Below are 127554 nucleotides of genomic sequence, written 5' to 3' on the forward strand. Positions count from 1 at the left end.
GCAACGGACACAGATATGTACACACCTGCAGGAATGAATGCACTTTGTACAGTAAACACATGAGTCAAGGGTCATAAAGGGGTGTGTGCCGGGTTGTACTTTGTGCATCATGTGACGACACTTTAAATACCAAATGCAGAATATTGTGTTCATGGTAGGGGGCAATAAAGAGCAGTATTTCAGGGTGCAGCCTCCTCCTTTGTAGCTTTGCTGTACAGGAATTCAGTGAGAAAGAACGCATAAGTAAAGACTGCAGAATGTCTTGGTCCTATAGGTTTCCAATGGTGACTAAAGACAGAGGCTTCAGTTACTACCTCAGTATCTTCTGTCAAATAACCTCTTAAAATAAGCTTTTACACAAAGGCTTTTTAAAAATGTAATACTGTTCTAATGGTATCATTTATTCTCACTCTAGAACTGTTACATTTAATTATTTGTGCTTCTTGCTGGTTCTATTGTTTTTATTATTTGGATTGCTTTTGCCTTGATTTTATGTGAATATATTGATGCATCTTTGCACAGTACGTTGTAATACTTAAGAAAAGTGCTACACAAATGAAGCATTATTAGTTAGTCTTGCTTTTATCTATACATCCATTAACTACACTTAGGTTTGTAAAGACATGCTGTCTCTCCTCTAGGAAATCGTGACTGAAACCTAGTCTCCAGCGACTGGTTTGAGTGGACAGACACTGATTTTTTTTTTTTTTTTCTCTGAGCGGTCGAAGCACTGCATGTTTCTTTTTTCTTGATGAATGCAGATGGGGCAGAGTTAGAATAATTGGGAATGCAGGCGTTGGCAGAGCCAGGCAGTAGCATTAAAACTAATATTCCTTCAAAAAGGATGAACACTGACAAAGTGGCTGTTGAAACCTGGGCTCATCTGGGCCAGGTCATGTCTGAGAGAGAGCCAAAGAGGAGGATGGGATGTGAGGATCAATACTGAGGGGGAGAAAAATCACTCCGAGACATGACCGCATTGATTTGCACAGTTTGCATTCTCATCCCACCTTTACATTTGGCAAAGTGAGAGATGAAGAATGAAAAATGATAAAAATGAGATATTGGGTGAAAAGAATGAAAAAAAGAAGTACAAGGACAGCAAATACAAAAGAATGTGTGAAGAGTACGTGTGTGTGTGTGTGTGTGTGTGTGTGTGCGTGTGCAGCCAGCCAGCCTCATCATGAACATACGATTGTTTTTTTTTTTCCTAAAAAAAACAAAAGGAGCCAGATTCAGGTAAGAGTGTAAGATCAACTTGTGTAACCTCATTTTTCACGGCAACCAATATTCTATTACAATGATGTTGTAAGATGAATAAATGTACCAGTTTATATCTCATATTAGATATAAACACATTGTTCGGTTATTTGCCTTTTGGTTTTAAAGCACAAAGAGAGAGAGGGGAGCAGAGAGGACACTTAACATATACACTGGTCTACAGTTTTTTTTAGAAAGTATCTGCCTCAGAGATTAAATGTGCTCAATGTTGTGTATTTTAATCAGATTAATTGGAAAACAATGACAAAAGTGCTGGTTTTGCTGATGTTTTGACAGAATATGATAAGGTGTTATTCCACATATATATTGGTTTATGTACATTTATACAGCAGATTTATAAATGTCCCACAGATAGAACCTTTAAAGTGAATGTATTGTCATGTGCAGACAGTGTTTGGAAGAAGATCTGGTAGCTCTGAGACTAATATTCCTCTGGAGTTAAACCCATTCTCTTGTAGATGTATATGGTGAGGAGCTACTGTATCAAAATGGAGGATTGTCTTCCACCAGAAATTAGAGTTAGGGTATATTTCTTTTATGATTCCAATCCATTCCTCTTTTACTGTGGCTCAGCATTTAAATAACTTTAATCAGATTTGATGGTTTACTCACAGAGTTTCTCATACCCTAAAAAGTTAAGCTTTTCTCTCACAAATGTGGGAACGATGGTCCAAAATTGCATTAAAATGTATAAAACAGTGAAATTTCTCTTGCCTGGCCAGCCAGCACTCTGGGAATGAATGAATGACTGGATGACTGGATGAATGAATGAATGAATGAATGAATGAATGAATGAATGTTTTCATTATTGCATCTTGCATACAGACATGCCCAGCCCTTCCATGGGCTTATAAGACACCATAAATACAAACCAAAGATCAAATACCATACAATAGGCACAATATATAAACAAAACAGAAAAACTGACCTATTTAAACAAACATATCTGCTGCTTTTTCGAAGCTTTACAAACAAATAATGCTAATTTAAATACATTTGAACTAACAACCATTTCATCTTGTCATCATCAGTGTTCCAGAACAGATCAGGATTTCAAATAAAATGTCATCAACAAAGAGGCTCTCAGTTCATCATACAGAGGACAATACAAAAGAAAATGTGATTCATTTTCCACTTCCCCAAATCACACAGTCCACAAAGTCTGTTTTCTTCTGGGGTTTGGGTAAATCTCCCAGTTTCTAAAGCCAAGGGAAGGATTCCTGTATGCAGCTGAGCAATTAGGGACCTCTGGTTCCTGGTCAAATTTTAAAACTCTGTTTTATATGTGTTTTTAGTTGAATGTATGTCCGCAGCTTCGGTTTAGTCAAAGTCCCATTCACCCATTTTTCCTCAAAAGCAGACATTAGGTTAGCTCTGATCTTGTTAATGCTACATGAAAGGTTGTTGTGAATATATATTGTAGTTGTGCTTCCGCAAAGACAGCTCTGACCTCTGCTGCCCAAGGGGACCTTGTCTTACCCCAGCCAATACTTTTTTGGTTATTTGATTATCTGGCATATTAATAAATCGATTCCATAATCTAACCATTTCGCATTTTCCTTTGAATTGCATCAGGAACCCAACCCATGTCACTCTGCGCTGCCAAACGGGACAAACTTATGAACCACAAGAAAGCAGCGGATGGCTCTGTTTTCAACAGCGTCTAAAGCTGGACATTGTTTGGCCCCCCATACACCTGCAGCATAGTTTAGGACAGGACATACACATGCGTCATACAACTGTGAGTATGTTCCAAAACCAAGGTTTTTACAGACTTTCAGCTCAGCACCCCTAAACCTCTGATCCTAGAATTGCCCCTGAGCAGCAGTTAATAGTGCAGAGGTGAGTGGCCCTGACTGAGACAACAGAATAATAGGCTAATGTACATAATACTACTTTATTCTTGGCCAGAATGGAAGGTACAGTGGAAGGTTGGAGCATTAAGAAGCACAAATCTATACTGAGTGTGTGTTGCTGTAGGTGCAAGAGCTCTCCACATGTGCTGTGTTTGGCCTGGGAGCTGTTGGTTTGGCTGCTGTCATGGGCTGTAAGAACGCAGGGGCCAAGATGGTTATTGCTGTCAACACCAATCTGGACAACGCCAAGGTGGTTTGGAGCAAATGATTTGTGAATCCCAAGGATCACGACAAACCCATCAGCCAAGTGCTGTCTGGGACGACCAGTGGGGAGTGGACTACTCTCTGGAATGTGTCGTCAATGTGGTAGTCATGGTGAGGCACATGCAAATTTACACAAAAAGGATTGACTGAAGCCATATCAAAAGGTACCTTCAGTGAATTTTCATTGCTAGCTATTTCAAAAAGATCACATATAATACTAGCAGTTCCATCAGGTAACTTAGTCAGTGTCAAGTACACATGAGTACTAAGTCACTGCTCCATCAGTCATGGTCAACAACATGTTGCCTCCTTCAGGGGCCATTCCAGCATCAGTAGTGACACAGACTCTTTGGTTTGTCCAGTTACCTGGGCTGCGATGAACTGGTCCCTGACCCTGTACAGCAGACACCAGACTAAGATGACACATTATCGGCCAGTGCTGGGTTGCGTCCCTAGGACACTGGCAGAATGTAACGCTTACAGCTGCACAAACAAGTGCAGAAATCCACTCAGTCTTGCCCACTGACTGCTGCTTGTTCACTTGCACTTGATCATCCAGAATCAACAATGGTACGTCACTTCCAGCCGGTAAAGGCTGCTTCCCAGAGGTTGTGCCCCGCCTGTAATTCATGTAATAAAAAGGTCCAGTGTGGTGCATTTATGGTGATTTTGTACTGATTTGCGCCTCTCTTGCTTTTAAGTAAAACACAATCCCAATTAATGTTGGTAGTGTGACCAGTACAGGTACATTTTAACTGATTTACTTACATTTTTATCAGAGTCCGAATTACCCCTCTGTAACTGGGGGGTACTCCCTTCACTACCACATCATTACGAAGAGCTTGCCATCACATTTTGTGTTAAAGTGTAAGATAAGTGAGGCTAACATACACTCAAGCTCAAGACAAGAGACAAAATGAGAAAACAGTGGGTTCCATTATCTACTATCCAAAAAGAGAGAGAAGTTTTAGTGCACTGAAATACAATACTAATTACTAGTAAAAGTAATACACTTACAAACAGCCTACATCCTACTTCATAAAATAAGTTTATTTTGAGATTAAATTTGAAGATTTTCAGAACATATTTATTACTAAAGAACTTGAACCAGTCCAGACTTTTTGTGAGATTCTGAATGTTTTAGGTCCAGATAAAATCTTGGTAGTATGGGGTTACGGCCTCAGCTGTGATCAATGAAATGAGTGTAAATAATATAATAATATTCACAACACTTGGGGATAATAGAGATGGGGAATAATATGAGATGGTTTATTTGGAAAGATAGCACAGAAATACACAGTTTTTCTTCACTTTGAAATTTTTTTTAAATGAACCGAACATTAACTAGTTCTCAGTTGAGATGGTGAACTATGAAGGTGAATGAATTTATTTTATGCCGTATGAACTGAACTTTGAACCAGTTTATGTGAAGTGTAATCTTGTACGACATTATCACTGTTTGGACCTTATTATTCACCATAAAATGAGAATGGAAACAAAGAGAGTTTATCTCCTTGGAAAATCAGAATCGATTTTAGGGGGGTCTGGGTCGTCATCGGGGGGTACAGACCCCCCCACTACCTCCTGTAATTCGAATTATGGAACAAAGTACTATCATACATAACACCGACATAACTACACCATAACATATCATATACCATATATTTTGATGTATTTTTTTTTAGATATTTTCAGCCCTGTGATGAAATGGCGACATGTCCAGGGTGTACCCCACCTTCGCCCATAAGTACCTGGGATAGGCTCCAGCGACCCCCATGACCCAAGTGAGGATAAAGCGGATTCAGAAAATGAATGAATGAAAATATTTTGAGTTATTTGAGTATATCCATTGTATATAACTTTATTTGCTGTTTCTGTACGTCTTAGTCAGACATTATACCTTTCAAAGTTATTTTTCAGACTACAGTTTTTCATCCTGTTTGTAACCATGTAAACCTGCAGATGTGATTAATAAATAAATAATAACCTTTATTTGTTAATATTTGCAACCTGTTTTACTCTTTAAACTTCCAAAACAGATCATTGACCATGATTGTGGATTTCTTTGAAATAAATAGTATATTTTGTGTATTTTTGGGTCCAATATGTTATTAAAGTAAGATCAAGTCTGAAAAGAATAATCAGATCCTATTGGTGAAATAGTGCCAAAAAACATACACCAAACATGGATGTGGTTAAGAAAAAAAAAAAGTATTGTGCTATATAAAGGTAAAATCAGTTTTGAAAGACAGCCAAAACAGGCTCAGACCCCCAAGGGTTTAAACACTATCTTCCACTACAAACCACTAGATCAGTGAGGTACCATCCAAGCAATGACATGTTCTATAAAACCAACTGAACCTCCATCTGGGTTCTTTTACAAAGACACAAGAAAAAGATGAAGTTCATGCGGTTTATTGCAGTTACAATTTGAGGCAGAGGGGTCATTTTGGGTTTTGTGGGAGGGTCTGGTCTGGGGTCTGGGTTCTAGTCCTGGTCTCCCTCAAAGGTCCATCGCTGACGTCTCCTCTGATGTAATCTACACCCACATCTAGAAACATCAAGACAATCATTTAACACTGTGTAGATGAGGAAGAGTGATTTCAGGAAGTGATTTTGCAAATGTGGGTCTTGAGGAGACAGGAAGTGGATTTGGTACCAACCTCTGGATTCTACTGGTTCTGATGGAAAAACGCTGCTGATGGATGAACGGCTCTATCAGACAGGCCTCCTCCTTCACAGATGATCTGCATCGCTGACTTTCCTGAAACACAGTCCAAAATAAAATCCAGGTTAAACACTGTGACACCCGCTGACACACAACAACACAAACAAATGACTCTAGTGACATGTTGACTTATATGTTGAGGACAATATCCTTTCTACCATTGATGATCCAGACCAATGTCCATTGTGTCTCTTCATATTTTCTCGTCCTGCTGCTGAAAACAAAAACACAAAACAAACAGTTGTAGATGAAATCCACATTGCACTTGAGCTTGACATATTAAATATTAAATCCAAGTGAACACTGCAAAAAAAAAAGGAGTCTAAAAACAAGATAAAAACACAAAATCTGAGGGAAAAAAGGTACTCAAAATAAGTGAAATATATGTCCTACAGCAAGATAATTTCACTTGACAAGATTCCATAAGACTGTTAAATCTAGAAGTAGGCATTGTCTACAGATGTATTTAGAAGGCTTAATAAGCATAAAATGCTGGTTTTTCAGATGTGATTACTTCAATGTAACTTTTACAGCCTCAAAATGAGTGAATATACTAAATATAAGCTGACTGAGCTGGCTATAAGAATGTAAGTCTTAAAATAAGTGCAACAAGTAGCAAAAAAATAGTTAAAATAAGCATTTAATTTAGCTGAAAATAAGCACTTCAACCAGCCTTACCTACTGAGCTAAGCAGTTCTTGTTAAGAACCAAATAATTTGCAGTGAACACATGACCTGGATCCTCGTGAGGGCCGGACCCCATGGACAAGGGTCTGACCACCAGGCGATCGCCCACGGGCCCAACCCCAGGCCTGGCTCCAGGATGGAGCCTCGGTAACCCTCTGGGCCACGTACACGTTCCTCGTTGTTTCTTGTCTTGAAGGGTCTTCTGAACTGTTCTTCGTTCTGGGCCCAGGGGTCAGCAACCTGTGGTTCCAGAGCTGCATGTGGCTCTTCATCCTGCTTGTAATGGCTCCCTTTACTGCGGTCAAGCCAGCCACGATTCTCCTCTGCATGGTCAAGCCAGCTGCTAGCATTTTTCTTGTGCACTACTCATTCGACAATTACGGTAGATGAGCTGCATGGAGCAAATGTGCCCACCGGACAAACAAAGTAAGGGCTCATTTATGCTCTACGTCAAGACACAGGTGGTGACAGACGGAGGGTTCTGTCCGTCCTTTGTATATTTCTCATGTAATTCTGTCCATTTCCAGGAGCTTGCGGATGTGAACCCAGATGGAGAATATGGACTAGTACAACTGAGAACTGCGGAGGCAGTGTTGAGTTTTGAAGAGAATAATTTCTATAAAGAGCGATACTTTTCATCGAGCGACTGTATGAGTATGAGTACTGTGTACTTTTGGGGTAATCCTACAAATGATTCCCTTCCAAGCTACAAAAGTGGGTTTTTTCATCTGAAATAGGCTTTAAGACTAAATTCAATGATGAATGAAATTATTTTTTCCAGTACCTCATGAATTTGGTATATTTGATATTAGTACTTCATATACTACTAACATAAATACTATGAACTGCTTTTACTGTGTACTTTTGGAGTAATCATACTCAAAAATCCCTTCCAAGCTCCAAAAGTGTTCATTTTTTTTGTCTGAAATAGGCTTTAAGACTAAATTTAATGATGAATAAAATTATTTTTTCCAATAACTACCTTGTGAATTTGGTATTTTGGTATTAGTACTTCATATACTATTAGCACAAATACGATGAACTACTTTTACTGTGTACTTTTAGAGTAATCATACTCCAGAATCCATTCCACACTGCACTTCTGTTTGTTGTATTCAGTGGCTGTAACAGATAAAATGTAAAAAAAGACAAAAACTTTTAAAATTTTATAAGCTCTGTTATTTTTTGTGGCTCCAGGACTATTTTTTTTTTGGCGGAAGAGGGGGCAAAATGGCTCTTTTGATAGTAGAGGTTGCAGACCCCTGATCTGTCAAGATTCCCCAAATAAATACTGAAATTTAAATAATTATTTTAAAAATGTCTTCCATTCCTGTGACATGAATGTAGTGTCAGATTATGCCAATCTATATTTTGAGGCATTTTAATAAAAATGTTGCACTTTTTAATCAAGGTAAATTATTTTGTGCAAAGTTTTTATGGTTACACCAATTAGACATTTTCATGCAAATCTGTTAAATACATACCCAAAATAGATTAAATCTTTATATTTTCCTTTGAAGACTACTTTTAAAAGATGTCTTTGACCATTCTGTAAAGTTATTTTAAACTTTTAAGCCCTTCAAATGTATATAAATTGCTGAGATAAAAAAAAAAAAAAAACGGGCGTCACATCACTGACCCATGTACCAAACTACTCACCAAGGTTGTCAGAGAAAAGTGTCCCATGACAAAAAGCAGACAGGACCTCCCACTCCCCACACAAGGATGTAAACCGCTGCAGGTATGAATGTTTATGGATGCACACATAGAGCTGCACGACTCCACACATAAACTGAATTTCTTTCCAAGGACAGACCATTACACATCATTAACATTAGCAACCAGTGTACAATTAACTGACCTGAACGGAGATGAACACATTGAGCTGACCCCACGTCTCCATGGAAATGACCTCCAGCAGAGCAGAGCCCGTGTCCTGGCCGCTCGTCAGAATCCAGTCACGCACTGACAGAGCAGGTTGCACAGGGCATCTCTGAAGCACAAGACAACAACAACACAGAGCTGAGGCAGATTCTTAATTTCTGGGTAAAATGTCTTCTGAAGCCATTAGGAAAACAGGTTGTGTGTGAGCACTTGAACAAAATCTTTGTTCATTATTATAGGACTCTCGTGCAGTTCACTGTGGCAAAACAGTGATTAATGATATTATTGAGTAGATTTAATGACGTAAAATATTAGTTACAGTATATTTCAAGAACTTAATGAAACGTACTTAAAACAGTCTACATATTTAATATAACTGACATGAAAAGTAAGTTAAAACTTAAACTAAAAAACTTAAAAACCTTAGATATACTATTCATTTTACAAAGGTTAATTGATCTTAGTACCTGCATATTTAAATTTGAGACCTATTTAAAGTTTTTGGTCAAATTTATTAGGACTGACTCAAATAATAGTACTAAATTAAAGTTAAATTTGTTGAAAAATATTAGTAACAGTAATAAATCTTTCACCGTTCTCATGATTTACATAATTTACAATTTTGTGCAAAAAAAAAAATTAGTTGAAAACAAAAATGAATGGAATCGATGGAGGGTTGTGGCTCAATTTTGTTTTTATTATTTACACTATATAAAACAAGACAAAATGACGACACAAACATTTGCTTATCATATGCATATTGAAAACTTAATTAATTAATTAATTCATTCAGAAGAGGAAGAAAAAAACAAAACTTTCATGTGTACAAGGAAACTAATAGCAGAGCAAATACATTAATAAATAGAGGTGATCAAGACAACATAGCCATTGCCACGTACACTAGTAATAACAAAATAAATTCAATATGTATTGCTCAAAAAGGAGTGGGAAGAAGAAAACTTATTAAATCCTACCCTCACCTCTCATTTATACAACATAACACATTACTTTTGCTTCTTTAATGATAAAGTAACATCTGTTTAGAGTCCTAATAATGTAATTAACCGAGAGTAAACAGATTAGGAAAACTGAAGTATCTTACACACAGTACCTATCTAATTGATAGTCATCATAACTTATAATACAATATATTTCAACAATAATTACATACCAACAATAATAAACAATGACTAGCACATATCAACAAAGGTAAGAAAAAGCCAACAAAGTAATGGCCCAGCAATTAACAATAAGCCCCGCCCTCCCTGTACTGTGACCTGACCATATATTTGTAAAGTGCTTTAAAACTGTGGATATTTTGACATTGCTTGTGATGAAGATCCAGAATGTTCCACAGTTTCACCCCACATACAGGCAGACAAAAGCACTTCCTGATAGTTAAACCTGTCTGTCTGTTGTATTGTCTCTGTCACCACTGGATTAACTTACATTAAGTGAACCAACCAATGGCTGAAACTGACAAAAAAGAGGAAAACATCAGTCATAATTGGGGGTTTATTTTGTAGTTTAGTAATATCGGGGGAGGACAAGAGGAGTGGACGTCTACACACTCTGAGTGTCCTTCTAGTAATATTCGTGATGATTCTTGTTTTCAGTGACATAATCAGTTGCTTTCCCTGCATTCCTGTATTTTTTCATTCTTAATTATTCTTAGCTGTCTTCTCAATAACCTCTAGGGTTGTGTTTACCATACACTACGAAGAGCTGTGTCTTTATAAAACTAATGAGTGGAAATTTGTCACAACACATCACAGCATAGAAAAAGACAGAACTGAGACAAAAAGCAGAAGAAGGATTTTTAGTTGGGGAGTTATATTTTTTTTTTCCATGGTAAAAGCAGATAAATATGATGAAATACAGGTGTAAGATGTATGTCCCTCATGGTCACACTGAGGAGCTTTTAGAGATTTAGTCTGCTCTACTTCATATCTTTCAATACCCTCATAAGGCTGACAAATTGCAAAGCTGATAAATTTGTAATCATAATAAATATGTCTGTGCACCTTGCATATATGCAGCACACACACTTTGAAATACACACCTTCCCACACACACCTTTGGTGGAGTGAGGGTCACTGTGATGGATGCTATTCCTGAATGGCCGTGAGCATTAAAAGGCTGGCTACCTGGTAAAGACAATCAGTCATGTCAGTTTGTCGCAGCTGGAAATTAATCATTCCTGTGTCTGTGATCATTTCCTGCATTAATTATTCTGCCCATGGAACTTAAATAGTCTGCCCGCTGACTGTGTCTGTCAGCACTGTGTGTGAAAGAAAAGACAAGAGCACAAGTTTGAGGACTCACAGAAAAAGAACTGAGACAGTCAAACTGAGCCTCTCCCTGGCTGGACCCTGCTCATTATTACAGCTCTGCACCAATTCATAACAATAAATATGAATGGAAGCAGAGAAAGCTGGTTGGTTTAGGTCATTTTGCAAAGTAATGAGTGATGAGGTGAATTTAGGTGAGAAAAACATGGTTGCAGGGAATGATGTAAACACAGGCTGTCCCAGCCTGCTGAGAATATTTGAGCATGCTACTCTGTGTTGGCTAATTGCAGTCTAGCTCCTAATGGAGGACAGAGATAATACCAGGACGGCTGTCAGTAGTTTACATGGGAGACAGGCTCAGAAAGTGTAAATATGTAATCATCAGCCAGATGCCACTCAGCTGTTTTTAGTTAGCCGAGTCATTGCCGAGTATGTTTATCCACAGCCAGCAAATGGATTAGTTTCCCTGTTAGAGAAGTTCTGCAATCAGGAAATGGGTTTACACATGCATAATATACTGGTAGTCTACACAAAACAAGTGTCTGTATTTGGGCAAAAAATCACAGTATAAAAGATGTGTTTTTTTCTACACAAATACTTGCAAAAATGCAAATAAGGAGACTGAACTCCTGTATGTTGAAGTTCTAATTCCCTCATTGATGTATTCATCCTATCCCTCCATTGTCTATCCACATACTCCCTTTTAGCATCATACTTATCTTGGATTTATCCCAGAATGCATTAGGTGGAGGACAGGGTACACACACACACTCACAAGAATAGGCAATTTGCAGTCTCCAGTCCACCTGACCTACATTCGCTGTCAAAATGGAGAGAGCACCACAGCAGCAGACACCCAGAAAGAGACACACAACAACTGGAAACATGTAAGGAATCAAAAGGTAACCACAAATGATCAATATATCTATATACTGTATATAATGCAATACTAATTAGCATGTTTCATATCTCAGATGCTTCATGATATTCTTATAAATTTTCAGTACACAGTAGACCTATTAATAGTAACACACAACACTTAAATCAGTAGCCGCTATCCTAAAGGCATTTCAAATCAGTCAAGCATGCCCCTCACTTTCACCTGAATGCCCAAGTTCTTATAGAATAGTTTAGAAGTATTCCCACCGAAACCCAATCAACAACTTTCTTTGGGCACGTTAAAAATAAACAGGCGTCGTGAAGGGCTCTCTGATTGCTAATCAACTGTTTCAAAGGCGTTGCTTGTCAGTGTGTGAAAGTGTTTTTTTTTTTTTTTGTGACTCCCTTCGTTGGGCAACCTTTCTAGTCTGTGTAAGGAAATTCCCCTCTAATACAGACTCGGGCGGTTGCTATGGAAACCACCATCACTTTTCAGGCAAATGACTAGAGAGAGGGATAGAAGGAGGTAGAGAGAGGGGGGCAGGTAAAAGCACAGAGTTCAAATGAATACAAAATTCTAATGTAATCCTGTCAGTGTTTGTGTGTGTGTGCTCGTGTGTGGTTCGGTGTTTGTCTGTGAGTGCACAAATGTGATAAGCAGAAGAAGGTACGGCACCAGCAGGAGGGAGACAAGATAGAAAAGAGCAAAGGAAATTAAACTGAATGAAGAAACCTGCTGAGCCTGTGGGGTACTGGAACTGACAACTACTTCTGAGCCAGGGAGAACAGAAACAGCATCGCATCCAGCCTGTTCTCCTCTGACGCTACGTTTCAGCGTTTACAGAGTCAATGTAATAATGCACCAGAGTATGGATGTTAGAGACAGCTGCAGAGCGGGGTTTCTGTTCTAAAAATATCTAATTTAAACCCCACACCAACTGATATCTCCGAGTCCCACCTGGACAGAGAACCAGAGCTGTGACACTGCTGCCATGCTGCGAGGCTTTAATTGCCTGGCTGTGCCCACCCCTCAGCCTTTCCATCTCCTGTTCTAAGGGGTCAGGGGCCACACCTCATTTACAACAAGGTGAGACGTTGACATCAAGCACAACCTCGTCACAGAAAGCCAGACACTGAAGGAGAGAAGATCAAGGCACAGAATTACAGATAAAAAGAAGCAGTAAATTTAACGTACAAGGCCCTGCTTCAGTGTGTAGTAAGATGGGAGTTACAGGTAGCCGATTTATGTCAGCCAAAGTGGCAACACTAGAAGTCCTGTCAGCGAGGGAGGCTGAGCACAAGTCCCCTGTGGCATCATTAAAAACTCCATCCACTCTGCCTTCATCCCAATTCAACTGAACAGTCTGAAAAATAGGTCAATTAACAACCTCCGCTCCCGTACTCCTTCCTTCTCGCACACATACAGGCATGTCACTCGTACATAACCTGAGGGGAGAGTGGGCGGCCAGCGTTGCCATGGAGCTACTACTGTACTGAGGATAGTGACAAAGCTATGACCTGGACTGTCTGATTTCACCCAAAAAGTAGCCTGGACCCCAAGTGACAAAAGTTTGACCATTGGTAAACACACCTATACTGTAGGCTTGTACATACAGAGAAAATGTTAACCAGTGTAAAAACTGTATCTGTTCTTTCTAGGAATTACAACCGCCTCGGCCAAAGTGCTCATACAGTAGAGTGGATAAAGTAGATTGTAAGTTTGGGATGCTGGCCAACCTTCTTATGATTTGGCTTTAACACCACATAAAACATTTATGGATTTTAAAAAACAAAAGGACTGTAGTCAGGATGTGCTAGATTTTAATGCTCAAAAAGCTGACTGCACATTTAACTAAAGTCTGAATGGACCAGATGGGCGTTTAAGAGCCTGTAATCTGATATGTTATACCACACACATTGAGTTTTACTAATGGAATGTCCGCATTACTTTATTGATCATGAGTGTGTGAGAGAGACCCCTCTAACCTCTTCAAGTCTCTAATGGACTTTGCATCAGTAAAGGCAATTAAACAGAAAAAGGGCATAAACAGTGCGGTGTAAAAACACTCATAAGCCATTTAATGTGTATGAGACTTTTAAGACGGGAGAAGAAAGTGCAGGAAGATGACTTGCTTCTGTAGATCACACGTTTAATGTAAGATGCTAACGTGCTGAAGTTTGCCTTCTGGCATTATCATCGGCTCTGTGTGTCTTCTGTCTGTCTTTAAAACAGTAAAGGAGTGATCTGTTGCCTCTGAAACACAGTTGAACATGGAGGAGAGAGGAGGTGCAGCCCTGTGTATGGGGAGGACAACCTTAGGTCACCTGTAAGTGATTGCTTGTGAGGGTGGACACTTGATTTGTTTCTCCTCTGACCCCCCATACAGTCCAGCTGTCTTTTCTCAACAAACTACAACCCACACATCCATGCAGATAAAAGAAAGAGTTCTTGGGGGAAATTGGACAGAACATTGAATTACAGGTGCAAATAATGTACATATACAATCAGAAGCACTTTACTCAAATAATGGTCAATAGACAGGCTTTCATTTTGACAGAGTGGAGACATGGGAAAGGTAGAATCCTTATCGCAGTTACGGCAGCAGATCACATATGTTAACCTATTTCTCTTTGTTGCCAAACAAAAATAATCTCAGTCCTTACTTAATTGGGAAAATTTTTGGCAAATCCAGTCATATATTTGTTCTAAATACTGACAGAATGACTCTGTTAGGCTATGGTCATCTGGAAACAGAGACACATAAATCAGTCCATCATCTGAGTAACTGTGGTAACTCATAATCATTGTTGGAGTTCTGAAGAAATTTACCCAAAGGGAGCATGAACAAATTTAACAGGAGTCCAGGAACTGAACCCTGGAGTACTCCATAAATCACACCTAGTCATTCAGATGCATATTGCAGACTCCACACCACATGAAATAGATCAGATTCTGATAGCTGACACTAGTCACTTTTACACAGAGGTCCTGGAAAAAAGGTGAGACGGTGATCTCACCTTTGTTCCATCATGAACTGATTTACACAGCCAGCCAGAGGAGTAACAGAGGTGAGACAGGCTGGACTTTTACACAATGGACATGCATTCTGGAATCAAAGGGGCGGTGATGCAGCGCAGTGTATAGTGTGACATATAACTTCTGTGCCGGAAATACCCCAAGCATAGCTGTGTTGGTAACTTCTCCGGAGTCGGTACATCTTTTACCGTTCCACAAATGTTAGCATGGATAGAGTCCAGTGCTCAAAGTGACAACAGCTCGCAGATCTTGGCGTCTCCTCGGTTTGACAACTTTCTGGTCACGTTGATATGTTTGTTTACTGTACACAGCCCGCACTAATTTTTAAATCCCCCCGGCGCGGGGGGTCACACACGTAATACGTCATCAAAACAACAAGCGGAATGAGAAACAAGTTGCGGAATGAGAGGTGTTCCTTTTACATAGCGTTCTGGAATCATGATTCCACCTTTATCACAACTCTGTTACTACCTCCAGCGCCGCGATAAAGGTGGGACCAAATGATCCCACCATTTTGTTTACACAGATGTCGTTCTGGGATAAAGGTGAAATATTCCCACAACAGAAGCGCTGTGTAAAAGTGGCTACTATAACCAAGTATGTGAAAATGGCAAAGACTGAAAATGTAACTCTGGTTGACACATCTGTCAAAGAACTAACAGACATATTGCCAACAATTCTCAAAAGGTAGAAAGGCATCAGTCAACTGGAATGTACAACTATGTACACTCATTAATTGTGTGTGTATTGAGGGTTTAGTACACTTAAATCACATCCTGGCTCAGGTTTATTTTCACTATCATTTCTCGTTTCATCATCAACACATCAACATCACTGTCACTTTCTAACCAGCTCAGAATGCTCCTGCCCTTTTACACAGTCACACAAACACAGACAAGCCTGCAAGAAATACAATATTACTTAGCGCTGCCTCTAATCCCCCTGAATTTACATCCATGTGGCTGTAGATCTATCCCTTTGTAGAGCTATCCTCCCTGTTGCTAGGGAAACACCGGGACAGAAGACATCCCAATGAGAGGTCTTAGATTTTCTGGTGAACAATGACAGGTGGGGTCATCAACATGGATTTGTCACTGTGGCTGTCAAAGAGACATTTTCTTTAATGGTGTAGTTTCTTTTATATTTCAAATAATTCATTTTGTTGGGTCTAAAAAGTAATTTAAAATAAATAAAAATGTCACAAACAGACTCAAGAAAACAGTATAACCAATAAAAGACACCTGTATAACCAATGTTTGGTTTTAAAATGAATGCTTTTTGTATAAAGTGTATTTTATGTGTGGGTCATATGACTGGAGCAGAGCAATGGGGGCCATTGAGACATTATGAGTTCGAACTGTAACAAATGTGGACAGAGATACAATAACTCAAAGACCATGTTAATTCTGCACATGGTTCAAGAGATGCAAAGTAGCAAATGATTTTCACTATTTGTGCTTTATTTAGTATTTCTTCAAGCCTTAAAGATCTACAGCTATTTTTTAAATAACTTCCAAATGATATTTTTTTTCTCAGTTTAATTCCCTTTCCCTTTCCCCAGTGATTCATGGTGATTTATTATAATATTATCCACTGTATTTTGCACATTTCAGTGAAAATCAAGTATTCTCCTATACTTTATGTATTAATTTCATGTAGATTTTCTTAAAAGTTCATAGTTAATTCAAAGGATATTACATACAAATGTATAAAACTGAAATAAAAGTGACTTTTTTGCAAAATATATCATTAACTGAATGTAAAAATACATGTCCACAACCACTTTAGAAACATTAATCAAGCTACATGGGTTTTACTGGTGAATCAGTGTTACAGAAGACAATGAGGTTTCCTCTGAATGTCCAAATGGGTCATATTTGATGACAATGAAAAACAGAGAAACTGCAATTTACCTGCATTATTTAAATGTATTGATTGAACTAATGGATCAAAAGTTAGAAAACATTTTATGTCAGTAGATGCTTTTGGTCACTGACCACTGTTAAGGTCTTAACGGGTTAAGGACCTCACTTACCTTCCATTAGCCTTGTGGTTCTCAATCTTTTTCTGTTGGGGCCCCCCCTTGGCAGATGAAAAGTTTCCAGGTCCCCCTCAACCCCAACAACATTGTAACCATGGTACAGTTATAACTTTTATTGAAAGAAACATCCATATTGTAGCAGTACTTTTTGCTTTTCCTTGAACAATTTGTTGTTCAAATGAAAAATAACTTAGATTTTTGCTTGACCATTACAAACAAACTCAACAAGACCACTCCCTGAGACAATATTTTTCCAAGTAAAAATAGGACATGTGCAATTATCTTACAACTATGACAATAAAGTTACTTAGTTACAAATTTTGGTAACAAAGATGAACATTTTATTAATATCAGTGGCTACAATGAGCCCGTTTACATTGCACATCTCAGAACATTAAAGTTCAAAAATGAAAACATTGCACATTTTTCTATTCCAGTCCAATCCTTGTCCATTCTCCAAACCTAAACTCTTTGTCTAGTCTAGTGACAGATCACTGTGGCAGTAGATTTGTTTGTTGTATGTCCCTAAAATGAGTCCAGGGTGCTCCAACACTAAAACATTAGTTCCACCTGCTACATGTTCTAACCTGAAAAAACAAACAAACAAAAAACTAAGAATGATCGCATGCCACCCCTGGCAAGCCTTCATGCCCCACAGTTTGAGAAACACTGCATTAGCCCAAGAAATGCTGAACGACTGAACAATGTATTCCTTATTTTACATTTTATATTCCTATTGTAGTTTCCACAGTGTCTTTCAATGGTGTTTAGGTCAGTGTTTGAGAAATAAATGTTGAAAAGGCATCAGTATGAAGTGTGGACCAGTGTAGCTATGGCCACCATGAAGAAAGGATAGGGTACAAGCAGTGAAGTGTTTGTTGCCAACAGCGGTAAAGAACTCCATGTTGCCTCATAATACAATTTATATTCTAGGTGGAAGTTCCCAGAATAGAAAACAGCATCTCTACTGTCAACAATGTCTTCAGCAGCATCTCTACTGTCAGAACAAAGGTAAGCTGCACCGTTTGAAACCAGAATAGTCTCTCACTGACAGAACCAGGTGACATTTGGGCCTGTTGTAAAGATGAGACATTTCATTTGACAGGCGATTCACAAGTTCATGGACAAGCACATGGAGGAGTTACTGGTGGCCGGACTGCAGCACTTACAGAGGAGAGACAAATTAATGGAAAAACCTAATGGGAGTGGTGTGATCCAGCATGGCAACATCCCCATTCATAAAGTGCAAATGCTCACTGAATGAAAATGATGCTGTGGCAGATCTCATATGGTATGGCACGTAGCTGCTTTATATTCATTTTTCCTTTTCTGTGTCACATATACAGACCTCGCCAATACAGCAGTTTGATGTCAGTTCTTTGTTTAAGCATAATAAAGCAGCAGCATTCTGACTCGCTGACACATCAGTAGAACACACAGAGTAAAGATAAAAAATGTATAGAGGTAACATTTTTTGTAGTTTTGCGCTTTAAATGTACATGGTCAAAATAGTCACAGAAACACAAATATTCAACCATGCTGTTGGGTAGAGATAAAGAGAGGTGTAGAATTTTAATTATGAATAGGTTCACCTTAATTAAATTGAGATGAAGGATGTGTTCTTAGCCAGGAGTCAGTTTCTTAATAATTCCTTATTCTACCTGGACAGTGGATTATAAGAATACCTGCAGAAGAAATGATTACTGAGCATTAGCATCTTGTCTTGACAACTGTCATAGTGGTTGTGTCTTTTCCCACTGTGAAAACTCCATGGTGTTGTCACTCCGTGGGCACTGAGAAATCCTTCACATCAGGGGTCTGAACAGCCAGGTCAAAACAGTAATAATGATAGTATTAATAGTGCTTTCATGAGACTTTTATGAGATGTGTGAATATACAACAGTAAAAGCTTATTGAAGTGTTTATTGATGTTGAAAAGAGAGAAGAAAAACATTCACTCAAAGGAAGTTGTCAGTTTTAATGTTTAGTTTGCCTGTAAGTGGCTTTAAAACTGCAAAAATATGGACTTGTCTTATTCTGTTGATTGAAGAGGAATATAAAATGGTCTTTCTGCTGTTGCAAACTTGAGATGCTCTCTGCCTGTGGCTCTAACAACAAGTTCTAGTGCACAGAAGGAAAATAAAATGGCTTTGCAGTCATGTTTTTTGACATACCTGGCTACTTTTGGATGGATTCGGGGTAAAACCTTCCTCATTTCCTTCTTTCTGGTCTGTGTTTTTATTACTTTCCTACTGTGTGACTTAAGCTGTGTCTGACTCCTTTACAATCCCTGGCATAAACAACAACCCTGAAAAGCCAAATGGGCTTCTTGAAAAATAGGAAGAGACTGAACACATAGAGAGAGAGAGCAAAAGAAGAGTGTTAAAAAAAGAAGTCTATGGTACAGACGTGGCCCAGCCTTAAATTATAGCATACAATCATGAAAATGTACGCAGTCTGAGAGCGATGATGAAAGCCCTGAGGGCAATAGCGCCTGCCAGTAAATAACACAGATAACAAGCTCATCACATCTGGGTCTGTGCAGTGCCCTGGGCAGAGCGCTGCCTCAGGCTGCCTGGTTTTCACACCTCTGCTGCTCTGTTTTATTTTCACTTTGGACTAAACACACACAGGCCTGCTTTATATGACACCTGTTTTATAAAAAGATGAAAATCAATTTCCTCTGTTGAAGAGACAGAAGGTGTGAGCACTATGACAGATTCATGCCAGTAAATTTACTTAGGCACGATAAACCATGAAATTATGCGTGCGTGCATGCGTGCGTGCGTGCGTGTGTGTGTGGTCACCTTTGGGAAAAGCACTGGTGTGAGCTAATGGGAAGGTGTTTCATTTAAACTGATTCGACTTAACTATCACCACTCATTAAGCCCTGAAAATGGGTGCTGATATCTGGTTGTTAACCATTTCATATCATGGGGTATGTAGTGAAGCAATTAAACGTTAAACTGTTGAGTCTCATTTTTACAACACTGATTATACTTATCAATGTGTTTTAAAATGGCACAACACAGCACAATACACAACTACAGCAGCCTAAACCTCTTTCAATTTATCATTTCAAGGGATCTTGGGGAAGTGAATGATCAAGATTCTCAAAGAAAAAGAAAAGCTAATTTCATCCAACTGACTCCATACAACTACAGTTCCCATTGCTGAACTTTGACCACCAGTTGTCTATCTGCTGTGGTTGGATTATAAACACAACAAAGACAACACAATTAAAATGAAGACATCTTGCAAATACTAAAACACTAAATGTTCTTGTGTAAAATGCGTCTCTCAGTGGCAAGAAGTGAGTTTTTCTGAATTACAGAAAAACAAGACATGACTGTCTCGATGAGTGACCTGAAACGGTTTTCAGAGTTGCACAGCTCAACCTCCTTGAAAATCAGATCTTTAGTCACATCAGCAGACGTAATAGATGCCTGCCCCAGCAAACACAGGATGCATTTCACCGTATTATATTTGCTTATATTTATTTTCTCAGCTTGCTTTTTAGGTAATAAGATGGCTGGATTTTGTCAAGTAATGTTATTGCAATATCCAGTGTGCATATATTCTTTTGACTTTTACACAACTCTTAAAACTTTGCAGTGCTTATTCAGCAGAGTGTAACTGCACCATCATCTAACCATTGCAAACCCACTGCTGCAGTGACCTACAGTATATGCCAATTAACCCTCAAACACCTACTAACTGTCACTGCGACCAAAATCATACATTTATTTAAAATTTTTGATAACACTGCTCTACAATTATTTAGGGGTTCGATAAAATGAAAGTGAACAACAACAGGAAAAAGTAAATTTGCACACATTGTTTATCAAGTGGACTCATTTTTTAGCTAAAGATCTCTATTTTACCGAACTGTTATCCTATTTAAAATACCACTTGTAGGAAAAAAGTTACAACCAGTTTTATCGATTGTACTTTTTACACCATAGCCATGCCTCACACATGAAAATAAAGCTCAAATTTGATGTTTTCTAATGATGATATCTAAATAATTTGAAAATTTATTCAATCTGTTGATTATATAGATGATTAAGTTTCAAGTATTAGATTTTCATTATTTTATGAACATTATTGATATTTATGAGTTTGAACATTTGTGAGTTGCTTAAAAGGCCCTGTTCAAGTGTTAGTATTAAAGACATTAAATAAATCATTGTGATTATATCCAGCTTGTTGTTTTAAAAAATAAGTCAACATTTTGGGTGATGCATACAACGGTAAAGAGTCGTCCACGTGTTACTATGGCAGCCTGTCCACGTATTACCACATTCGCATGTCAATAAAACAGAGACTTTTCAGTATTTTACTCCAAAATTTATTTTCAGCATAGTTGAACATAATATCAATTCCTGTTGAGATGTTTTAAATGTTTGCATAAAGCTTAAAAAAATGTATGTCCTTCTCAAGTTCAACGTGGTACTGAGCAGTAATTTGACATTTTTCACCTAAAAATTTTATCTCCCCAAATTTTGTTATACATAATGTTAAAGTGCTTATAAATACCTACCCAAATATGTGTAATACATGCATGTAAGTTACTCTGCTTACATGACAGAAACTGTTGAACACAAAATGTGTCCATGTGTTACTGCTTGATCGGACCCTAAGATATGATCTGCCTCAAAGAGTAGATGTGCTAAATATTACACACTTTAATAAGATAAATCAGAAAACACATGACAAAACTGCTGGTTAGCTAATGCTTTCAATATATAGGATATAATTTGATAATGCATATATAATAGTTTATGTACATTTATACAATAGATTGATAAATCTTCCACTAGAAAGAACCTGTAAAGTGAATGTATTGTAATGTGCAGACAGGGTTTTGAGGTAGATCTAGTAAAACCCATTCTCTCATTAATTCACCGAATTTCAGATTTTGACCCAAGACTGTAACTTGGAAATTACAGCCAACCAGCATTTTTGACTTGATTTATGTTTCAGTTTTATTCTGAAGGCATTTTACATGTAGACCAGTGTAACTTTTGATCCATTAACCCCATTAATAATTCAGGTAAAATGCAGTTCCTCAAGTCAACAGCATCTTTTTAGTGAATGTGGAAACCTTGTTATTCTCTGTATTCTCAGTATTTTGACAAATGGTACTGGTTTTAGATGCTTGTTTTTATGTTCAGTAAATGATATGTTTTGCTTTATAGTTTTCTCTAATTTGATATCCTATCCTTTGACTCTACTCTCAGTGTTTATGAACACCTATATGATCAGTAAATTAAATATTGCAAAATACCTGATGTGAAATGTGAAATAACATTAAAAAATGGTGATAAATCACCTTGGAAAGGTTCAATGTAGAGAAAAATTCATTTGAAAGTCACCACAAAAATAGTTTTAGGCCTTTGTGGGATAATTATGAATAACTTGTATGGTTACGCCATCTCCCCACAAGCTTAACATGATGTCACTGAAGATATAAATGTTTTCATTTCTCTTTAATTACAGTGCAAAAAATCATGAGGTTCAAATGTCAACACTAACTCAAATGGTTATACTGAGTTAGCTGATATATAAAATCAACACAAAATGTGATTGTTTTGGTTTTCTCTGAGGACCAGAATTTGGGTCAAACATGTTGGACTACCTGACCTATAGATTAATACATAAAGACCCAACACTACTTTTGTGTCAGTTCCCAAATACATTTCTCTCTAGATTTCACCTTTTTTAAGTGATTTATCACCATTTCTTATAATATTATCCTCAGTATTTTGTGTTTTTTCAGTGAAAATCACATATTTTCCTATATTTAATTTACTGATCATGTAAACTCTGAATAAAATTGAGGGTTTTTATATCAGAATTAGATAAAACTGAAGAAAAACTGATTTTCTCAGCAACTATAATAAATGAACATAAAACAAGTGTCTCCATCCACTGTCATTGATCAAACTCCATGGATTTTACTGGTGAATCAATGTTGTAGAAGATGACAGTGTTTCCACGTTCACTACGGAGCCTTTGAACGTCCAAATGGGTCATATCTGATGACCATGAAAAGATGACAAACTTCATTTTACACCAATTATTTACATATATTGATAGGATTAGAGGATCAACAGATTTTAAACAGTTTAGATCTGTAGAGGATTTTGGTTGCCAGTGGATGTTTGGGTCTTTATGGGTTAAAGGAACCAATTCTTCCTCCAGTTGATCACAAACATTCAACATAAGTCATCACATCTAGAGATATATGGTTTTCACTGGGCACTGGATTGAGAATTACAATGTGGAAAGTAACTAATGCTCTTAGTCAAATGTAGTGGAGTACAATGCATGATAGTTGCCTCTGAGATGAAGTGGAGTTGAGGAAATGCCCAAATACTTGAGTAAAAGTACACATCACATCCACCACTGGAGGTTTTCTACCCAACCAGAGGTTTTGCGCTTACCTTAAAGCCACTGTCCCCTTGTTTACTGTGTTTTCTTCGTTCAGAGTAGGTTAAATACACGGCTATATTGATGGTTAACCTCCTACCAGGTCTCTAACCAGTTTCGTGAACTTTTCCAGGTCGCTGTCCATGGTGCTACTAAAGGGAGCTACCAGGGAAATCTGACGGAACAAATCCTGCACATGCTCCTCCTCAGTCCGTTATGAAAATAAATACCCAAACCTGTACATCGGAAATTAGTTGGCAATGAGAGTTTATGGGAAAATGGACCCATTAATAACCCACTTATTAACTACAGCTTTAGGCGACTTTAAATCTAGTTTCTTTACAGCAATTTAGTGCTTGGTCGGTAATTCATTGCCAAAACAGAAAGTGTAATTTTGTTTGTTATCCGACTCATATAGAGTCGACTTTAGTGAAATAAAGACTGATCATGTTCCTGCCACCGTCAGTACCGAAAACACCGAGATAATATTATTAATAATATGTTATGAAACAAACACCAGAAGAAACGCTTTCAGACCAATAATAAATAAATATTGACATAGAACACATGGAAGCTGTATTGTTATAGATATATACTTTTATTAATTCTCTCTGATAAAATAAAATTACAAAATAATTTCAACCTCAAACGGCACTTTCCTTGTTCATAATTATTTAACGTATTGTAATACATATATCATAATTGTAAGGACGAATGAGAAGAATACTATAGTTTAGTAATATTAGATATCAGCTATAACTGCGTTTAATCATAATGGTAGAAAAGACTAAGCAATACAAAGCTAGATTTTGTTAACAGCATACTGTACAATATTCCAAGCGTATTTAATTCAGTATTCCGGCCACAGCGTGTCGCCATAAGACAGTTTTGATATTGTCTCCAATGCAAAGGTAGGCTTTTCTCTTTTCCCGTCACACCAGCATAATTCCTCACAGATATACCTTAGTCTTTCTTTATGTTTTATTTATTTCATGAACAGCTGTTCCTTCATGGCCATTATCCTTTATAAGGTTTATTTGTGTTCCCTTCGGCTCATCCGCAATCCAACCTGGATCTGTTTCTAAAGCAGTGAAGAGCAGTCCATGTACAGCACTGTAAAGAGTCCATGCCCAGATTTTCACAGTTATTCCCTCAGAAATATTGTCAAGATATCTGCAACGCCTCCTGCTATCTTTTGTCCCCTGTGACAGCAGCGTTCCCTGCCTCTTATTGAAGTCCATTTAAGAGAGAGCACTTTGGTTGTTGAAATGTGTGTGTAGATATATATAATTATTTATATATATTTATATATATATATATATATATATATTTGTGTGCGTGCGTATGTGGGTGTCTGTTTCTGTGGCTGCATGGCAGTTTAAGTGATCGAGCAAGCAGAGTGTTTGAGTGTATTTCTATACACAGAATACATTCATGATAACAGTGAGTTGTTTTGGGACTGCAAGCTTGAAAAAGAATGGCAGTAAGGTTGTCTTCCCCTCACCAAGAGTCATAGAAAGAACCAAACACTGTGAAAAAACATTAACCACATCAACTTATAATCACACAGCTAAATAATCTTTTTTTTTTTTAAAGTCAGTCTAACTGTAAAAAGTCAACATTTTAAACATTCTAACAATTTTCACAAAGTGAAATCAAAACAACAGATATTACAGCATCTCAGTCGAACCATATCCAAGCAAAAGAATAAACAGATAATTTATTATTGATGGATAACGTTTTCATTGTTTTTTCAACTGCCTGTAATAGAACTGTAGGTCAATGCCAGTGATTTTTTTTGACAACATAAATGGAGAAGACTCACCAAATGTGGAGCAGTAAGTTTGTGCAAGGCTCCGGATAATAGTCAGCGTGTCATATTAAAATATTTAGGTAATTATCTTTTTATGATTATTCAGCCAGATTGAAAAGCGCGTTTCATAAAGGTTTCTTATGACCAAATCTTTTCTCCAACCACCTCAAAACTTACCCACTAATAGTATTTTCTCATCAAATGCTTTAAGATGCAAAACAAAATTAATCTCTCTTGATTACAGTAAATCTACACCTCAGCCTACATTAGTTGTGGTTGGTTACTGTACTATCTGCTACTCTGCTCTCATCACTAACTCAACATTATGATGACTCCTGTTACCTATCATATCACCTTATTTCAGCCTGATCTGTAATTTTTGTAGTTCAGTGAATAGGTACGATTCTCCCAAATGAGTAGTTTAAATGTCACAGCTATGCCTTGTTGAGCCTAAACTACTGCATTAGCTCACACCCACAAAACATAAGTCATATGGATGAACATTTTTTACAGTGTGTCTACAGTGCTTGGCAGTGCTCTGTTGAGATTGACAGTGCATTGAGTGCTTGGCAGTATAGGCTTTAGTTTTATCTTGTGGGCTAGTGCATCAATTTCTCAGTGTGAGTGTAAATAGGGCTTTTATTTAAGAGATTGTACTTATGTTTGTATTGTGTAAACTTGGATTGTGTGGATGACTGGGCAATATAATTTGTGTATGTGTAGTGTATATGTGTGTGTGTGTGTGTGTGTGTGCAGTGCATGCCACTAGTTTTTTTTTAATATCATGGTCGTATTGATCCAACCTTCTGTTAAAGGGATGCTCGTTAACACACAATTAGCATTCAGATAGAAAATACATCATAAGGATAAAAAGTCATAGTCATTAATTCCTGATGAAGGGAGAGAGAGACTGGGGGAGAGGGGGGAAGGAAATAGAGGAGGAGAGAAAGAGAGAGAGAGGAAAAGAGATAAAGAGAGTAAAAGGCCTTTTTCAGTAATTGGAGCGGATTCCATTTAGGAGTTCATATAATTATTCCTCGTTATTTCTCCTCCTCTCTCTTTCCCCGTCCTCATCCTCTCTACCTTAATTTCTCAACATCTTGACATCCTTCCTCCCCCTCACACCTTTTAGAGTCTCCATTTAATCTCCATTTTCTCCTCAATCCTTCTTCAAGGAAATCGCCCCAAAATCCCTCACATGTCTCATCATTCATACCGACCCTCCGTCTTAGTCCTATTATTTCTCCCCACTGTCCCCTCTGCAGCCGTCAGAGGATCGCCTCACATTTCTCTCCTTCTCCTCCTCCTCCTCCTCCCCACTTTTTCTTTTTAGTTTGAAGTGATTGGAGTGGCACTTCCTCTCGCCCTATTTTCTTTCCATATTTGTCCTCTCTCACTCCGCAGAGCTCTTCAGCAGCTAGAGGTGCAGGTGTTGGGCGTAGGACTAGCCTCCAGGCTTCCCTCTGGGCTGAGTGGCGGGGGCGACAGAGGGGACTCCAAGGCTAAAGTGGGGACTTGAGCTGGGGTGAGGTGCTGGAGCTGCAACCTGGACTGGAGAAAACTGGGGCATTTGTTATGGAAGCTGCTGGGGACAGTGGCACCACAGCACCTCCACCACCACCTCCACCTCCTCCTCCTCGACCATCCCTTGCATCCCGTTCTCGGAGCAGGTGAACCAGAGCGGCATGCTGGGCACTGAGGGTGGCGGAGAGATGGGCAGGCAAGGCGTTGAAGCCAGCGGTGAGCTGCTCCACCCGCTGCTCTAGGGACAACATCTGGCGCTCCAGGTCCTCACTGCGGTCGTTGAGCTCTGACATTAGCTCATACATGACGCTCTGCATCTAATGGAGGACAGGAGAGGGTTAGATGACTCACAGAGCTCTTTGAACAACGAAGACAGATGGCAAATAGGAGTATGTGCAAGGCTGCTGTATTACATCTTGTTTGAGGAGAATTGTTTTAGATAGGAAGAGGTAGAAGGGGCTGGAGTAAAAGCACAGGAGGCAATGCACGAGGCTGAGGAGGGGTGACTAAGACACTGAGCAAAAATGTCCAAAAGGGAATAGAAACTGGAATGAGGAAGAGGCTGGAGGGAAGTCTCTATGTGGGCGTTTTAACATTGTGAAGAAAGACAGAACAAGTAAGAGGAGAGAGAGGATGAAAGGAAGGCAGCAGAGTGTCCCTGCCTTGCACATCCTGGCCTCCGTAACCATGGTGAACGCACAAGTGGCCAATTGAGATGGAGTCACTGAGATGGCATAATTGCAAAATATTTGGTGCTAAAGGCATCATGCGTTGCCAAGACGTAAAAACGCACCCTCTAAACTGTCGTGTGCTGCCTCTTATTCAAGTCACTATCTCACTCCTTCCTCTCATCTGTGTTGCTCTCTCTCTCTTTCACAAGCACACACACACACACACACACACACACATACACACACACACATACATGCTCGCACAGACAAAAACACACATGTATGCTCACATTCTCACTCAGACACCCACACAGCAACAGAAAAACATGAGCCCTCCCCTCCCTTCTCTCATTTCCTCCTCGCTCTCTCACTCAGTCATCCCTGTTTTAACACTTATTCCGTTGCTAGGAGACGTAAAGCCACAGAAACGGGCTGGTCATCATAGAAACGGAGGAATGCTGTCGTACATTTTTTTGGGAGGGGGCAACGGCATGTTAAAATGCATCATCTAACACTGAACTGGTTATGTGTGTGAAGTACTACACAAATAACAAGTCCTGCTGATGTGTGTGTCTTACCTTTGAGAGGTCCACTAACGTGTTGGCCTGATCACTGAGCTTCCTCTGCTCCATTTTCACACTGCGTAATCTGCAAACAGATACACATACACACATAAAATACACAAACAGACGTAAAATGTTGAAACCCAGTAAATACATAGTGGTCGGTCCAGAGAGCTAATCCCTCCAGGTCCAGACAACAGGACTGTGGAACGGTCACCTTGCCTGGTTCAGCTTCATTTCTACCTGTGGTTTGACACTGAATTGGTCTGTACAAACTCAGCAAGGACATAATGTTCGCTAAAACACTACATTTTTGTAATGTCTTTAAAATATACATGAATATAAAATGAGAATAAACCTGAGATCTAAAGCTGTGGAGTTTTAATATTAAAAATCCTGCAGGTGACCAGGGCCTATAGGGAAATAAACCAAGCACAGATGAAATTAGATAAAATAAAGGGAATAATTTATCTACAGTTCAATTAAAAGGACATTACTGCTTCTCAAAACATAACGTAATAACTGGTGAAGGGCATTTCTAATCTGTGCGTTTCACAAAACAAACCTCATGACTTCCTCCTTTCTAATGAAGCCTCGCTCCAAAGTTTGAACCCGAAAACATCCTGTTAGTGTGTTTGCAGAATGAGGCTCTCATCCACAGTCAACACGCCACAGGATTAGTCTTTAAACTACAATTAAAACAGTCTTAGCTCTTTTGACTCAGGCACTTTTGTTAATGTTCTCAAGATGGAAGTGTTCCAGATCAAAGGGGAAAGGAGAATTTAAGGGCCACTTAATTTTGATGCTCCACAGAGGATATAACACTATATAAATATGCAAAAGAACAGACTCACTTGTAGATATTTAAATATAGAAGCTAAACAACAACAATACGATGGGGGAAGTGAATAACTATGCACACCTCAGTTCTGCTCTTTGGGTATTATAAACTTAAGTACAGATGATATAATGATCAGAGCATCTCTAATAGTACACAATGCACTGATTATCCAGACCCACAACTGTATTTGCCTGGAGTGAACCTGCCCTTTAGTAGATGATGATTCATTTTGTGTATTTGTGTGCATGTCTGTGTCTGTGTGTGCGGAGAGAGAGATTCATGCACTTTATCTGATTATCAGCGTTGATTCAACCTGTGGGTGGATAGAAAGTACAGCTGATTTCAAAAGGCTTCATCAGCTCGGGAACCAGTATTTAGCGCATGTGTGTACGCATGTGTGTACGCATGTGTGTTTATAGTGTGGTCTCACTGATGTATAGCCTGGAGGAACTTCCGCTGGTGTTTGCGGACTCTCGAGTGGTCGATCTTCTTCATCAGCTTGGTGTGTTTGTAGATGAGCCAGGTCTCCCTTAGTACGTTAGCTGCTGCGTTCTTTATCTACTCCCAGACAACACACACACAAAAAAAACACACAAACACACACATATATTGTTAGCAACAGGTAGCCCTTGGCAACTGAAGCAGGCAACAGGTTTGCCCGGCCCTGTCGTCTTCCTCTGGTTTGCTTCGTTCCATTGTCTCCCTGGAAAAAGAAATAGAAAAAACAGCACAGTTTTTCTCCTCTTAGAGGCTGCCCTCATTCTCACTGTTTCACTACACACACCGACTTACTTGCCAATGCTTTTCATGCGCGCATAAACAGCTCCCTCCTTAGGGAGTTTTGGCAATGAGAACCAACAGGAGTCTCTCCCTCATACACACTTCTCTCTTCTCTCGGCCTGTGTATATGCCACATTATACCGTATCTTAGACTAACTCAAATGGGCAACATTATCACTGCTGGTTGGAAGTAATTCAGCACATTACTACTGCAGTTCATTGAAACCAGTAATCTTCCATTTAATTGACAACAACTGAAAGAAAAAAACAGCAACACGAGCTGCTGTTGTTAAAGACAACTGTTATCCTTGGAAAACCTTAGAGAAATGTCACATATGATGTTGTTCAATTACGGTGAGCCCAGTGCTGCCAGGGGTGAACAGAAGATTTATTGTTTCTATACTCCATTTAACTGGTCAGACATAGGCTTCTGCTACTATGGATGTGAGATTGCTGTGATTTAATATAATAGTCAGTGCAGGGCTCAGTGTCAGAATGATATTTATGGGCAGGGCTTGTTGTAGTCTATATCTGCATCTGCTACTGTATGTTTCATGTACTTATATTGTAATATGTTGCTATGTAATTACAACACAGGGGTTTGACACCCCAGCAAAATGTGCGGGTGGATACCACAGAGAACGGAAAAGGGAGAGAGAATCTGTAAGGACACAAACTGAATGAGAGACTTCAAAGAGATGCTGAGCACTGAACAAAGAACAATTATACCCCCGTCTGAGGAGCACAAAAGACCCCAGCAGCTTGGCTAATCAGCACCCATCCACCGCAGTCAAGGACTGCTCATGCACATACACACCTACACACACATATGCAGACTAACACACACTATTGGCTGTAGATGAAGAGAGTAGGAGGCCCTGGGCCATGCAGATGTGTTTTCAATGACATAGAGGAAGTCAAAAGAGCTAATCTATCTACTATAGATCATATATAAGGTTCCAGATGCAGTCTGACTCATATGACATAGAATGTTATTTGTCAGTCTGAATATACCTACACAACACTCAAGATATGGATGTTGAGATACGTATAATTTATGCCATGCATATCTCAAAAATATAAACTCAAGAAAAAATAGCAGAAGTGATTTGGAAGTAGATCTAGGACTAGAGTCTTGAGTAAGCCCTGCTATCCCCGTGCTTGTTCCTGCGAGGCTTAGCTCCCAGTGTGTATCAACAGGATTACAGAACTCCCATCCATGTGCAAAAACAGCCACTGACAGAGCTGTATACAACATAAAAAAAGCAGCACAGCCATGAAATGTTGTCAGCGGGGCCCTGACATTTTAACATCATATTTTATTGGGCTTTTTAGATGTACATTTAAACTCAAATGTTAAATCTCTAATGCATACACTGTAAAAACAACAGTATTAGAAAGAAGTAAAACACCCTTTCATGTAAGCAAATTGTCTCATAGTGAGGAAAAAGTCTGCCAATGGAATGAGCAAATTTTGCATTGCTAAAATAAGTCTCGTCCTTGAAGAAGAAAAAGGTAGAATTTAAGTAAATTGTGGTCATTGCGTGTGAAAACACCATCTAATAAATTTAATTAATTAAATCAATTATTCTGAGAAATTGTGCAAGTTGGCTCTAAAAATAAGGAAAGCAATATATGCCAACCTGTTTTATCTTGTTACTGGTTGAATCTAACTCAATTTTAGCTGGATTTCATATTTAGGCAAATTTTGATTAAAATGAGATTATTCTTATCATAAAAAATATGCATGTTAAATTTGTTTTTCTTTTTATGAGACAAAAATAGGTCTAATTTCCTAGAAACACAGCCATTGGACTATTAGAGTATGGGAAAGACATGTGGACAATAAACAATAATGTCTTTCTGTTTTTGTTTCCTCGGAACCAGTTATAGTTGGTGAGGTGTTCATTAATCTGAATTATGAGTCAAGAAAACTTAGTTCCTCTAGTTTCAATTATGGGCAAAGTTACTGAATTGCACAATTAATACTGCTGATATCTACAGGGCCACCGGTAAGCTGATATGTCAAACCCTATTTATCAGTTGATTAATCACTGCAGGGCGAGTGTAATGTGATGTATGATGGCATGTTGTGTCTGTCTTGCCAGCTTGCTGTGGACATTTCCACACAATCTCCCAACATCTGTGCAGCAGTACAGAGGGAGCCTGTTGCACGGCCTTAATTAGACAGGACTAAAACTTTCCCCTTCATTTAAATCCTGGAGGCTGCTCCACGTCCAAATAATAGGGACTGTTGATACCAGACTGTTTGCATTTTACAGTTAATCCCCCACTGCTGCCTCTCTCTCTCTCTCTTTCCTCATGGGAGATGCTGTAGAAACTGAGGCAAAGACAGCAACTCCATTGACAAACATGAATGGAGTCAACACGAGATGCTGAAACGCTCCATAAGAAATCAAACAGCAGCCGCCATTCTTGAGCCATATGGCCTGCACTTGGGGGACCATGTTGGTGCCATATGGCTGGTTTGGGTCAAAGATCTGTTTTGGCACTTCCCCTACACAGTACACCTTATGGCAGGTACATGAGACATCTGTTAATGCACCCATACTATGCTATGTTAATATGCGACATATTGCGAGTGTGAATCAATCAGCCCATATTGAAATATATTAAAAACATTACCCTTACAGCACAGATAATGTTTTAATGACCCTTGACGTCAGAAACCAGGGAATTCCTGATCTTTCCAACCCAACACACCATTAATGACCAGTGTATACAATTAGTAATTAGGCACAGTTGAGTTAGTGTAGAGCAGTAAACATATACAAACAGACCAGTTACCTTGACAACAACCTCCCACCTCGTGCATGTGCCACAGAGACATGTGCCCTTACCTGCTCTGACCTTCCCCTCACAGGCCACAGAAACAAAGGAAAGAGACAAGACTTCTACACAAACATAAACAGGGTCACACATGCACAGCGACATGAGAAAATATGATGATCTACACATCTAAAACAAGAGCGGAGCATGTATTTGGGTTATAACGAAGGAACAAATCAGTTAATGAAATATTAAATGGCAGCTGCTGGTCTCTTGAGCCCATAGTAAAACAGAAGGGGCACTCATCAATCAATCTATACCCATTAAAAGGAAGAGTACACTCACATTCATTTGGAGGAAGTGAAAAACATCAGAGAGATACGAACATGCTGAGAGTGTCAAATTCATTTTCGTCTTTGTCACAATACGTCTGCGCTAATAATGATCCATCTGGTCTGTGTGTAAATTAAAAGGCTGCCGGAAGAAGTTATTTTTACTGTGTAGAATGTAAGCTAGCATAATAGAAATCTTAGGGGGGTTAGATTGCTCCCATTTGGTTAGTGGTGTAAACATTGGAAAGCTCTGCTGCACCTCCTCCGTGGTCGGAGCCAAGAGTGCACTCTGAATATTCAGAAAGGCCAATGCTCTGAATGTGCTAAGAGACTTCTAAAGCAGCTCTGAATTTATACATTCAGGTCACAAACTTAAAGAAAGACCTAACATCTTCAATTTGGTGACAAGATTAAAAATGTTCAAGTGGAAATACTGACCCTACATTGTGGCGTTTAAGAACATAACACTCTACTGACCTGGTGCCTAAAGTAAGCATGTCCTGATTTTATACTGCCAAGAACGTCTTCTTTTAATGCTTTACCGAGAACATAAAGAACAGCCTGAAGTTTAAATACTCCCCATTAAAACAAAAAGTCCCGACATCAAGCAGGAGCACTCAGAACCATACACGTGATCATCTTAGAGGCTATGTTAACTCTTGTTTAATTAAGCATCCATGTTAATCCTATCAAAGGAGAGAAGAACACTTCACTGAACATAGCATGAAAATCAACCCTGTGTGCTGAACTTCAAACAATGTTTTTAAAGCATGTCTTCTCCTCTGATAAAGGTCCTCTGCCTCCAATCTTCATCACTCAAGAGTTGAACTTCAGACTTGTCAGGCATGTCCTCAAATGTGAAATGTGATGATGAAAAGAGAAAACACTCAAAGTGACTGAAAGTGAACTTTTTTAGACAAACGTGTCACAAACTGTCAAATACACTGCACTTTATTTGCACTAATATGATCTTTGTGGGATATGGATGCCTAGTGAAATGTTTGTTAAAGTTTTAGGTTAAAGTGTCCAGATTAGGACATAAAACATGGGCAGATCTGCACCGATTGCCTTTTAATTGATAGTCTTGTTAATCCTTCCAAAGGGACAAAACATCATTTGACTTAAGTGGAAAATGTAATGTGTGTGCTTTTCTTTCCATTTGTGTGACTGTGTGTGCGCATAGGATGATGACAAGATGTAGAGTCTGTTCTTGCATTATTCATCATAAAGCCTTGAGTGATTCTCTTCTCTTGTGATGACGACGGCAGAGAATGGCCCCAGTCATGTAAATCAATGTGCATATAGCGGCTTCAATCACTGGTCTTGCAGTAATAGAGGGCAGGAGACAATTACTGCCGCATAAACCCAAGACCCTTTGAAGAAAATGTCACTAAGTGTGCTGTATTGTGTTGAATGAAGCTGTTATGCACCCCTCCCCCCACCTGATGACCGCCTTTGTTTAATTTGTGATTCCCTGTGTTAAAGAGGACATTCCCTTTGCAGCCCAGGCACCAGAATGCAATTCTGCTGTTGTATATTTCTACTAACCATGGATGCATATAACTTCTGAGACAAAAACGAATCAGCTTAACATTTCTAGATGAAGTGTAAACCGCTCAAAAATGGACCTCACATGTAAACACTGCGGTAAATCTTAAGATGTAATCACTGATAACACTTTAAAATGGACATAAACGTTATTTGTATGTTATGTACTAGTAGTAGTAGTAGAGCATTATTTGGATGCATTTAGTGGAAATTTAATCAAATCCATGATCTTTTCTAACTTTAATAAAAGCACTTTTATTTCATAATCTGAAAAGCACGCTGCGATAATTGGCACTCTTGTCCACATCTGTTCATAGTACTGTATGAAAGAAACAGATCTTTTTGTGCTCATTTTTTGTAGTGATTTTATTTCTGTTGTACACCGTAGAGGATGAAATCAAGCATTTTAGCAAAATCAAGCATTTTAAACTTTTCGCTCATCCCATTTTGACTACAAAAGGCTTTGTTTTTCAGATTTTTGCATGCAAAAGCAAAAAAAAAAAAAAAAAAAAAAAAAAAAAAATATATATATATATATATATCTATATATATATATATATATATATATATATAAAAAATGTGTTTATTAAATTTGTAACTTTTGTCATACAGAAACAAAAATGCTTTGATATACTGTATGTGTGGATCCAAAAACTATGCGAGTCAGGATCAGACTGGATCTTATATATGCTATCCATCTTAACCATATCCTGCCCACTGAGAGGAAAGACATAAATGCTGCATATCCTTCAATGACAATTTACATTGAGATTATATATATCCACGGTTTGCGGGAAAGTACAACGACTACATTATATTCTGATGACCAGGTTCTACTTGAGTTCGTTTTAATCTTATAGCTGACAACATGTGATGGATTGACATCAGTTAAAGTTGCAGCGCTTGATAGGTTTTTAAGCGTCATTGGGGAAAAATTCCATAATTACCTTTCAGCATATTTTAATTCTTTGCACAGACTTCTGCATCCACTCCTTCCTTGCCTGTGTTTTCTGGGCTGTAGAAAGTTGCCCTTATTTTGTCTAATCACAGGATATTTCAGAGAGAAAGGGGGGTTAAATATGTGATTGATAGCTGTAATTAGCAGTTGTTGATCAGATTCTGTCAGATGTGACCTGGACGTGAATCTACTCCTCTACTCTGAGGGTGTGTCAAAACAGTCCTTTTTGCTTATGAAATTTCCTAAGTGAGTGAAATGACCCAGAAATATCTGAGTGTCAACTATGGTACGGGCTGGAAAAATGTTCTAAATTTAAAGGAAAGAAGCTTCTCTGTTAGCGTAGGATACACCGTACTATCCTTTACTGAGGGAGAGGACAGGATGCCGTCCCACAATTCACTGCAACATCAGCCAACCCGACAGTTGACGAAACAAACGATCACCATGACAGACAGAACGCACATTTTCATCTTATGCCACAACTGTCTAATATGATGACATGTTTTAGACTTTGAACCGCATCATCTTGCAGGATGCTCAGTTCAGATGAGTAAGATCTTCACAGGCTTGTATTTATATCATTCATTAATTTTTATCTCCTCCAGTCACAGACGCCTTAATAAAACTAAACTGTAAACAGTGAACTGTGAACTGGATCCTCAACAGACAGAGAACTGCAGCTGCATCAGGCTGGGTAAGTGCATTTATGGGTTAGAATCTCATTATGAATGGAATCAGATGATGTTTAATTCACCAAGTAAACTTAATGATGACCACATGTAGACTAATAGATTTATATCTCACACAGATTTACTTTTCGACACAATCATATTGGTTTAGGACTCATATTGGCGTCATTGGTAGTGAAGCATTATTCTTCATTTAGGCCTATTTCTGTTCCAACCTTGATGATGTAGACACATTTTTATATTCACATTTATATCCTGTATTAAACTACATGGTATGAACGCAACACTGGGAGGTTAATTTTATAGAACATCTTCAGAATATTGTAGCTTCACCAGAGCTGACCTACATAACATGACCTTGTCCAAGTAAAGACAGACTCACACATCACCACAGTGTGGAGAGAATCTGAATTCATCTTTGTATCTTTATCTTTCACACCATGATATTTTCAAGGAAAAGTGATTGAAAAAAGTAGATAGTAGGTCATTTTTTTGGACTTTGAACCTGTGTCTTGACATGGAAGCTTGAAAATATATTTTGACTTTTTCATAATAACATAAAATAATGTGTGGCTCATTCTATATTCAGGAAGGAAGGAAGATGTATATTTTCCCCCATAAACTACTGATACTTTAATGATTTCAGAAACATTGTACAATTTTAATAGATTGATATAAACCACATCATGGACACACACATTTGCACATTCCCAGTTGTTGTGGAAAAGCAGTATGGAGTCTGCTTCAAGAGAGTTAGTCCTCCATTGATATTTTATCCACGCCAAAATTATTGATCATCTTAACCGTTCAGTCACCCAGATACTTTGCTGCCATAATGTACCCTACATATTTGATATGGGAGCTATTTTTAAAACTTGGGTCTTTCAACTGTATGAAAAATTGAAAAGGACCAGAGAGGGGAGGGAGTGAAGGGAAGGAGATGGGGAGGGGGCAAAGACGAAGGAAAGGAGAGGGTAGGGAAGGAGAAAAGGTGACAGATAAAAAGAGAGCGGGAAAGCGATTTATAAAAAAACAGAGGACAAATGTCAGAGGAGAGGGGAGGTGGCAGGATGGAGAGATGGCCGTGTGAAAGGAGAATGATCGGAGACAGAGAGAAAAAGAGAGACAGGGTGTGAGGAGGAGAACAGAGAGCGCGAGGAGGAGATGACCTTTTACTGCCTTCATTCACTCAAATAACATGGCACTCTGTCACAACAATACAGGTTGATAGTGTGATGTCGTACTTGGGGAGGGTGAAGGGGTAGCAGTGAAAGGACAGTTTAGGCAGGAACACCGTGTCCTCCAACCTGAAATAAATCTAAAATCTTCCTAACCAACCTAAAAAAGATTACCCATGAATACTGTAAACTTTATTTTTTGTTTAAGTCATAACATGGTGCATGTTTGTGGCTCCATTCAGAACTCCCTTTCATTTGGGCTGCGATGTTTTTTTCCCCATTTGCTCTGACAGTGCTGTACTCCTAACTGTAATGACTCTGTAAATGGAAATTTTCTGTAGCTAAAAAGTACATAATCTGAGTTTTATGGCAATGTGCTCAGTGCTGTTGAACTTCCCAATTAAATTATGTACATTTTTATCTTCGAAGAATTACAGCATTTTCTTCCTCGAGCTGCTCTCTCCCCTGCATTCTTCATTTTTATTTTGTTCCAATTGAATCTTCCCACAACAGCAAAGGGAGTGATAATCTTATGTTCCTCATCTGAAGTCGAGAGTACTTGAGAGAAGAATTGGCTAGATGGCTATTTTCATTTTACACAGTAAATGTAACAGCAGCATTTTCATGCATATTTCTGTCAAACTGAAATCCAATCTCAGTTCTTGATTGCAAGGGCAGACACTGTTTTCAGACTAAATTTTTAAAAATGTCTTTGCTTGTACAGGCATCCTGACATAAAGGTGTTCTTCCTTTTATCTGTGTTTATGCCCCAAAAAAGTATGATATGGATATCTTAAATTTTAGACAGTAACTGAAAATTACTGTAAATAATGTATGTATATATCCATATTGAAGGTTTTGTGATATCAGGATATCTAGATGGAGATCGCACTGCTCTGCTTTCCACTTAATCCAGTGTTTTTCAACCTTGGGGTCGGGACCCCAAGTTGGGTCCCCTGAATTTCAAATGGGATCGCCTGAAATTCCTAGTAATTGATAAAAAAATAACAAAAAACATACTAATACAAAATAGTGAGTTGAGAGAGACAATCACAATACATAAAAGACATGACAAACTGTGAAGCTGAAACTGAAGCACTGTGGTACTGTTTCTCTTTCAAATGTTCATTGTGGCCAGTTTCAGATGCTGCGGCTCTTTCATAATTCATAGTTTGAGTTCTTGTTTGTTCAGTATTAATTGTCAGCCTTGTAAATCCAAGCTGGACTGACTGTACATATCCTGACCAAGGAAAATAAAATTCTCACATTGAACAATAATTTCAACCTGGTTTTTCTTCCTCCGTTCATAATAATATACATTATATAGACTAAATGTCCTCTAAAATTAATGTTGATTTGCAACATAGTATAGCGAACTATTACATGATCCAAACCAAATGAATTTTATCCCCAAAAAAAAGTCTCAATTTTGAATGTCTGGGGCCACCAGAAATGTGTGATATTAAAATGGTGTCATGAGACAAAAAAAGGCTGATAACCACTGACTTAATCCCTATTCACATGGTACTAGTTTTACCTGTGGATCTCTGGTAATAATTGTAAGAAAAAAATTGTAATAATTGCAGAGGTTGTCTGTTATCTTAATCCCATGTGAATCTGCCATGTCTGTAATTTATAAAGTAAAAATTCCACTGCAATGACCTACCATATTTGACAGTGAAAACAGAGATCATGTGATAATATTAATTCTGTGTGAATCAACATCTCTAGCCCCTTTTGTACTGTGGGGATGTTTTGGTCTTCCTATAACCTTTACAGGAACTAGGCTGATTTTTCGTGCATTCAGACTGCACAAGAACTAGGGACCATGGACCTCAGTTCCTAAAACCATTTTAGCTCCTACTCCAAGGCAGGGTCTTTCGACAGTTCCATAGGAACTCATATGACATAGGTGATTGGTAGAATAAGTTATGCCCATTGTCAGATTTCTGCATCTTCGACATTAGTCCCCCCCTTTTGATTTTCCATGATTAAGATTCCTGTGGTGCAGAACATGAATGCTAGCTTCCTTATAGTGCTGTCTTTTTCTCTTCTTCTTTGCAGTGGTTTGTTTTTGAGTGTATCTGTACTGGTCACGCTTACAACATTAATTTTAGCTTAGTGTATCACTTATAAGAGAGGAGAAAATTCAGTAAAAATCACCATAAATGCACCACACTGGACTTTTTTAATATGTGAATTATGGGTGGGGGCAGAACCTATGGGGAGCAGCCATTGCAAGCCATAAATGACATACCCTTGTTGATTCCGGGTGATGGAGTGTGAGTAAACAAGCAGCAGTCAATGAGTGAGTTTGAGTGTAAACATGTGTTCACAGTCTTTTGTGCAGTCGTAAGCTTTGCACTCCGCCATTTTCTTAGGGACGCAACCCAACACTGGCCGATAATGTGTCATCTTAGATTGGTGTCTGCTGCACGGGGTCAGTGACCAGTCCATCACAGCCCAGCTAATCAGATAATACAACGAGTCTGCATCACTACCGGTGTTGGAACAGCCAGTGACTAATGGAGCAGTGACTTAGTACTCGTGCACACTACTTGACAACGAGCTATAAGTAAGTTATGGAAGTTATGGATGGAACCACTAGTATTATATGTGATCTTTTGAAATACCTAGCGAAGAAAATTCACTACAGGTACCCTTTAAGTAACAAGTCACTGTTGCAGATGCTTTCCGTCCACACTACAGTCCCTGACTGCCTGTGTTAATGCAAAATGAAAAAGTTCCCCTGGGGGAGGGTAGTTCCTTCAATGAAATTTGACGTGCACTATTCTGTCTGAAAGCAGCTTCTGTGATTTGGTGGAATATGTGATATGTTTCTGTTTCTTCTGCAGCGAGGGAGATGGAGGCGAAGTGATGAGAAATGAAAGCTTTAAAGTTTTTGGATGGTCATGCAGGATGCTCATGTTGAAGGTATTCACTGAGAGAGTAAACTTAAATCTGTTAGAAGAACAACAACTGACAAGATAAGATGATGATGATGGCTACAGTCTCTGAACCATTATCTGTAAGTGGTAAATTTGCACTTGACAGAACCAGAGACTAATATCAGTAAATTTAAGTAAAAAAACAAACTTTGCTTATCTCGTGCGAATGTGCAAAATGAAACAGAGATGTGGGGGGTTAACCCATAAAGACCCAAACATCCACTGTCGACCAAAACCTTCTACTGATCTAAACTGTTGATCCACTAATCCTATCATTCCATGTAAATAATTGGTGTAAAATACAGTTATTCATCTTTTCATGGTCATCAGATATGACTCATTTGGATGTTCAGAGGCTCCGTAGTGAACATGGAAACACCGACATCTTCTACAACATTGATTCACCGGTAAAACCCACGGAGTTGGATCAATGACAGTGGATGGAGACACTTTGTTTATGTTTAGTTAATGATATATTTCATTGAAAAAGTCACCTTTTCTTCAGTTTTTTTCTGTTTTGATACAATAACCTTCGAAGTTACTCTGAGCGTTTATGAACATCTACATGATCAATCAATTAAACATAGGAAAATAGATGATTTTCATGAAAAAAAAAAGCAAAATTCAGAGGATAGTAGTATAATAAATGATGATTAATCACTTAGGAAAGGTTAAATTGAGAGAAAAATTCATTTGGGAACTGCCACAAAAGTCACACTGGGTCCTTATGGGTTAATTTCCAAATCAGCAGAGGCCCAAAAACCATATAGTCCTAAAGCAGGGGTCACCAACCTTTTCTCTTCTGTGAGCTACTTTTACATTATGAAGTTGCCGGAGGGCTACTCTAATTTAGCAACATTTATTTACATACCTAATTTTCATACATACGCGTATTTTGTATAATATGTTTGTAACATTGTGTTCTTCATTTATTATTTTATTTATTTATATTTCTTTGTTTTAACATTTACAATACTTAAAAAATGTTAATATGAAACTATTATTTTACTTTTATTAAGAAAACCAAAAGTAGAAAAAAACAGATACAAGCATTTGCATCCTGTATTCCTAAATATTTTAATACTATGTCAAATATTATGAAATGGAACAATCCTGCATATTTTTATAGAATTATTAAAAAAATACACACCTGTATGTGCATTTTTAATACTTCAAAATTGTGAGAAGGAACGTTGTCACTCGCACAATAAAACTTCACCAACATGCTGTATTTCTGCAGGATTTGACCTTTCCTAAATTCACATATGCTTTCAAAACATAGCAATTAAAAACAGAACTTTGTGCACATAAATCCACGTTGCATCTTTTACCGACTGCCAGGCTCATGCCACAGATCAGACACACACACTTGTCTTTCACATTAGTCAAACAGAAGTCCGTGTCAACCCCACTACCTGCCCGGCATCTGGCTCATCCTGCATCGCCTGGGCCCCACCCCTCTCCAATGACAGACAGCAAACCAGCGCTGAAGTTTGATTGACAGCTAGCTGACCGTTTCACCACGAGAGGGGGGCACTACACTTGTAATTTTGATTGGGTGGAAATTTAGACCTGTTCAACCAAATGACAAATCAACTTTGTGTTCTTATATTATTGACCCTTGGCGAGCCACCGGTAGATCAGAGCAACGTGTTGGAGACACCTGGACTAGTTCTATTTTTAGAACAGGCCTGTGGGCGTCTCATGTGGTCCTTGCGGGCGACCTGGCGCCCGTGGGCACCAGGTTGGTGACCCTTGTCCTAAAGCCTCATTCCAACAGTGGCTGTGAGAAACATGAAAGGCCCTTGTTGCAGTCAGTATTTATTTTGTCTGTTCTGGGCTTATTAGTCAGAATTTGAATTAGAGGATATTAACTCATGTCAACACTTAAATATAATAATTGATGTTAATCCACTTTAATGCGGGATACCACCATGTTATAAAATGGTATGAGAGACAGTCTGAGCAAATGAAGAAACACTCTATGGAGGTGACCAGCTCCCTCTGTTGATAGAAACACCTCAGTCTCAGGTTACAAAAATCCAGTGATTCTTATTTTAGTTGATTATACACTAATGAAAACATAATTATGAATATTTTATTCCATTTGTGTAATTAGATCCACTTAAACAATACACACTGGACTTGTAAAAAGTAGAATTTTTATTATTTTGAGCCCAGTCATTCATGCAGATTAATTTGTGAAAAAAGCGTGGTCACCTCGGATGTAGAGTGTGCTCCCCTTTGCACACGATAATTTTGGTTTATTACAGAACGACACAGTCATTCACACCACTGACACCACAGAAGCCTACACACCCGCTTGGTGAGTTGCGTGTCCATCATGAAGTTGTGCACGTGTTTCTCGGCCTTGGTCAGCTCCAGCTTCCTGGCTACCACGGCAACCACCAGAGCCGTACAGCCTGCACCCTGAGAGAGGAGGGAGGAGGAGGAGGAGGAGGAGGAGGAGGAGGAGGAGAAAGCACAGTCAGTCAGTCAGTCAGTAAAGAGGAGGAATTGGTAAATCGGTGCCTTTTGGCCGGGGAATTAGCCCAGATGATTGAAGGGAGTGAGGACAAATATGAGGAAGGGAGAGCACAACAGAAGGAGAAGTGAATGGGCGAGAGGAGAGGATTAGGAGGGATAGTTCTGTTCCAAATCCACATTTCCTCATGTTGAGAAGCAAGCCAAGTCTATTTTCACTTCCAATCCATCTGGTGTGAGATTTCTTCTATACACCCTCTATATGTAGCTGAAAAATATGCCTGGTATAGATTGACAGCACCTAATTTCATTTAATTAGATGCTGTCAATCTGAATTACATGGTGTCAGTCTTCTTGGGGGCCTGCAGGAAGTGTAAAAGTGTAAAACATGGGCCTGTTTGTCCTTATTCCAGCTCCCCCCACATGGGATGTATGGCAAATTCATTTGGGAGAGAGTGACAGCAGTCTCTCAACCAGAAAGACATGCTTGAGAGGAGAAGAGGTGCAGAAACACAGCGAGGAAGACAGACTTAATTAACTTTCAGATTAGACAGTTTTCAATGGCTGTTGAGTGCTCACAGGTTCTTCTGAAGGGGCAGGCACCGAGAGAGGAAAAAAAGTAGAAGGGAGGAAAAGATAAAGGGAGAGGAGTAAATATAAATGAGGAAGGAAGGAAACATGGAGGATGGTTGAAGAGAGGGATGAATGCGGGAGATGATGTCTGAGCACCGAACAGGAAGAGAGAAAGATGTGAAAGAAGGCAATGTTAATGAGGTCACATATCTCCTGATGAGTAAGGAATTGAGATTAAGAGTGTTTAATGGAAACGTATGAGTGCTCTTGCTTCCTACTTGTACATCTGACAGTGGGAGAGAACAGGAGACAGAATAAAAAGAGATATAAGCAGAAACAGTGACTGAGTGAGAGGGAGAGTGAGTGAGCTTGCAACATTTTAAAGCGTGTAGGAAATAGCCAAGACTTCATCATGCACACTCTAGGACGACAAGACAGGTTTGCCCAAAATAACTTGAGCTGGGTTCAGTAAAATGTAATGCACAAACAGGCATTAGTGCCCACATCTATACACTCATCCACTCTATTTGTGTTTATTCAAAAACTATGAATAAAACATGACGAGAGCCAATGGAAAAGCCTTAGAGCATTCATACATGTGTGCTTTAGGGAAAAGAGCCCTCAACAAATTTCTATAGTACAGGTTGTACAAGTGCACTAGAGTGTCCATGTAAGCAATGGCTACACTCTGTGTGTGTGTGTGTGTGTGTGTGTGTGTGTGTGTGTGTGTGTGTGTGTGTGTGTGTGTGTGTGTGTGTAAATTGGTCCTCTTCGGTCAGAAACAGCAGGGTGGTGATTGGTTTGTCAGGGCATATTCTGTGCCTACGTGCGTGCATGTGTTCGTGCACGTGTGTGTTTGTATGTGCATGTGTGTGTGAATTTGTTTGTGTATACGCCTGCATCCATTTGATTCCAGCAGGGTTCCCTGTGCAATCTCCACAGACTGACACAGCGGATGATGGTTGTGCTGCTATGATTTGTTTTGTACGCCTGGGTGTTTCCCTTCGCTTCCTCCACTACAGCTCAGCCACCGACCTAGCTGTCAGAAAAAGGGGAATCACCGATCTGTATGTTCACACAGTGCAGGTAAGAACTCCAGCTGTTGAAAATTCAAGTCTCCTGAAGAAGTCAACTTGAAAATGTAAAAAAAAAAAAAGAAAAAGATGCTCAACACAGAAATGTGAAATTAGATTTGCTCAATTACATCACGAAAAAGAAGCACTTAGAGGCAGGAAAGAACAAAAATAGGTTGGAAATAGCAGCTACTTTGCATCTCTTTAACCTGCAGACCTATCAGGAACTGTAGTTTATTAAAAAGCTGAAGAAAGCTGGAAACAAACAAAAACACCAACACAAATTCAAGCCAACATGCTGATCTGGAGCTATAAGTATGTAAACTACAGTAAATATGCATATGTATGCAATATAGAAAATAAAATTAAAACAACATATTTTCAGTATATAAATACTTGGTGTTTACTGGTGGTGCACACCATCCTCCAACCAGCAGACATATAAACATGAACAACACCTGGCACACCCTCAAGTAACCTCGGGGCAGTGGTATATTCCAACACTATTGGCCTTCATGTGTTGTCATAGTAACAACGGCGAGGATTTCTCCTATAGATCCTCATTATAATAATTCCCAACAAGAAAAATCATATCCTGTTCTTTGCCCGTGTTCTCCGACCCCTGCCCCCAGCTCTGTCTTTAATGTTCTTTTCAGTTCACTTCCATCGCCAGTTTTCACCACAACCTGTTGCACCTGTTCTCCCTCACGCACAGCAAGCTCACCTTCCTGCCTGCATCCTCACTCCTTCTGTGATGATCAACGAAAATAAACCACTCTGAACACTGTGAAGAGTGTATGAGGGTGTGTTTGTGTGTGCGACAGGGGAGGAGAGTGTGTGTGGGAGTCATACTAAGAGTGTGTGTCAAGCTCTGTGTCAGTGTGGTGTGCGGAGGATGCAGACTGCAGCAGTGGGCTTTGGACGACATGTATCCACCCCTGTTTGTGTCTTTGTGTGTCTGTGTGTGTGTTCTCATTACTGTAAGAGTTGTACAGTGTCTAAAACATCTATTGGATGACTCACTCAGTAAATGGGGGTCAATGTGTGTTTTTATTCACACATTTAACTGACATTTTTTTAAAAGCAGGTGCACTGACAGAGAGATTGCACTTGACAATGAAAGACTACACTGTATATGTACATGTTGGAAGGAGGGCTGAGTGATATGATGATACAGTTGGACAGAAAATATGTATGTATGTATGTATGTATGTATGTATGTATGTATGTATGTATGTATGTATGTATGTATGTATGTATGTATGTATGTATCTATCTATCTATCTATCTATCTATCTATCTATCTATCTATCTATCTATCTATCTATCTATCTATCTATCTATCTATCTATCTATCTATCTATCTATCTATCTATCTATCTATCTATCTATCTATCTATCTATCTATCTATCTATCTATCTATCTATCTATCTATCTATCTATCTATCTATCTATTCATGTACAGTCTTTCAGCCCTTTGTTACATTATGTCAGAATGGGCACAAATTCAGTTGTACAGATTCATGTGTAAACTCTTTAATGTAACTCAACAGTTCTGATCTGTCACTGACATCTCTGAAATGACATCTGACAAACGCTGATACCATGATGTTCACTTGACATATTCGTGCCTTCCCTTCCTTGTACATAGAACACGGGTTAGTTCTGTTGCATGGGAATAAATTAGACATGCAATATCACACCAGGAATCTGTGCTTTGCAAATTATATTGTATAACTGTATTAGTAGTAACATAATCATACATTAATACTTTATATTTTATAGAATAATGTTATATAATTTGTTAGATACAATATGTATTAGATAATTCACACAAAACTGACAAATACTTGTGTAAGCATTTTTTTTTAATTTGATGAGTGTTTAATTCAAAATATAACAAGAAATGTGTTTTTCCTAATTTATTCACTGACATTACAGACATGATAATATGTATTTCTGACTGGAAATGAATAGTTCTATACGGGGATATAAGAATTTCACACAGTCCAATTTGGTGGGTTAAAAGGAATTATCTGCACTATGACTGTAATAGATCATTTCAACAACGGCACTTTGATATACTCTAATTTACACAACAGTAACTTATTGAAAAGCTGCATGTTGAGGCACATGTCTCTTTCAATCTAGTTATTTTTGTATATATAATTTGAGAAAACAATATTTTTCCTGTACATGCAACTGTTGAAACCTGAGAACTCTACTTTTAGTGTGAAATTCTGTTTTTCAGAAATGTGATTTAATGATTCATTTTTGTTCTGCATACAGTGTACAGTGGTATTTAGTGACTTTCATTAATGACTGGACTCATGTAATGCATTGTATCATCTGGGAAATATTTCTTTGTAACATGTAATTTTTAAATTGTTCTTTCTTGATTTCACAAAATCAACAATATCCAGTGTATTTATTAACACATTTGACTTACATATGAGCTGAGATAAAAATCCCATTTTGTCACATTTGAAATCCACTCCATTGCTGTCTGTATGAGTTGACTCATTGGCCAAATTTGCAAAAAAATCACAAGAATTCCTTTATAGAGAACAAAGCTTAATATGCACAAAAGGGGACATGATCAAAAAAGTAAACATAGGAAAAACAAGGACAGAAAACAAAGAAAACACACAAAGAGAAATAGTTTGGGGAAAGAACACCTGTGAAGTGAAGCAAATAGAGGAGCTGTCGGAAGCTTAAACACTGATACTAACAGATGGACGGTAGATAGAAATAAACACATGGCCTCAGGGAAGGAGAGACGGACGGAGAGGAAAAGAGAGACAGGGGGAGAAATAGAGAGAGAGAGAGAGAGAGAGAGAGAGAGAGAGAGAGAGAGAGAGAGAGAGAGAGAGAGATTGAATTTGATGGTGGTAGAGAGCAGAGCTGAGAGTGGGAGGACATGGCACACGGGAAGGTGGGACCTTCATTATGCAATGAGGACAGACAAGGGAATAACATGCACAGACACACACACACACAACCCACTAACATGCTCTTGTTTGCACTCCTACACATCCAAAACACACAGGGGCACAGATGCAGGTTAATTCAGGGAGGATTGCCCAAATTACCTGACTGGCAGAATTTTCCTCAAAAAAAGACAGCGTGCTCCCTAATCTGCTGACCTTTGAACGAGGTGAGGACGATAGTGAAGGGAGGGAGAGATAGAAGGGGAGGATGTGTACTGACCATGATTCCTGTGAGCAGACAGACTCCTTTGCCACAGTATGTGTGAGGAACCATGTCTCCATAGCCGATGGACAAAAAGGTGATGGAGATAAGCCACATGGCTCCCAGGAAATTACTGGTCACATCCTGGGCATCATGATACCTGAAGGAAACATCACCCATTTAGAGGAATTAGTCAGTTAATGGTTGTAGATATACATGAATATAAAAACACTGCAGGCCCACCTCACTGTCTGCAAATGTGGGCATCAGACCTCATACACGTGTCCTGTAATTTTGCCTGAACATAACACATAACTGCAGCTCTTGCCTCCATCGTTCCTGCCCTACGCGCAACACTGTTACCATAGCAACCAACCTGGTGAAGATCTGAAACAAAGTTGTTTTCTTGAAAAGTATTCACAGGAAAACGTATAATTCAGCTGTGGATGTTAGCAACAGAAGTCTGTTCTGTGCAAAGGCTCCCTCTGTTCTCTACTCCTTGGTCTCTTCAAACTCTCCAAAATCTCAACTTTGTTTAAAACACTTTAATTGAATTTTACATGTTTTTTCTTAGCTAATTTGGTTTAGAGAGGCGAGGAAATGCCAATTAAACTTGGATGTGCACCAAAGAATGGCTTCCCAGCAGCCGGCCAATGATGCATTTAATCAAGCTTATTAACCAACTGACATTTTCCCATATTTCCTTGATTATCTCCAAAAGCACATGGACACACCAAAATGATTGGTCACTTTTTGCTTTTCTCCTGATGGTACGTCAATATAGTAACATTACCAAAATCAGGAAGTCTGGTTATCTATAGAATGCTTGATTTGCAGTTTGCAATGTTTACAATGTTATTTTCAGTAACAGAAACAAAAGATGAGAAAGTAGACTGTTTATTTTCTGAGCATCTGTCTGCTGGATTAAAAAGAAGGACCAATGAATCACTAGTCTGCACAAGTATTTCAGTACAATATGTAAATAAACTGGAAGACAGAAAAGGCAACTGACAAATATTTCTCCTCTACTGTAATCATAGCTTTCTGAGGATAACATTGTGCTGACACTTTATTTCCCAAAGCCTTATTTAGGATTTATAACTTGTCTATAAACAATTTATGAAGAGTTTGTAAAACATTATTACACAATATAGTTTTTAAAATATATATGAGGACATTTTTAGTGCATTTGGCAATGCTGTTTCTCCTGTTTCTCCTTCTCCTGTAAAACCACTTTATAAACAATTAATGAGAGGATGGTATAATGTTTTTTATTTAACCCCTTTACCAGGAGAACCTCTGTGAGAATGCAACTTTTGAGTGAGTGTCCTGACCTGGATGGACAGTAACACTAAAGCCTGAACACTCAAAATCAACATATGTTAAAGACTTTTATCCACATACACAGTCGCAGAAAAAATTATTAGACCACCCTTGTTTTCTTCAATTTCATGTTCATTTTAATGCCTGGTACAACTAAAGGTACATTTGTTTGGACAAATATAATGGTAACAACAAAAATAATTCATAACAGTTTAATTTCAGAGCTGATATCTAACCGTTTTCCATGTTTTCTTGATAATAACCAAAATCATTTCAGTTCTTACATCAATAGCTATGACATTGTACTGCCAAAAACAGTGCTTTGAGGCATTCCATGTTTTCTTTTCTGTCTGTTTGAGTCACATGATACACATAGGAGTTAGTACTTGATTGCATAACCATTGTTTTTGATGAATTTTGATGGTCAAATATTTTTTTTCTGTGACTGTAGTAGCAGTTCTAAACACATCTGTAAATGATTTGTGCATTTTGAGACCAACAGTTAGTAGAAAATATAGGAGTTAACACATTGTCAACTTGTGCATGAGTGTTTGTTCATATATAATTAAATATTTTTACTCTGAATGCACCAATTCTGTGCTGATACTGATGTGTAAAATAGTAGCTTTTTTCTTCTGTGGTTAATTATTACCTCATTTGTTTCAGTGTTTTTTGTTTCAATATTTTAGTTTTTCAGCCTTTCATCACACTATCTATGAATGAGCACAAATGCAATCATACAAATGAATGAAACCAACCCTTAACCCTTTCATGCATTATGTCCACAGTGGCAGATATCCAATAAAAACCACGCTGTTTTTCATAATTAGACCAGACGATAAGCAGCTGACCTTCCAAACCTTGTCTTTATTGCTGTATCATCTCTGTGTTTGCTAATATTTGTTACCCTGAAATATTGTTTCTCATGAATCCAAAATGGCAGATGGTGGTGGAAACGGGCCTGTTACTACAAAGAAACATGCAGTCAGAAAAAGTCTCTGTTCAACTAAAGTACAGGGAATACTTTGATCACACTTTAATCCTTTTTGCTTTTCTGTTTTTTTTTTTATTTTGACAATGAATGTAAACGTTCACTGTAGGGCCCTGATGCCCAGTATAATCACTGAATCATGACGTCCACTGCAGCAGTTACGTCTTCAATGGAAATTTTACATTTTTTTTAAACCAATTATACATTGTCTTTGTGGAAAGTGCTTTCTGGATACATGTTTATGCTAAAAAATAATACTCTAAATAGAAGGCACAACTGGTATAACTTCACCTACATACAATGTGCATGGAGCAGGAGAAATCCTAATGTTTTAAATTTTATTGAAATACAACTGGTTACGTATTTCCTGATGACCCTGATGAAGTCCTCTAACCAACATGTGTTGGTCTATATTTAAAATGAAATAAAGCTCTTCTACACGACAAGCGCTGCTGGAGTTCTTGACCTACATAAAAATCATATTCACCTTTAAAACACATTTAAAACTGCTGATATGTAAATCTACTATAAGGTACAGATGTGTATTGTTTTAAAATTAATAGATTTCAATGGGGAATCTTTCAGATCTTGTTTTGGAGTGATTAAAACCCCACTCAGTTTTTATATCATTCATACACAGATAACTCAACACACTGAAAACATCAGTGAATGTCAAATTATTTTATTGCAGCTGGCTTAGCCAATACATCAATACATCCCTGATTTTACAGTTATTTTACACTGCGTTATCAATTATTCATCTTTGCTCACCAGTACCAAATGAGAGGCAGAATACTTTAGAATATTTTAATGTCTTCGTATGAGCTTGGTCTAAATTAAGTGCACATACTGCTTTATATAAGTGGAGAAAACTTTCCCTAGTTTGATGACGTATGCGACAAAAAATAGAAAAAAGAAGTAACAACTCCATTCCCTGGATCAAATTACATGTACAACTGGTGAGAAAGCCTCATAAACTGCAGTCTAAAGATGGATTATGTTGCACACATGTCCCAGATTATATTTCCTGCCAATTGAATTTAATTTCTCAGTTGAATTCTTCGCCCAATCACAGTTGCACAGACACACAATACAAAACAAACACACACAAATGGAGCCACACTGTTTACTGACCTCTCACACACCCGAACAGTCCAGGCAGCGATGATCCACAGGGAGATGCTGAAGACCAGCAGCACCGTCCCGGGGCAGATAGTCATCAGGGTTTTCATTACAAACCGTGTGTTAAAATGCACCTGCAGCACATACACACACACAGACATGGACAGTATTGATCAGCCATATTCCCTCCTGACAGTATCGCCTTGCTTTGTATACTGTTTCCCACCCAGACTTGATGTTTTACTAATTAGTCTGCTGAGTGGCTTTTGATAGCAGCGGCACTCAGAGGATCTCTACTGTAATTGGAGTCAAGATCGGGGCTTGCCCTGTGACTCGGGTCAAGCTATACAGTGTCTTTGAGTAACTGGCTTATTACAGTGTAATTTTTATCTGTGGCTCATTTGTCAGTAAGAGGCAGACTATCAACTTCTGGCAGATGGATCATACGAGAGCAACAACTGAGCCCTTGAAGGGTTAAGCAGCTGATAAATGAGTTGTCATGCTAGAGCCACACTTCAACGGCAGCTTCACCTCCTCTCCCCATAACAGTACCCTGCGGGTCAGAGCAGTACCGTCGCAGATACACTCACAACCTGCTACATTACTCATACAAAATCTACTACACATCTCCTGCTGCTCTCCACACTTTATCGTTCGCATATTTCTACAACACGCTATACTGTATCTCTACTTCCTGATTTTACAATAATGTTTATCGTTTAAAGTCATTACAAATCTTTCACCAATCATTTATTGCGTGCCTTGTACACATTACTCCGCAGTCATATTGCAATCTCATTCTAGCTCTTTCTTTTCATGCCCCATTTGAGCCGTATGCAATATCTTGTTCCCATTTCACGCTCCCATCTCATATTGTATTATGAGAGATCCACCATAGCTTACATCTAAGTCTGTATGCACAGTGATAATAAATGGAAAGAAAGGGGATTTGAACTGGCACACCAAAGAATCACATGCCTACAATGACATGAGGACTTGAGATAGCGAGAAAGACAGAGGCCAAGGATGAAAGGGACAGCCTGGACACAGATTTAATTTCGAAGAGAAAGCTCTTGACCTCAATACCCTTGCAACTCCATCACCTCTTTCTCACTGAACCTTTGAAAACAGCCCTCTTCATTCTACATCCATGCTGACACAATCACTCTGTTCGCACCTTATTTAGGGCACCTATACTCCTGGAAGAGGCGTCGGTGAAGAGTTTGCTGTGCAGTAGCATGACTCTAGCGATGAGGTAGAGGCGCAGGAACATGGGCACGCTTAGCACCATGTCCAGGTCGGCCTCGGCCTGTGACGGCGCATACGAGAAGGCCAGCCGCGCCCGCCACTGGAACTTAAAGTCCCCGGGCACTGGATGCACCGCAGACACCAACAGCTCCAGAGCAATCAGCAGAACCCTCTCCATCGTCATGGCGATCCGCCAGTCGTCCGCTCCGTTGTCGATGACAAACAGCTGCAGAGACAGGAAGGACATGAAGAGACTTAAGAGAGGGAAGGAGTTACACTTGTTTTAATGCGTCACTGTAAAAACTTTTCATCATGATCTTCTGTTGGCACGGTCCACTCATCAGTACAGCTGACTGATCTGAGGATTAAAGGAACCAGAGGCAATTTAGAGTAAATGTCTCTTTCCTGGGAAGTAAAACACCATCCAACTAATCAGCAATCTATTCAGTCTCCACACAGTGATTTGGCTCATTTTCATATAACTTACACCTCCTGTCTTGGTAAATTGAAACCAAAGATGCTTAGTCATGTGAAGTGGTGGCTCTTTAGCAAGAAGACACACTCCTAATTATCACAATCACAATATTTGCTTCAATGAACACACAAGTCTAACAATACCTCTTTAATTGCAGTCCCCCCCCCCATTATGTTGATGTTTTATATTTGTAATTGCTGTGTTACTCTTAATATTGTTGTCAGAGCTGTTGTTATAAGGAAGTGCTAAGAGCAGGTTTCATTACAGGGGTTCTTCCTCCAGACGGTGCTGACAGGAACCAGGGTTGGTACTGAGGGAGGCGGGGCTGAGCAGAGAAGGCAGTGGAAAGAGATGAATGAAATGCAGAGGAAATGGAGAGACAGGAGCAAGGAACTATCAGGGAAAGGAAGACACTGCAAAAAGCTAATCTTTTTTAGTTATTTTAGTCAGCGAGTGCCAAAAGAATTATTTTCTTTAAACGAGAGAAAATATCCAGCTGGTGCAGCAGAAGCTATTTTGGAAACAGGCTGAAATTTTCACTTATGAAATATGAAAAATTAAGACATGTTTGCCATGATAAGTTTCCATCAGTGGGTAGAAAAGGTTAAAGAGAGAGAGAGGGAGAAAGAGGTGGAGAGAAGCACAGCACAAAGCAGAGTAAAAGTAATGGCTAGGGTACAGTGAGAGAAATGAGGAACTCCCCTGCTGTAAATCAGTTTACCAGTTGCAGTAAGAGCCTAGGGAAACAGCTAGTGCTAACAATTGCTCTTTACCCCATGATTCATCTCAAGGGCTTTTAGCCCACACAAACATTTATTTAGGAAAAGAAAACAAATACAATGACAGGTCAGACGTCACAACAAGCCGGCATGACAGCTGCTCTGTACTAGCCAGCTGGTAATTGTTATGAAGATGCTCGGCCACTTCCTTAACCACCTATGGACACACACACTCTCTGTCTGTTTCATCATTGTCTATGTATATCTAACTCAGTAGGATGTGTGTGTTTTCCTTGTTCTACTGTTGTAATATGTGTCCATATGTTTGCGATATGTGTACACAGACATATGTAGGCTACACACACATGAGTCAGAGTGTAAGTTATCCTCTGAATTGAGGGTCAAACACTTGCTGTATTCTTAATAATTTCAGAGAGCGTGTGTGTACAGTACTTGTGTGTGTTTGTGTATGCCTGAGTGAGTTTCAGAGAGAGTGTGCAGTCCCAGCCTTGTCATGGTGACTGTTGCCAGGGCGACAACATCAAAGAGCAGCCAAGCTTAATTAGGATCCCCAGCGAGAGAGAGAGAGAGAGAGAGAGAGAGAGAGAGAGAGAGAGAGAGAGAGAGAGAGAGAGAGAGAGAAGGGGGGGTGAGGCAAGAAGAAAGAGGAAGGAGATACAGGAGACAAGAGTGTAAGGTGTGTGACAGCCACTGTAGTGGTACAGAGAGGAACACAGACAGGTTGTCTAACACTCATGTCCTTGCAAACTTGCAACTTGAAAAGATTTACCTATGTACTTGTATTAATCATGAAGAAGAAGAAGAGTCTTTATTATTTGCCACACACGTAACATGTAACATGCAACATGCAACATGCAACATGTGTACATGTAACACACACTGAAAGTGACCCTCTACTTTTAACCGACCACTAGCTGAACCTGCAGGAACACACCACACACTGCAGACTTGGAGCAGTGGGCTGCCATGTAGAACAATTGGGGGGTTAAGTGCCTTGCACATCAGCAAAAAATTTCTCTGCAGGTCTAACTAATTAAATCAGCACCTCATTGGTCAAAAGACACTTCTCCAACCTTCTAGAACAATGATATTTTGGGGACAGAAATACATTGGCACAGTGAAATTATGGGGACTCATTTGCTGTTTGGTGAAAGTCCCCACAACAACCCCAACTTCCTTCTTTTGGTTTAGAGTTAAAACTGAAGATTGGCCTTTAGTGGGTACTTGAAGGTGTGACACCTCTATAGTATGTAAATATATGTGTTCTACATGTTTGCAAGAGAGTTGGGGACCAAATGTGAAGCATGGGACTAATCAGTTGCATTATTGTCTAAAAATCAGATGTCACCGAGGTCATTTGCATGTTGTTATGGCACTGTTATTCAGAAATTAACATCAACACTGTAAATAGCAAATGCCTTTTGGATTAGGATGTTTTCAAAATGGCAAATTTTCTCTTTAAGGTATGTGGGATATGCTGATATTCTGGTCTTATGAGGATTCCACAAATTCAGCTTTTGTGTTTTACCACTACTTGCGACATATAGCCCCTGTTTACAGTCAACTAAAGATCCTCTCTGGTAGAGAAGGCTCTTTCAGAGAACAATCCTGATTTCTGGTCAGCCAGAAAAACACACTTACTGTTTAACATTATGACAGAGGTTATCAACAGATTTATGGATATTAGCAAATATCAAAATGCTGACCTTTACCTGATGCTGTTTGAAGTAACTAAAGAGGGAGGATGAGTTCACACAGTGGAACGTCTGCCTCCATACCTCATTAAAAACATTATTTTTTAATAGAGTATGCACGACTGCATGTAAACAGGAATATTAGTAGAATAGACCTGTTCATTAACAATGTAAAAAGCTATTTAGGACTTCTGTCTTTTTTCAGAATAAGGGCAAAAACCTGAATATTTTGTGCATGTAAATGTAGGCATTTATTTCATTTACATGTGCAGTAATACTCAACTAATATTCCACGATTATGATTGTGACTGATTCAGCCATGGTCTAATGTGAATATCAAATTGATTCTGAAGTCTTTATTGTAAAAGCAGTAAATAACCTGTGCAGCAAAACATTATTATCCTTGTATGGAATATAACTGTTGAAAGAGTATGCAATATATTTTTACTGTTTAGTGTTAATATCCTGCTCTTCTGCTGTATTGGTGTTCTTTTAGAATCTATCCTATTGTTTATTTTTCAGGTTTTTTTTGTAAATTTTTTGCAATGGGACTCATGAAAGATTATTTTATTTTGAAGGTTGTATGAGTTTTCTTTGTGCACATTCAAAATATGAGTCTTAATTGTTATTTTTACTTCAGTTTGTAACACACACTTGTGTATAGTCAGCTTTGTAAGATGTACACAAACCAACTAGTCAATATTTGAAGTAGAGATGCAGTGTAAAACAAGACATTTATGCTCAAAAGGAGAAACACACTTAGTCTAAAACATTATGAAAGACTTGAATATCAACAGGTTTTTGGACATGTTCAAATATCACACCAACCTTTTTGAGGAGGTCTGTGTTTGCTGACTGAACACATCCATCACCAGTGAATAACATGCTTTTATTTAATCAGGTAATTCACAACTGCATGTAAACAGGAATATGTGAGGGATATTTACATGTAAAGCTATGTAAACAGCTTAGTAGGATTATTGTCTTATTTGGAATGAGAGGAAAAAAACTGAACATTTTGTGTCTGTAACCGTAGTCATTCATTCTACTTTGCTCCCAGTGTCTGTGTGAGACACTGCTACTCCATCAGCACTGTCTCTTTTCTTCTCTCTGTCTAATGTTCTTTTTTCCGTCTTTCAACATCCCTTACCTCACCCTGTCCGCATCTCTCTGAATGTCGTCTTTCCAAATCATAACAGAAGTGATCCAGTTTCTTGCCACTGGAGGAATCGAGTGCCTCTCCCTCTTCCCTCTCTCCCTCCCTCCCTCCCTCCCTCTCCTCCCGTTCTGTCCTCCCTCATGCTCCTGCTGTCGGTCTTTTCCTGGCTAAATCGCCATGAGGAAGGGATAAATAATTAAATTCCATTAGGAAAGTAATCTGTCAATGGGAGTGAGTGAGTGCCACTGCCCCTACATTGCCAGGACAGAGTGAGGGAATGAAGGAGGGAGGGTGGGAAGGAGAAGAAGGAAAGGAGGAGCTAGCAGGTGGGGATTGTGGGATCTAAGTACATATATAAGAGAGAAATACAGTCCTAATGCATTCAGCTCTGCCAGACATGATAGAGGGAGGAAGGTCAAAGAGTGTCAAAGCTAAATAGACACGGACATAAAGACCAAACCCAAAGGGAAAAATGAACAAGATCATGGAAAATGTGTCTTATGTTGTTATTATAATTCTAACACAACATGGCATCACAAGACCAAGGCCACAGGACAGGAGAAGGCAACGGAAAGTGGTCAGGACAGAAAGAGGGCAAAGCAAAAAAAAAAATAAAATAAAAAAAAAATAAAAAAAACCCTTGGAAGAGGACAGCAGGAAATAAGGACATAAAAGAAAAAATGTGTGAAAATGACAGCATCAAAAATAGGCTGTGATCTCTTCACAGGTTAAGGTGTGAGATCTGTGAGGGCACTCTTCACCTCAAGGATGCCTTTTGTGGTGAAGAGCTGAGGCAACGAAAGAGGTCTACCCCTGTCCATCCACACCCCAACCTCTTCCGGTTCCTGTGGTCATCAAACCTTAGTAATCACGTTAAGTCCCTGATTGCAGATGACTCTCATCACGGAACCAGACACATTGCTGGCCAGACTCTGCCGGGCGAGCCAGCAAGACACGCAGAGATGATTTTGCATACATACATGCACACACACACAAACACACATCCAGATGGCCCTGTCAGATAGAGTCCAGACTCTAAGAAGAGGTAGATGCAGGCAGATGAGTCTCAACTCACCATTTCCCACAGGAGGGAAAAAGACTAAACCTCAGTCTGACACAGAGACGGCCTAATCACTGAAGGAGACAGCAACACGGTGAGCACACAACACTGGAAAGCATGCATGCATACTTTTACACACAGTCACACCTCTGGGAAATGACTGGGACCTACAGCGTGGAAATCCTTCGAACAGACAGAAGATAACTGGGCCAAACCAAGCACACACACAGAGAGATTCACACACAAATATATGTGAATATGCAGAGAGGAAAACACGCTTTCAGATGCAGCTCTAAGGGAACACCCCCGTGACTGTTTCTATGCAGCCAAGAGAGATGGAAAGAAAAAGGAGAGAGGGTTTTATGGAAGTGAGAAGAAAGTGTTGGAAAAGGTGGGTGATGAGGAAAGTTCACAGTTTCAGCGTGTGCAGGAGCGATGTTGACGAATTTGCCACTAGAAAGTCTAAAAACAGCAACTGCGAGAGAATGAAAAGAGGATCCCACCAGAAATGTCTTGAGGGCAGGGGTTTCCTGTAATTAATGCAAATACGAGAAACAAACTGTATTAAGAATATGGTTAGGGGCAACTGAGGCACAAATTTAATTTTATTAATTAACATTTCTTGAAAAGAGCAGGTGAAATCTGTCTTCCATGTCTGGAGGGTTCAGTGGTTTACCTCACTCTTGTTCTCTCTTACATTACTGGTCCCATGGAGGACATATATTATGCAGAATCTGCAGAACACGACATCATCAAATAACTGTTCGAGCATTCGACAAGACAAGAGGACTGCACAGTCCGCTTGGAAGAAGGAGAGCCTTAACTGGTGCTCACTTTATTTTCCTAATGCCATCCGCCTGCTTTTGAGTAGCTATGAGTGCCAAGCCAGTGTCTTCTTGATCAATGAACTACTTCTAAAATCCTCCAAAAGTAACTGAATAACTCTGTTCACTAATGCCTAAAGTGCACTAATGGACTGGAGAAATATCCCTTTCTCGCCGACTCTCTTAGAGTTTCTATTTGATTAATTTCAACAACAATTCAATTTTTGCCTTTCAAGTCTAGATTTCTTGCAAGTTTCTGTGCTAAAATGAGTCCTTTTATTTCAGAGCAACAGCAATGGAGTTGAAGTTTCTTGCTAGTGGGTATGTAAAAGTTTTGATCATGAAAAACAGACAAAAAACACCACTCATGAATTTGCATATCCCTGATTTTAAGACCCACAGACTGTATATAAATCGCTGACATAAACCGCTGTTTTGTGGTCTACCTCTGAAAGCTGCAGGGGACGAGTAGCTCTCTCCTCTCAGTCCACGTCAAAATGCTAAATAAATGGGACATGGGCCACTTCATGCTGTGGTAAACAGAATCACCCTTCCAAGCTTCTCATCAAGGTACATTGCTGACCCCACCCCACCCCTCCACCCACCACCACCACCTGCTGAGTCTACTGACATCACAGACTACATAAGTAACAGACTGGTATGTTACACACCTCCATGTAATTTCACCTACTTAATGAATGTTAACTCACAGAGTTGTGTTTAATAACAGTAATAATTACTTTGTGGAATGTGTAAACACACTAATTAGCACGAGCTGGGCAAATTAGCAGGCTAGTTGTCAGACCATATAATCCAGTATGAATTCATGCTAATGCTAGGTTTGTTATGTTAACAGGCTGGGTTTTGTAGTTATAATTAAATATCAGTAAACCTCATCATATAATCCTCAATATGTTTTATTCAATAAACAGAAGCTGTGATGGTTTGATTCAGTTAGACATCAATCAAACCACACAGCACAAAAGACACAAACCATAATTCACCTGTCACTCAAAGTGGACACATCCATAACTTGAAACAATTATAATGCTAGGATTTTTTTCTTCACATATTTACTCCGCATATAGATGACAAGGAACAGGAAAACAACTATAGAGCACAGGACTTAAACCTGTTTATTTGTGCAGTTGGAGATTTTCTCATGTGGGTCTTTGGGGACTGGTTACAAAGTCACCGTCAAGCTAAATCTAAAACTAGCACATTGACCCTTGGGGATCCACGGCTTCTAGATGTAATAGTTTTTATGCTGTTGTGTATTTGTGCGTGCTGTACGTTTATTTGTCACAAGTATTCCTTTTTGTTATAAGAGTGATTTCAGTTATTACCATTTATGATATATTGATTTATGGCATATACCAGTTCAGAGGCTTTGTCACAACATAACTAAAACACAACAGCATTAATGTACCTGCATGTTACATGAAACAAGTTTATGCACATGATGCACATACTGTGAGTTTTTAAGATGCAGTATTCGGCCTCTCACAGGTAGGGAGATTATTTTCCAAAATTGGACAGAGAAGCTTTGAAAAGTGTCTTTAGTTTTCCAAGGCATCTGGCCAACTATATTTATATTTAGTTATTTAATTTTGAAAGGGCTACAGAAGGAAAGTCTGTATTTACTCCTGATTTTGTCTCCTCCAGTTTTACTGTATTATTGGCACTGAATCATGTGTCATCCTCATTGGCCCTTTGAGCACGAGGGAACAGTGATAATCATGATTACTTCTGTCTTTGGCATGTTCATCTTGATTCATCATTGGCTAGATCAATAATATTTCAGTTCCCACTCTCCATTATTTCCGACCAATCTCAGTCAGCTGGGTACAATGTTAACTGAGACTAATGGTGTGCGGTTGCATAGAGTGGTCAGTCAATCACAGCATTCTCATAATGTCTCCTGAGGTTATGGTGGTAAGAGAAATACCAGAATTTTAACTACTATCCTAGCAGGAACACCTCAGATTTCTAAAGTAGGTACAACACAAAATGACTTGTCATAGCAGAAATATGGAAACGTAACCATGGTTACACAGTCAAGTTTATCCAACCTCGATAGATTCAGGTGTCCAGTGGCCAACATGTTGTAGGTGCAAGGGAACACACCATGTTAATGATAATATGCAACAATTTAGGTTTAAAAAACGGCATTTAAGAACACAATTACTAAATGACAAATATTTAAGAGTAGAGGTGGACATTCAGGCTAAAAGATTACATGACAACAAAAATGTACCATTTGAACTGTGATTTTTCTTCTAAAATTTCACATGTGCTACGGAGCACAGACATCAGAAACACAGCCAATTGATCCAGTCCATCCTATTTAAACAACAAATACATTAAATTAAAGGTGTCACTATTTCCACTACAGATTATCTAGTCTAATTTGTCCTGCCACAGTATCATGATTAATCAAAAACTCGTGCATTGACTCGTGGGGATCCACCGGTTCTAATGTGGTAGTTTTTATGCTGTTGTGTATTTGTGCATGCTGTACCGCATTTGTCCAGCAGTCACCACCAAAGTGTTCTGGCCATAGCAAAGTGAGTGTAAGGGTATTGTATTCCAAAATTACTAATATCTTCCAAAATATTGGTCCTATCAACTTGCCATTTTCACTACTGTCTTCCTTGACCAAAAATACATAACTATGCCAAACTACAACAGTCAGCTCTTTCTGGATTTTGTGTGAATCCCCAGAAACACACACACACGCACGCACGCACACAGAGGCCACTTGGCTTTTATAATATAGATATTTTTTGTATTTCAACATATCTGAAATAGTCCACTCCACATTTCCACATAAATTAAATGATCTCTAATATTGTGTTGAGGGTCACTGCTTTGGCAAAGCATCTGTGTAAAACCAGGATTACAACACAGTCAGATATCTGCAGCCAGCAGCTGACCATGATCTGAACTGTTTTCAGGTGTCATGACTTCACTACATTAGCCCCCCCCCCAAAAAAAACGTTACATGAGCTCTTGCAGATTAAAGTGGACTAAATGAACAGATTAAAATATGACCGAAAAACACACAACAGTTCAAAACAGAATGTGGCAACTGTGCAACATTGATGCCACCATTATGTATATTACCTTATTACCTTATTTACACCGGTACTCAGACCAGTAAAATTGACTATTAGAAAAGTAAGAGTTGGAAAGTTTGGGCGGTGTTGATTTTATTTAATGATGTGATCTATACAATTCCTCTAAAATGCAGATCATAAACCAAATTTGTCTTTATAGATCTTTAGCTCCTCCTCTCCTGTTTAAAAACACAGTGCTTAAAAGTTTTTTTTTAGTATCATTGGGAAAAAAAAAAACAATTATTCTCTTTGAGCATATTATAATTCAAATGTTCTGAGATGACATGACATTTTTGTATCTACTTTTAGATGTGGAAGGCTGTGGAAAATCTATGCCCTAATGCCCTGATTTTGGCCAATTACAGATGTTTTCAGACAAGTAGGAGGGTCATATATGTAACTGACAAGTGTAATTACCAATCAGATTCTGTAAGATTTGACCTGAATGTCCCTCTACAGCTCTGCTCTGTGTCTTGACACAAACTTTTCCATAACAGCATGAAACAACATCAGATCGGTTTATTTAGTCTTTTGATTTGGACTGACTGGAAAGAGCTGCAGAGGGAGCTCTGTATTTTAAAATTCTGACATTTTGCTCCTGATTTTGGCTCCTGCAGCTTTAAGTCTTTTTGCTGTCCTGTTGATGAGAGGACTTGGAATGAAGGGAAAGAAAGAGAACCATTGGCTCACATTTTAGCATTGGCCAAGGTGTTCTACAGTCTGATGGCAGTGGGGACAAAGCAGCTCCTGAAGCGTTCAATTCTTCAGAATAGCAAAGTGCGCCATCCACTGCAGCTGTTTCTCTGGCCTGCCAGGGTATTGTGAGGATGATTGTTATTATCCAGGATGGCCTGCACCTTTCTCAGTGTCCATTCTTCCACCACAAACCCCAGTGTATCCAACATCCTGCCAAGTGCTGAGGCAGCCTTTTTCACCAAGTTGTCCAACTGCATTGGGTTCTTGTTTTTCATGCTGCCTCCCCAGCAGACCACAGCATAAAAGAGGACTGACTGGTTAAACATGTGCAGGTTCATACTGCAGGTGCCAGAGGACTTTGATTTGAGGCCAGCTATCGCAACATCAATTACTGTGTTTAAGTGATTCTTAAAAATGTATTGCAAAAATAAACTGGTTTAAACTGGGCCGTCTACCTAACACATCAAAACATGTGAAAGGAACTCATCTGTAAAAAATACAGATCTATGAAAGTAATACTGTTTCCATCTCAATACACTGTTGGTGCCATTTCATACTGTATTTTTTAATGTGTTTGTGCAATTGAAAACAGATTTTTAAATTTTTTTTTAAATTCAGTGAAATCTTTACAGGTACCTGATAGATTTTGTTGTAATTCCTCTAAATAACTACATTTATTCTGACAGACAGTTGAACTGTGTTCTTAGGAGGAAACTTAGTTCTTGTAGCATCAAAAAAAAAATCTCCAAAAAATGAACAAATGTTTTCTGATTTCAAATGACATTTCTCAAGATTTATTTTATTTTACACACATTTTATGCGTCTAGGAAATACATGCAAGTGACTTGTGCACTTGAGGTTGTGTAGGAACAAACTATTCTGTTAAAAGTCAAAATTAATTATTCTGCATAGCTTGGAAATAAAATGTCATAACTGTTTTTACCAAGGTGGAGCCAGCAGGGTCTGATGCCCATTTTCAGTGAAATCCTGTGCTTTTATGCAAATTGCCCTGCAGAGCTGGCAATACTGAACATGGCAATAACCACCTGAACTAGCAGTCGTACATCACCAGGACAAAAAAGGCTTTAATTAGCTCACAGAGGAAGAGAGGAAAGATGAGGAGACCTTTTCAAACATTTAAGGAAAGTGACTCTAAAGTGTTCACTTGTTTTTTCTCACTTCTAGCTCTTTCCTTACATTATATTAAGCTGTATGCATTAGTGTTTTATCTGTATTTGAATTGTACTTTACTGTTACAGCTATAAAAACTATGCGCTAAATATTAAGTGAGAACAACTGGAGATGTGTTACTTTTCAAACCTTGTATATTTTCACAACAAATATTTCATTGTAAAAACGTGCAAACTTTCTGTTTGGATCATGCTGTTATAATCTCCTCCTACTATTTAAAAGGACTGTCAAAGGGTATTTTTTTCTTCTGTCTAATCTTGTCAAGTGATTATCTTTTGGCCTGGGTTTATATTCTCCAGTTTGCTAGATTAAAATTGAGAGAAACAAACCCTGGAGTGTCACTATAGCTGACACACAGCTGACTAAGCACAACACAAAAATGCAGTGTTCTCACTTCAACTCCAACATTTCTTATGTCAGCTTCCTGTCTCCTCTGTCTTTCCTGTCACTTTTTACTTTGACGTCAGAATAACAAAACCTTTGAATCATGAACAGTTTGCTTCATGTTCACATCACATTCAGTATGTTCTCATTAGCTTTAGAGAATAAAGAATCATTATCTGTGTGCTGTAATGAGCTGGCTAATCACTGTAAATTGTCAATAAGAACCTAAATTTGCTTATTTCATGGCAGCAAATAAACAGAGAAATCTGTAATGTGTGATGATTACAGAGGACTGCACTGTAGACTAGATTGTTTTCCTTATTTCATGCTGAGAACAATTTTGGGGGCTGTCCGGTGATAGATTAGTAGAGACAGTGAAGATGGAGAGAGGGAAAAAGAGGAGAGAAATGTCCTAAAGAAGAGGGCAGAGAGGGGATATGCAAGAGAGGAAAAAGTACCAGAAGCAGATGAGATAAAAAGGGTGAAAAAAGAGAGAGCGTGATGGTGTTTAGAACAAGAGAAATGTGTGTGAGTGTTAAAATACAACAGAGGAAGGGTGAATAGGTGAGAAGTTGAACGCTGAGTAACAAGGGAGGAGAGGAGTCAAGAGGAAACGATGTGAAACTCTACAACAAAATTGAATTGAGGCCCAGTGGAGGAGATGGGAGACAGATCTAATCTGATAATGACAGAGAAGCAGGAGGAAAAAGAAAGCAAAAGAGAAGCACACTGATGGTGGTAAACAAAAAAGTACTGTGAGATAAAAGAATGTGGAAAGAGAGAGAACAGTAAGAGAGAGAGAGAATGGCAGTATAAATGTCAGCCCAACCTAACAACATCATGATAACATCATTCTGATCTCTACTGACTTTGCTCTAAGCCTGTGCAAATGTAAACACACACACACACACACACACGTATATATGTATGTGCGTGTAATATCCTGTTCCAGCATGTATCATAATATGAGAATGAGACCGTTATTGAATCAATGCCTTTCATTTTCCATGGCATCACTTCTTACATGAGTAGGTGAAAACCAACAAACCAACTCTGGCACTTTTTACTTTGCTTGTGTGCTCATGTATGTAAACAAGCAAATCAGTTCAGCGCCAGCAGGCACGTTCTGAATTATAAAGTGAACATGCGTATAATGACATGCATATGTAATAAGCACATGTATAGTGTCTGCTACGAAGCCTGCTGATTAACATGCACACAAACAGTTTTGGGGCACTTCTAAACTCTGTGAACCTGCACTCTGTCACTGTATTTGCATTTGTTTCATCAACAAATACTTTCAACATGTAAGCTGAAGTTAAGGTGGATACAGAGTGCTGACTGCTCTGTTACAGAAACCTGCATCATAGGCTTTGATTTATACACAATTATAGCTCAAACCAGATGATTATTTTAGTTTAAACATGCATCTTCATCTACCGTGTTTCTGACTACCTGCATAAGCATCATAGGTGCTTGGTTATTTTTTAAAATAGGGCAAACAAACTGTCCCTGTGTGTTTTGTTTTTTTTAACCACCTGAAATATTAAAAAATTCCAAGGTAGAAATGTAGGAGTTGGAACATATGTTAACTATTCGTGAAAAAATGATGTAGTGACCCAAACATTACTGTCAATTATTTTAATGCTTTTTCTCCAACTCTATATCAAACAATTAAGCAATTTGTCAACAGTATGGTTAATGGCAGGAGGCAATAACTGTTTGACCCCATCTGGATTATGTCAACATTTGCACATAGGCTGTTTCTCTATTTAAAATACAGGTCAAGAAAGTTGTAGTTTATGGTAAAGATAGTGGAGAAATGAGTGAAATGGCTCAGTGGACTGCATGTCTCATTGCATATGATACAAATTACCAACACCAAAGTAGCTGTTTTCTCTGCATTTCAACCCGTTCTCAAAGTGAGGTGGAAAAAAGGACTGAAAGAGGTGAAAGTCACAACAAGTGGAGTCATGTTGAAGCTGCAGCGGCATCTTCAGTGACTGAACAGCTCATGGAGAGAGATGACCTTGTTTCCCATATTTACTGGTGTGTAGTTTTTGTATTTCCTTCTTTTCATAGTTTGTTACTTCAGTAACTTTACAGCAAACTGTCACTTTCTTGACTTGAATTACCCATAAAGCTGACAAACATCATATGTGTGAATGGTGGCCTTAATCAAACATGATTCAAAAATGACTTTAATTCCATTACTTGCCATTGACTATGATCAGATTTTTTTTCCCCCAAAATGAAGTTCAATGAAGCACAACCAGAGGGGGAGAGAAGGGGGAGACTTCTCTGTGCATCTTATTTCCATATATGTATTTTGTACATTTGTGTCAATATTTAATCATTTGTTAATTTCTTTCGTTTGTTCGTTGATTCATTTGTTTGTTCTGAACCTCTTTGTCCTCAAGCATACAAACCAGTGACCTAAGGATTGTGTTAACACCTTACTAAAGCCCCTTTCCCATCAACATCCCCAGGAACTTTTATTGCCCGGAATTTATTTACCTGGGTAAAAGAATTCCTGGTAATATGTGTGGTTTATGTTTCCACTGCATCTCAAGGTTCCTGGAAATGTATTCAAACCAGGCTTGGTTGTTTTGGGTCGCTGACTCAAAGCCCTGCTGAATTTCTTTTGTGTGTATTTGTCAAATATGTTTGACAAGGTCCAGGCTTATTATCCAGAGTGTATTCGGATGGACGGAAAGATTATTGCAAGGCACTTGCAGGAGTGAGCAAATGGACTTTGTTGTCCATCCACTTCTCATAACTTCTCTTCTTTTGCTCCATTTTCCAAATGACTGAAACACAAAGGAAGTGAAGCTTGTAGAAATGGAATAAATAAGTTTGCTGTTGAACACTAGCTGAACCAAAGTGTGGAACACTGCAAATGTTTTCCACCAATCAGCCTTCTTCAGACCACAGCCCCACCCCTCAAGAATTCTGGGGAATCTGAAAATCCTATCCTTCCCCTACTAGGAACTTTTTTTGGGGAAAGTTTTTTTGGCCGAGGGCAAGTTTTTTACCCGGGTAACTTAGTAAAAGTTCCTGGTAAAGTTCCTGCAGTAGAAAGGGGGTATTTGAAAATGATGCAAACTTCATCAAGGCCACTGTGTGTGGTTTTGTGGATGAATTCATTCAAAATATGTAAGATTTTTTTTTCGTCAGTCTAAGAAATTAATAAAACAATCCAGTCCAGTTTGTTATGGGCTGCTTTAATACAATCACCTGATTGTGAAAACTGTATGAGGAAAACAGATAAAGTGGGGTATCTAAACCATAACTATTCTCCCCCAAATCAAATAATGTGGATGCATTAGCTGCACTTCGTCTGTTGTGGACAGACACAGACACTGATGAAGAAGGATGCTGATAAAATGATATCAATCTCACTTAAGAGCTAAGTATTTCTCAGAAAAGCTGAACTACTTCTTTGAGGAGCATTCTTCATCTACTTATAATTTAAAGCTTAATTATCACAAACACTTGTTTACTTCAAAAACTGTTTATACTGTCGCTGCTTTCTGCTTTGTGTGGCGTGCTGGTGTATATAATTGCACTTACGGGCATAAATAAAGTGGTCTCTATAATGAAGTTTGGGGATCTGGCAGCAGTGCTAAAAAACAAAAAACAAAAACAAAAACAGGGACTTAGGAAACAAAATATGTCAGACTTGTTCACATTCTGAAGGTTTATAAAAATAACTTACAACAGAAAAATAAAAATATATCTCCCAAATGGTGCTCTGTAAACACATTCACTGTTTACAGACCTACAACTTTGTTCTCTGACCTACTGACCACTGTTGTTCATGTAGAATTTACCATGTAATACCACTTAAATTGCTCAATTTTTACCCTCAAATACAACAAGTTAACTGGCTTAACAGTTGCCCTTCCTTTTTTTTTTTTTTTTTTTTTTTTACAACCTGTCTTATTGTATGAATGCTCCTTTGTTTATCTGACTCTGTTGTGAAAATGTCAACATGTTCCCAGATCTCATAAATTGCTTTACCCATAGAAACAGAAAAGGATTAAACTACAAAAATATGAGCAACGTAGGAATAAACTGGAATTATCCTTTGAAGCTGTCAGCAATCGTAGGATGAAAATGCTCATAAATTATCACCATCCTCACTCGGGCTATTATAGAAAGAGGTTTTGGGATAAATCCTAACATCACCTCCCCCACCTTCCTGTGATTCCCACCCATACCTTCACAACACCCTCCCCAAACTCCGAACTTAATTTAATCAAAAGGAATTATTTCTCTAAGAGATTAACAGAAGACCATTTTATCTCTTTCTGTCAGTGTTACAGTAGCTACATTGAATCTGTACTTCTGCTCTCAGTATTAGCGTGCCGGTCACGTGCAGCTGCCACAGTGTGCGTGGGTGGATGACTGACTCTGTATGTGAATGTGACATTAAACTTGTGTGAAGAAACGAGGGTTCTTTTATCAATGAATGCTGAACTACACGATGCCAGCACACATACTGCGTGCGCTCAACATGCATACATAGAGTTGGCTCCTCTCTGTTGTGGAATTTAATACACAGCGGCAGCCTATTACAAATTATTAGCAGTCTATCAGTTCCTGTGTATGACAGTGAATAAGCAGCAGTCAACTCATTATTGATCCGCAGATGGAAGGTCTGAACCTTAGAGCAGAATGCATCAGAATCCCCATCACACACCCACTGCAGTTTGAATAGACATTTCCAGCAACATCCAAGCTACTGTATCATGCAATGAAAAAAGTCACAACATTAAAGTAATACGTGGTTAGATGGATGAATGTGGCTTGGTGGTTTAGCTGGTTGGAGTAATAGCCAGTGTGGGGGCACTCATTGGGTCTGATTCCCGCAAGGCTCCCATAAATAGTCAATGTGCATCGATTGCAAATGGCTTCAGACGGAAACCTCATCTAAATGACCGTGGTACCATTATATCAATGAAATGACAAACAGCAAAACAGATATCATGAAGCATGAAAGCATTTCTGATTGATTGTTTCGGCCTTACAAGATGTTGAGGCGGTGTGTCGGTGTACATTTGCTTGTGTGTTTTCTGTGCATCTATTGAATACCATGGATTGAATGGACTGTTATTAGTGTGTGTCTGTATTTAACATTTGGTGTGAACTGGATCTACTTGATGCAAAGCCATGCAGACTGTTTTGTCTATCCCGCTAAGACTCTCATTAAAGACATTAATTGGCTGGGGCCGACACACACCTGGGTCCCCTGGTCTATCTGAGGAGCCCAAGGGATGACAACATAATGCAGAAACTATGGACAGAGCTCAGATGTGCTTCAGCCTGAAAAAAAAACTTCTAAAGTAAAACTTCAAGGTATTAAATTTTAATGTAACACCTGCCTGTTTGTTTGTGTATCAACGTCTGTGATGTGAGTGTGTTACCTGAACTTCCCGGGCATGGTAGGCTATGATGAGACCCAGGAGTATGACTGTAGACAGGCTGATCAGACACTTCAAGGCCAGAGAATACATGGAGCTCTGCAGAGAAAGAATGGGACATGCATACCATTTTAAACACACTGTACACATATAGACACTCTATCTATCTATCTATCTATCTATCTATCTATCTATCTATCTATCTATCTATCTATCTATCTATCTATCTATCTATCTGTCTGTCTGTCTGTCTGTCTGTCTGTCTGTCTGTCTGTCTGTCTGTCTGTCTGTCTGTCTGTCTGTCTGTCTGTCTGTCTGTCTGTCTGTCTGTCTGTCTATCTATCTATCTATCTATCTATCTATGAGGGAAAATGAATTAATAATCTCTGTTTTGCAAAGGGCATTTCATAGGAACACAACCACAAACCCCAAATAATATACAGAAACATGTGGTAATGGTATCTAAGACGCTAAATATATGGTTTCCAAAATAGGCAAAAAAGCGAATATTTTGACTTCCCCATCTTTGCAGTTGCTGAACATTAATGCTACTGTCTCTATATAATTCATAAACTAGGCTGTAATTCATAATTAAGACTCACCTCAAACTGAGAATATGCACCTGTTTCCTCAGCCTGGTCTACTTCTCTAGCCTCTAGCCTGTGTATCATGCATACAAAATAATTCATTAATGTTGACATTTGCAGGGGATGCATAGAGTGAAATCCATCCCTCAACCTGATACACCCTTCTCTAAGTATTTACACCTGCTGTCAACCTGTCTGCAGATGATAGAAACCAGGGTTATCATGCTAGTTAACAAAAGTTAATATGGTTAACTAAATCAGTTGAGGTAATTCTCCAAAGTGGACAGACATCACTGGTGACATCAGCTGGAAGGTTTTCATTGTACAGTGACCTGGTTCTGGCCAAGTGATGACAGCCCTCCCAATACTGCATCTCTAATTACGTAGTTCACATAGAAAACAAACAACTATGTGTGATGTACTGTGCACACAATAGTATTTTCTGGATGTATCTCCAGTTCTGTGGGTATGTATGTGTTCTCCAAAAACCTGAAACACGAAGTAATGTGAACACACCTGCACATGTATCAACAGGAATGACTTTATCTTTCCAAAAGTATCGGTAGTGTCCATTTACTGTTTACACCATTGCTGCTTTTTTGCTCTCTCTTCAGGTCAACTTGGTATGAGCTAGATTGGCTAAATACATGAAGATCTAAGAAGCACATGATATCGTAACGTGATAATTAGATAAGAGTTAAATAGAAGTACTTATTCATAGTCTGTGTATTATCTACAGTTGGTCATCGTAAAGTATTTGCCAAAATGTCTTAAGGCAAAGTGATAAACTGCGGGGCCAGGAGTATAAAAAGTATTTTAGCCAGTTAAAATAAAGAAGTAAAGATGTAAAATTATTCTAAGTGTGCATGTGCGTGCGTGTGTGTGTGTGCGTGTGTGTGTGTGTGTGTGTATATATATATATATATATATATATATATATATGTGTGTGTATATATATATATATATATATATATATATATATATATATATATATATATATATATATATATATATATATATATAAAATGTTGTGTGGCTAAAATACATTTTCTCTCATGGCCTCATTACTGAAATATCAGTACTGTAGACCTCTCAGGACCTGCGATTACTACAAGTATTTAAAAAACAAAAGAATCTTGACTGCGCCTGTAAAGTTCGGGTCATGGGTCAGCATCTTTTCTATGTAACCCACCCTGTCCTTTCTTCTGTCCCAGGTAGCCTTAGCAGTTTGCATCAGTCTCTTAATCAGCATCTGTTTAAAGGTAGCTCAATGAGGATGGTTGCTCATGGTAATGCTGTCCCCAGGGTCCGTGCTACTTCTGACCTCTGACCTTGCTTTGTGTGCAGGTCATCTTTCAGGCTCTGATGGTATAAAAAGTCCTTACTGTATAAATTTCACAGAATGGTGCTTCCAATAACACTTTTATTGTTTTTTTTTCATGAAAATTCACTGATCCAAGCAGTGTTTTGGCTGATTCCATCATGTTTATAAAGCTGCTGTGGAAGCAATTCAGGCACATTTGGGGTCACAGAGCTATAATCCACATTTTTTGTCATGTTCTTTTTATTATAATCAATTAACTGGCAACTACTGCACAATATATCATTTCATAATCATCACTGTGATGTGCGCATGTGTCATAGTCCAGTCATCGGATATACAGTGTCATGTCAAGCCAATCAACCTGAATATATGATGCTGCACCTTCTTTGGCACTAAACAGATGTCTGTAGGCCTCTGGTTGGTGTCGATCACAACCAGAAAAATGAGCAAGGGACAGGAGAAAACCACAGATGGAAGGTTTGGTAGCAAAAAGAAAAGCAACATCAATTGTATGGAATTATTTCAATGCCTTCATGATGATTCAAACAGTGTATTGATTCACAGTATTCACAACACTCACATGAAATGATAGCTTGCACTTAAAAAAAAAACAACATAAAAAGTCATGTTAATCCTTGTACAGATGTTTACTCCATGCAGATGCAATCTCCAATGAACCCCAGTCTTTGTAGGATAACTACTTCTTTAGTGAGTCATGTCATCTGTTAAAACTGGTTATTTTTTCGTAAAGGAATTTATATCACAAGAAAAAATATTGCAATGAAAGGTTTTCAGTGTCATACATCCCTAATGTCATGCACTCGTAAAATAACTCTGTGAGAACTCTGGTTTAACTTGGAGAAAATCCCTGATGTGAAACTGTGTCATCTGTCAGTCCTCTGTGAAAAAGGCAAGTGTACATTGGCGGCACTTCTTCAGCATAGACAATATGAACTAACATTTGCAAAGCAGACTTTCAAACACTGAACAAAAGTACCGTGGTAATACTCCACCTGTCAATAACACTCTGCAGTCGAGCTTAAAACCCTCTGCTTGTCTGGTTTCATAGGGCTTATAATCAATGCACTGGGGAAATTCTGATCAATAGAACTCAGCACTTCTTTAACCCCCTCACCTTGCACACCCAGAGCTATCAGATACATGCATTCGCACATATACATGAACACATTTGTACGCTAGAACATTCACACTACACACAGACACGACTGCACAGGTATAAGATCAAAGGCAATACAACTGAGAAAGAAATCCTTAAAAAAAAAAAAAAAAAAAAAAACGGACTGAGGACGCATGGTTTCTAAATTATAAATGAATAAATGAATGCTGACACATTGGCTGACTGATGACACTTCAGTCATGGTTTCGGTCAATGGTTTAATCACCATTTTAATTCTGTGCATAGGCTAAGTTAAACTGCAAGTAACCATAGCAACAGTGATGCTTTGTAGCAGCAGGTAACTCTCACTGGAGAAACTTACCTAACCAAGGACTTCACAGACAATACAGTACACAAGGAACGTATTGATTTTTGCAGTTTATTTTTTTTTCTTCTCTTTTTGTTGATAAGTATCTCTCAAATTATTGCATCAATGTTCTCTGATGTCTTTATATAACCCAAAAAACATTTTGACAAGGAACACACTTCATCCGCTGTCATTATTTGCTTTCAACTGCTAAATTATTGGGTGTATGCAAATTTTGTCTCATCAGGTTATTATGTTTGTGTGTCAGTAGAGTAAAGGCCAAGAAAGATGACATTAAGAGAATAATGAGTGAGTAAATACAATTATTTGTTCACAGTATCTGCTTCTTTTTCACATTTTTAAGCACTAGGTGTCATTACCAACATACAGTAGCTGCATTTAATTTTGACAATATAGAAAAAGATTAAAAGCATCAGCCTATTTGGATGTTTTTCTGACTGATCTTTAGATACTTATGTTAAAGTGTCTGTAAAAACACAGAATAACGGATAGATTGAAAATATATAGCTCATCTTTTAACAGATATTGATCCTATTTCACCAGCTTTTCCAACCTGTCAAATATTGACAAAAAAGATCCTGCACACAGATGCAAAATGTCAGGGATAAACAGTCAAACAAAACATTTATCTTGAGTCATTTTCTAAGCTTCAGAAACAAAATTTTAGCACTTTGTTTTCCGAAAGCCACACTCTGTAAATTGCTTCATTTGTCTACATCAGTTCAAGGGCTTCATTTTGCATTTCAGAATAAAATACACGCACACGCACATGCACAAAACAAACTGCATTCATTTTGTCGAGCACAAGGTCACATGACGAACACAGGCTGCCGTCCTATTCAGCAGAGGAGTTGAGCTACAGTAAGAATGCAGGATCTCACGTCAGACATTTCAGCTGTTACACAGGATGCTGGCAAACATTTATCGTCACACATGCTCTTAATCTGAGTCTACATGCTGCATTTATACACACATTACTCAGTGCTTCCTTCATGGCGTTATTAAGTAGAGTCTACATTACATTTTAGGGTCATGAATATATATTGCAAGTCAGCCTCCTGGAAAATAGAGTGTGTTAGTGTGCTATTGTACCTACTTAGTGTCTCAGTAGATGCTTCATGGCCTTAATGGTATTAATTCACCATCACACAAACACTTGAAAAACACACACACTGTCTAGTTTGTTAATCCTCACTGACGCCCTGCTCTGTTGAATATTTCTTCTTTTCTATAATTATTAAAACCTAAGAGGACTAAATATTACGACTGGGAGCCTTTCCCACCTTATATGTAACACGCATAACAAAAACGCACAGGCATACTGACACACAAATAGGAGTGCATTAAAGTGAGTGTTGTTCATTTGTTGCTCATATCAGTGTGGTTATGGGCCACTGCACAACACCAGGAAAAAATACCATCTAGCTCTGGCTCTCCACTGATTTCCTCTACCAACTCGCCCAAAGCTTTCGCTGTCTTTTGGTCTTTATTTGCTCCGACTCCCTCTTCCTGTCCGTCTCTCCTCTGTGCTAACATCTCATTTGTACTCACTGAAGCAAACGAGGTGCAAAAGAAGCCACCATTGTTGTGCTAATGAGAAAAATGCAGACTTGGATATCAGCAGCATATGTTTAAACACACAGTTTGCACACCCAGTAAAGTGAAATGTGCCTCGCTTTAATTCCTCACACTCACCTGTCTTACTATTTTTTCGTCCCATTGTCCAGTGGCTATTTTCTCTGTCAAAAGCATTTTATTTCTTCCTGGTTCCACATCACTTACTCTGACACTATGTCTCAACTGTAAACAGATGTACCTTGTGTGTGTTTGGTTTTCTCTTGTGTTGGAGTTTTGATTGGCCAGCAGGTGTACAACAGTTAATATTATTTTTAACTAGACAGTATAATCGAATGCCTCCGAGACTCGTTTGTAAAGCTTAATTATGCAGCAACATTAAACTCAGCTGTAAGTGCTTGGGAAGGGATGTTTTGTAACTGTTTAAAGGAACAGTGTGATATTTTTGGAAAATGTACAACTGTTTATTGGTTAGCAAATGAGAAAACACTATAACGTCAAACATGGAGATGGAGAGATTAGCAATTATTTTAACTTAGTGTACAGACTGGAGACAAACTGACAAAATTATGCATATCATTGACTACCACCCTAGTTCCAAAAAAGCTGGGATGCTGTATAAAATGTGATAAAAAATCAGAATGAAATGATGTGCAAATCCCATGAGCCCAGATTTGATCAAGTTCCATTTAAAGAAGAAAAAAATAAGGTAATACTGAATTTGATGGTGTGGTGATGTAAACAGAGTTTACCACTGTGTAGCATCTCCTCTTCTTTTAACAACAGTTCATAACCTTCTGGAAGTGAGGAGACCAGTTAATGGAGTTTTGGGAGAGGAATGTTGTCCATTTCTTGTCTGATGTAGGATTCTTTCTGTTCAGTCTTTGTCATATGTTTTCATTTCATGTTGCATTGCATATTTTCAATCGGTGAAAGGTCTGGACTGCAGACAGGCAAGTTCAGCACCTGGACTCTTTTACTACAAAGCCATGCTGTTGTAATAGATGCAGTATGCACTTTACCATCATTTTTCTGAAATATATAAATCCTTCTCTAAAAAGATGTAATCTGAATGGGAGCATATATTGCTCTAAAACCTGTATGCACCTTTCAGCACTGATGATGCCTTTCTGGATGTGCAAACTGCCCATTTCATGGGTCCTAATGCATCCCCATGCCATCAAAGATGCAGACTTTTGAACTAAGTGCTAACATTAAGACAGATGAGCTGTCACCTCTTTAGATGCAAACTGACTTCCACATTTCTTTTTATCTGGACACAGTTTTCCCAACTCTTTAGAGACATATTGTTGTCTCAAAATTAAAAAACTCAAAAGTATCTTTTTTTTTTTTCTTAAAATGGTGCATTTTCTGAGTTTAAACATTTTATTTGTTTTCTTTGCTCTATTGTGAATAAGATATTGTTTATGAGATTTAAAAATCATTGCTTTTGTTTAAATTATTCCACAACTTCTAAACTTTTATTGAAATTTATGTTGTTTATACAACTGCAAATAGTTTTACTGTAACTATTTCTTAGTAAACAACAGCCAGCCTCGGTGACATCCTGTTGCCTTATTATTGCTGTCAGGTTGCCAGGCAACCAGTGGAGACCCTAAAACAGTACTTTCTATTTGTGTATTGATTAAACAGATGACAACATGATGAGCTTTATTCGTAAGAAACAGAGGTGCAGTTTGAGGTATTATATAACTTCTTAAATGTCTGCTAAAATAATCCACAATAAGATTGGGGAAAACAAAAAACTAATACTGGATTTGACTATGGGAGACATTTAAATGGGGGCTGAACAGTTCTGCTCGTACCTAGAGAACATATTAGCAGTATTATCCCTGACTTGTGCTCATATGTGTGTGAATGTGTGTTTCTCTTTGTCCAGCTGTGTGTGTGATTAGTGTGTTTTGATCAATGGCTTGGTGGACAGCATGCAGAGATAATGAGCTTTTGAGCTTCTTCAGTTCAATCAGCAGGCTGACACAGACACACAACCAGATAATCTGTGTAGCATTAAATGAACAACACACACACAGACACACACACTCCAAACCAGGTAGTATCTAGATGAAGGTCTTCCCCTGATTGTCCCCACCTCGCCTTTATTGACACAGATGCAGGAGCAAATACACATTGTTTACTGACACGTCACACTCTTAATGATAAGTCGCTCACTACATGTGCTGGTGATGAATACGAATATGTGTGTGTGTATGTGAGTGTGTAGTAATGAGTTAGCCTTGGGGGTCTCTCCCTGTCAGAACGATGCCTCCTTGCAATCAGTCTCCAGGGAAACAGGCAGTAGACAGAAGCGATGTCACCTTACCAGGATAAATACACACACACACCAACACGCCAAACATTAGACTGCACATTGACATACACCATTACAGTCCTACACACTCAATTAAATCCAGACAAAGGGAAATATGAACACATGCACACGAGCAGGTGCATCCATGGGTACTAATATGACAAAGCTGAAAACATAACGAAGGACAATCCATAGGTGTGTATACACAGGGGAGATGACTTTCACTCAGTGACGTGAATGTTTACATTACGGGAAGATGATGCAAGTTCTAACACACCCATGTGTACCAACACAGCCACACATTCAGAGACAGGTAGCCTAGCCTTGTTATACAGAGTGAAATGAGCATATTTGTACCTGTTAGTTGCAAGACCTGTGGGATCTGCCGTCCCTTAGAAGCCTGTGATCAAGAAGATGAAGGGAGTGTGGAGTGAGGGGAAATAAAGGAGGAGGAGGAGGTGGAGGGAGTCATGCAGAAGTGCTGAGATGGCTGATGACTCCTTTAGAGAATATGGTTGCAGTTGGTGAGCATAATTCCCTGATGATTCTGATGTACTGTCTGAAAAGCAGCATACAGTCACTATAAGTGGCCTAGCACAGAAAGGTCCGCAAAGGTCTCCCTGTAAATGTCTGCGAGAAATGTCATAGATAGGGAAGCGAGGGCGGGAGGGACAGACGGAGGTAGTGCAAGGGGAACGAGGGAGCTGTTGTAAGCCTGCTGAGATGGCAATGACCCCTTGGGGAAACGGAGATGTATTTAAGATGTGCCAGGGGAGGAACATAAACACTATGTGGAAGTAAGACAGAAGGAAGGAAACTGAAAATGGCAGCAACCACTGCTGCAAATCTGTGAAATCACTGCTTCTTTGAGTGACAAACACACAGTAAGTGGGTAAATCCTCAAACGAGACCCCATTCCTCTGCCGGGCACATACTCACAACACCCATCTGTATGTCAAAGCATCAAGTGTGTGCACTGACAGTGTAACAAGTGAAGCTGACAACAGCTGTGTATTCCCTCAGAATAGCCATTGCTCCATCAGAGGCCTAAAACGTGCACACAGTCGGAACACAATGAGCCACATGGGACATAGAAAAATGATCTATTGATCTGACAACGACAGGCCACATGCTGGGGGCCCAGGTGTCTTAGGGCCTCAGTTATTCTCAGATAGACTTATGTTACATCAAGAACTCTCCGCCCTTTTTTACTTGCACCTAATAAAAGCAATAATAGAAGCTCATAAAAGTGTTTTTGGGGGAACTGCTGCATTACTGCCTTTACCATTTTAAGATGTCAAGGTTGGTGACAGTAAACGGGTTACACTGCTCATGAAAAGAGGCCACAGAAAATATAGACTTAAAAATACAGTTTGATGCCTGACACTTTGAAGATATACAGTACAGAAGTTCTCAACATTTGTCAAAAGAAGTTACGATGGCAATTTGAAAGCCTGTGTCTGTTATGGCTTAGATGTTTTTTGTATGCAAAATCACAGTTCTACCAGAGAAGAAATTAAATTATTTGAGATTCATGAATTATTTCATCATCTAATACTCTCACTGCATAATCTCTCTGACTTCAACAACAGTGACATGACATTTACAGTACAGGAATTGCCTGGAGAGCTGAAAACACATACAGAACAGGCTCAGACATGACAGTGACCGTGGTCTTCATCTTGAACTTGACTGAAATGGACTGCGGAGGCTATAACAAAGTCAGCAGAAGATCTTAACTTCTGCTACAGTGTTCACAGGCCTGGTTGGAAATCTGTTTCTGCACATGAATATACATATGCTTACTCACTATACCCACAGTCATGGACAACGTGTCCTCTGTTAATCTTCTCCCCCTATCCCTGCTAACACACAAACACACACACACAACCCAACCAACCCACTCTGTTTAGTTCCATTCTTATTCTTCATCTCTATTTTTGGGAGCAAGATAGAGCAGCTGGACCTGCTGAAAAAAGACGTAGGAGTGTTTGGTGGGCACACACACATCGGTGGTATACAGTGACATTTAGTTTATGGTTATTGTCAAAGACACACAGTCATTAACAGCATCTATATATACATACATGCATATTCTCATTGATGAAAAATGATCTGTACCTATTGCATTTCATAAGCTCGCACGGAACCTTTAGAGGACGGATGTAAATACAGTATGTCACGGTACAGCTCCTCTGAAAGACAGCATCTATATTCAATGTGCAGGTTTGGATAACATATGTGTGTCTTGGTGGATGGTTCATGTGTGGGCGAGTGGGAGTGATTATCAATAATCAATAGCAAAAATCATTCGAGGCTTCCCCCATTAGACTGGTTTAAAGCACTCCGTGAAGCTCTCCATTTCTGTCCTCCATCCTCCTTTCTGTTCTCTCTTTCATCCTCACGATCTCTATCCATTTTTCACAATAACTAGTGGGCTTCTTTCCACCTCAATTATCTAAGTGAGGGCTTGAACTGTCTGATGGAACTCCAGCATATGTTGGAGTAAAACCAAATCCACAATCATAAAAAATAAATTAAAAAATTACCTGGTGCTCACCATTTGAAAATGAAGTTGGATCGGGTTTTGCTGAAGCATACTTAACTCTTTGGATTCAACCTCTGTTAAAAACCATACGAGAAAATGATCAAAGACATTTTACACACTATTCTTCATCAACTTCTTCTTCTTGAGCATCTTAATGAGCATCGATTTATCAATACAAAGAGAGCACTGGCAAACACTGGCCGCAATTCACAGCTGTCTATCAATTCTTATTGATAGACAATTCCGCCTGGTTCTGATGAGGTCCATATTGGTTGTATCCTAACAACCTAAATCAAGCTTTACATTATCGCCTTTCCTTTTCCCTCCCCTTCTACAGCCTTTCATTTCTCGCCCAGCCGCTTTTCTCTTCCGATCACACTCCCCCAGTTTGCCGCCCACTGGAAGAGCAGCAGAGCAGAGGGATAGAGAAGAAGTGAGGAGGGGAAATGAAAGAAAGAAAGCACGATAAGGAGACAGGCGTGCAGTTGAAATAGAAAAGAGACAGAGAAAGAAAGGGAGCATAAAAAGTGTTGGCCGTCTCCTTCAGTGAAAAGGACAGGCTGACAGACGGGAGGAAAAGAGACATGGAAGCATGTGGAGAGAAATCCAAACCATGAATTTCCATTAATAAAGGACAAACTGCCTCTAAAACAGTGATTTTCATAAAGTAATGAGTGGGAGGTGAAGTAAAAAGATTTTTTTAAAAAGCAGAGGAATGGGTAAAAAATGGAATATGTGACCTGAGAGATCACTACAAACAGACAAGAAAATAAGACAGAACTGGGAGGCACACCCTTTTCAAACAGGCCACCAGTTAATCTTACACTCACAGGAGTCCACATCCTCTTTCACATGATCAGTGATCCATATGTGACAAGTTGCATAAGTGGAAGTAATGTTTCCACCATATTAGCTAAAGAAAACCAACCCTCTGTGATATGTCAGAAAAGATAAGGAAGGTGAGTATAACATGCTCCGAGGTTCACCTAAACCCTGTGGCACATACACATACACACAACCAAAATAAACAGACAATAGCAGCCAGGGGCCGATTCAGCTTATTACACTCCCCATTACACAGACAAATGAGATCCTGGCCTCCTACTGATAATCTGCCCCCCATGTCCTCTGCATCGTTGCATTACATCACCCAGAAGCAGCAACTGTCAAGCCTGGTCATTACACAACCCCCCAAAATATGAGCATGGTGTTGGTCACACTGAGTGTTGTACAGCAATCGCGAATTTGGTCATTAACTGGTAAACCCATGCTCTCGTTATGAGGCCGCTGAACCATTCAAACCAGCCAAAGTTGGGGTGATCCTGGTAATCTGAGACCTGTATCACAAAGCAGGATTAAGGGATTAGTGAGGTAACTTCAGGTTTAACTCTGGGTTTGCAGTGTCACAACAGTGGTTGACTTTTTTCTGGAGTAAATCGCCATGGTAACTTATGCTGCACACCTAACTGCATACCTTCAGCACAGATTAGGTTATATAGAAGATAACAGATCAGCACAGAGAAAACCACCACCTACTGACCAAACAGTCTTCTTAGCAAATGGTGTCACCTGAGGTCCTGTGGACAGTTTCTTAAAAAAACACAGATAGTGGGAAGGTCTCGTAAGAAGCCAGGAGTTTTTATTGCTTTTCCAGACTGTCTAAATCCTCTATCTTTTCCTTTGCATAGTGATACAACCCTAAAACAGAGACTGACTAAACTACTAAAGCCTTGTACTTGTTGACTCATCCTGCATGACATATGATATACGATAGCATTGTTCATTATGGCAATGACAATATGGCTTGCAATAATAAACAAAACAGCTTCACAGTCACCACTAAATTGACACGAACTGATGTAAAGGTAGCTGACCGCTAGCTGTGGCTGCAGCTAATTGACTAGCTGGTGTGAATTCATGGCCAGTGTATCCACAGTTCCACCTGATAGGTCAAACGTTCACATGCTGAGAATGACAGCATGGCATGTGTACATAGAAATATTTTTCTTAATTTTCCTTTCAGTGCATTTCAGGCCGTCTTTTGCAGTGTGTTTTTTTTATGCATGTTCACTTTGTTGACCTTATAAGAAGCCTGCTTATGGTTTAATTTCTGTTTATTTGTACGTTACTTGCTCTCAGACCATTTAATAGCACCAGCGCTGCGGTGAAAGAATGACGCTCAAATTGTCTTTCAAAATACATCTAAGCAGCACATTAATTTAATGGAATACACAACTGTAATTATAGTCAGCTTCACTTGTGCTTTCATGATGGAGCAAAGATATTGATAAGCCTATTAACTTGCACATTCGCAGAGTCAGCAATTTTTGTCTAGCTTTTCCTTCTGTCTTTGGCTGCAGCAGATGTCACACTTTCATCCTGAACTGTATTTTAAAAATCCTCATGTCTTCTTAGAGTTATAGTTTGTTCTTCTGGTGAGAAATTTCAAGCTCTAGACCTGTCCTCACTCATAACACGATTCAGATGAGCTCATGTGACAAAATGACTTGATAACCACCATCATGACTCCACATAAATGACTAGGCTAGGCAAGGTAGCAAAAAGATTTCCCCGCTTAGGTGGATTCACTTCATAGTACACAACATTTAGCATCTCTGGTTTATATTTGCATACGTGTGTGTGTGTGGGGGGGTTGCATTGCCTGTTACTCTTTACTACATGTCAAACTACAGAAATGGACACATTTAAAGAAGAAGAAAAGTCAACCTACACATCTTGCTATCAAACATAGCAAGACATATCTTTGGTATAGCTGGGACTTTTGAGCAATAGAATAAATTGAAGATGGTCTAATGGGAGATGTTCTTGAAGCAGCAGAGATGTCCAGCCAAGATATCAAGATTGGATCCTACACTTACCCAAGTACACGTCAAAAGTGTTGAGCAAAGTAACTTCTCATATCTTTCAAAGCCCTAGTTTGCAAATCAGACTATCCATCACTCACTGGTCACCTCTAAGTCCAAATAACCCTGATCAAACTACTACAAAGGTCATTTTACCTGACTTGAAAACATATGTTTGACAGTGGAGTATCCCTTTAAATATCACTGGTCCTTCTCCTCACCTTTGTGTACACGCCCCATGACAGCTCCGTCTCAATCACCATGACAACGATGCCAAACATTCCGAAGATGAGGGCATAGTCGCTCAGCCTCTTCCTCTTCTCAAACAGCGCTCTGCGATGCCCCAGTTTATAGCCAATGTTTTGGTTCTTGCGCTTGGGAGCCTTAGAGGTGCTGCCCCTGGCTCCAGTGCCCACTGCCCCGACCCCTCCCTGTCTGCTGCCCCTCCCTGGCTGTGCCCTCCTGCTCTCTACCAGTGCATGGTTTTGGTGGTAAATGGACATCTGGTTGGAGGTGGAGTCGGTGATGTCATAACCTGCTCTGGGGTACGGAGAGTCTTCTTTGGATGAAATCACAATCTCTGGCGGGCTCTGAATTGGTGGTTGATTGGTAGAGGACTGGGCCACCAAGGAGGTAGGAGGGGCTTCTCGCTGTCGGTCATGTCCCCCAGCGGCCGTTGCCCCGGCAACAGCGGAAACTCCACCCTCTTTGGTTTCACTGCTGCTGTCTGATTCAATGAGGTTTCTACGTGAGGCGCTTAGGCGGCTCAGGGGCTTCATGACCCCGCCTGTGTACTTACAAGAGCTCATGGCGATCTCCGTGAAGGGGTTACTGTCCCTACGGTGAACCAGAGGACTGGCCTGTCTGTGTTTGCAGCCCCTCTCTCTCTCCCTATCCCTTTCTCGCTCTCTGTCCCTTTCCCGCTCCATGGAAGGCGAGTGGGAAGAGTAAAAGAGAGCGTTGTAGACTGGGGAGTTGTCCCCACTTAGGCTGTGCTGTGAGCCCAGGCAGGATGACAACGGGGTGCTGGTGGGGTGCAATGCATTGGGGATGGGCGGTGGCAGAGGCTGGGCTCCAGAGGAGGACAGGGGCAACTTGGGGAGCGATGTTGGAGGCAAGTTGGGCGTGGCAGGAGATGGAGACGGGGTGCTGCCATTTAGACGGTCGAGACTTGAACCTCCCATGTGGTTGGAGTGGTTTGATCCTGGCTGGTTGCCAGTGGTGGAGGGATGGGATATACTGCCCAGGGGAAGCAGGAAGCGCTGGTCCTCATCCTCGCTCCCTCCTAACAGAGCCAAGCTCAGAGAGGGGGGAGGCTCCATGGTTCACACACCTGTCTACAGTCAGAAAAAAAGACAGGGGAAGAGCTGTTAGGCAAAGCAGTGGAGGAAAAATGACCAAGAACACAAACTAGTCATCATGGCAGTAATAAGACACAGCAGACTGAGAAGGAACGGATGAAGGGAGGACGGAGGTTAACAGTTAGTTCACACAAATGAGGGAAAACGAGGAGAACAAACTCCAAAGGGTGAAGACGTGTGACAAAGAGGCTCAACAGAGTGAAGAAAAGTGTTCATAATTGGGGAATATGTTATTCCTTGAGTCACATTTGAGTCAGCTGCCCAGTCAGCCACTCTCAGTACATGTTCTCTGTGTTTTCCCAGTGTCCTCTCCTTCTCTCACATCCCACAAAGCTTCCAGCAATCTATTCCGTAAAATGTCATCTGTATTACATTGTTAGCCAGGAGGATGGTGCAAATCTGGCTTTACACCATGGAAATGAGATCAGGCACAGAGACTAAGGGATAATAATTCCACATTCCACAGTCAATTTCTGATCCAAAGAGAAGTGCTATGTTTGTACCGTTAACCATCAGTTGGCTGAATTTGGAAGCATTTGATTGATCCAAAATAATAACCTACTTTCAGTATGATATAACCAGACACCTTCACGGCCCCCCTCCTCCCTCTCTGTTTCTCTACCTACCTCCTACCTCTTCTCTTTCAGTCCCTGTCCCCAGGTTAGTTGTGTTGAATCACTGGCTGGATGAAAATAGACCACCACACTTTTTCTTTTTCATGTTGTCACGGCCATCCCATCATCTTTCGCTTCGCCTCCTTTCATATAGATCCTCCACAGGTTCCTCGCTTGGCTCTCGGAATTGCGCGTCGCTCCCCACAGATGTTGCCTCCGTCTCGGCTCACTTGGATATGATCAGCATGTCTCTCTCTCAAACATTAATGTATCGATGATACCCATTTCGATCCCGTCAGTGGCAATCGACACAAAATGAAGAGGAATAATCCATGATGAGTGGATTAAATCGGTCAACCTGTGGCTGTGAGCTAAAAAATGTGCAGCACCATAAAGCGTCAAAACAAGAAAAACGCCAAGGTGGATGTCAAGTAACAGTCTTCTGATGGACAGTGAAGTCTGTGATTTAATATGTGACTCCACCGACTTCCAGTCAATCTACAGCTCACTGTCTCCCTGGATCTGTCTCTCACTCTCTCCTCCAACTTCTCTCCCTCTTTCTCCGCCTCCAGTCCACCCGTTCATCCCCATTGGACGGAATCACAGAGGCGAAATAAGCGCTGAAAACAGGTGGCAAGATTTGTAAAATGTAGCCGCCAAACAAATGTCTTTTTTTTTATCATAATACCCAGGTCATTTGAGGGATTTTGTTTTTTTCTGTAGTCCATGATCCGTTTTGCATCTGTAGCTGTTGCCTTATAGACCACATTATACGACCTATTACGCGCTTAATGGCACCTGTTACACCTGCTGAAGGACACAGGCAACATAAGTAGAACAGGATTGTTTCTTCATTTTTGGATAATGACTATTCATGTAGTTGTTGCAAAATTATGAATTGCTATTTCAAAACTTTTTTTTTTTTTTTAACAGACAAAACCTGCAACATATGGCGAGGAGGAGGGTGTGGAAACAGAAGAAGCAGGAGTGCGCGGGTCCTTTTGGTGCGCCTCGACTATGAAAAGGATCTGTTTTGTGATTTCTTTAGTGATGCATTAAAGAGGAGTTGGTATTTTACACCCCGGTGAGATACAGTTTAATAGAACTAGTTTAATAATGTCAAGACAAATAACAAAAGTCATTCCAAAGGAAATTCTAAACGGAGGTTAAAATCATTGCCAGGGCTTCCCCTATGCAGACTAATATATGTATAATTCCATTTCTATATAGCATGTACACCATAATCCTACATAATTACACCATTCTACCTGGAATAATGGGTTTATTATTCTGTTTTTGAGTGTGCATTGCGCACTCTTAATCGGATGAGCGCAGACGCGAATTGTGTGGGAGCGGATTAAAAGGTTTCCTTATAACAGGTCATCCTATCCTACGATTATGTAATGTGACAGACATCAGTAAACAAATCATATCATGGGGAGGGTGAGTCCAAGTAACATCAGGCATATGCCAAAGCTTCACTCGTACAGTTAATGTGGAGGCACAGGGAGGCTCCTGTTTTGTTTTGTTTTGTTTTGTTTTGTTGTTTTTGTTTTTGTTTTTTGTTTTTTTACCGCCCAGTTCTATTTTACTGTTATTTATCTCTAAATTTAACTGAGTAGTCTTTCTTTTTCAAGAGAAAATAAACAGTAATGGGGGGTGGGTGGGGGGTAAAGCCTAGGGAATGGTCAAAGGTCAGGTGCGCACCATCACAAATCAGAGCTGTTTATTCAGATTTAATGGGAACAATAGGGCAAAGAGGGCAGAGCAGGATGAAAGAAATAGGACAGAATAATTATTTGTGCATGTATTTTCTGTCTTGCATGCTGATTGAGTTTTCCTTGGTCCAAAGTGAGAATTCAGAGGTTCAAGCTTCTTCACAGTCATTATTTTAAGGTGTAAGGGTTAAATTTTGTTATATTAACATTAGAGAAAGCATGCACTGAAGATGTAATGTTAAATTTAGGAGTTTGAGGAGAGGGAAAAGTTTAGATTTAATTTGACCTGCAAAGCTGGTTGATATGTTTGTGTCTTTTCATCTTATGTGCTGAAATAAAATCTAAATTATTAACCGAACACTAAGCTGCAATGTTCTGGCAGCAGTGCTTGCACGTCTGCTTTGCCAATAAAACACAGGAGGGAGAGCGAGAGAGATTTGACAAACACAACACAATACAATGAAACACCATAAATGGGAAAAGGGCTGCCAGAGGCCCAGGGGGACATTAGGACTGACAGAAAATAGGGATGGTGGCAGGCCACACTTTATATATTTCACAAGTCTTAATATTGTCGACAGAGGTTAGGGGGCAGCAGAGAAAGATGAAGCTATGAAAGATGGAGGATGTGACAGGGGACGAATGATGAAGCAACTGAATGAAAAGGTTAGTTCTGCTCTAAACATACATCAGAGGCATAGTATGAGATATGTGTGAACAAAAAAGTGAATAATAGAACAAAAGAGGAATAATAAAATAGAATGGCAGATGCGATGGAGACAACCCTTCACTTCCACCTGATCTCCCTCTTCATCTCACTGGAAGTTTAAAACCAAATGGGAGCTTGACGACAGGAAATGACACTGTATAAATCACATGAAACCTTGAAACGGACATAACAATAGTGGATGGGAGAGGAAATACAGGAAGGAGGGAATATGTTATGTGTGAAGAAAAGGAGGTGTAGAGGAAATGTAAGAATGTGGACAGAGAGGCTCATCAGTGAAAGGAAAGAGGGATTGATTAAATGCTGACAAAGGGCAATAGACCCTCCCACCAACACACACACACACACACACACACACACACACACACACACACACACACACACACACACACACACACACACACATAAACACATTAACAAAAAACAAATATTGATTTTTCCATATAGTATGTCTAAGCAACTTTTACAGAACTGTTAAGATGTTTGCTATTGTGGATTTCCTGACAATGAATTGTACATTAAATCACCAAATTTTGGACAATGTGTGTTAGCACAGTACAAAGACCTCTTAGAACGCAAGATTCTTTGCTTAATGTCAGTAATAGTAATAATAATGATAATATACTAAACACAGTAAAACATGATCTATTATAGGGAAAATCCCTGATTATACCAACTCAGTCAATAGCCCCTTTTACACAACACTTCTGCTCTGTGAATATTTCACCTTTATTCTGGAACGACGTATGTATAAATGAAATGGTGGGATCATTTGGTTCCACCTCTGTAACGCCTCTGGAGGTAGTAACAGAGCCGTGATGAAGGTGGAATCGTGATTCTGGAACACTATGTAAAAGGAACACCTCTCAGTCCGCAAGCAAGGTGTGACGTTTTGATGAGGTATTGTGTGTGTGACTCCCACTCTGGGTGGATTTAAAAATTAGTGTGGGCTGTGTACAGTAAACAAATGTGACATGCCAAAAATAGTGCAACCATTTTTGTATTGTATTTAATTTAGGCAGCTGGAAAATAATTTCCTTTGTTTGACAGGGTTTAATATTGCTCTGGAAAATTAATTGACAGCCACGTCCTTTTATACTTTAATGTATATTGTGAAAAAACATGACAAATGTAAGCAGCATCCAGGTGGAACCTTTGTTACGGGGGCAGTTACACTCCAGGTTGTTTCAGGTGGGAACTTCTGTCCACGCATCAGACACAATCTGGATGAAGAAGTGAATGCTCCGTGTCTTCATTGCTGTTCGACTTTATCTGTATCTTATCTTGACCCCTGTCAACACGACCAGAAAGATGTCAAACTGGGGAGATGCAGAAATCCACGAGCTGTTGTTACTTTAGGCGGAGGACTCTACCCATACTAACATTTGTGGAATGGTGCGGAGAGGTTAGCAAGACTGCTATGCTTGGGGTGTTTCTGACGCACAAGTTATACATTACACTATACGCTGTACTGCGTCACCGCCCCCTTTGAGTCCGGAATGCAGGTCCACTGTGTCAACATCCAGTCTGTCTCACCTCTGTTACTCCTTTGGCTTGGCTGTGGAAATCAGTTAATGCTGGCGCTAAGGTGGGATCACCATTTCACCTTTTTTCCAGGATCTCTGTGTAAAAGTGGCTATTATCATTGGAAAATAGAAGAGCTAATTACAGAGAACATTGTATTAGTGTTGACATGTTTCATACAGTGTACTTTATTTACGGATTGTGTTCAATATCTTTATTGGTTATCATGTGTATGATTGTTGTAATTTGGTTAGAAAGTGTCATAACAATAGAGTAATATCTGTTGAACTCTTGGAACGGACATACAATGGAAGATAAATTTCAGTTTAAGATGACAATGAAGCAATAGTGAATGATCCGATTTTGTCTCACATCATCTTGTTTTGTATCATATGCTTCGTATTGACTCATGTCGTATCATATTGTATTGTGTCATGTCATCTTGTCTTATATTGTTTTCGTATTATATCGTGTCTTTTTGTATCGTCTCATCTTGTATCATACTGTAACGTCTTATTTCATGACATCTTGTTTTGTCTCATGTCAGATTGCATCATATCATATCTTCTCTTCTCTTATCGTGTTATCTTGTCTCGTGTCGTATCATATCATATTGTGCCATCCTGTCTTGTTTCATCCTGTATCATATCCTTTCATCTTTTGCTGCGTTATCTCATATCATGTCATCTCGTTTGGTGTCACATGGTCTCATTTCTTGTATTGTATCATGCCGTCTCATGTCTTGTCATCTTGTATCGTTGCATACCATATTGTATGTGGTCGGAAAAATTCTCTCTAAATTAACAATGAAGGCAAGAAAATAGCGCACTTTGATTTTTTTTTTTTTTCTCATCTCCAAAACCCACACCTGTTGTTGACCAGATTTATGAGAAATGTCAGAGAACTGATGAATAAGTGCATTGTAGAACAGGATGGCTCTTTTTAATAGACCGCTGGACTAGCCTCACTCTATCAGACACGCTTTAATCGTTGCCCTACACCGGCTCCATCGTATCCTAATGGCTCCGATTGCATTAGGGGCCTGGAAGCTATGTGTGCTAACCCACAGCCTAAACCCAACCACTGTATGCAGATGGATCTCTGCACAGCAAACAGCACTCTGATCTGACTGCCTGAGAGCACCTAATCAAATACAGAGAATGAGAGAGCATAGGGGGTAAAAGATACTGGAGGGGTGGGAGAGTGAAGGGGGATGAATGGTGACGGGGATTGCAGAAAGCGGTGGGTAATACATCTACGCTCCCATATAAGTGGCGAACAAGCAGTGCAGGAAATCTCCCCTCCAAACAACCATGCCCTTTTAATGAAAGGACAGACACACATGCAGCCACACACTCACATGGTATATTGACTTAACTTTATTAAAGTCTGTGTCAGTCAGACATGGTATCAAACACAAAGTGAAATGTTTGTAGCTTCATATCAGCTCTTCCTCTGTAAGTTGAAAGATATAAGAGCATCATCACCTGTGTCTGAGGGCAATTGATTTAGTTTGCTTTTGCAAGTGTGGGAAGCTGTCATGATACCAATATTTGGAAGTGTTTAAAGAGTTCAGAGGCTAACCACAGTTTCACCCTGTCAGCATGAAAGTAAAATGAATTCTGTGGCGGGCCTGATGTACTGGATGTGTGAGTGTGTGTGACTTCTTCAGTCAGCTGTCTGCTGACTAAAGAACACTAGTCAGCATACTAGTGACAGTGCCGGATTTCCACCCATAGACACTTTTCCTGTTGCTTTAAGATTCAGGTCTGGTGTTTTTCTTTGTAAAGCTTATGTGCTGACTTTGTACTTTGTTCGGTTTGACCAGACAACCGAATCATGTCCCAGAGAAACTAATGCCTGCTGGTGCTCAGATCGGCATCAGCTGCTGCATCTTCACACTAACCGGCTCCAGTCAGTTTGCCACACCTTTCTGGTGGGTTAGGTAATTAGCTTGGCTTTACTGAAGCTCCCATTAAAGAACAAGGGATGATGGTGACTTTGTTTACTCAGCATGCTGTAGTAACTCAGATATTGACTGTTGTTGTGGTGTTATCTTCATCATCCCTCCTTAATACCATCTGATCATATCCGTTCAGAACTATTGACTCTACATCTTGTTTGACACCTTCATTACCTAAGTTACTATAGTCATATTCTTTATTTGGATTTATGTTTTCAGATAGTCATCTGTACACCAGTAGACCTATATTTTTGACATTAAAATTCTAAGAAACACAATTTGATACAATATAATGGCTCTCATTATCATTTCCCCTTATATTATGTTGATACTTAACATTACATGTGATCACCCTGCATGCTGAAGGTGAACAAGTTATTGTCTAACTGTGAACTATCCCTATAATGATATCAAAAGATAAATCAGCCCTCTTGAAACAAGGTATATAGTCTGTGGATATATATTTTTTCCTGCATCTTGTTTGAGAAATGATGAAATGACATCTGGCAGTCAGTTTATATAGACCAAAATTGCACGTCATTGATACAATATACAATATCCTCTTCCAGTAAATTATTAATCTTTCAGTTGATACTATTCCTTATTTTAATTTAATAAAACAATGTCGTGGAAAACTCATTCAGTGCTGCCACTTTGTTGATTACACCAAACTGTTAATTGTTCCTGATGTTTTTGCTTGCTGATTGTCTACAGTAGCTACTGATTTTAATCACATTTAAGTATTTTTTTTTTTTTTTTTATCTTTTGACCATTGTCTTACAGAAATAAAAATGTAAATATTTTAATATGTTTGTAAATGTTAAGAAAATATTAAAAGACAGTCAGAATCTGCCTGAAACTGGGGTTGATATGTTGTGGTGGAATCTCTGTGTATTTTTGCAGTTCATATGAATGTTTTGACTGTGAGGATCCAAGCAGAGTGCTTTTAAACTTAATGAATAATGCCTTTAACATATGCGCTCCCATATCATGATACTGTAAGTCATGCTGGACGGTGCATTTCTTACTCAGGAGCCTATTGTTTATAAGACACTGACCTCCTCATTCTTAGCCTGACCTAATTACCCCAGACTTGTCAATAGCTTAGAAAAATCAATTAATGAACACAACACCAAACCTATTTGGTGTTTACTGGGATGACTAAAGAAGGCTGAGATGAGAAGAATCAGGCTACATTTATCTATTTCTGATGCGTACTGTTCATCAACTTCAGGTGACTCTCCTTCTGCTAATACCACCTGCCCTTCTGTCAATAGTAATGATGGTGAGAGCTGTGGCCTTATCTGTGTCTTTATAGTTCTGAGATGCCATGTCAAATTTAGGCTTCGTTTTATGAACAGGTAGCAGAGAGTCAAGGTCTAAAGCCTTTTGACCAGAGGAATGCTCCACTGTAGGTTATGTGTCACCTTTGATTGAAGAGGCAATTATCGAAGCATGCATGCAAGTGTATGCAGCTGTCCTGATCCGAATATTTAGACCTGTTAAAGGAGTTCAGAGGCTAACTCCAGTTTCAAAGTGTCAGCATGATAGTTAAATGTATGCAGGGCTGGTGTTCGTGTGTGTCAAAAATGGAGTGTACAGTCTCCCTGAGTCAGCTGTCTCCTACCTTTTAGCTAAGTGACTTCTGCTTACCTTTGTATCAATTTATCCTTAAAAAAGTAACATCATAAAGTTGCTAGGAGAACCGCAGTATGGCTTCCATGGTAATAACTGAATGTGAAGTCAACAGAACTGCAATGACAAAGCATTACTGAAACACAGTCACGGTGCGACCATATGGGGAGGATAATAATAAAACTGAAAATAGAGACACATTCTGTTAAACATCAATATGATTTATTTTTAATGGGGATTTCTTAAAATAAAATCTGAAAAGTTTTTTGAGTTTCAATAATAATTTAAATCCTTCTTCCTCTCTACTTTCTTTTTTCAGCTGTGCACATTAAAGAGAGGGGTGAATAGAAGAAGCAGTCTAAACTAGTTATATACAGTGTTTTCATGAATGATGTAGTTTTTGGTCAAATGTCCTACAGCAGCAGTTGGTGGTATAACCCAAGGTCCACTAATTCATTTGCTTGGCGTTTCAACCACAAAACATAATTCTCATCAGAACATTGAGATTGCTGTTGCCATGGTAATAAAGATATTCATCTACTGGTGCAGCTTTTAGGAAGTATCACCCATATCAGCTTAACCCCAGATCAAGTGCAGCATGTTAGCCTTGAGTTGGCAATGTTTGGCTCTTTCACAGAATATAGAAGGAAAGAAGAAAAAGTCACTGATGACAAATACATATTGTGTACAAGCCAAAATGTATTAAGTCTTCACAGGCAAGGTCTTCGATGAAAACTTAGCAAAAATGTTCACTTTTTACATTTCTGCCTATAGGCGCTGAAGCCCTCACACTGAATACATTTACTCCTTCAAGCCCAGAAGGTGTGAAAAGATTAGCCTTTAGAAAAGTCAGATTGGTCACATATCATCCCCTAAAAAAGAACAGCAGTTAAATGATTTATATACCTCGTGCTGGTCAAGTACGGCAAAGGTGAATTCTGATACGCATAGTGGTTTTGGACAGCCCAAACAAATGAAGCAAAATGCTAAAAAATAACAAAAAAAAAAAAGCTGTCAGAGCGTTTCCCACTAAAACCACCTACAGTGACAGTCACAGAGTGTCTTCTGCATCAGTTTGCAGTTTGGACTGAATACTGTCATCATGATTTTATACGCCACAAAACAGGACACTGGTATTATTGGTGTGTTGTTGTATATTACTCTGTATGTTAGCAGTCCCAGGCCACGGCACCTTCGTCCCTTGGCCATCACTATTTTTAACCACAGCCACCACTACTGTGCATTGTTTCATGTGGTGGAATTTATACCATGGCATATCCTGATAAGTACAATGCGCCACAGTATAAGGACTAGTTATTACCATCACAACACAGTCCCGTCTGTCCTTTTCTCAGGCTTCATGAATCTGAGACTCCATTGTTCTTGTCACACCATTGTAAATTCATACAGAGCTCCACAGGTTCTCATGATCTTGTGTTTGTACTTCAGCTTCTAAGCCATTTCTCTCCCGCTTCAGCCTTGGAGTATTCCCTCCTTCCCTCCTCTCATTTATTTCCACTAGAGAGCATTGATTGGCTTGTTTAAGCCCCTCGGTCTGGACTAATATTTCACTCCATGCAGCCCCTTTTCCATCGTCAGTTCTTCCCTCCATCGTGCTTTGCTGTTCTCCCGTTGTGATTAGGAACTAACTCCTACCAACAAGTTTTAGCTCCTAATTCACACAGGCTCTGAGGATCACATATAGACCATGTGGATAATATGTGTATGTGTTTATGTGCATACACAGTTCAATGTGGATTCTTAGCAATTAGATTCATTCTTTCACCTTTTTAGTGTAACCAGGAGAAAGTATACTGTACTAGATGGGCATGATTACTGAATATATATTATTAGTGATATGTTTTTCTCCAGTTGAACAGATCTCACTGCTCCACACCTTCTTTTCATAAAGCAGGCTGTTTGGGGGTAGTAACAATAAAATTATGAAGCACTTCACTGATTAGCTGGCAATACTGCCGCCTGTCCGTTGACAGAAACAATTACTCCTGAGCTGGAGGTAAAAACAGAACTATATATGTATAAAATTAAACTATTTCAGAAGTAGAAGTTGAATGTAATTATTTACTCTTACAGACCTAGAGAGGAAGCTACCTCAAAGCATAACGTTAAAGATATCCCTGAAATAAAGAGACCAAGAATTGGTTAGATATCCCTGCAATAGTGTACTGTCACAGACACCAACAGGAAGATTTAGTATTTCTCACAATATTTTCATGATCTTCAATTTTAACTAATATATTGAATATGCAACAGCAAAGTTAAATATCCTCACCCTAAATGTTGAAATATAGCTAACAATGAAAGCCTGAATCTAATGATAGGTGTGGAATTGATGTATTTTACTTCTAAGCCTGTGAAAATGAATGTCAGTTCTGCATAAAAGCATAAGCAAATGCACACAGAGATTTGGTTTTGCATCCAATGTGAATATCAGGTGACCTGGGGCTGATTTCATGTTGCCTTTTTCACATGCATGCACACATGCACATTGCCGTTGGCCCTGAGGTGTGTGCATGTTTCCATCTGCTGCTCTGTTAGAGGATTGCAAGAGGCTTTTCTGCCATTGGGAACCCAAAAACATCCTCAAGGAAAAGAGGCCTTCCATACATAATCTCAATTTCCTTCTCACTTTAGACTTTTTTCCTCTTTAGTCGGTTGTGTGTTTGTGTTAGGAATGAACAAAAGATAAGAAAATAAGACTCAGACAAGAAGAAACCACAAACATGAATTCACTGAAACAATGCTACTTTTTGTATTCTTTAGTTTCAAATTTCATTGGTAGAAAAAAACTACACATTTCAGTAAAGTTTACTTAAAACAACAAATAATCTTGAACAACTGTAGGTGATTTACAAAATATAGACATTAAACTTACACGTATGCATACACACAGACATTAGCATACATGATCCACACACACACAGTGAAGTCTAAAAGTCTGAGTTCCCAAATGAGAAATGCAAGGATTCAATGCATTTAAGATCTGCACTTTTCAGCTATTTTTGTGGGCTGCTTGAATTTTGTAACACTGTAAATTGTTTTAGACATTGAGTGACTGTTTGACTTTAACCATAGAAAGGAAAATCTGTTGTATAAAAGTGACAAATGAATCCAGACTTTAAATAGGATACTGAAAATTTAAAAAGTAATAAACGAAACCATAATATCGTTACTATACTTACTAAATTACTTAAAAAATAAATTAAATGTTATTATTTTTATGGGTGTATTATAATAAAGCTGTTTATTTATTTTCATAATGAGAAGTGGACTCAGCCTCGTAGACCTGACTGTACGTGTGTGTTTATGCATGTGTGTATTCTTGATGTATATATTGCATAATCCACCTAACTGATACCAAAGAAACAACTGACATTTCTTCAGACAACAAAATTGTCTCAATTTGTGGTCCATCAAGACCTGGCCACGTGAGAGAAACTGAAAGCCTTTTCACCACATATGTGATTATAAGATGTATAAAACAATATGCAGACATGCTGCAGGCAGGAGATTTAAGACTTCCCTGGACTTTAGCGGCATGGCCAGGCGTTGATGAACTGGATAAAATAACACAACAGAATATAAAATGGAAAAAACTCAAATAACACGCAGAGATTCAAAACAAATACTATAGTTCTTGGAGATCATGACAGGAGGTCAGCACAAGAAACATAGAACTGATCAAAGGGCACGCTCATCTATACCGGAAACCATGGCAACAAAATGAGGATGGGATGGACATCAACTTTCAACTTTACATCTGTTTTAACTCAGAAATTAAAAACTGCAGCGTCTGTACAGGAGATTAAGCCTCAAATATCAGAGTGAATGTTTGCTTCATCACTGATCTGGGGAAAAAAATGGCAATGATGTTACCTCATGTGCAGCGAAAGCTTCTTATGTACACAATTAGCTAAAATGATACTGAGCAAGAACTATTTTCCAGACTTATTTCTGACATCTAACTAGTGTCCAATTCTCAAACATTTTACTGCTCCGAGTGTCGTGTTGTTTTTACCTGCCATCCTTTTTACATACATCATGTATTTATTTGCAGACAGTAGAACAGGGAGCAACTTTATAATTTCATGACAGACGGTTTAAACAGAACAATAACAGGTCATATTAGGTTGAATTCCAATTACTGGCCCTTGTCAGCTTGTCCAATAACTGAACTGTCCCAATTAGTTGGCTGCAATTCCAATCAATGAAACATATATTATTGTTTTTTTTTTTTTTTTTTTTTTTTACATATGGGTGACAAATGAAAGGAAAAACCTGACAGGAGTTTTATCTTCTAGGATAGCAATGCCCCCCATCCAGAGGGTATGAAGGACCGCTGGATGATTGAGGCATGAAAATGATGTGAATCATAAACTCTGGTCTTTACAGTCACCAGCTGTCAACGTTTTGGGGGATTTGGGACTGATATATTAGCCCGAGATCTCCACTGCCATCATCAAAACACCAAATGGGGGGATATTTTAGAAACAACTGGCCCAACTACTTACGAACACTTTAATATAGGTCTTTCCTTTCATCTGCCACCTCTCTGACTTAAGGACATGACACTACCAGGAAAATCTGAAAATCCAATGGGGAAATTACACACCATTACTGCGAATACCTCTAATTGTCCAATAAATTAATACAGTTTTGTAGCAGTTTGCAATGGTGATAACTAATTATTTCCTTTTCGTGTAGTTTTAAGATTATTTAATGCACTCCTTGGATCTCTCAAGAGCTTTCCATTTACTGTGACGACACTCATCCTTTAGGCTTTCCCTCATCATCTCCTCGCTGCTCTTCTCTTCCTCTCACTTGTTATGTCCTTTACCATCACTCTTCACTGAAGCCTTTAACCATTTTTAATCAGAGGATACAGTTCTGGCTGCTGGCTACACGTTGCCTGATTGTCCTTTTATCTCTAGGCGTTCACCCTTGTGATATGCCCCAGCCTTGTGCTTTTCACCCCCCATATATGTTTATTACTGACTTAACCATACAGCCATCCCCATTCTATGCCTCCTCTTGCTTGAACTCCATTGCTCCTCCGTTTCTACTGCTGCCGTGGCCTGCAGGGACATTTGCCCCATTGTTCCCAGTTCCCTCACCTGCCTCAAAGCTTTTTTCTTCCAGTGGTTTGCCAATCCAGGCTCCGTAACCATGGACAACAAGCGCATCAAAGAACTGCCGCTTGGCAAGCTGGAAGGACATGGCGTACATCTTGGCCTGGTTATAAGAAGGCATGGCGAGGAGGTCATTGCGGCCGCACCGCTGGCACAAGGTCCGGAACAGGCAGAACAGGTTGGACTTGGACACGCGAGACACGGCCAGTTTGTTCCTGGAGGGAAGACATTCATTCAGCGTGACATTCTTTACAGTTATTACAATGCACTTGAGATGATCCCAATAACAAATGCTGCCAGTGGTTTTCGGTACGTGCTTGTTTTATAAAATGATATTTTACCAAACTACATATTTTAATCAAGAGAAGCTGGTGATAGGGGCTTTGGGATGATTTGAGATATTCAATACAAAGCTAAAATAATTCACACTGATGTTTTAAGTTATTACTTTTCACATTATTTCTGAAGACAAACAAAATGAATGACTGTTTTTTATAAGTGATTAAAAACACAAATGCAAAAGGCAAATATGACACATAAAGAGAACTTTTTAGACTCACACTTAACAACTGACTTTAATTGTTGTGGGCCAACAATAATGTGGGACTACGACTACTGAATAAGTGTTTACAGAGGCCAAAAAACATCTAAAATGTTACTAAACTGAATGTGTTACTATCAGAAGTAGCAATAACTACTTGTACACACGCTACATACTACTTACCCATCTAGTTTGCCTTTGGTCCCATCTAGCACTTCTACACTGTGCTGGTCTGGAAAGCTCCAGTTGACGCTAGACTCCTTGGTTTTGCCAGTGTGACGTGTGGAATCATACACACTCACTCTGCCCACCTATAGTCCAACCAGGTGGTGTTAGAGAAGCAGAGTGACAGAGAGAGGGCATATTCTGTTCAATCAGACTAATTTAGCCTGGCAATATGAATCAGCAATTCTAAATAGAGCGTAAAATTTGTTGTGTAATGCATGTGTCAGTGTGTCAGTGTTGGACTGCGTCACAGTGTGCGTTGATTAGGAATGGTGGTTTAAACCATTTTCACTGATGTTGTGAATGTTGAAACTGTCTTAAAATAAGTAAACTGTGCCTTGCGTTTATTCTAATCAAAAGTTAAAGATAATAAAGCAGTAAAAACATAAAATAACTAATGTAATGTAAAAATACAACCATGATTTAGGCTTCTGAACTTAAATTTCTGAATAAGTTACTGAATAATGAACACCTCCCCGAAAACTCTGCTTACCTCTGGATGGTTGAGCCTGAACGGAGAAGGAAGACTCTGTATGAATGCTTCACCGTCTCTGGCAAGTCGACAACAAACAGCACGTGTCAGGTGTCCGTGGCTGTACAGATAACCTAACAGATCCAAACAGCAAAGATAAGTCTGAAGGTGGAACACTAGCAGTGACTTTCAGCCCTATTTGTCACACTATCGGTTTAGACCAAATTTCAATCTAACAGTATGACTTTACCAAGTGTGATTGACTTCAGGTAGATGGGATGCAGGAAATGAGAGAGCAGCGCCCCCTGCAGGCCCAATACATTCCACCGCAGAATCTTATCACTGCAGCTCATGGTCCGCAGCCTTTCACCATGCTGGATGCCATCCCAGGTGGGTACAATTGCACTGGACTCCACAGGGATAGTGCCCTCACCTGGCACAAACAAAAACACACATATAAAGGTCACAGCTCTTGCTAACACTTCCCCCTAGCAATGAATTGATAGATAATATTTGTAGAGGCAAATGAGTGTCATCTGTCACCATTTTCCACTTTGGTGCGGAGCTTTCCCTGCTTAGCATTCTCAAACAGTGGCTGGTGGCCCTCAACTTCATCCCCTGACTCGCTGCACGACTTATCGAACAGAGCCCCATCTCCACATGGGGCTGTGCTATGAACAAAGGAAAATGAGGGACAAGAGTGTAAAGCTATTGACATGACAAAAACGATACTCAGTTTGAAAGAGAGACAGCATTGATCTTAACATGAAACATGGGGGGAGATGACCAAGGAGATGGAAAACATCTGATACTCTTACCTAATGTAGAGGTGAAAGGTGATGTCAGATTTGATTTGCAGTTTGTTGTTCTCTGCAGGCTCAAATATACTGTTGTCTGCGCCGTCATAGTGCCTGAGCAGCTCACTGTACAGAAACCTGAGAGGAGAGGAGACAGTGAGTTAGACTTATAACGTCCTGCAGACTGGGTCTGAAGAGCAATGTATTTTTAGAAATGGGTGAGAAACATTGATAAAAGAGCAGATCTATTTCTACCGAACAAATCCCCTTCTGGAGATGATTTCAGCGTGGCAATCATTAACAGTCTCCCCTTTAAGGCTCAGCTCCTCCCCTTTAACACAGCGATTCCCTGATGGAAAAACACAAGAGACACATTCAATGTCAAAGGACACAACAACGCAACGCCTCATGGTTCTGCAGTGACCTATTTCTGTTTTAGCTTTCTGACACTGCAGGCCTGTGAGCACAAAAAAAAAAAAAAAAAAAAAAAAAAAAAAAAATCACCATAACACTATCGCATAATGCAGCAACTATGTATTCTCTTCTGCTTTTACACAGTTACTCTTCTGTGTCTCTTTACAAAACCCACATTGCCTCACAGGATTAGTGCTAAAGGTTTGTGCATACCAGTTCCCAGGCTGACAACAGTCCCCAGGCCTTCCCCTCTCCTCATGACGATGGTGGCCAGAATCTTACGTCCCAGAAGGCTGTGCTGAATACGTGTGGTCAGGGAATTGAAACGCTGGTGACTCAACATTGCTATCTGGTCATGCAAAGTGCTGCCACTCACTGGAAGCTACAGTGAGGAAAATATAGATGACAAGAAAGAAAATGACAGTTTAGTTAATTTTGGTCATATGTTCATTTATACCAGCATTTTTTTGAGGGCATTAACCAATGAGAAGACTTTAAGCACCATCAGAAAAATAAAGAAAAATACATCTTTTTTTGTGAGTAACCAGTGAATTGGTGTTGATTATTACCAGGAGGTATTGTGATCACTTTGCTTTGTGTGTCTGCATGCGTGTTTGTTTGTTTGTTAGCAAGATAACTCAAAAAGTTATGGATGGATTTTTATGAAATTTTCAGGAAATGCTGATACTGGCACAAGGAAGAAATGATTAAATTTTGGTGGTGATTGGGGAGGGGGGTGGGGGGATCTGTCTCGGTGGAGGTCTGCGCTCTCCGAGTGCTTTTCTTGTTATAGATGTTTTTTAGCAGTTTGTAAGAAGTGTGAATCTACATCTTATCGGATCAGTTCTGTACTTTTTTTTTAGTACCAATGATTAAGGTAATATTTGACCAGAGCACTGCAGTTTGATTATATTTGATTTTGATAGGGTGGATTAGTCAGTACCTCAGCTGGGATAAGCTCCCCAGTTCTTGCTGCCCTCTCAGCCTCTCCAATCAGAACCCGTAGAGCAGCGTCTGCCGCTTCCTGTTTTCCTTGCTTCTTATTAGATGCACAGACTGGAGGGAACCAGCGTCCACCAAGCTTAGCCTGATAGGTGAACCTGAGCGGAAAGGACAGAGGGAAAAGAAATCAGCAGAGATATAACAGAGTTTCTACACCCATTTTGCTTTCAATGTGGTTATGAAAGCAGCAACTTAAAATGCAAAACGACAGTCACCAAAAATCATCACAAAAGAGTAATTCTGTATGCATAAGATCCTCAAGTCACAAACAAGGCAACCAAGAAAGTGTCAGTGAAGATTTTCAATGAAACAGAGCAAGTGTCTCTTCTTATGTTGACTTCCCTTTCCTGCCCTGATGCAAAGTGTTGCAAGACCATGAAGTTAAAAAGTAATGTGGCAGATAAACAGTATAAATTTTTTTTCTGTAGGATACAAAAAAAATATTCTTCAAACACACAATAACCAGTGATCAGTGTTTGTGCGACATACTTGGGCTCATGTGGAGGCCCAGACTGCCCCACCAGGCGGATCTCAGCAGCAAACCCCCGGGCTCTGGCGTACTCCAAAAGACCAGACACTGCATTGTTGTTTAGGTGGTTGATGAGGTCTCCCACCCCGGCCTCATGAGCTGCTCTCAACTCATCTGCAGTTAGAGGGGGCAAAGCGGGGCATGTAGTCCCAGAACCACTGCCATCACTGTCACTTAAAGAACCCAGGGGCAACTGAGGCTGAAAGAGAGAGGGAAGGAGATGGGGATGAAAAAACAGAAAATAAGTTATTGAACAAATGTGAGCGGAGCTTCCCTTTCCGCCAAAATAAATATCTTCACTTAATCCCTGCTTCTCCTCACCTTGTTGGGTTGCAGTCTTCCTTCAGCCATTAATTCTTTGACTGCCTCTTCTGCTGCCAGCTGGCGGGCTGCCTTCTTGCTTGGAGCTGAAGCCTCTGCGAATAAGTTCTCTCCAACCTTCACCCTGTACATGAACCTGAACACAAGGCACGGAAGGTGAAACACATTTAGAAAGAAAAAGGGAGACACTTTTTCATGTGTTGTAACTGAGATCACAGATGATATCACACCTTGTGGAGATACTATCCTAGATACCTGACTTCTCACATTTGGATAAATGAGGAAACACAACAGTGTCACCGTACCGCTAGAGTTTGTGGTGTACTACAAAACAAATGCACACAGTATTCCTAGAAAATGACTCGGGCAAAACACAACTTGATATTGTATCCTCTTGCCAGCCGGCTGCCTAAAGTAGGGTATGTATTTTTGTGCAGCACCTGAGCCACAAAAACAGAAAAGACTACACTGAAAGAGAATTCTCCGCTGCTCTGGAGATGAAATATATATCAACCCAAAACAATTTTTCCTAGAAACAAGACTGGTATTTGTAAAATTGGAATTGTGTGTTGATAAATCTAATACTTTCATTTTAAATTGGCTCAGGATCAGTATAAAAAGGTTTTGGGGTCAGTCAGTACTGCAAGTGTTTCGTTCATATTAACCTGAAGGAGTTTCTACTACATGTCATTTCCACTAAAAAAATAAAGTTGTAACAGATAAAAATGAGGTCCAAGTATTTACCCGGTGCCTATATGGCAGAAATGAACATAGAGAGAATCTACCAGACAAAAATTATAGCCGTCACAGATAATGACTTCTGAAAAACTACAAACTGGAATCGACTGCCTGCACAACCTCAGTGAGGTTTTGGTTGCATTTAACTGTGTAGTGGGTGCACCAAGAGCTGCATTCAAAAAGAAAGTCTGGTAAAGAGTGTATAGACAGTGGAAGTATTGTGTCTCTATCAGCTGACTACAAAACTTTGGCCACATTAAACAGAAATAGCTGATCAACTGCACCCCTGAGGGAAAAAATTATACCCTCAAAAGACAATATTGAACAACATGTGGTAAGGGGTGAATGACATCCAAAAGGGAAATTCAGAGGGAGGCAGAGCAGCCAGTACCTTGGGTCATGTGGTGGGCCTGCCTGGCCAGTGATGATGAATTCGATGGGGTTTCCACTGCGTTGGCTGTACTCCATCAGGACAGACACTGGATTCTTCCCACCTGGCAGAGAACGGGACAGGGGCTGGCGAGGTCCCTCAACCACCCCCACCCCTTCTGCACTACCTGTCCCCAAAACACCTTCACCGGGTCCCTGGTAGGGAGTGGAAAATACAAAAGTCTAACTAATATTTAAACACAAAATAACCTCAGAGGTTTTTACATGAGTTGAAAAGGCAATGTAACTTGAGTTATGCTCTAGTCTTGACTTTTGTATTTTGTGCACAATATCATGAAAACATTTTCCAACATGTGCATGTGTTCATCCAGTCATGTGTTTGTTTAATGTATTACACAATTAACTTGAATCTGGAAATCTTTAAATGTAAGATAAGAAACTCACACTTGGGTCTTGAAGTAGATCCATGACTTGGTCCAGACTAGCAGGGATTCCTTCATCCCCTGTGTTTGCCCCTCCCTGAATCTCTCCAATAAGAATGCGCAGGGTTGCTGCAGCAGCGTCTTTTTTTGCAACTTTCTTGCTAGATGCTTCTGCAATAGGAAACAGCCTCCCGTTGAGCATCACCTGCATACGAAATCTTAGAGGTAGAAAAAAAATAGATGGATAAGACATAGTGAACTGTCAATACGCCTTTCATAAAACATCCACCATGTTGCATAACAAGTAATGTAATTTTCTTTCTTAATCGAAGGTATCATATGTCTTCATTAAGCCAGACTTATTTCTCAGACTTTAAATCAATAGGTCTGTCACAAGGTGCTTTGCAGAGAATAACAAACAAGGAGGAAGAACAAAACTTTTATAGTGAAACAGATGGCGCTTTTAGAAGTCTGTCGGAGTGTATTGTTATGGGCAAGGTTATTGTGTAAGCTCTTCTTTTGTAATAATTTAACAGCACAAACACAATTAAATATTAAGTGAGCAAACAAAGACTTTCTACAACTAACCTTGGGTCATGAGAGGGTCCTGTCTGGTCAAGGAGTAGGAACTCACAGGTCTGGCCCAGATACTGGGCATACTCCATGAGGCCACTGACGGGGTTCTTCAGCCTGACCTCTTGCAATTTGGCCCACAAGTTTTGCGGAGGCGGAGCAGCTATTGAGACAGCAACAGTTCCCACGGAGTTGGGCTTTGCTGAGACCTTTCGCTCTGCATCTGTCTCTCTGCGAATGGCATTGAGGAATTCTGGGATGTCATCGGTGGCCCACTGTCCTTCATTGGCCTCTTCAACTTGACATGAAGTAAAGGAGGGAAGCTGGAGGGAAGAATGGGACTGAGGAGGGAAAGCAGGTGTTAACACTGTTAAAGTATGAATAGCTAGTGGAACAGACTGTGTCAAAAGTTTATTAAAGGGACATCTGGCCATGAGAATCATCTTTATTTACATGGGGATGTAGAGGTTGATGGTGTTTAAAAATAAATTGCAGCATGAGAGCATAATACATTCCATTTATGTGCCTTCTAGATACTATTCCATATATGTCTTTAACTAATGTTCCTAAGCCTGTGTTAAATATTTAGCTTACTCATGTATTTATATAACATCTAATGTTTCCAAAGATCTGAATCCTTATTTAATTCATGGTAACAGTACTTTTCATTTGGTCGTCTGGCAATGGTGTCACATACTGATCATTAATCCAACAGCAACGTTTAACATTACTTGTGGCTTGGTTAGCCAAATGAAATGATTTCGTGAATAAATATCATTAAACATGATACTAATTAAATTGTTACCTGCTCTCAGAGACAGAGTTCAGTCACACAATATACATGTTTTGGGCTTTTTTTCATTCAGCTACCAACAGGTGAAGGCAGAATACAACCTGGACATGTCTCCAGTTCCTTGCAGGGCTGACATATAGAGACGGACAACCATTCACTCTCACATTCACACCTATAGGAGATTTAGGTTGACCAGTTAACCAATCAGTGCATCTTTGGACAGTGGGGGGAAACCAGAGTCCCCAGAGAGAAGTCACGCAGACTGTGTTGACCCTGGGCTTTTACTGAAAATTATAATAATGTAAACTGTGGACCTGCAAAGCGTGGAAATCAACACTGTCTGATATGAGTGATGTATAAGGGTAGGCATTAAAGTGAATGTATCTGTACATTTTAACAGACTATTCAAATTTATACCACAGGAAAAACAAAAACACAAAATATTTCACCTACCACTTCACTGTGGCTTTGTTCTGGCATCCAACCCTCTGGAAGTGGCAGTGACTCGAGGCCTGGTAATGATGGTTGCGGTGATGACTGCACACACATGGATTCATCTCCCATCTCATCTCTACTGCCCTCTTTCTTCATTTCCCTCTCCTCCGCTTGAGTTCTTTGTGCAGCTTTAAGGCTTCTTTCCATCCTCTCTCTGCGGTGGGTGGAGAGTTCCCAAGTAGGGGGGTTGACATCACTATTCTTAACAACATCACCTTGCTTCTCCAGGGCGTAGAGGGTGGGATTGACCTGCTTGGCATTTCTAAGACCCAGATTTTTGGCTATAACAAGAGCAGTGGCATTCTCTGCATCCAGGAGATACTGCAGAACAAGTTCCTTCTGGTCTCCCATTGTGGGGTGTTTGTGTGCTGGATCAGGGGAGCTGTTAGTGCTGGGATGCTGCTTCTCCTGATGCTGACTGCTTGCTGACTGAGAATCTTCGGAGTCAGATGACACTGAGGAGAAGCAGTAAGAAGAACTGGATTCTGTGTCCGACTCAGAGTCCTTGTCTTTGGCTTGTTCCCTGTGTTCTACTGTTTCTGTTCTAAGCTCTGTTTTGGTTCCAGGATTTTGAGTGTCCTGTGGACTGGCGCACCGATGGGACGGTGAACTTTGGACCTTTTGATATTCTTCACCTTTGATGGGTTCTCTAAAAAGACTCCACTCAGGAGGAAGAAGTCCTTGTTTTGAGGCCTTTTGTGATCGCTCCAAAGAATAGAGAGCCTTGTTGACTATTCCTTTGGGCAGACGTATCTTTCTGGCCAACAATTTTGCAGAGATAGTCTCACTTGGCTTCAAAGCAGCCAAAGCCCTGTATACCTGATCCTGGATGTCAGGGGTGAAAGTGATGTTCTGTTTACCAGAGCTCAAATGTTTTGAGCCCTGAGATGCAGTGAATTTATTAAACCTCTCTCTTCCTTTGTTAGGCTGCTCTTGATGAAGGGACAAACTCTTAAATGTATCACAAACAGAGTCTGCCTGGAGGCACCACTGTCTGTTTGAGTATTGGCTGGTGTTTTTGTTTACTTGTGACTGGTTTTGATTCAGGTGTCGGGGGCTTGGTGTGCCTCTAGGGACTCCAACAGAGGGTGGGGCTGTGAAACACTGGTCCTCTCTATAGCCCCCTCTACCCCTGGGGCTGCTGCTAGGGTTTGGATATCTACTGTACCCTGACTGTGGCTGGTGTGAGAAACTAAGCGACCTCCCAGGTACACCTCCTCCTGCTCCAGCTCCTCGTAGACTGCCTCTGAACTGTGGGGCCTCAGAGATCTGTCCTCTGAGGAACTCTACCTGTTGGTACTGAAAGGAATTGGGAACAGCACTAGGATTGTAGTTTAGGTTGTGTGAGCTGTTAAGGGCTACAGGTTGAGGATCGACTTTATTGTGGCTTGATATAGGTGGAGCTGAGTGGATGAGAGAGGGGGCTGGGGGCCGTATAGGCACTGCAGGGCGGCCAGGGCTGTAGTAGTAATTTGAATATGGGGCTTGTTGTGGACCAGGTCTGGGAAAGAATGAGTCAGGGCCAGGTCTGTAGTAATTCTCCTTGGCCTGTAGGAGGGGTGGAGGATGCCTATGGTAGTGTTCTTTCGAAGGCCCTCCTCTACCTCTGCTCATAGCGCAGGGGTTGAGCTTGAAGGGGGCCGGTACAGCTGGCTGTGCACCTTCTGTATGAGCGTACGTTCTCTAGCACTGACAGAAGACCCTGATACTGAGTCCGGGCTCAGCCGCTATACAGTGAGAGTACCTGAAATACAAACAGAAGATAACATTAACAAATGGAAATAAATAACAGCAGGAAAATTAAATGGTGAAAAATGAAAAACACCTAGAAGTGAAACCAAAAATGTAATTTCAGCCAGTGGCACAAGATCAAGTCCTGCTGACAACCCTCCAACCTCCACAGTGCCCTTGTGTAAGTTAGTGAATATATACAAGTTCCAAAGAAATATGTTTTGTTTTACATGACCACACACTGTCACAGTTCTGAAATGGAAAAAACAACAAAAAAAAAAACAATAGCAATTATAGCTCTAACATACACCAGCACTGTCAGCACAACTGTGTATATCTTCAGATTATACAGTAGCCAGTCTTCAAGGATATTGCAGGGTGACATACTGTCTTTCCTAGTCACACACTGAAACTTAATTCCAGGGTAAAAGGGTGGTGATTAATAATTCAAACCTTCTTGTGACTATTCTATTTTATTTCTGGCCTTACAAATTATTGCCAGATCTGGATACATAGTGCAGAGGAAAAGTGAGACAGTGATGCAGACAAAAAGGACAGCTCCAAAGACACAAGGAACGCAACAAAACACACCAAAGAAAATATTAAATTAGTAGAAATGTACATCCTGTATAATGCACAATCCCAATATCCTTCTGTGGTATAACAAACATTGATTCAGCCTCGAGTGTCATATCTGACATCACTCAATAATGTCTATATGAGTGAGACTGACAACAAGAAGACACCCAATACTGAGTCAGGTTTCATCCCCTCTGGCCCAGTCAGCATCACTGGTCTGTCACAGGGAGCTGGACAGGCCCAAACACCACCACAGTAACAGAGAGCAGCATAGTGTTCGTTTATCACATTAATAGGGCCCGACAGGGCCCGAAGCCCAGGGGTCAAACTGGGCTGGGGCTGACTCATCTTGACCCTGATGCAAGACAACAGTTGACAGCCAAAAAAACAACTCTGTGTTTTTCATCATCCAGTTTAATTGTGCTGCTTTCTGTTTTGAGCTTAGGCAGAGGCATGAGCAAGTCAACCCATCTGACAACTGATGAATAAGCTATTTCACACACTTCATGCTGTCTTGTCAAGACAGCTAAACGGCACCCCTGCAGTCTGGTATCCAAACTGAGCCCTCCACTGGGACTGAGCCCTCCGAGTCCCTTATGAACTCAGCAAAGAAAACACACAACCTTGTGAATACTTCAATTCGCTGCACACACAGTACATTCACATCATATTAACCGACAGCTCAAGGCTAACAGACTACTGTGAATCTCACCTATGGGTTATAAACTAAAGTGGCAGTGTTGAAAAAAGTGCAAAAGTTTTAACGCTGCTGCTCCTGCAACTTCCCGATGTTCAGATGAGTGGATTTCTATTGAAAAGACGCACAGAAACCAAAAAATAAATAAACAATAAATAAGCGCGCGACAAGACTCAAAGCCTAAGCCCACGGAGGACACGCTACACCGGTGGTAAAACTGAAAACCAATCACACAGCTACTGCAGTGTAATTTGGTAAACGCCAGGGGTATTTCCAAACCGTAGGATCTTCCGCGTTGGATGGTCGAGGTCTGCAGCTTCCACACTGAAAACACAGGTGATGTAGCTCATTTATATATGCCCGGTCTGTTGCTCAAAAGTCTCAACGCGAAAGTTACATGAAAAATCACAGCATCGGTGTTGAAAGAAAAACGACGACAGAGACAATCTAAGTTTCGTTTTCATTTGTAAAGAAAGGATAAGTTTCTATTGTAGGTCACGTGGTCCGTACCGTGGCCTGACGTACGGACAGAGTTATGAAAAAAAAAAAAAAGAGTAATAGTTAACCTGCTCTGTGGCGCTGGATGTTCATGCTTTGGAGAGGTCTATGCGGTTATCCGACAAAAACAATCACTGTGCCCGTGTCACTGAGCTCGGACATCGTCTTTTAATGCATAAATGCATGGTGTATGCGGTACACTGAGACTGAGGAGACGTCACGTGATCAGATCAGATTCTCACATTAAAAATAAAACGAGGAGGGAAAATGATGGAAGAGAGACAGTAATGTAATACATTTTAAGAGATACAAATACCACGGCAGCATGTTGAGATCCTATAACACGAGTGTCAGGATGGAAAAACGACATGAAGTGTACTATAAGGTAAAGGTCACTACTGAAAACACAGGAGCACAGTAAGAGACACGTTATGCCTCCAGCTATGACCTAATCCCCTTTCACAGAGAGGTCATGCAACATTATAGGAATTAAAACCAGTTTAGGACAATGGTTCAAGGTGTTTCCTTTGAAAACAAACACGGATGCATCACTTAACAGATAAAGGTACAGGTAAACAAGGATCAGACTAAAATGACTAAAATCAAAGTAGTATTTCATCAATTTATTGGAAGCGAAATTTTGGACCAGTTCATTTGAATGCATCTTATTTTGTGGTTCATGTCATTCATCAAAAGTGGTTTTGATGTGTTTACACTGTACCTCTTCGGCATTTTCAGGTACACCTACATCTGCCACATCACTCTTACATGTATGAAGGCTAACGCAATAAGGTTAATTCAGTCACTTCATAATTTATGAAAGCTACTGGATAATAGTATGCATAATATGGTCTGTTCGCATTTCCAAATTATGCAACACATTAACTTAAACTGAACGATACAAATTCATAAAATGTAACGGTGGTGTTTTTCATAGTCCAAGTGTAATTTCTAAAACCAAATATAACACCCCAGCCCATGCATTTGATTGCACAGAATAGTGTGCACTAATGTTAATATCATCATCACATGGGTGCATTTTAGCTCTGTAAGTAAAAATGCTGTCCTGCCAGCAGTCCTGCCAATGTAATTACCACAATATGATCAATGATCCAATTCCTCAGTGTCACAAGAAAAACACATACTCACTATCAGTATCTTGTAGAAAAGTATGGTTACACTTTGAGGAAAAATATGGGTGTCATCCATTTAAAAAGTTTTACATTCCCCGCTGTTGCCACAAACTCTAAAGCAGATTATTCCATTGAACACTCAAAATGCACCCTTTATAAAATAACAAATGGTGTAAAGAATCATAAACTTAGACTGCGGTTTCATAACACTCCAGTGAATCAAAATAGGTCAAAATATGGTTTGAGCGCCAAATGTAGGATGTCTTCATTTCTGTTTTAAAGCATGATGGAGTGATATATTCAAGACATATATAAATATATCACAGTTACAAAGAAGCAAAGGGGTCATCATGAATTCTAGGCACAGGATTCCGAAAGATTAACAAAGTGCAGATTTCAGATAAATATCTATCTATCTATGGTAGAATTTATTTGCTTTGAATTATGGGTAATTAGATTTTTTTTTTCATAATAAAACACATAGATGATTGTGCTGTTGCCTTTTCTCTCCTGAATAGAGTAGATGATTCACTCCAACAGAACATTTGTATTACATATATATATATATATATATATATATATATATGAAGTGATGTAGAAAAATATTGTGGCAGGGAAAAAAACACCAAGTCTTCAGTCAGGCTCTGGATAACTATCGTTTATGTATGATAAATCTCATAATCACTGTGTTGTTGTGGTACTGTACTTTCTAAACATGTAATCTCTTCTCATTTAATACCCCATAATATTATTAAAGCAGAATTTGCCCTGCACTTCCTGGTACTCCTGGATACTGTAACCGACTGTTACTATAGTAACAAATGATTTTAACTATAATTCAACATCGGGGTTGGGTTACCAACTTCTTTGAGTAAGCCAGATGTTGTCAAATAGCTGATATAATTGCAAAAGTGAGACTGTACAACCCAGTCAAATTACTTCCATGTCATGAGGAAGATTTGACCGCACATTTTGATGTTCAATTTGCGGAGGTTTCTCAAAGCTTCGGGGCGACTTAAGGGGCGAAAACTGTGCGGAAGGTGAATAATGGCAATAATTAAGAAGAAGAAATATATCGAATAATAAGCACGACTCCTATGGGTTGTACAGTAGGGACATCAAACTAGCAGCAGCCAAATGAACATCGTCCCTCCTCCGGCTTTTTATTGTTAGCTAGCCCGCTAGCTCCTCACTGGTAGCACAGCACTGCACTGGCACTGCACCATTTCTAACTACCGCCTGCAGCACAAGGACTTCGCTTTCTGTTAACCCAAAACATACAAAGTATTCCACTGCCGAACCGTACCAACAAGTCTAAGGAACGTCCGTCGTTCTAATTAATTACCTTAACTCGGAGTATTTCGCCTCTGTGTGCTCTTGCTGCAATATATCAATGCGGTGAGAGAAACAATCAAAGAGCTGATGCGCGGAGAAGTGACGCATCAAGGCTGCGACATACACAAACCCACACGTCGCATGTGGATGACGCAGAACGTCGGCAAGGTTCGGATACTGCTTTCTGGTACATCCTTTACATAGGCTACTTTATCAGTATGGGTTGGAGTTCTTCATTGGCGGCAATGCAGTCACTATCACTGCAACTTCTAACGCGCAGTACTGTCTTCTTTTAATGGAGGCCTATACTTATTATCACACAATTTGCTTTGATCATGAATACAATGTAGGATCCTTAAACAGGAATGGCTGTTGTTGAAATGTGGGTTGGGTGTCCAGTGGTGTAGAGCCAAAATCTAAGCTCCAGATTGTACATATGCAGACCTTTGAAAAGGTTTTTAACAGTCTAAATAATAGTTTCATTTATACTACATGAAACTTTTGACTATATAGCCCATATGTCTACTTGCAACTATGGTTATTCTGCATATATTGTAGGTTAGAATTAACTTGTTTTGATATTAATTTCATTTTGTTTTATTCAAAGGACAACTGAATTTCACTTAGGGAATGAAAAAAGTGTATCTTTTCCCCAAATAATGACAGGAAGTTCCTTGATAGTGCAATAATCCAATTATATTCTTTTCAATTCCAGTTGTATTTCTAATTCTATTGTTCTCACTGCTACTGTCAAATAATCTACTATTATTGATACAGCCAGCAGATATGTTTATGTCAGTATCGTAACATTTTGAAATTATAATAACAGAAATTATAATAGGCTTTTAAGGACCCTCTTCCTGTTGGGGCCATCTCTAGGCCCACATGGTTCCCCTTCAATACTCTGGGTATTATATAGTAATAACAACAGTTTTAGAGATGGACATATGCTTTGTGTCAACCATCAATAATGCTAGCAACAACAGAAAAAGCATTTTCACTTCATTTCTAAGCAAAAGGCAGTTGTCCTATAGGGTACAAAGAGGCCATGGCTGAACTCGTATAACACATGTTGAGTATTTAGGAGGCATTTAAGAGACAACAGATTTCAGTCTGACATGTTCTGCATTTCACTGACAAATCCAGTGGGTGTCAGCATTATGCTGTAAATGCACCAATGTCAAAAAACAAACCTGCTTTTCAGTAGAGAGTAGCGGAATGATATGAATGTTGTATTGTGTTTTAATGGATTTATGACAAAAATTTGTTTCCTTCTGTGTCACAAATGTTTCTTTATAGCATATTATTATCTTGGCCTTCTTAAGCATGGAGGAAAGACTAAATACTAGACCAATTCTACTTATATCTGAATTGATGGCTGCATCAACATCTTCTAACCATCTCAAAAATGTAAAACCCTTCTCGGGACCCTTAGCTACCAAGAAAAAAACCTAACGAGTCCATGGAAAAAAATGGTGCAGATTTATGACATTTGATAACAAATGATATGTAAGAAATTCTGCATAACTGAAAAATAAGAAAACAATAGGGGGACTTGATATACAGATACTAGGTAGTGATAGATTCTTAGATCTAAGCTCAGATCTAAGAATCTCATTGACTAAAATATACAGCATCTCCTTCTTCTCCGGTGTATTCATCATTTGACTGCATTTTTCACCCACTCCATCTCTCCCTCTCCCTTTCTGCTCTTTTTCCTGCTCTGCCACCAGCCGTATCACACTCTCTCCACTTATTTTCTACAACCTCTCTTCAAGCCCCTATCTCTATCTCCCTCCTACTCTGATCCTCCCCTATTGTCCCTCTATTTCTTCTCACTCTTTCTCAGTTAAGACAGAGGAATGCAGTATGTGGAAGGCTGTGATTATTTGGCTGTTGATAGTCGCAACTCTGCTCCGGGGTGAGTGATTTTCATTAATGCTTTGAATGAGACCACTTAAACAAGTGTGTTTTTTACATGTGCTGTATATTTTTGTTCTTTCATGTCAGTCCCATCGAGCACTCTGTTCTTAATAACTGTGCACGCAGCAGCTCAAGCTTAGACATCAAGAGTGTCTGTTGTTGACTAGGCACAAAGAAATGTTATGCAGTCATCTTTACTGCAGATTATATAGCTGAGCAATGCATTTTTTGGGAAAGGTGATTAAGGCAGATACTGTGGTAGACTATAATGGACATTCATTTAAGCGGTACCAGTACCATCTGCGAAGCCAATGATTTTCATTAAAATCATGTAAATGAAAATAGATCTGCCAACACACATTACTCTTAGACTGTTTTCACTTTTACTGTGTGTAGAATGGAACTGACAAATATCCTTTGACTTCCACTGGGCAGTTTGTTAATGTCTAAATTAGTTTTAGCTAATTTCGTGTGGCTCTTACATCTCCAAAGATAATTTTCTCGACATCACAGTAATTGCCTTGTGGAGAAAGAATCAAGAATCTATCTACACACTGGTAGAGTTATAGTGCAAAGAGAGAAAGTTCCTAGTCGTCATCGCTGTGAGTGCTGTGTGTGTCTGTCTGGGGTGTTTCGGTGTTTAATGGCTTCGCTATTTCCTGCAAGGAATGAACCTGACATTTTTATGGCAACGGAAAGACCATGACTATCTGCTAGTGATCAATCACAGGCTTAATTGATTAGGAGCAGCAGAATTCTTTCTTTCAGCTCTCTGTCCCTCTTTCCATCCTCTTTCCTCACTTTCTTTCACACATTTTCATCCTGTCCTCCTTTCCCTTCACTTGAGTCATCCAATCTGCAATAAATTTATTGAGGCATGTTCTACCTCTCTATTCCCCGTCTCTTTGTTCGTTTCTTCACCTTTTTCATGCACCTAGTTGACAATTTTCCACGCCACTTCTTTGGAAAGCTATACTTCATTTTAATGACACAGTTTTTCTGCTATTTGTCTGTCTTCAGAGCTTTTACTTGGTCTGTTCTGACAGAGCTGTGTCGGTGAAACTGTCAGCATGTGTCATGCCTGTCTTATTCCACTCTCCCTCTTTTCACTGAGTTTCTCTTTCTTGTTTACTCTGACTCTCTATTAAATGTCCGACCCAACCCCTATGTAGTATCAGTGCAGGGTCCTCACCAGCGCTTTCTGCTCAGGGAGCTGCTGAGAGACTACAACCCAATGGAAAGACCAGTGGCCAACGACTCCCAGGCTCTCACTGTTCAGTTCTCCTTCACTCTAATGCAGGTCATGGATGTGGTACGCATGGCACAAATGCACCACACAAATGTGCAGTTATACACTTGTACAGTTCAAACTATGAATAATGTAAAAATTAAAAAGATAAGAATAAATGAAAATACTCAGATGTCTTAGCCTTACTGTTCTTTTTTGTTATTCAAGGATGAAAAGAACCAAATACTCACAACAAATGCCTGGCTGCAGATGGTGAGTGTAATAAATAATAATAATGCAGTATTGATCGACAAAGTGAAAACCTTTTTGCATGCCACCCTCCCTTGCAGAAACAGCTACACAGTGTCTACTGAGATGACAGTAAGAATACAAAATGCGTACTGTTGCACTTCAAATAAGCTATGATGAGCACTGAGGAATATGAGACAACAAATCCAATCGATCAGTGTATTTTGTTTCTATGAATGTACATTTTTGCTGGCAGCATATTTTCTGTTCATACATAAAACCAGTTTTTCACTTGTGTCTCCCAGCAGTGGTACGATCACTACCTCCAGTGGAATCAATCAGAGTATCCTGGAGTGAAGAACCTTCGTTTCACTCCTGAGCAGGTCTGGACACCTGACATATTACTTTACAACAGGTAAGTATCATTCAGGACACACACACCCTGGACTGCCGCTGTCTTCTTACTTGTCTTATCTCTGTGTTACTGTCCTGTAGTGCTCATGATAAGTTTGATGCTACCTTTAAGACCAATATCCTGGTAAACTCAAGTGGCTTTTGTGAGTATCTGCCTCCAGGTAAGATTTTTATGAATCAGATCCTCAAAACTTAAGTACATATTCAATCGGTCTGCACACAAATTATTCAGGCTACAGAAAAATATATAAATTATTAGTGGAATCAAATATTTTTCAAATTTCTTAATTCCAGATGGCTGCATTAAAGAATATTTTAATGATGTGTTTTAGTCTCATTGCATTTTCAGAAGATTTTACTTCACTTCTTATTCTTTCCACTTTTTTTCCCCAAAGGAATATTTGTCAGCACATGCAATGTAGATGTTCGATGGTTCCCGTTTGACATCCAGCGTTGTGAACTTAAGTTTGGCTCTTGGACATTTGATGGCTGGTTACTGGACATACAGATGAAAGAAGCAGATGTGTCGGGTTACATGCCCAATGGGGAATGGGATCTTCTGGGTAAGACAGCGTTTTACAGCATAATGTCTTTTATAATGGCACTTATTTTCACACAGTTAAATCTCTCCTTTTATTTTGGTTCAGTTCTGTTTTATTGTTCTGTGTTATGATTAGGTTCACATTTCACTGCATTTTATTTCCAGATTAATTTTCCCTCTCATTTCTCATTTTTGCACAAAAAATTGAGTGTAAAAAGAAAGAGTTTTGATTACATCTGCCAAGGAGTTAATGATGTGTAGCGTATACATGCACTTACTTAAAGACAACTCAGTTTAGTTATCTTGTGTTGACTGAGTTAAGTTATATCCGTGTAGTTTGTCAGGTTAACGATTGGAGTTCTTTGGATGCTTGCTTTAAAATCACTTAAAGCTGAAGTGCGTTTAATATCACTTGGCAAAATTATGTTGAGACAATTCATGAGACATCTGCATCTAGTCTTTGCTTGGGTTTTCAGGCTGTAGAAAATCTACCCCTGATGCTCAATTGTTCCTTTATTTTAATTAACCATTATTTAACCAGGTAAGTTAGTTGAGAACTGATTCTCATTTTCAAAAACGACCTGGACATATAGAGACAAACAACCAATCATTTTCACGTTCCCACCTATGGGCAATTTAGATTAACCAATTAACCTATTAGGGCATGTCTTTGGATGGTGGGAGGATGCTGGAGTACTCATAGAGAACTCATGTAAACCCAGGAAGAACATGCAAACTCTACACAGAAAGGTTCCTGGCGTTGGAATCAAACTCAGGACCTTCTTGCTGTGAGGCAACAGTAATAACCACTGCACCACCCATTAATTGTGGTTTGTCACAGGCATTTTCAGACAATTTAAGAGGGGTTAAATACATGACTGGAAGCTGTAGTTATGCTGTTGTTGATCAGATTCTGTCAGATGTGACCTGAATGTGACTGCGCTGCCCTATTACTGGGAAGCATGAAAAAGTGCTTTTGCTTTTCTATAATGGCATGAAACAATGACATGTTCCTCTTTATTCAAATTTAGTCTTTTGATTTGGACAGAGAGGAGAAAGCTGCAGAGAGAAGGAGTATATTTCAGTATTTCCCCCCTTGATTTTGGCTCCTGCAGCTTAAAGTCAGTGAAAGTAACACTGCTTGTTCAAGTGAGCGTGAACGTGTGTGTGCAAACTAAGTGTATAGTATATGCATGTGCCTAAACTGACCAAGTAGATTGTCATGAAACTTTGTGGAAGGTAAGGGTGTGGTTTATGGAAGAAGCCGTTATAATTTTAGAGTCAGCAAGTTCTTACACTGTACATACCTTGCTGGAGGTGTGCCCTCTAACAAGAGCCCTTTTAATGAGTTATGTGGGTCCCTCATTGGTGTGAAGTGTAGTGAAGTGTAACATCATCTTTGCTGTGTCTCTGTCTTTTCCATTCCTTCAGAGGTCCCCGGAGGACGTCATGAGGTTTTCTATGACTGCTGTGTAGAGCCCTATCCCGATGTTACATTTGTTGTGACCTTACGAAGAAGGACCTTATTTTATGCTCTCAACCTCCTCATCCCCTGTGTGCTGCTCTCCTCCATGACCCTGCTGGTTTTCCTGTTACCCGCCAATTCAGGGGAGAAAATTAGTCTTGGTGAGAAAAAAGAACAGGAGGAAGGGATGTGGTGGCAGTAAATATGGACTGGGTGTAAGGGCACAGACAAAAATATGAATATATTTCCAGCTGAATGTGCTTTACATAACATTTTGCTTATCTTGGGTTTCTCTAACAATCCGTCTTTGTCAATATTGTCGGAAAACTTTCGGTCAGAGTTTTTGTATGTTGTCATGAGGAGTGAGATCGAGGTAAGGAGAGAGAGAAAAAAAGAAAAGAAAGAAAAGAGTAAATGGCAGGAGAGAAGATGAGGAGGCATAAAATCGAATCAGTCTCCCTAGAAGTGTCAGAAAGACAGATGATTGTGGAGAGAAGTCAAGAGCAGCATACTTAATGCACTGTTCAGCTAAGTATACTCACACAATTTATTCTCTTAAGGTTTCTTTATTCTTTTTGTACAACCCACTAGTCTCTTGTGTCTGCCCCCAGGCATCACAGTCCTCCTTTCCTTGACTGTCTTCATGTTGATGGTTGCAGAGATTATGCCTGCCACATCTGATTCTGTACCATTAATAGGTCAGTGCCTTCCTGTCTTTGTATGTTTGTTTGTTTGTTTTGACATATATACGAGAACATATAGAATTGTGTCACCTTTTTGAGTGGAATGTTTACCCCTTTTTGTTTGTCTCAGGTCAGTACTTTGCCAGCACCATGGTGATTGTAGGGATGTCTGTAGTGGCTACAGTCATTGTCCTACAGTTCCATCACCACAACCCTGACAGTGGACATATGCCACGCTGGGTGAGTTGACACTGTTATGCTCATCTACTGTGTATGATAATCAGATCATAATATTGATGTGAAGGAGGTGGTCCTTAAAATTTATTTTGAGGACCACCTCCTTATGACAATTGCTGACATGCCTAAGCGAGCTGATTAAGATCTGAGCTTGTAAAAAAGAATCTGAGACTTGGAAGAACTTAAGGTGCCACAATTGTGTATTTATTTTTACTATTTTTCAGTTTATTAAATAAAATCTAAGTATGCATGAATGTTGCTGGTAATATTGTAATTTTACCATATTTTCCATGATAAACACACTGTGTTAACATCTTTTCAATGGAAAATGTCACTAAAAAAATCACCAAGTTGCTGCATTTTTCATCAGATATAGAAATTGTTTTCATCCAACTGTTCACGTGACTTTTTTTTTATTGAGTTACTTATTGAGTTACTCAGTAAACATACCATTCTGGTTCAAATCGTAGGCAGCAGCCTCTATGTCATAACTTCATTTTTCTTATGGGTATAGGCACACTCCATAAGCCTTGACGATATAAATGTTCTAAAATACTTTTTTTTTTTTTTTTTTTATGGGCTCAGCTGGCTGACAGGCAGCTGTCTGTACCGATAAGGCAGCAGCCGACACCAACTGTACTCCCTTCTAAAATACTTTTAGTGTAAACATGATTTTTGCTTGAGATCCCTCCTAGACCCGTCCTAGACCCCCTAGATTTTCATTGATCATATTGGTGAAAACAACTCACAATCCACAATCCCACAGCACTTCATGACCTCTTCTGTGTCACATTGTTTATTACAGTTCTGGTATATTTCCGTGAACATTTATTGTAATTTTAGTTTTGTTTTTTTTTTTTTTTCTTTTTAATCTGTGGCCAAAAATGTGTATTCATGCATGTTTCCATCCAGTGCTGTCACCTAAATGTTAGAGCTCATGAAATATTTCACACCTTTAAATACAACCTGGACTATTGATGGAGGAACTGAAAGGTGTCTGCATTTTAACAAAAACCTGGATCTGTCTGACAGCTTTTCATCAGTGTTAAGGTGTTCCTAATTCTTACATTGTTGTCAAAGCCTTTTGTTTTCGTAGCTCTTTGCACATGGTGTTGCGTCATTGCCAGTGAGACAGCGTTTATGTTTGTTTCTTGCATTGATTAATTTGCATTAGATTTTGTGTGTTTTTTTGTGTATTTTGTGTGTGTTTCTGCTCAGGCTTTTTAATGTACTAATTGAAAATGCAAATGAAAACAGGTGGATGATACAAACCTCCACAGAAATGACATACTGTGTGTTAAAACCCAATGAATAAGCAAGTGTTTGCAGACTGTTTGTGGTCCAGCTGCCTTATACTGATTCCTACCCAGTGATACTGTAACTAATACTGGGTGTTCCTGTTCATTGCTAGGACCTTAAATCCTTCCAGTACATTTATGTGCAGGAAGTCATCCTTATCATTCTTTTATTGTTATATTTTATTAACCTTATGGCTAATAGTTTTGATTGTTTTTCAAGGGAGACCTGACCAAGAAGATTAAATTTCTTAAAATAAAGCATGACAAAGATATACAGATTATCACCCATACAAAAAAAACAAAAACAAAAACACACACACACACAACTGGTAAAAAAAAAACAAAGATAGGAATAAGAGGAGTGATACTTGGGACAAAATCCATTTTAGGAATAGCAATTATGTTCTTCAGTTACACAGCTTTTTAACAGATTTAAATTCGTCCAAGAAGACAAAATCATTAAGTTGTAGCATATTCTGAATGTTATTCTAAGACCAGCAAGGAAAATAAGAGACTACTCTTCAAGCACTGAATAAATCCTTGGCACTTTGTATACTGTAAGCCTGGACTTTGTATTTACTAAAATGCTTTAATTCCAAATGTACTTAAATGATTTAAGTTTTATCACATTACTATGAAATGATGAGTATATTCTACTAATTTGTAGACATAGTCGAAAGTAAGAAAAAGTTTAAGCTGAATGGATTTCATGACTAAGTTTTAGTCATGACCACACATTTTTATCTCTGCATTGCATTGTGGGTATTGGGCATGCTGTTGAAAATGTGTTATTTTTATGTGCAGGGGTTCAACGGGGTTGTGTTGTTAGTGTTAATTTTGACTTAATGTGTGTATGGCAATGTTTATTGGCCTTTTTGTGTTCGTTTTTGTATTTTGTAGAGCTGCACCATGAGTGAGAGCCATAGGCCGAACAATGGCTTTCCTGTTCATCTATGAATGGTTTAGAGTCATATCAATTTTTATGCTTTACTAAATTTAAAGTGCTTCCTGTGCTGACAAATTACATCAAGCTACCTTCTTGCCTAATTTCCATCCATGTTATAATACAATAAGTTGAATAATTCTACAAAGCAATGTATTGCAAAAGATTTTAATTGAAATCAACTTGGAATTGACTACAATGAACTGATGATATTAAGTCTAATGTTACGCCCTGGCCTAGGGGTTTACCAGTGCGAATATAATATGCTCACTTTCGTCCCCTCCCAGCTCCCAAGCACACACGTCAGTCAAAACTAAAATTCACAATGTTTATTTTTATATCAACTAAAGAAGGGTTAGGGGAGGGAGCGGCTAAAACAACAAACAAAATATCTTCTGTAGAGTTTAAACTAAATTACCTACTCAAAATAAATGCAAGAAATAAAATACACCAAACTAACCTAAACTCCCTAACTCAAAACAGGAGAAAAGGTGAAACAAAAAAGAGCCAACCTCCCCTACCAGAAAAAGGATAGAATTTACAAAACATCTATTTACACCTATATACAATCAAATTTTCACACGAGCACACGAAGACTGACGGTCACACACACGGAACACAGGGTTGAGAGCTGGCAGGAGGCAAGAGAGAGAAAGAGAAGGGACTGGGCAACCACCCTCCACCAATCCGCTTCCTGCAAAACAAACAGACACAAAAAGGGCACAACACACCTACAAGACGGAGGAGAACACACACACTAAACAGAATATATATATGTCAGGGTAGAGACTGCGATCTGGTAGGATCGGCGATTCTACCAGTAGAAACTCCGATCAGAGTCTCTACTGGTAGAAACTCCGATCCTGCCAGTAGAAGGGTTAGGGTTAGGGTTCGGATTGGAGTTTCTACCAGCAGAGACTCTGATCGGAGTTTCTACTGGTAGAGACTACGATCGGAGTCTCTACTGGTAGAATCGCCAATCCTACCAGATCGCAGTCTCTACCCTGACATATACATAGAACACAAATAGACAAATTATGACCCAGGGTCATAACACTAATAATGATTATACAAAACAATTGACATTGCAACAGATTTTCAGTTAAATTCACTTGACATTTAGTGTGTTGTACTTAATATAGCAATTCCATTCAAATCAAGCATTTAAGTTTAATACACTCAAGTTTTCATTACTCATTACTTAAATTTTTTAAGGCAACAGGTTTCCTCAAATTTTTAAGTAAACTCAGTTTATCCGGTCTTACAGTGTATTGGACTATACATTGGATATAAAATGCAAAGCACTGTAATATACTGAATCCAAACCACACAGTGTACAGCATTCATGTAAAGAATGTCTCCATAGTCTTAAACTCTTAAAAACATAGCCTGTACACGCTTTTTTCCTCACTGAGACATTACAGCACACTTATTTCAATAGTATAAACCCAGCCGTGCTGATAGGACACTGTAGTGGTAGAGGTTACAGAATGTGCATTAAATGTTCTTACCAGTGTTTATTGTTGTTTCTCAGATGCACTTGGTTTTGCTCCAGTGGGTTCCTTGGTTTTTGCGGATGAAGCGTCCAGGTGAAGGAGCCGACCCATCTCTGCCTCACAGCCAGGCAGACACTCAGAGCAAGACCCTGTCCTCTCCGACCACCACCACAACCACCACCACTATCCCAACCCCGGTGCCCTCCATCCTCCCTCAGAGCCTGACCTCCCTGCAGGCCAGCCTGGCACAGCTCAACCACCCTCTGCCGTACTCGACAACTCACCGGCACAGCACCCAGGCTGTCATCCCCCCTAACCAAAATCACAGAGATCCCAGCCCTAATCCACATCCCCAGCCTAATGGTCATCTGCCATATATGGGTTTCCAGACATTTCAGACCACCACAGAACTAGAGCCAGTCCAGAGGAGCAGAACCATCAGTCAGGGAAGGGGTAACAGTGGATTCAGTGTGATAGAAGGTGAAGGAGCAGCAGGAGGAGGACCTGCTGCAGGAGATACACCAATCCATCACCACCTCCCACCTATCAAATTTGGGAACTCCCCACAAGAGACTCCATTGTCCCCCGACCCTGACCCATCTGCCACATCCTCGGGACCTGGTGGCCTTGAGGCTGGAGCTGCAGCAGGAAGGGCGATGACCATGCACAGTCACAGTGGAGCAGTTCGGTCAGGGGCAGTGGACAACCAGCTGCGAGCCCTTCTGGCAGAAGTGCAGTTCTTAGTGGAACGTGTTCGTGAGCAGGACAGGCAAATGAGTTTGGCCGAGCAGTGGCAGTTTGCTGCAGCTGTTATCGACCGTCTGTGTCTGGTCGGTTTCAGTGTTTTCAACATCATCTGTACTATTGCTATCCTCATGGCTGCACCCAACTTTGGAGAAGCTCTGTCAAAAGATTTCCTCTGAGAGGTCAAATGCAGACAGATATTTGAGAGTGGGGTGTGTGTGAAAGGATAATACCAATAAGAATATGTTGGAAGCACAATTCCTGTTTAATAACGCTGGGACAGTGAAAAACAAAATAGTTCCTGTTTTGTATGCTAGAAGATGAAATATTATGAAGGAGCTGTTTCTGAAAAACATTTTTCATGATATTTGGATTTATTTCTCAGACACTCTTGTTATTTTCTATGGAATTTTCTTTAAGAGTGTTTGTTTCCTTATAAAAAAGGCAGCACTCTAATGATAGAATACTTTTCTTCGAGTCATGAACTGGCAACATCACTGATGCATTTTGGTGTAATGGTTTATCATTCATTGAATGATTGTGGGCAAACCTGAGAAAATCTTCAGTCAGTACTTTAGGTTTAATAACGAAAAGAAGGACATTTTTAACATACAGAAGCATGGCTTAAGAAAAATATAAAACTTATTTGTATCGTCATGAAGGTACTCAGTAGAAAGCCACTTCAACAATGATTTGCTGCATGTAAACAACAACTGAGCTTTTACAATGAAGCAAGATTTAACGGTCTAACATTAAATTGGAGTGCGTTTACAGTTTAGTCTTCCATTGATTGTCAGTGGAGTTGTCTGCAAGGGTTTTCTATTAATGTCAATACAATCTGGAGTCCTTGGCTGTGCTGTCTCTTCTTACATGCTTAATATAAATAATGCTGCAGTACGCACATTAACTACTGATGAGGTTTCTGAGAAGAAATCATTAGTTTTATATGTAAATGCACCATTAGACAGATTGAAAACTGACAAATACATAGTAATACAACTAGGACCTCATTTACTGCTTTCCTATATCATCACTATATTATATGCAGCTACATTCTCTGGAGCAGAAAGCAAATTTTCTTAGAGAAATGTCTTGCATACAGTCCCTTACATGGTCTAAAATCCACTCTGTACTGACAAGCCATTCACAACTAGAATAAATACTTCTCAATTTTTTGCCTTTAATTCTACTCATAAAATGGATTATTATTATTATTATTATTATTATTATTATTATTATTATTATTATTATTATTATTATTATTATTATTATTATTATTTACATTAAACAGAATTTGATAGATAATGAGATGATATATATTTTCTAACAGTCACATCTCTCACAGATGTTTTTTTACTTACGGACAGACACTTTACAGTTCATCATCACTCAACCATCCATTGTCAAACATGTTTGTGCAGAAAATGTCATCTCTGACCCTGATTTAAAAGTACAAACAAACATACATATTCAAGATTTTAGATCTGGGAGGTTGCAGAGCTGTTGATCTGTAAATACAAACTCTCTCATGTTTTGTCTGATGCATGTTTTCTTGTGTTCTGGCTTGCCTTACTCTTATTGAAGCAAAGGACAGAAACTGAGGACAGAGGCAAAGGCAAGTGGGTGTAAGAGAAAAAGAGCCAGAGAGGAAAAGAAGATGGAGGTAATGAGGCAAAGCAATAAAGGGGGCAAGAGGAGAAAAAAAGAGGCTGAAACTGAGATGGGGTGGGGGTGGGGTGGGGGGGCTGATGCAGACACATGGAGACAGAGTGAAAGAATGCACAGAGAGAACAAGGTGGTTCCATGGTTGAGAGACAGAGGATCGAGGAAAATGTGCTGAGGAAGCAAATGGGGACCAATAAAGTTTTTAACTGATTGTTCGTTAACAAGAGAGGGAGAGGAGAGAGGAGTGCACCACCCCCCCACCCCCCCCACCCCCTCCCCCTCCCCCTCCTCCTCCTAGGGGATGCTGCTGCTGCTGCTGCTGCTAAACTGTACTTAGACCAGCATTTAGGGTGACTGGACATATATTCTGAATTGGCAGGAACGGTCTTTATCAGAATTTATGAGATTAGTTTTGGCAAGCATTTCTACTACATAAAATGAGTGACTATGAAATAATGCAAAGACTTTTATGAGTAAATTTGGTTAATTGGTGTTTTGGCATGGCTCTACTCAAACCTTCAGCCCTGACGCTGGTAATTTGGCTCACAGATATTTTTATTGTATGTACCGCCAAGGACTTTCACCACTGGAGCATTTTCCCATGAATTTCAATGACATACACTTTGTTCCTTTGTCTTTCCAACTGGTCGGATCTGCCACCCAACACCGCTGAGGGATGCAATATGGCACAGCTAATAAATCTGAGAAACTCCCCTCCTCCAGTGAGTCAGTCACCCAGCTGGTCTCTGTCAACAGCTCTAAGTGGACTGTTTGCTAAGTGGAGACCAAGCAGCAGAGAAGGATGCAGAAAATGCTTCTGAGGCAACAGCGGGCCAAGGCAATCCTGGGCTGTGATTGTGACACAGATTTGCACACACATCTGCAGAGTGGTGTGAGCACAGACCCTCTCACACACTGAGTGGCAAAGTAAGGACCCTGCTGCAGATCTAATGCAGTAATCACACGTACTCCTGCAGCTCGTTGTCTCTTTTTGTCTTGCTTGTTCTTATGCACACATACACTTCCGGCATGTGCCGAGCTGTCAGGTCTATTTGCTCATGTGGAAAAAGAAACGAGGGAGAGAATGTAAAATATGGGAATAATGGTTGAAATAATGTGGTTTATTTAAATGAGATCCTAAGAGAGAAGGAATTCAAGAATCAGCTGTGTAGTGAAGTTATGACTACACAACTATTCATTATAATTGTGTTATTGTCAGTCAGATTTTGCAGATCTAATTGGGAGAAATGGAAAATCTGAGACAATCACAGGGCTTCCACAGGCAGGAAATCAATAAAATCCATCAAAGAAATATAGAAGAAAGCTGAACCAAACCTGAAATTAAGCAGATAAATCTGAGTTTACTTGCTTTTTCGAGTAAACAACGAAGATGAAAACACACTAAATACAAGTACAGCACAAAAAAGTAATTACCTAAAAAAGAGGCTGGCAACACAGTATAATCTAAAATTACTGATTTAGAGCTCTGGAACATTAATTGAAACATATGTAAGGAAAATGTGATATGCTCTCACACCATTAATTCAGATTTACCATGTACCTGGATCTACTTAACACTTAGATTTACCAAAGTTCTGAGTAATAATCATTAATACCATGTGCTACTTTGCTGCCACATGTTATGCATTAGTACTGAACCCTTTAAGACCTAAGTGACCAAAAGCATCTACTGATCTAAAATGTTTAATAATTTCTGAACCACTAATCAGTGCAGTTTTTCATCCTGTCATCATCCTCAGATATGACCCATTTGGACATTCAGAGGCTCCGTAGCGAACATAGAAACACCATCATCTTCTGCAACACGGATTGACAGATAAAACTCATGTATTTGACAAATGACTGGTTGGAATAGAGACACTTTATGTTCAGTTAATAGTGTATTTTGCTGAAAAAGTCACTTCTTCATTTTTCTCTGTTTTGATATAATAACCTTTGAATTTGCTCTGAGCTTTTCCAAACCCCCCATGGTCAGTAAATTAAATATATAGGAAAATACAGAAAAATGCAAAATGCAGAGGGTAGTGTTCTAAAAAAAACATGTGATGACTCACTTGGGTTAAATGTAGAGAAAATTAATCTGGGATCCACCACAAAAAGTAGTTGAGGGTTAATAACATTTCTCATTGTTTTTCACATTTGCATAAATAGCTCGTGCATGCAATGCCCTCAAATCTTTTCAAATAATTTTAAAAAGTTTTTGTTGATAATAAAGAGCAATAAACTAAGGCAGTAGAGTCTAAATGTTATGTAGAAGCAAGGCGGTGTTTAAAAGGAAATGTAAAATAACTGAGAACAATGAAGTTGTGAATATCATCCAAAGTCATCCAGTTTCTTACCATTTATTATTATTATTATCCATATTTTTACCATCTAACTAATATCAAGGTGAATAATATCAAAATATATCAATTAATGGTTTATGTTCATTGCATTTTAATATTTATTTAAACTACAATTGGCCTGTTTTTTTGAGCCAGTGCTGCTTTTATTTGTTTAGTAAAGATTAAATCAGCTCAGTCACAGTGTTGGTTAAACAAGATACCAACCACCATGTTCAGCTCATTTAAATAAAACGTTCCAGAAACTAATCCAACACTTAAGTCTAAGTCTCGTTTGCAAGACATGTCTCAGGACAGTCATCTTGGCCTGGAGATTTCAGCTTTTCAAAATTCAGAAGCTCCCAGATATTATCCCACCCGACCACCAGTCAATAGCTATTAATTACTTGATGTTGACATTCGATGTGGGTCGATATGGAACAGCCATTTCGGAGCCTGTTGGGTAATTGTCTCCCAGATCTCATTAAAAGATGTTAAGAGTTGGGGGCAGAGAGAAAAAAAAAAGGGAGAGGGGGGTGTAATTAGAAGAGAGGATGAAAATACAGCTATAGGTACACAAAGATAGAGTAGAATAAGTGTTGTAAAAGCATCAAGGTGAATCGTGGTCTTTTCACTTGTGTTTCATTCTGCTATGATTGATCTTTTTTGCAATAGATCACACCTGCTGCTTTTGCTGTTGCTTAAGACAACATCCACACACAAACACTGCATCAATAAATCAGTTTATTTAAAAGAATATGTTACAATTTATTACAGTAAGCGATGTAACCTATCATTTTGTCTCAAATATTACATTTCAACATTCCAAAGGATCTGAGGGTTGTCAATCTTTATCCTCATCTCAGCGTAACTCTTTGAAAGCGCAACTTTATGGAACGAAAAACATAACAAAGAATTAATATTGTATCTTATTAAAATAAATAACATCAGTCACACGTGACTCCTGACTTTTGCTGGAGTGAAAGAAGAGAAAGTAAGGGGTAAACATGAGAGCGCAGACTTGTAAAGGTGGGCAGATCAGACGATGTCAGACAATCGACCACTTCAGACATGGTCCAGTAAACAGACAAGAATCCTGGGAAAATGCAGTAAGCCTTTAGGACTGCACATTCAATCTCTCAATTCAAGACTCAACACATTCAATTAAAACTCCTTTGCACACCCACAAAGGTCTGTAGAAGCTCATTTATCAGCCACAATGGCTTTTTTGAACAGTGGCATCATTATAACAAGCACTCTTACTAGAAGCCCTTGACATCAATCTGACTCTTTCCTTCTTTTGATTCCAAAAACACATTTAATATTCTCTCTGATGAACTTCAGACACACTCAGTGTCATGCATCACAGTGCATTAAGGTAATCTTAGATTGTGGCTTTACAAATTTATGTAATTTTGCTTTCATTAACCATGTAAAAATTTGATATACTGATTTCGGAAATGAAATCATGAAATGATTTCAACCATATCACCTACTGCTTCTACAAGAGTTCATGTTCTTGTAAAAGCTGGCAGCAACTGACCATGTAATATCTGTCCTTCAGAATGAGATGTGGAAAAAGCAGCCTATCTATGTTGATTAAGGTAATAGCATATTAATATTGCACTAAGCATGAATTAATGTTTAATGTCTGCATACAGAGTGTAATAGCATGTAGCAATGTAAAAACATACAATTACAGTCTTCTGGTGTTATTTGTCAGTCTTAAGTTACTATTGCACCAGCACATAACAGTGTTAAACCTTATTGCAGTATTGTTATTATTATATGAATATAAGCTTTAAACTGGGCTTATGAAGAAGGACATAAATTACACTGTTTATTACACTACACTGCACATGTGTGATCAGTTGCTACAAAGCTTTTCTTGTGTGCAGTTATTTATCATGTTGAAGGATGCATGTTGCCCTTTTTGCAAGGAAATACTCCTCCTGCTGAACCTGAACCTACAGAGGACAAGTGGTTTAGTAGTAGCAGCAAAGTAGCAGCTACAGAGATAAATTGTGCTGCATGGAAAGACCGTTTGAATTACAGGCCTTCTATAAATCCTACGGGAACTCTTAGAAACAAAGTAATCAGTGCCAGTCAGAGAACAGAGAGGTGGAGAAGGACCCCTGTTGTCCATTCATGGGAATACACCGTGCACGTAGTGTACTTCACAAATACTTGTCTGATCATTCTCACGGCAGCTCAGTGTTTTCATTGAGGCCTCTTGTAATACTAACATACGTTTAATGCAACGCTCTGCTCTTTGTATTGTAGAGTTACCATTCTCTATAGGCCAGTGTGAAAAAGTGAAAGTAAACCAAGGTCTTAACTCCAGGATGTCAGCCTGCTAGGTTTCATTTCCCACATGTGTAGGATGTTAATACTATTGGATAAAGTGCAACATTACTCTGACATG

At 39.3% G+C, this 127554-nt stretch overlaps 4 protein-coding genes across 12 annotated transcripts in view; 1 reads left to right on the forward strand and 3 right to left on the reverse strand.

Annotated features, from left to right (window-relative positions):
- Positions 1-24962: 24962 nt before the first annotated feature.
- On the reverse strand, positions 24963-84078 carry LOC115435938 (small conductance calcium-activated potassium channel protein 2). Its single transcript, XM_075353520.1, is given in 12 exon segments — positions 24963-26722; positions 26724-26754; positions 26756-27036; positions 27969-28038; positions 29225-29352; positions 42337-42447; positions 47359-47500; positions 50789-50910; positions 51954-52250; positions 68796-68891; positions 81746-82861; positions 83512-84078. Coding segments are annotated over 11 exon segments (2496 nt in total). The 5' UTR covers positions 82847-82861; positions 83512-84078; the 3' UTR covers positions 24963-26605.
- Positions 84079-93831: 9753 nt separating this feature from the next.
- Positions 93832-110011, reverse strand: adar (adenosine deaminase RNA specific). Of its 3 annotated transcripts, none has more exons than XM_030157671.1 (16): positions 109912-110011; positions 103887-105672; positions 102656-102963; positions 102090-102285; positions 101647-101840; positions 100518-100653; positions 100157-100395; positions 99609-99765; positions 98879-99047; positions 98507-98600; positions 98273-98389; positions 97998-98125; positions 97705-97887; positions 97476-97588; positions 96941-97068; positions 93832-96431 (listed from the first exon to the last, which is right to left on the reverse strand). In XM_030157671.1, the coding sequence occupies exons 2-16, from the start codon at positions 105540-105542 to the stop codon at positions 96107-96109; spliced, it is 4143 nt and encodes a 1380-aa protein (XP_030013531.1). In that variant the 5' UTR covers positions 105543-105672; positions 109912-110011; the 3' UTR covers positions 93832-96106. The 3 variants fall into 3 exon arrangements, with proteins under 3 accessions (XP_030013531.1, XP_030013529.1, XP_030013530.1); XM_030157669.1 differs by having other exon boundaries at positions 102656-102981; XM_030157670.1 differs by lacking the exon at positions 109912-110011 and adding an exon at positions 106951-107103 and having other exon boundaries at positions 102656-102981.
- LOC115435342 (neuronal acetylcholine receptor subunit alpha-7-like) lies at positions 107121-121972 on the forward strand. 6 transcript variants are annotated; one of them, XM_030157672.1, is made up of 11 exons: positions 107121-107271; positions 111751-111822; positions 112997-113136; positions 113281-113325; positions 113607-113716; positions 113797-113876; positions 114111-114278; positions 115688-115882; positions 116333-116419; positions 116535-116644; positions 120417-121972. In XM_030157672.1, exons 1-11 carry the CDS (start codon positions 107235-107237, stop codon positions 121299-121301), a joined length of 1929 nt encoding a protein of 642 aa, XP_030013532.1. In that variant the 5' UTR covers positions 107121-107234; the 3' UTR covers positions 121302-121972. The 6 variants fall into 6 exon arrangements, with proteins under 6 accessions (XP_030013532.1, XP_030013533.1, XP_030013535.1 ...); XM_030157673.1 differs by having other exon boundaries at positions 113610-113716; XM_030157675.1 differs by having other exon boundaries at positions 107215-107271; positions 111635-111822.
- A 3881-nt stretch (positions 121973-125853) lies between these two features.
- snx27b (sorting nexin 27b) overlaps positions 125854-127554 on the reverse strand; it is an 11409-nt gene continuing 9708 nt past the window's right edge. For both annotated transcript variants that reach the window (XM_030158116.1, XM_030158118.1), the window contains exon 13: positions 125854-127554. This exon is cut by the window's right edge and continues 936 nt beyond it. The gene's annotated coding sequence lies outside the window, so the exon portion shown is untranslated.

This window comes from Sphaeramia orbicularis, chromosome 16 (genome assembly GCF_902148855.1).
Source record: "Sphaeramia orbicularis chromosome 16, fSphaOr1.1, whole genome shotgun sequence".
Lineage (NCBI taxonomy): Eukaryota > Metazoa > Chordata > Actinopteri > Kurtiformes > Apogonidae > Sphaeramia > Sphaeramia orbicularis.

What these genes read in the sequence shown, in the direction of transcription:
- adar (XM_030157669.1), bottom strand. Translation starts at nt 105,542, where the DNA reads ATGAGCAGAGGTAGAGGAGGGCCTTCGAAAGAACACTACCATAGGCAT. An exon ending in GGGCCTCCACATGAGCCCAA is followed by an intron (nt 99,766 to 100,156) that starts GTATGTCGCACA and finishes CTTTCCGCTCAG; the next exon opens with GTTCACCTATCAGGCTAAGC. An exon ending in TGTTGTCAGCCTGGGAACTG is followed by an intron (nt 98,601 to 98,878) that starts GTATGCACAAAC and finishes TTTTTCCATCAG; the next exon opens with GGAATCGCTGTGTTAAAGGG.
- LOC115435342 (XM_030157672.1), top strand. Translation starts at nt 107,235, where the DNA reads ATGGTCGAGGTCTGCAGCTTCCACACTGAAAACACAG. An exon ending in TAATGCAGGTCATGGATGTG is followed by an intron (nt 113,137 to 113,280) that starts GTACGCATGGCA and finishes TTGTTATTCAAG; the next exon opens with GATGAAAAGAACCAAATACT. An exon ending in GTGGACATATGCCACGCTGG is followed by an intron (nt 116,645 to 120,416) that starts GTGAGTTGACAC and finishes GTTGTTTCTCAG; the next exon opens with ATGCACTTGGTTTTGCTCCA.